Genomic DNA, 137,906 nt, shown 5'->3' with positions numbered 1-137,906 from the left:
AAGCACTGATTTGAAAATGCTCGTGTCATATGAAACAGACGGAAACATTACCTCTTTTGTTCTTGCTGTACGGTGCTATGTCGTCCCTCCGCTGCTTTCTCCTGTCTCTGTCCCTGCCTTCATCCCTCTCTCTGTCTCTTTCCCGGTCCCTTTCCCGATCTTTGTCTCTGTCCCGCTCTCGCTCTCTGTCTGGCTTCTCAAACTGCCTCTCCGTTCTTTCATCTCCTCCTTCAACTGAAAAATGAAAAGAAAATAAAGGCACACAGCCACAAAATGAACTATTGCCAGAATTCTGCAAAAACGAACTGCATTTTGAGCCGAATGATGACCAGACCTGCAATGATTGGTGAGTCACATATGAGTTCATGTAACAGATGTCCATTGCAATGCTCATAACTGTGTCATCAAAATGTTAAGTTATGGAGGCTTTAAAATGCCATACCTCTAACTTTCTTGGCAGGTTTTGTTACCACTGCAGTTGGGTCATTCGGGGACAGCCAGGCCACCAAATCTGTCTCCACATTCCAGTAATAAGGAAGACCGCTGTGGGTTGAAGGACAAGCAAAATTAAATGGTTGATATTGCAGATTTACTAATTGGTGATAAGTAATGATGAATAATGCCATCAAGAAATGCATTAAATGAATTTAAATGAGGATAAAAACACACCACAACTTGGCAGAGCAGCAGTGAAGTAGTAGAACAATCATCAAGGATTAAAACATAATAAGGTAATAAAACACAATACTAACCTGTACTACTATAAACACAACATACAGCAGACACAAGTGTTAAATATTAAATAAGACATGGAAAAATGATCATGAATAACCATGTTATGAAATGTTTCACCCGACAGTGAAAGTAAATTTATTGCGGGTCATTTCTTAATTTAATTCCAGCAGTTTTTATTCCAAAATGTCCTTTTCCCAAAATCTGTTTCAATTTCAAAACGCCATATTTACACATTTATTTTATAATGCTGCTCTTCACCACAAAGTCAACAGCCTTCATCACATAAATTAGGCTACAAATGACTGAGAAACTACATTTTTATGGCTGCAGGTTATTTTACATCATAATAATCTGCCTTTACTTAAGATTATTGCGGAAATCAAGTATACGTACCAAGCAGGGTCGAACACTTTGTACCAGTTTGGTGGTAGATTCTCCAGTCTGGTGGCTTCATAATCTACGTTGTTGTCATCATAATCTTCTGCAATAATCTCCTCATCTATCTCTGGATGAATTGGAGGAGAAACGTCGGTACAGGACATGTGGAAAATGAATGAAACATACAGAGAAATGTGTGAATGCTATGGGCTCCAGGCCACTACCTTGCTCTGACGGTTTAACAATCCCTCTCTTGGCCAAGCGGGCCAGCAGTGCCGGGGGTAGAGGCATCCTGCAACAGAGAGAAGGGAGGATTAACTCATGATGGATGCAACCAGGACCGCAAACCCTCATCCACAGATAAATATAACACACACAAAAAATCAATATTTAGCTTCTGGTTTGTGTGTCAGTAAATAGTATATCTGCAGGTTTTGGCTGGTTCTTGGAGAAAATGAGCCATTTGATGCCAAAATATTGGGCTCACAGCTTTCTAACATTTTACAGACCAAAAAAATTGTATGGTTCATTGATAAAATAGCTGCCAGATTAATCCACAGTAAAAATCGCCATAATACCAACATAAATTTCCCACCTGAACCTGGTCAATACTGATCAAAATTACATATATGTGTGCGTCCACAGCAGGGTTTTTTTTATATATAAACTTTTGACAGCAGTGAATTTTTTAAGAAAGTCCCCTCTTTGGTTGTTGATGGTGGGAACAGCTTCAAGTCCACTAACTCAAACTTTGCAGCACAGTCACTGCAAAGCACCTCTTCACACAGTCAAATAACATCAAAGCCTGTATTGATCAGCAGCCATATTGCTGTGACTCCACCGTGAAAGTTATCGTGAGATGTAAGAAAATGTGCCTGAATCAGTATTGAAGGTTGGCTGAGGAAGCTTCACTGCTGCCGATACAGCGGTTCATCGTTCATTTCAGTATCGTTCATATAGCACAGTAGCGTTTGGTCATTGACTCTCTGGATGCTTGTGGCTCCCGGTGAAGCCTTAGTTTATGTGTGTGTTGCGACCCTGTTTTAGTTTCTCATCTCCAAACACAACCAAATAAGCTAAAAAATATTCGCTCAATTCAAAATAATCAATTTTATGTACAATAAAACGTTTAATTACACAGAACAATCGCACCGCCCGCTCCGTAAGTTAGCCATGTCAACAACTGGACGAATAAAGCAACAAATACACCCGTGTGCTTCGTAAATACGCCTACATCACGCTAATACTAAAAAGACACACTTTTCTACAAATCTGAATGCATAAAAACCACTCCAGCTTACCTGTTTTTTATCAAAATCGCCTCTTGGATCTGAGGTGAGGGAACGGTACGACTTTCCACAACAGCACACGGCGCGCACAATGATGACGTATCACTGGGCTCTTGACGACAACAAACATGGAGGAATATGCCCGCGAGCCTTGGTAAGATTAGTTTTTAAATGATTTCCTTTCGTTATATTGTCAAAAATGTTAACCTGTGGCCAACAGTTTTATCTTCTTAATGTCATATTCGAGTTGCGGAGAGAGTGAGCGGAGAGGCTCTGTGGGTTAGCCGGCTAGCTTAGCGAAGGGTCAGGGATATTAAGAGATAAAGCTGCGGTTAAGTATGAAGCCTCAGATAACTGAACGTTGCTAATGGAAGCTACAGCAGCTTTTTATTGAAGCTAAACACACCAATGTTTTTAAGAGACAACTGAAGATGTGATAACCAGAATTAAAAACTTTAAATATAATTCAAATGTTACTCATATGTATGGTTGTCCTGCACAGAGACAGACTCATGTCAACCAAAGACAAATCCTGGACCAGCTCCCAGGACAGGAACTATGGCTTTGGTGTCACTGGTGTTTGCAGGGGTCTGCCAGAATCAATGGCTATGATTCTTCAAATCATTGCAATAACTTATTTTGTGAATTGCAGGCTGCAGTTGGCCAATAATATGCATTTAATGGCACATGTAGGGCTGCAATTATCAAGTATTTTCATAGTTCATAATGATTTGCGTTTTCTTCCCCTCTCTCCTGAATGCATCCCTGCAGTCCCTGGAGGATCGTGGATGACTGTGGAGGCGCGTTCACCATGGGTGCAATTGGAGGAGGGCTGTTCCAGGCGATCAAGGGCTTTCGTAATGCCCCCGCAGTGAGTTCACCACATAATACAATTTGGTCTCGTCAGGTTTTAAAAGGCTTAATTCAACAGTCCTCTAATGTGAAATGCTAATGTTTCAGGGAGTCGGGCACAGACTGAGAGGCAGCGCAAATGCTGTGAGAATAAGAGCTCCACAGATTGGAGGTGAGACGATCGTCCTTTGTAACTATGACTTGTTTCTTTTACTGTAAATCTTGGAATATTCTTATGTTACATATTAGAGTTAAATCCCACCATTCGTTGTGTATATTAAGTGATTTACCTGCAGAGCGGTTTGTTATATTACACTGATGGGTAACATTTCTCTGCTTAAAACTAAAATTGTACATTAAAGCAGACTTGCAAACGCTCACTGTTTTGTTTTTGGTGGTTTTGCAGGGAGCTTTGCTGTCTGGGGAGGGCTCTTCTCTACAATTGACTGTAGTTTAGTTCGCCTGAGAGGGAGAGAGGATCCTTGGAACTCTATCACCAGTGGTGCACTGACTGGGGCCATCCTAGCAGCACGCAGTAAGAAGAAGCTCGTATACCAAAATGAACCTGACACTGGCTTCCTGCGTCGCTGACCACATCAGATTAATCAGTGCGACTGAATGAATTCTGTATTTTCTGCAGGTGGGCCGTTAACGATGATGGGCTCTGCCATGATGGGGGGAATTTTGCTCGCTCTCATTGAGGGTTTTGGGATCCTCCTAACCAGATATACAGCACAGCAGTTTCAGAACCGTAAGTGAAGCAGATTGAGTGGTGAACAGAGTGGAACTTTTGCTGCTAAACAGATATTTCCCTCAGGAGTTGGGTGTATATTGGACCTTCACCAGGTGGACAGAAACATGACTCCAGATAAATGCTAATTGATGCTAATGTCAGCAATTGTTTGCCAACAAGTTTGCCATCTATACTTAAAAGGTGATAATACGTCAGTTTTGTGTTCAGTTGCACCCAAGTGCCAAAAAATCCATTGTTGCAGGTTTAAACAAACAAGAGGAAAATCATTCAGTCACTGGATGAGTGCTCGTGCAGTGTAACGGCTCCTGCCTCCGTACAACCCTCCACAACCTTCCAAACACAAGTGCTCTCACTGCAGTATTGTTAATACCTACTTATGCAAAATAATAATCATTCGTGAATGGTCAGTTTGCAACTGGCAGCCCACGGTGTTAGTCTGCAGCGCTGTGAGAAAAGCCTCTTTACACAACGACATCAATTAGTTGTTTTGTGTTGATTTTCTAGTCTTCCTGTAGTCTGACTCACAGGAAGTGGGCTATTGGCTTAAGCCTGCCATTGGCTGACAATTTCAGCCAGCATTCTCCTCCCCTTCTGTTATTTGCGTGTACAACAACAACAGGCTCCGACTTGCCATTTTCAGCAACCTACACACTGAAAATGACAAGTTTCAATGAAGATTTGGAAAATTCTTTTGCTGGGATTTAGCCATTTTAATGCCGGGGCTCGCCTCCCCGCATGCAAATGGTGCTTACAGTGCTAAAATGAAGTGTGAAGATAGGTCTGGCCATGCGAGACAGGTATTCCTGTGATTAACTATCCAAATGTAGAAAATGTGGTGTTAAGGCACCTCCAGCAGAGCTGCAATGGTCTCTAATAAAAAAAGAGTTCTAAATAGTCTAAAACATGACGGGCACGGCAGAGGTCAGGTTTTGGTGTCACTCCTGCAGAAACCACAAACAGCAGACCACTGCCTTCGCTTCTTCACACTGTGGATGCAACAAATTGCAGCATTTTTTCTGAGACTGGAGGAAAGCCAGTTTTTTCACAGCAGACATTTTGACTGGTTAAGTGGATGAGGGTGAGGGAACGTGGGCACACCAAAAAGATGAGTTGAAGAGCATAAGTGGACTGAAAACAAAGGTTAAGTGCATCTAAGAGAAACATACATTTGAACTTGATTTATTAACAACATGGATGAACAGGATACTGCCACAGAAACCTGAAATTAACTTTATTGTGTCTTCCTTGTTTTCCTCAGCTACTCCCTTTGCAGAGGATCCCAGTCAGTTACCCCCAAAGGATGGGAGTCAGCAGCAGCAGGGGGAAAGGGGGCAGTTTCAGTAGAGCGCAAACAGGACTGAGGCCAGCTGTGGACACAGCAAGTCAGACCAGAGGGTAGGGGGAACACCAGACATTACAGCAGGTATCAGAATGACCAGGAGGAGGTGGAGATACTGGTCCGTACACTGGTGTCAAGTAGTTGCACTATTTGCTGTTATCTCAGGGGTAATCTCTATAGACAGAGATCTGCATTTGAATGCAGAATCTGTAGGCAAAGGACACAATTTTGGTATCGGAAGCGTTCTGGTTTCCGTTTGTAGTCCGTTTGTTGTCCATTTAGTGTTGACCAATCACCTTTGAGCAGACTTTGGTTGCATGCAGGTAAACAGTCCATGTGGAACAGGCACTGGGAGAAATGCAGCCTCATAACCCATCAGGCTCTCTGATGATAGTTTAGCTTTTTATTTATTCATTCATAGTTTATCTGCATTCATAGAGGGGAGCCAAAATGTCAAGTTGTTGTCAAGGTTCTGAGATTGCCTCTGGGTAAATTACTGTGAGTTTTAGTTATTTATGAGTGCATGTTTGTATGTGAACATGGATTCTTCTGACCTCCAGCATGTCATGCCACATTTTCTGCATTAATGGTTAATGGTTCACTGTGACCACTTTGGGTTAAATATGGCAATAAAATCTATATTTAAAATCGATTTGATTATTCAACATCTACAGTATCCCGTATATTAAAGGAATAGTTTGAGGAATTGTGCTGTATATGCTATTTTCTGGCCCAGAGTTAGATGAGAAGATCAATATGACTCTTGTGTCTGTATGGTAAATATGTAGTTGGAGCTAGCGGCTGCTTAGCTTAGCATAAAGACTGGAAACAAGGGGAAACAGCTAGCCAGGCTCTGTGCAAAGGTAACAAATCTTGTATACCTAATTTGTTTCGTAAGTATAAAATAGCAAGTTGTTTTAAGGGGGTTTTGTGCCGGTCTGCTTCTCGGCCTCGCCCGGTCACTTGCTGGAGTCTTATCATCACTGTGAGGCTGCCAAACAACCAGCGGATATTGCATCTGTCTCCACATGTAGCTCTTGCCAAGAAAGCGGATAATTCCTAAACCATCAAACTATTCCTTTACAGCTTCCAAAGATTTCATATGCGTGTGCACAGATTTAGTAAACAGTGAAGCCAGTGTTTTACTGTCTTCAAGGCCGAGCGATAAGAGAAATGAGAGGTCTGCTACATCACAGCTTTGAGTTTGAACATAGTGGGTAGAATCTGTTTCTAAATGTTTAATTATGTCAGCAATCAATGCAAAGAAGTGTGTCTGTTTTTAAATGATGTGTGTGCTTAAAACCTCACTCCTTTCTCTGCAGTATTTCTCAATAATCTCGCCTCACCCGCTTGTGTGATTTTGAATCTTTGTTGAACAGTTATTTTCTTACATATTAGAGGATCGAGAACAATTCATGTCTTCTCTGCAATATTGCAAAATAGATGTAGTGTCTAGAAATCATGACTTGAATTTCTTAGCTCAGTTTTCCAGCTCATCATGCACACTTTGTCACTTTGATCATCAAGCAACCAAGCACTTTTAAAGCTCCAGCTGTGTTTTCTTAAAATGCGTCTGCACACGAAGAGAGATGACGCAGTGTGATCCTGTGTTTCGCTCTCAAACTGTTTAGAAAGAGTGTTTATTTTATCTATTGTCTAAATATATTTATTATTCTATTTATCTTGCAGCTGTCGAAAAAAACCAAACAAACAATAAAGACATAAAATGTTCGTCAAGACTTCTGTTATTTTTCCACGTTCTGGCTTTAAAATGCACTGATGTAACCGCTGACATTATAAACTTGATTGTGCCCTTCTTTCTATTTACAGTGGAAGTGCGCCCCCTGCCGCCTCCCTCGTGGTACTGCGCCCATCTGCTGCTTCTGTCTGAGGTCCTGAAACAGGTTTCTCTCACATGCAGTGAACAATCCTAATTTCTCTATCCTGCCAGTACTTCTAAATATTCCTCTGTTCTTCTTAATGACATCTTTGCAGTAAAATCTCACAGAGCCGCAGGGTTTCTCCTGAGTCTACCTCCACCTTCCCCTTGAAAGATATCCACTGTCATCCCTTTAAACGGCTCAACTAGTTTAATCCTGACGGCTGACCACCGCGGATACAGGGACGCGTTTGTTTTAATATCCGTCACCGTTATGTGCCTGCCCAGATAAAAGCAACTGCAGTTTTCTGTAGGGAAATTACCAGAAATTGGATTTAGTAAAAAACTGGATTAACTGGATTTCTAGGCTACAAGCAGGCGGTGAGCAGGATGGCCCGTCGCCTCTCGGCTGCACGGCCGAGCTGCATGTGGATATGAGATGACAGGCGGCAGATGGTCCTTCTTTTACCCCTAGAAAGTTCACACTTTTGGGGGGGTCCAAATTTTTATCTGTGGTCCGTTACGCATCGCAGATCCCCTGAGGAGTTGATGGTGGGTTTTCTGAGGTGATTTTGTGGTGTTAAACTGCGGACATGGATGCGGCAAAGAAAGGTAAGGACCCCTCACAACATCTGAGGTTTTGTTTGTACACAGTAGACAAAGATGATGAACATTATACCTTCAGAGTTACACATAAGAAAATGGGAGTCTTACTGTATGTATGTGCTGAATAGAAATCAGAAAAATACAGGTGGTGGAGGTTGAAACTTTATTGAATAATACCTCCAGACATTCATTACAGGCGACAGACCACAGTTCATTCAGACAGTAAAGCATCTTTTCTACAATTTAAAAGCACACTGTACAGATTTGACCATAATCAGACTCACTCCTGGCATCACATTCAGCATTTCCACAATAGGCAGGTCAGTTTTGGCTCTTTATGTCCATATTTCCTGCTCTTCCTTTGTGGTTTTTAAGCGGGTCAGATAATAAACGAACCTGCAGGCTTATTCTGTGTGCAGAGCCTCGTCAACAGGTGCTCATGGGCCTACATGGGGATAGTGCCGGGCTAAGTGCCATGCTGCTCCCAATAAAGAAGTAGGTCACATCTGTTCTTATAATATGAGGCATTCAGGACAGAATACCTGTCTGTTCCTACAGCCATGCTTCAAATCCTCCCCTACCTGTGTTGGATAATAAGATGTGTGCTCATATTAGCCATGAAATAATCACCTGGTGTGAGAGAGGGCTGAAAGTTGTGCACCAACCAGAGCTGGTTTGGAGTTTGGATAGATAGTAAGGGTATCCAACAACAAAGACTTATCTATGTCCATCACAGCAGAGATGTATCACACCCTGATGAGCTCAGAATAAAACAAATCACACCAGGAATCTCTCAGATTTAGATTTCAGGATGCTTTAAATCACAGAATAACGTAGTTACTGTGTGCCTGTTCTTTCTGACAGATGCTCCCCAAGGGGGCGATGGAGGAAAATCAGACACCCTCGGGTCAACTGGCTCGGCAAGAAAGAGAGGAGGGGGGGCCAAGAAGGCGATGCAGGCCAACAAGTCTGCCCTCAGGGCCCCCCGAGCCCTCTGCTGCCTCACCCTCAGCAACCCCATCCGCATGGCAGCGCTGGCCCTCGTAGAGTGGAAATATCCTTCTCTGAGTAGGCCGTGGTGCGCTGTGGTTTGTGTCTGTGTCTGCAAACACTTCTTAATACGGTGCAAATGTATAATATGTTCGTGCAAAGGTGTCACGAGGCCTGTTGTAGCCTTAACTGCAATCCTCAAGCCCTTTGATATTTTCATTCTGCTTGCCATTTTTGCCAACTGCGTGGCCATGGGTGTTACCAAGCCGTACCCTGATGATGACTCCAACGCCACCAATCACCAGCTGGTGAGTTTCCAGTGGACAGATGTACAGAGGCGTAACCAAACTTCTTGCTTTAACTCATTTCAAAAGTTTAGGAACACATGAACATGCCGCGCTGGGCTTGGTAGGTAGTGTGATAGCTCGTGGAAGAGATTAATGGCTGGATTTAACTGCATTTTTACACTGAAAGGAAAATGCGAACACTTACACTTCTTCATTTCACCAGTGTGGTCTGACACTGGGTCTTTGTCAGGATGTTTTAAAACCAGCTTTTAAAGGATGGTGCACCTGGGTCAATATTCTTTGTACACAGAAAGGAAAGAGGGGAACTGAAAGAAGAAAGCACTGCTGGTATTTCTGGTCTGTGAAGTGAAGTGAAGTGAAGTGAAATATTCCCTCCACTCCCTTGTATGACTGATGCACACACCCATACATGTTGTAGCTATAATGATGCGCAGCCAAAAGAGTTGCCACCATGTGAGCTTCAAACAAGCCAGAGCTTTGATCATGCAGGGCTTTCTCCATCACCTCTGAAGTAATGCTCAGTCCTTAAAGACTGAAAGTACAAAACGTTTAGGACGGCAACGTGATCCCTTTAAGGGGAATGAACGAGGCCGTCCAGGTGATTGTTTTGTCTCTTTTACACTGTGTGTGCTCTCATGTTCCTGTTTCCAAAGCTTGACTCTCACTCACCCCGCCTGGTTCAGACAAAACACATTTCAGTTTCTCAGGAAAGGAGCGGTCGTCAGTAGGCATTTTGCAGACGGCAGCGATAATTGGTGAGAAGGTACCCGCATCCTGTTGGATGATAATGCTATTAGAGGGAAAAAGTTGCGGTGTGACCCTGTCAGGGATCATGACTTACTTAAACACCAGCCATCTGCCTCATCTGTCCTCTGTTTCCCTCCCTCTTATTCTTTCTATCTGATTTTTTTTTTTGGCAAATTACGCAATACTCAAGCTGAAAACAAGCCTGTTTGTCCTTGGCAGGGGAACTATGAGGTCATATGAGCCAACAACAGCTTTTATAACAATATATTTCCAAAAATATCACACTGATGCTAACGTTCTTGCATCGCTGGAACAATCTTTACGTTGTTTGCGGAGTGTAAAAGTGACCAAATATTTGAATCTGATTTTGGGTAGTTTTTGTAAAAAGGGTAGCGGGGACATACGCCTACACTTAGATCTCTTTATTGGATTGTACAAAGGAGATAAGCTGACAGTTTAACATACTCTTCCTCACAGCGGCTTGAAGAACTATCAGCTAGTATCTTCAATCTCTGCGTCAGGTTTTGGTGAATGTGGCTGGTTTTTGAGAGTTCCAGCCATCCTCTATTAAACCACGTGATGCCTGCATAATTGTGTCAGCCTGAGGTAAAAGCCTAAGTGACAGTGGTAGCAGTGATTAGAAGCATTAAGCCGAAGGATGCAGAAAAGGGATTCGTTGACAGGCTTACGCGTGCGTTAGGCAGTGGGTTAAGAGGTCAGAAAGCCACCGCAGTCAGCCTGTAATGACAACACATGTGATTTAAAGAACGAAGCAGGGAAAAGTCAGCTAATGCCACCCCTCGCTGCATGTGGCGAGGAGAAATCAGCAGTTTCTAAATGTCTTCAATCAGCACTCTTCTCTCTTTAGTCCTTCCAGACGCGCTCACTGACGTCTGAAAAAAGGTCATTCCAATTTTGCCAAACACCCCTACCTTGCCTTTTCTTCTGTTCTCAGGAACAAGTCGAGTACGTCTTCCTCGTCATCTTCACCATCGAGACCTTCACTAAAATCCTTGCCTACGGCTTAGTCATGCACCCCAGCGCTTACATACGCAGCGGATGGAACTTGCTTGATTTCATTATCGTCATTGTTGGGTATTTTTGGCGCTCCATTTTGTCACCATTTGCAATCCACAAATGTTCTGCCCCTGATAGGAGTTCAGCAGCCGTTATGTACGTCTGTGCAGGTTGTTCAGTGTCATAGCAGAAGCCATGACAGACCATAAGCCAGGGGAGGCCCACCATGCTGCGGGGAAACCTGGAGGCCTGGATGTCAAAGCGCTCAGAGCGTTCAGGGTGCTGCGGCCTCTTCGGCTCGTATCTGGAGTGCCAAGTGCGTTCATCATTTCTTGCTTGTCATTGTTTGTGTTTTCCTGCTCTTCCTCCCACGTGCGGCGTTAAAAAGCGTGCGTTTGCCCTCTCAGGTTTACAGATTGTGTTGAACTCCATCATGAAAGCCATGGTCCCCCTCCTGCACATCGGCATGTTGGTCATGTTTGTCATCATCATCTACGCCATCATTGGCTTGGAGCTCTTTATCGGCAGGATGCACAAGACGTGCTACTCCAGCAGCACAGGTCCCCGCTCTCTGAGCTCAAACAGATTCTGCACAGCGTCCATGTTCCATGGATGATTGGCTCAATGCCTGCGGGCCTCCTGCTGTTCTTTGCTCTAGGTCTCATGGTGGAAGATGATCCGTCGCCTTGTGCGTTTGCCGGAAGCGGCCGCTTTTGTGACACCAATGGGACCGAGTGCAGGGGCAAGTGGGAAGGTCCCAACGGCGGCATCACGAACTTCGACAACGTTTTCTTCGCCATGCTGACAGTTTTCCAGTGCATCACTATGGAGGGCTGGACAGACGTTCTCTACTGGGTACGCAGACATGTCCTCCAGATGTGACATATGTTTGTTATAATTGAAAATACTTACCTGCGGTTTGCCTCTGTCTCTGCACAGATGAACGATGCCATTGGCTATGAGATTCCATGGGTTTACTTTGTCTCTCTGGTCATCTTTGGATCCTTCTTCATCATCAATCTCGTATTGGGTGTGTTGAGCGGGTGAGTAGCTGCTGCACTGCATTTATTGTGTTACGAGAAGCAGAATGAATCCATTTGCCCTCAGCATTTCTCTGAGTTTTTGGAGTTTGTGCATGTGCACAGAGAGTTCTCCAAGGAAAGAGAAAAGGCCGTGGCGCGCGGTGAGCTGCAGAAGGCGCAGGAGAGCAAGCAGATGGAGGAGGACATGATAGGCTACATGGACTGGCTCATCGAAGCTGAGGATGTGGATGAAGAAGGAAACAAACGTTGGTTTAACGCGTATTAAGCACACTCAAACCAAACATCTACGCTTGGCTTTACGTTTATACACAATCTGCCTGTTTGACTTTAAAGGCGCCGCAATTGCAAAGAAAAAGATGATGAAGAAGTTCGGCTGGTACAAACACAGTGAGGACGGCGGAGGTATGTCAGCTGTCAGTGTCTGTTAGCACCTTTATTTTACGTGATCCTCTCTAACAGCTTTAATCTCTGTCAACAGAGTCAGACTCGGACGATGACATAGCATACCTCGACGACGACAACGGCTTCTGTGCGTCGCTCATGTAAGGCAGCAGAGACACAATGTTTTGACTCATCACTGACATGCAGGGGTGAAGTCAATCTGTGATTTTCACAATTTATTCTTGTTTTCTCAGGGCAAAGATGATGGCCAATAGCTTCTGGTAAGATTTTCAATACTACTGCATTTATGTCTTGAAGAGCTTTCAGAGAAATCGTTCAGGTTACTCTTCCATATGGAGGTACATATAACAATACACAGTTTGATCATTCCACAGGTGAACAGGTTCATTGGTAACAGGTGATAGTATCATGATTGGTATGAAAGGGACGTCCTGGAAAGGCTCAGTGGTTCACAAGCGAGGATGGAGCAACTAATTGTTAAACTCTCTCAACATGCACACCTAATTCAAAACTATTTCCTCTCTTTCTTTTAGTGACCAGCTGTGCCAGCTGAATCATACATTCAGGAAGAACTGCCGTGTTGCCGTCAAGACCACCAACTTCTACTGGCTGGTGCTCCTGCTGGTGTTTCTCAACACAGTGGCCAGCGCCTCCGAGCATTACGGACAGCCGAAGTGGCTCACAGAAATGCAGGGTAAGGGTCCGTTCCCCCTTCATCTTCAACTGTGATGAGGTTGTTTTGCCGTTTTTGCATTGAACTGTACACGTCAACGCAGGAGGAGTCGTCGCAGAAAACGTAAAACTTCCTCTCTTTGTCCGTCAGAGCGAGCCAACAAGATCCTGCTGCTGCTCTTCACTCTGGAGATGCTGATGAAGATGTACGCCTTCGGCCTGCAGATCTATTTCATGGCGCTGTTCAACCGTTTCGATTGCTTCGTGGTGTGCGGCGGCATCCTCGAGACGATGCTCGTGGAGTTGGATGTCATCCCGCCCATCGGCATCTCTGTGCTGCGCTGCATCCGGCTGCTCAGGATTTTCAAGATGACTCGGTAATCGTGATAAAACGTCTGGAGCTTTTCAGTCGGCTGCACGAGGAAGGAGCCGCTGACGCAGATCTACCTTTTCGCAGCTTTTCCATCCTCTCTTATTCCGTCTTGTTCTTTGTGGTTTTGCTCTTTCCAGGCACTGGGCTGCTCTCTCAGACCTGGTCAACTCGCTGCTCAACTCCATGAAAGCTATCTGCTCCCTTCTGCTCCTGCTCTTCCTCTTCCTCATCATCTTCGCCTTGCTGGGCATGCAGCTGTTCGGAGGCAAATTCAACTTCGACGAGACTCAGATGAAGAGGAGCACTTTTGACTCCTTCCCTCAGGCTCTGCTCACCTGCTTCCAGGTGATGTCACTGCCGTCTCAGCTCCGCCACTTTCACATATTGTGGTATTGGTTGAAGGTCTCTCACTCTGTCTGTCCTCTGCGTCTCTCTTTCTCGGCAGATCCTCACTGGAGAGGACTGGAACGCTGTGATGTATGACGGCATTATGGCGTATGGAGGGCCCGTCTTCCCCAACATGGTGGTGTGCATTTACTTTGTCATCCTCTTTGTCTGTGGTAACTGTATCCTTTTCCAGTCTTTGCGCCCTTACTGATTCACATCGCAGTCTGAGCCTTAAACCGTTGGTCTTTAATCCCAAATAGAACAAACTGGACTCCTTAATCTTTTTGATCAGACATTCTGCTCAATGTCTTCTTGGCTATCGCTGTGGACAACTTGGCAGGAGGCGGCGGGAAGAGTAAAGTCGAGTAAGTGCGACTCGAGAGCAGAGCACAGCCAGCAGCGGATGCATTAATGGCTGACTCATCCTTTCGTTTCTGGCTGTGCTTTGTTTTTTCAGAGAGAAAAAGGAGGAGGAGGAAGAGTGGGATGAGGACGAAGAGAAAGAGGATGAAGATGCAGGGGTAGAGAATCTTTTCCGTCTTTTTTCTCCTGCGTCTCACTGGGTTTTACTACAGCTGATCTTTTATCTTTGGTGTAGAACGACGAGGATGACTGGCAGGAAAACGAGGAGCTGAGGGCCATCGAGGGGCTGGAGGGTGAGCGTGACGCCATGCAGGAGGAAGAGCAGACGTGCTGATTAAGACATAAACTGTGTGTCACACCTCTCTTCTTCGCTGTTTCTTTTATTGTAGGAGTTGCTCCATTGAAGCCTGAGTTCTCGGGGCCCAAAGAGAAGATCGTCCCAATCCCAGATGGAAGCTCCTTCTTCATTCTAGGAAAGAAAAACTGGTAATCTGAGATTATACTGTACATGCACCAAATTAACCTAATTCTACTAAAATCCTCTAGTCTTCCTCTTTAACTCCTCACTTAATTGTCTTATGTGCTTTAACACAAAGACATTGCTAAAATAAACCACCTTTCTTTGTAATTTCCTTCCCGTTCACAGTTTGAGAGTTGCCTGTCACAACCTCATCCATCACCCGTACTTCACCAACTTCATTCTCATCTTCATCATCCTCAGCAGTATTTCCCTGGCTGCTGAGGATCCAATCAAATCCCACTCATTCAGGAACATAGTAAGACACACATCAGAGCCTCATCAGACCGTCTGCTCGTCATTACCTGCACAATAAACAAGACTGAGCGCTGACACTCATCTCTCTCATCCTCAGGTGCTCGGTTACGCTGATTATGTTTTCACCTCAGTCTTCACAGTGGAGATCGTACTCAAGGTAATCGCCGCAGTGGCTGAAAGTGGTAAAGGTCATTTCTTCTGCACTTCATAGGACAGTTTTAACTTTGTCTCCTCACCTCCCCGCTCATGTCTAGATGACGGTCTACGGAGCTTTTCTGCACACTGGCTCCTTCTGCAGAAACGCTTTCAACCTTCTCGACCTGCTGGTCGTCAGCGTGTCGCTCACGTCTTTCTTCTTACAGTGAGTGGACGCCTGTCCAACACCAACTGCACACGCTTCTCACCTGACAGAAAGATCAATAGGAGCCTCTGCTGTGTAGCTGTAATGTGTAGGAGCAGTGACATCCCATTAAAGTGTCGAGGTTTGAGGGAATTTTCCCAGTGTAGTTTTATGCTTTTTTATATATACTCTCTATTTCTCAGCCCAGTCTTCCCTCATTTATTTCCTTTGGTTTCTTGACTCTGAGTCTTTTGCGTTGTTGTTCTCAGTTCAAGTGCGATCTCTGTGGTGAAGATCCTCCGAGTGCTGCGAGTGCTCAGGCCCCTTCGAGCCATTAACAGAGCCAAGGGACTGAAGGTAAACGGTTCTCCTCCATCTGTCTTTCTTTTCTTTATTCAAACCTTATATTAAGTATGGCGGTATTCATTGCATTTAGCTTCTTTCAAGCAAGAATTGCAGCTCAAAGTGCTTCACAGCAAAGAAATCACATGCACCAAGAGCTTCATATGAAAAGGGCAGAAAAACATGACAATAGGGATAGAAAATTAAAATATAAAAATACTGAAACCCACGTAATAGTAATAGTAAAGGTAAGGTGAAAATAAGGATGATTATAAAGACAGTGTGTAACAAGATGGAAAACCACTGAATAATACTTACACAGTGAAGCATTAAACCAAGTAAAATCCAACTTTTTAAAGGGAGCACAGCGGTGTATAAGACAAAGCAGCAAAGTTTCAGCCTTGCAGAGATAAGTTTTAGTCTTTCCTTTAAAAATACTCAGCTAGCTGGCTTCCCTGCATCCTCAATTTTCTTTCAGCTGCAGCTGGAAACCTCCCATAAATCAGCAGCAGATGATCGCAGCGGTCTTGAAGGCAAATAGTGAACAAGGGATTTGGCAATGAGGCTTGGTCACAGCCCATTAAGGCCTTTGTGTGCATTATATTACATTGTTCAGGTGTTCCTATTTTTGTGGTCAGTCTGTGCGTTTTTGTCAGTGGTGGCAGCAGCAACAGCACTGAGTCCACCGCTGATATTTTCCTTTCGTCTATGTAAAGTATATTTTGTTGCTCTTGTGGCTAACACGTGTCCGTTGTCGTTTGCATGTTCACAGAATGTGGTGCAGTGTGTGTTCGTGGCGATCCGAACCATCGGCAACATCCTCATCGTCACGACACTCCTTCAGTTCATGTTTGCCTGTATTGGAGTGCAGCTCTTCAAGGTACACGAGGGATTTCTGCACTCAGGGTCCACTTTACAACTGCTCTGTCATAAAGTCTGCTTTTATAGTGCCCATAGTGCTGATATTATGTTATGGCAGAGCTGCTGTATTGGACTGCATTAGATGTGCAGGGGTACCTAATAAAGAGGCCACCTCACGGGATTTTGAAGTGTGTTTTTCCTGGTTTAACTTGCCTTTGTTTAATGTCACAGGGCAGATTCTACAGCTGCACGGATGAAGCCAAACACACTCCGGATGAGTGCAAGTCAGTTTTCTCTTCTTCACTCACTCGCAGCACCTGACAGTCTCCGAACATGCCGCCACGTGCCATAAAACCTGTGCATGCGCTTCATTTCAGGGGGACGTTTGTGGTGTATAAGGACGGGGATATGAACCACCCCATGGTGAGAGAGAGGATTTGGGAAAACAGCGATTTCAACTTTGACAACGTGCTGATGGGCATGCTGGCTTTATTCACCGTGTCGACGTTTGAAGGCTGGCCTCAGTGAGTAGGAACTTAATCCATCTGTCAACAATTTCCGACTTCTTTAAATCAATGTTTGACCCTGAAATGTGTCCTCACTGTCGTGTTTTCTGTGTGAAGGCTCCTTTACCGGGCCGTGGATGCCAATGCCATAAACCGAGGGCCCATTTACAACTACCGAGTGGAAATCTCCATCTTTTTCATCATCTACATCATCATCATCGCCTTCTTCATGATGAACATATTCGTGGGTTTTGTCATCATCACGTTTCGAGAGCAAGGAGAGGCCGAATTCAAAAACTGCGAACTCAACAAAAATCAGGTTAGTTACTTTGCAAAACTTGAGGATTTAATTTCAATCAAGCAGGTTTCACGATGAGTAACGTCCCCTCTGTTCTTTTCCTCTTTTCCCAGCGGCAGTGTGTGTACTACGCTCTGAAAGCTCAACCCATAAAGATTTACATTCCCAAGAACCCGTCGCAGCTCAAGTTCTGGAAAATAATCAACTCCAGCCAGTTTGAATATGTCATGTTTGTGCTGATCCTGGGAAACACGCTCACTCTGGCCGTTCAGGTATCGTCTCACACGACTCGAAACACAGAAAAATCAGCCCGTTCCTGGTGTGAAGTTTTGTGTCGTTGCTCCTCTTCCAGCATTACGAGCAGTCGAAAATGTTCACCTCCATCATGGACATCCTCAACATGATCTTCACTGTGGTTTTCACCATAGAGATGATTATCAAGTTACTGGCTCTGCGGGCTCATGTGAGATTTCCCTCTTTCACCGCTGAAAGTAACATTCGCAAAGACGTCACCGCCTGTTTTTGACTCTCACTTTGCTTTTTCTGTCCTTTGCAGCACTACTTCATCGATCCGTGGAATTCATTTGACGCTTTGATTGTTGTGGGAAGCGTGTTGGACATTGCAGTCTCTGAGTTTAGTGTAAGTTTGCTTCCATTTCTTTTAGCTGACAGGGGAAAAGAGGGTGTGTTCATTGTTACACACATCTCGAGAGCTCATGTGAGTCACAGTGTTGATAAGAGCCTGTCGTGGCACTTTTCTGTCTCTGTGCAGTGTGAAAGTGATGAGCTTTAATGCAAAGTTAGTCATCTGAAGATTTTAATGTGAACAATGAAAAGCTACAAATCCATCTGTTACCGTCTCGTCTCATCCCGTTCAATAAAGAAACACTGTGTAAAACAAACATGAAAAAAACAGATTGCAGTCATCTGCAAATGAACTGTTTTGACCAACAACGTGTTCCTGAGCTCATGTACTAAAATCCTTCATACAATCATGTCGCATGTGAACGACTGAGCCTGTCCAGGATGCCCCTTTCATACCCAATCATGATACTATCACAACAAACAGGTGTTTTTGGAGCATTTCACGTCTTTCCCAGTCTTTAGTTTCTCCTGTCCTAACGTGTTTAGTAGATTTGTGTTCTCAGTAGTGCAGACATGAGTTTAAAACTCACCATTTGTGCCCCTCTTTCCTCTCACTTGGCGTTTCTGCCTGATGTTGCTCACCTCAAATATGGATCCAGGGAGGAGGCGGCCACGGTGAGGTGAGAGCTGAACACTGCCGCTGCACCTCCACATGTGTCTGAGGTTTTCGCTTTCACATTTCCAGATGTTAGAAGTGTGAGCACTGGAACTCGTCTATTTATTTACCCGCTTTTGTCTCAACACATTTCAGGGCGGTGGAAAGGGAGAAAGCGGAAAAGTGTCCATCACGTTCTTCCGTTTATTCCGAGTCTTGAGGTTGGTCAAACTGCTCAGCAAAGGCGAAGGCATTCGAACCCTCCTCTGGACTTTTGTCAAGTCCCTCCAGGTCAGTGCAGCAGAGGGAGTGATTCCCAGAACACGTCACGTTCACCCGTAAACTCCTTGTTTGTGACTCCTGACTTTATTCTGCTCAGGCTCTGCCTTACGTCGGTCTGCTCATTGCCATGATCTTTTTCATCTATGCTGTGATCGGCATGCAGGTGAGTCTCTCTTATCCATCGGGGCTTTTAAATGGTTTTGTTTTCATCATCTGGCATTAATCAGTTAAATGATTAATTAAAAAACACTGTATAACTCATACAAGACAGCCCGCTGACTCCCATCCTGACCCATGAACGCTACACTTTGCCTTCACATTAAGTGTAATGCAAACCTCCTTGCATGTTTGGATGTGAAAACCTAACTCCTAAAACCCGATTCTTACCAAGTGCACCGTTCTCCTTTCAGACATTTGGGAAAGTGGCCGTTGATGACAACACACATATCAACAGAAACTGCAACTTCCAGACTTTCTTCATGGCCGTTCTGGTGCTCTTCAGGTGAGCCATTTTAACCGAGAAAGACAAACACTCAGTGTGTTTTGAAAGATTTTGCTTGAATATTACCTGTGCTGTTTGCTGCCGAGTGTAAGTTATACTCTCACTCTCCTCCTTTAAAACGGGATTTTGAAGATCTTAGCTAAAAGTGAAGCTGAAAGGAAAATGCTGCCCTCTCTCTGTACTTGCAGGTGTGCCACTGGAGAGCAGTGGCAGGAGATTATGTTGGCAGCTCTGCCCGGCAGACGCTGTGACCCAGAATCCGACACTGAGCCCGGTGAAGAGTACACCTGCGGAAGCAACTTGTCCTACATCTACTTCATCAGCTTCTTCATGCTCTGTGCTTACCTGGTGAGCGAAGCCGAGGAGGATTAAGGATCTTCTCTGTCTGTTTTTTTTTATTCTAATCAGTCCTCAGATGGTTTGTAGTAAAACACTTTCCCTCCTTTGATATGACTTGAAACGGCCTCCTGGCTTCAAATTAAATTTAGGTCTAATTCATCCAGACTTGTGTTTTACAGGCTGTCAGGTCAAGTGGGATCAAAGTCAGATGAAAGTAGGGAGGATCGTGTTACAGCAGCTGAGCAGCAGCAGTTTTAAAAAGCTAACCCCGTCTTCTCCACTTCCCAGCTCTTCAGAGAACTCCCACATCCGTGGATTTGGTTAATCCAGATGACAAAATCCTGATTTAAAAGGGTGAAAATATTTTGGTAACATCGCTATCACCTCAATGCTATTTTTAAGACAGTGAACAGGTTGAATGAAGGTGACTTTAAACTTGGAGAATGAGAGCAGAATACAGAAAGTGAAAAGTTGAAGCTCATAATGTTCTCCCCTCTACAGCTAGACACCACACATTTAATGCATTCATGTATTTAACAACGTTAATTTGACCCCGTTATTGACCTGAATCTGCTCTCTCAGCCGAAGCTGTTTCCTTGTTCCTTGAAACCAGATTTATGACCAGGTTCATGTTCGGCGCGTCTGCTTCGTGCGTGTCTTACATTCCCTCTCTGGTTTCTCTTGTGGACAGCTGACATCCATCAGCCTGTGTGTGGTCTTTGACCTTCAGCGGAGACCCACCGGTACCCTCATGGCTCCTAAAATTAGACCCCAGACCCCAAAATTCACAGAACTGGACAAGCTTGACGTGCATTTAAGTCATTATGAAACTCATATTTAGAAGCAAACAACTACACACTCATGAAAAATGTTGTCTTTAAACTACTACTACTACTACTACTACTACTGTTAATCACTTATATTCCTGTGTTGTAAAAGTGAATTTCAGTTGATACAGTATTTTAGTTGTTTTATTTTAGATGCCTTCATGCAGGCGACAGCTGTGGCTGCAGGCTTCGAAGAACACCTCGAAGGAAGTTCTGCAAATTTGACACGAACATTCACTTGGACTCAAGGAAGAACTGATAAGATTTGGTCAAAGGTCAAAGGTCACTGTGCCCTCACAAGACATGACAACATTTTACTCAAATGTCTCATAGGGTAAAATGATGAAGTGATGACATTTTATATTTAAAATAAGTGTTCAAAGGGTCAAAGGTCACTGTTATTCAACACCATAACTCAGGAACAGAAGAACAGATTGTGACCATATTTCACATTTGGACTGATTTGTGATTCTACTCTTGGTCATCCACCTTGAAACTGTGCTGATTGTTTAGATCTTTTAAAGATGTGTGTGAAACATCCACATTAAACAGTTTGCAGCAGCATCTGTATGTGAAGCATTGTAGTTCAACACAGGCTCACTGGTTTTACTGATATTGAGCTTCAGGTGATTGTTGTTGCACCATGTGATGAAGATGAGGTAACACGATCCTCCCTACTTTCATCTAGGGGAAATTTGGGAAAACTTATTGTTCCCATACCGGGAGTCGAACCCGGGCCGCCTGGGTGAAAACCAGGAATCCTAACCGCTAGACCATATGGGATGTTGAGGAGTGCTCCATCAGTCTTCTGCAGGCCCGTGTACAAATAGTCTCTGAGTGGAGATATATAGACAAAACTTCCATTTCACCAATAATATGCCTTTACTTAAAATCCTTTAAAGTCTTCACTCCATATATTACATAAGTCTGGACAGACATGGATGCAAACTGCAACTTGAGTGGTTGGCGGAAACCACAATCAGCAGCATTTTTCAGCCATTATTTGACGTAGTTTGAACCAGTTTCTAACAATTACACTTATAAAATCTTATTTAATGATGTTGCTTTGTTTCTTCTCTCCATCAAGATTATCAACTTGTTCATTGCTGTCATCATGGACAACTTTGAATACCTGACACGAGACTGGACCGTGCTCGGCACTCACCACCTGGACGAGTTTAAGAGAGTCTGGTCTGACTACGATCCAGAGGCCACGTAAAACGCATTCCTCTTTAACCCTCCACTTCTTCTCCTGATCTCGTTTCCAGCTTATTCTCGCTGTGTCTGTCAGTAAATGTCTGTCTTGTGCTCTTCTGTCTCTCGCAGCGGCCGCATAAAGCACATCGATGTCGTCACTATGCTGCGCAGGATTCAGCCTCCTCTTGGTTTTGGAAAGCTGTGTCCTCACCGTGTCGCTTGCAAGGTGAGTCAGCATGAATTCAGAGCTGCACACCTGATGCACTCATGAGCAGATGCATAGATCTCACCACTTATGCCTCGTCCTCTTGTCCTCTCAGAGACTGGTTGCTATGAATGTCCCACTGCACGTAGACGGGACAGTCACCTTCAACGCTACCCTGTTCGCTCTTGTGCGAACCTCACTCAAGATCAAGACAGAAGGTTAGACCTCACGCACCGACATATGAGACTAGCTCGCTCGGTGCTGTCCTCCTGACAGGATGTGTTGCTTTTGTCGCCCGTCAGGCCCCATCGACCAGCAGAATGAGGAGCTGAAGCTGATCATTAAGAAGCTGTGGAAGCGCACCAAGCCCAAGCTCATTGATGAAGTCATTCCTCCCCCTAGAGGTAAACCATAAATCTGCACGGTGGCCAGCCATGATGGAAAAAAATGTGAAGGCAGAATCACTACAAATGTTAACTTCTGCCATTAGAGACTAAACCTGCATTGAAAAATGATCAATTTTCAAAAGTACATAACTCTCATCATCCACCAGCTCCTCGTGTGCATCCACAGTTTCATCACTAACTTTCTTTTTTTCTCTCCTTCTCAGGGGATGAGGTGACTTGTGGGAAGTTTTATGCCAGCTTCTTGATTCAGGACTATTTCAAAAAGTTCCGCAAGAGAAAGGAGAGGGAGAGGAAATCCAAAAGGAAGGACAAGGCAGCTTCTCTGCAGGTGACATGTGTTGTCATTTTAGCTTTAACGTTCGCCTGCAGACGTGTGTTAGGACATATGAAAGTTGCTAATTAACGTACTGAGACCGTCAAATATCCAAGTCAAGTAACAGTGAACTAAATCCATTTTGGACTGTAGGAGGACTTAATGAATATTTGCTGGATGCTCATGATTAACACCTGGGGTGCACACTGTGTAATAATCATTATAAGGATATTTATGTGTTGACAGCAAGGGCTGCGGACGCTGCAGGACCTGGCTCCAGAGATGCGTCTGGCGATGGCCTGCGACCTGGAAGAAGAGGAGGGTGCAGAGGGAGAGATTACAGCTGATGAGTTGTTCGACAGTGAGCCCGGGACCTCGGTGACCACCACGCCCGCCAGCACGCCGCTGCCGCACATCGACACGCTGGTGGAGCAGACAACTGTGATCATGGAACCGCAGCCAGCCAACAGGGGCGTCATCACAGAGCAGGTGATGGGCCTGCTGGAGCACCAGAGACCAGGATCAGAGCTGGCAGGGGTCAGCGTTGTCACAGAACAGCCTGTGAGGTCCCAGAACCTGCCCGTCAGGTGTGTTCCTCTCATTTTATATCAGGCTGTGCATTAGGTGTAAATTCAAACACTGGTGCTGTAAATGTTTTATAAAATCATAATTAGCTGTGCGTTCTCTCCTGTTCAGAGTGGACTCCATCAGCGAGTTGCCTCCTCCGCCCCCAGAATTAGCAGGTGGAGGAGCTGTATATGGAGAACCAGTTGTGGCGGCCACAACCGAGCAAGCAGCTGAGCAGGTTTATGTCTGTGACGGGGATGCTGCAAGTCTGGCATCAGTGGACAGGTAAGACACAAGAAAGTGGAGAGAGTTGTCATATATGCAATAAATTAATAAATAAAAGGCTAATCAGTGAGCTTCAGAGGTGCTGGTTGGCAGATGTTTTCCCTTCAGGGATTTTCTGAACGACTAACATCCCTGATGTTCAAACAGATGTTTAAACTGAGACTACTCGACTAGTCTAAAAGTAAGAAAACACTCAGAAAACAGTCACATTTCAGCCAATTTAATGTATAAACATTGTCTGAAAAAATAATGCATATATTATGAGAGCCATTTGAAACCTATAATCACATTCTTCAATAATCAAATTACATTTCAAATGCTGCTGGAGTGCGTGGCACATTTCACTTTATCGTGTAATTTAAATGAGTATGTTGATAAAATAAGTTAAACTGATATTAATGGTGCTGACTAGCAAGGGTAGCAACGTTTAATCAACTAATTAATGTTTAAATCACGCACATCCAGACTTTGAAGAGAGCCGGGTTAGCTGTTTCCCGCTTTTTCCAGTCTTCATGCTAAGCTAAGCTAAGCTGAGCTAAGCTAACCATTTCCTGACACCAGCTTCATATTTAACAGACAGACGTGAGAATGGTATCAATCTTTTCAGCTGTCAACTCCTTTGAAGAGCATACATCACGCTAAAGCTCTCGGTGTGGATCTTATAGGTACGTGTATCCAGAGGCCGTCTCTCCTGTACCGACTGAGACAGGCTACAGTGGACCGAGCCTGGAAAGAGCTAGCAGCATTGGAGAGATACCCTATGATGCCAATGGCTATGTCAGCAACGGTTACAACGACGCCAACATGAACGGAGGGAGTGTTTCCGCGAGCCCGACGCCCTACGCCACCAATGGATATCATGAGAACGGATACACAGGCTACAATGAAATCGGCAGTATGATCAGCGCCAATGGGAATGGAAGCACATGCAATGAAAATGGCAGCACTGTCAGCGGTTACACTGGGAACGGCTATAATGGAAATGAGAATGGCGGCACGCAGTTTGTCAGGAGACGGCTACTTCCTGCCATCCCAAGGGGTGAGAATCATACATTTTATTTTGGTTTTATTTTTCAACGGTGTTGTTTTTATTAGGGGACAATGGTAACTGAGGATAATTTGATTATGTATATTCTGTATTCAGCCCAGTATGCCCTTATCTGATGTGTATGCACACAGTGTATTCAGTGCTTCTCCAGAAGGATGCTCAGTAAGCAACCACTAATATAATCACAGATGATACACATGTATGTCACTGTAGTCGCAGACTCTCACTGCTCATGCCAGGCAAAGCAGGTAAATCTTCCCAGAGTGTCATTTGTGTGTCGGTTTGTGGTTCTTTGATTAACTGCTTGTTGTGCTTGTTATGTTACACCACTATCAACTGAAATGATCAGAGCAACCGCACACCACATTGTAGCTGGCACACACCCCGTTCACATATTCAAGCAATGTATGAAAACATGCCAAGATTTAAATGGTGCATAAATTCGTCTTAGTGATGGCTTATTTTTGTCTTGAGGCCTCCTAGTGGGCCAATCGGGAACTGCTACAAACCCCTCCACACAGGGCCGCAGTCATGCCTCCCTGCTTATTGTTTCAGGTCGAACACCTGCCTTTAACTTCCAGTGTCTGAAGCCACAGAGCAGTGTGGACAACCACCTCCCCATCCCAGGAACCTACCGTGGGAACACATCCCCATCCAGATCCCGTTTACAGGTAAATCACTGACACACACATACACACGCACTCTCAAAAATCACAACATTCATATGCTGAGTGGGTCTCGTCTTGTTTCACCGGTCCTCTCCTGCTCTTGTTCTCTTGTGTCAGACCCAGCACAGCCTGGACTCCCGGCCCAGCAGCGTGTCCTCCATGTCCTCCACCTCCTGGGGAAACACAGTAGCAGCTGGCAACACTCCTGTTCCAGGAATTGTCAACCCCTCGGGACGCAGGGGCAAGCTCATCTACACCCCTATGATCCTGGTGGACTCAGCCACTGGCACCAGCCAGCCGCTGTGGAGCGATGGCTCTGCCAGCCTCCCTGCGGGAAGCCGTCCTGGCTGGTACCCCGGTCAGACGAAAACCTTCACCAGCATGAGGGTGCCACCGGTCAACCAGGGCTTCATAGACAAAGGCAGCGCAGACAGTCTGGTGGAGTCGGTGAGTAACAAAGCAACAGGTGATTTTTGTGGCTGAGAAACTTTCAGAGAGAAAACACATGACAAGAGACAAAGCACAAGTAAATTAAGAAAACATGTCCGCGAAGTTGACAACACATGCACAGGATTCAGAAAAACAGAAAAACAAATGTGGTGCAAAGTGAGAAAACACAGACAAAAACAGGAAAATCTGTAACGGAAACTGTCTGCAGGAGAGACTAAAAAGGGATGAACGCACCCAAACATGGCTGAGAGGCACCAAAAAACATACAATATAGCAAACTTTCAACAAAAACAAAACAAGCGTGTCCCAGCTGCGTCCGTCACTTTTCATTGTCCCTTAGAAGCAGCCTCCTTTGTCGTCTCTGCTACTTGCCACAGATGGTTTCTCAGTTTGCTTGTGCTTTATATATTTGCATGTCTTTTTTAAGTTGAGGTAAGTTGAGCTCTCAGGGCCACCGTACCCATCACTTACACTGGAAGTGCGATAGAAAGGCTGACACAGTTTGACACCCACATACTGGTGCATCACTGAGAGAAATTCTTCTTCGAGCATGTTTAATACTTTCTCATTCTCCTGAGTGCTCTGTAAATCCGTCTGCTGCCGCTGTACTGTTTACATTCCTACTGAGGAAATAAAGGAATGAAGTTGCTGCTCACTGCTAACCAGAGGGCATTTCAATCTGCTAAGTGACTCCTTTATCTGATGAAATGCTCTTTGCATTGGACATAATGATAATCAGATAGACGTGCATGTTATGTTTGCATGTCAGAGACAGAGAATGAGTAGCTAAAAACATAATCCCTCTCTTACATCACTCTCCCTCTGATTTTTTTTTGTTCTTGCTAATGTCAGATCTTGATCTCCGAGGGTCTCGGCATATACGCCAGGGACCCGAAGTTTGTGAACTTTGCCAAGCGGGAGATTGCTGAAGCCTGTCACATGAGCCTGGACGACATGGAGAGCGCCGCTGCCGACCTGATAGCTCGCGGGGCCAGTCAGTCGATTTCTCGCTTTGAGGATGAACTGGCTGATGAAATGAGTTGTGTGATTTCTTACTGAGATAAGCAAAAGTGAAATAGCTGTGTGAGAAAGTGAGGTAAAAAAAAATCTTTTATGTGGTGTGTTTATTTCTGCTGAGGAGCAAAAAGGAAGTGGTCGGGACAGCATGTGGGTAAGAGTGATATGATGCAAACGAGATATTTATTTATGAATGCCAACACACACACACACACACACACACACACACACACACACACACACACACACACACACACACGATTTTAGAAGCACATGTCAGCATGTGGCAGCAGTCAACAAGGCATGAACACTGAGCGTGGTCTACAGAAGAGCTGCTGCCTGTGACAGAAAGCTGTGACATTAGCATTAGCATTAGCATCATCATGACAATGGACATTTTTTTGCATTGTATTCTCATTTTTTACTGTATTTGAATGTTGTCACTTTATACACTTGCTCAGTTCATGGCAAATATACACAATATATGCAACATATGTAAATATATATGCATAATATGTTAAACTATTAGCTTAATGAAACATTTCTACTTTGTGACACAAATAATGAGATCCAGTTGAAGCCACTGATTTGTGCTCGACAGCATTTGCTATTTTAGAGAAATATAAATATACTGAATATTGAATATCCTCTAATATTAAATATGCAAACATATAGAAAAGTTTGGGATTTTTGTGACAATAAATAAAGCATTATGTTTCTCAAGTGTATGTTTTATCTTTTTGTTCTAGTTATTCTGGTTGTGCAAACTGTGTACTTCAGCTGAAAAGCTTTTTTTCTCCAGTGTTATAATGGATGTTGAAAACCATCAAAATACAAAAGGGTGAATTATATAATCAGCCACTAATGGAGCGGCAGATGGACAACATCTGGGTTTCATTTCCCCTTTTAGAGAATAAGATTCATGTGAAGCAGTAAGCCATGCTTGTCTGTAGTTCAGCGCTAAATTAAACACTCTATAATCGTCCTTTATTGTATTTGCATGGCTGTAGTAGAAAAACCTGAACTCTCCCTGAACCTCCCCCAACGCGCACATTAAGGTTTGCCAATAATAATCTGCAAACATGGGAAATATATTCATCTAAAAATACAACCGTGCTGCGTGTTAATGACCAGCAGCAGTTCACGAAGCATCACCGACCTTTTTATCTCCCCTCCACATCAGTCCTTGTGCCTACTAAAGCGTGAACAGTCTCCATGCGCTCCTCTCCGCGTTAGACGCCCCCGGGCAGCTCGCAGCCCCCGTTAGAATAAAGCGGCGCTGTGATTGGACAGACGGCTCGGCTCGCCTTTACTCCACGTCCAATGGTTTGTCTGACGTCACGACGCTTCACACGTCCGCGCCTTGCCCGTGACGCAGCCCCGCTCTTCCTCCCGGGCGCCTTCCTCCCCTGGGCTGTTCCGGATGAGACGCCTCCCTCCCTCCGCCCCTCTGATCCTCTTATCAGCGAGTAAGCGGCCAAGATGGATGTTGTAAACCAGGTAAGGCTTTTGGAGGAAAATCATCTTTTTCATTAATGTGTTGCTCGGTCGCTGAGGTTCATTTATTTTAGCTCGTTTTCTTTCACCGTGCGCTCAAATGAAGATGCTGTTTTTTCTCATAGATCCGCCGGCCTTTAGGTTTTAACGCACCGCTTTCGATGCACTGGAGTCGAAATTGTAAATCATGCATTTATCTAAAAAAAAAAAAAAAAAAAAAATCGCGGCGGGGTAAAGACGCGACAGAGCGCGATGTTAATTGGACAATCTTTCCACCACTGATGCTGCAGTCGAGGTGATGGAGCGGCCCGCTGACAGTCCGAAAAATGTGTAGGATGTCCAGAGATTGCTGCAGCAATGACATTTAGCAAAGGAAGGAGAGGATGTAGCCTGTTATCTCCAGGGATTCGGCTAATTGATTAAGACACGCTCACGTCTCAATTGGCCCGCTGTTGCTAAGATAACAAAGAGCAATGTGATTAATTTCCGAGGCCCTCCGTGTTTTCAGATAGCCGCAGTAGGCCCGACACAGAGGAGGACGGGCTCCCGCATCCCCGTGGCCGCAGCTCTCACATAGCTGGTTTGTGACAAAGCCAACAACATTTTCCCGACAAATGAGCCGACGTCGGGCTGTCAGACGCTCTCAAACGTGCGATTGTGTCGGTTCATGCGTCATCTGTCTAACATGGATGTTGGGCATCCGTAGCGCCGGCTGTGTGGAGAAACAACGAGCCCCACAGCCCGAGACAAAACCCATCACTACTGCTTTTTCCAGCGCGGCCATTTATTGATGCACACAGGGACACACCGCCTTCTTTGCGGTGTCGCATTCACCTGCGCACAGACGCTTCCTCCGCCTGCCAAATCCGGCCAATTAGAAAAAGATTGCGCGAGATTTTCCTCGCAAATGAATAAAGACTGCTGTGAAATGTGCAGCAGAGAAAACACCACTTAATCAGCTTTGTCTAATTGTAATGCTGGCAGGAGCTTTCCTCCCTCTCACACACACACGCGCGCGCACACACAATATCAAAATGCCTGGTCTATAGTTGTATAGCATCTCAGCATCTGTGACAGGTGAGTCACGGTCCTCCTGGGCAAATATTTGCCATATCACAAACACCTGCAGGTGCCAGCAGTGGAGCCGGCCTGTGGGCTATGAGGCTGAGGTAATTAGGTTTATGTTTTTAAGCAGCAGCATCACATCATCATGGTCCCTGCTCTGCTGAGAGAGGCTGGATTCACACAGATCAGGAGTCAGTGTGAAAATATTTTTAAAAAATCTCTAATTTCTCATTTTTTCTTTTGACAGTTGGTGGCCCAAGGGCAGTTCACGGTAATCAAACAACCTCTGGGATTTATAAAAATTCTACAATGGGTGAGTGCTCTACTTTACATGTATACTGGTGCCTGATGTGTGAATATTCTCCATTTCAATAAAACAAATCACAGAATAAAATCTAATTATGGATAAAACACTTTGGAACTTGTATCGTTTGCAATAAATCATGTTACCGTGTCTCTTACTGACAGATTTGTGACCTTCTGTCACACAGAGGTCATAAAGCTGCATGGGGCTTAATAATGGATGTGACTCTACACTCTCAGAAAACACAGTCCACAGTCGGGCCGACTCTCATGAGAGGCTTTTTTTTCTTGGCTGCAGAAACATTACAGTAGCTCCACCTCAGGTCTGCTCTCTTATACGTGTTCAAATAAGGGCTGAGGTTGATACTGAGGAGCCTCTTGTATCCTGATGCTGACGCTGCCCCAGCAGGCCTGAGCAGGAAACACCGGCAGGATGTGTTACGTCATCACTGTAGTAGCACTGTGTCAGTCCACAGAGGCATATCATGACAATTTGTCAAATCCCTCTCAGAGGACATGACCTCTGCATATATTTGTGCAGTTTATTATCTCTGTCTCATGTGCTCGGCCTCCTCCGCCAGATGATGGAGCCAGAAAACTACTCGGATTAGTTTATATATGAAGAGAGCAGCATAAATAGACTTCACTTCATTTGCCTTTTTGGTTTATTTTTGGGGGAATATCATTGAAGAGGGTCCCCTCATGATGTTGTACCCGGCCCATAAGTCCGAAATTTTAGATTTTCACTAATAAATTCATCCAGTTAGAGTTGAAACAATTATGTGGTTAATCATTTAGCAACTACAGCTAATATTTTACTGATTAGATTAGTCATTGGGTTCCCCTCCTCCATTGCGAGAATTCACTGCTTTTCTTTGTCTTATTTGATCATACACTGATTATTTGGGGGTTCATCAACTTTAGCACAGCGTGATGGCCATTTTTCACTGTTATCTGACATTTTGTACCCCGTAGGACTCATCGATCAAACAAGAAAAACAATGGGCAGATTAATGGATCATGAAAATTAACTGTTACTTGCAGGCAGTCCCATTCATGATCTCTCCAGGAGCGACTGGAGAAGTTTTTGGAAGATCAGACATTGAGGATATTGTCCTACAGTCTCAGATATCCTCACATAACTTCCTCTATCAGCAGCAGCATTGTGCTCACACTGACAAGGCTGCAGGGTTAAACAGTGGTGCCTCTCTACAGCACCACAGTGGTGGGAATAGTGCTACTAATTACCCATGCACACCCTGCAGCTCAGTGAGGCCCTCTAGAATGTGCCTTATGTTAAACCCTGATGTGATGTTATGAACTGGTTCTGGCTGGTTCGGGTCTGTGGCTCCGGTTACAGCGGCCCGTTAGCATCATCAGTATAGTTACCAAAAGCATTTCTAGAAATGCGAATTGTAATTGATTGGCAGAAAAACGGTCGGCAACTATTTTGATGATTGATTCATAGTTTAGTGATTTCATTTCAAGCAAAAAATGATCAAAATGTTTCTTGTTCTAGCTTCTTAAATGTGAGGATGTGAAGCTTTTTTCCTAGTAAATTCAATTTGTTTGGGTTTTTGATTAATGCTCCAACTAACCAAGCTATCTGAGGAGGTCACCTTGGACTCATAAAGGCCTTTTTTCTCAATTTTACGACATTTTTCTTGCCTTATTTTATTAGACAAATCAGTTAATACTTCATCATCGGTAACTGGCATATTACATAAACCTTAGTTGCAGCACAGATCCTTTTTGCTGTCTTCCTGGTAACCCATCATTAAATATATGCATGCTATCTAATTATATATACATTTTGGCGGCCAGATGAGGAGTAAACGGTGGAGGGGGTGCCCCTCCGGCACACGGGTCCCATAATTATTAGCTCCACCCCTGATCGTCTGTATGAGAACACACTTAACACAAGCCAGATGAAAACGTGCGTGCCAAAGCATCTCTGACAGAGTCCCACGCTGTAATGGGCTCTGCAGATATGCTAGAGAACAGCCAGAGGAGTGAGTGTGCTGCATGACTCTGTAGTCCTTCCCTGGAGCTGTGTGAGTGTGCCAGCACCTCATCACTGCCTCCCTGGGTCACAGCGAGCACAACCACCAATCAGGAGCGCCGCTGAGGAGGCCAGGGCCCATGAATCATCTGTCAGAGGGCCTGCGTGCCTCAGCGTTAGACTAGAGGAGGGGCTGCTGGAGCTTCTGCTTTTTCTGGATTAATATGGGCATGCACAAGCAGCAACACAGTGTTTTTAGGAGGGTGGAGACAGGCAGAGATGAAAAATATGCCTCTGTTTTGTAGAATCAAACCTTTTTTGGCTTCTTGTTAATGTGGCCAGTGTGCTTTCGCAGAAAGTACTTGCACAAAGCAGCATTTGTCATATCCATGTGCTGAATTTGAATTAGATGCAAGTAAGTTGGAATGGATGAGCAGAATATGTGGGCTGAGGGTGTTGAATATTTAAAAATCTTGCCCACATTTGATGATGAAAATAATTAGCGAAAGCTTGTGAGCACCGTTTCTGCTACGTGAGCAAGATTTAAAGCTACATGTGTGACTCATGTAGCTTTAGCCCACCACCCCACCCCACCCTCGCTCTCTCTCCCTGTCTCTGGGGAATAGTGCTGACAAAGCCTAGATTTGATGGATGTTGTAAGACATTGAGTTCCCAAATAAAGCTGATGTGGAGCCCAGCAGCAAAGAACGCAAACAGCCTCCTGCATCTCCCGCCGCAGAAACGGCACGGCTGTGTGGAATTTCATTTGCATTCAGATTTCGCTTTCTGACTCATTCCCAGCAAATAGAAAAAGGCTGTTTGTGAGAACGTGAAGCGAGAGCCTTGTCCGCTTTGGTGTAGTCCCTAATTCGCAATAAAAGCTGTTGATTTTGCCGTAGCTCAGAGGCTTTTGCTGTTCAGACACTGGTGACTCTCTGTGGTCATTACTCCAGGGCCTCTGGTGGCAGCTTTCACAACTAGTGTTTATTTCTGCACTCTTGTGCTCTCGGCTATGTGTCGGCATGTAAGGAGCTGCTAACCCTCCCTCTAGTCGCATATGAGCCAGAGAATCATTCAATAATTCTGATATGAAAAAGTCAAATTTGAAAGTATTGAATATCATCACAAAATATTGACTGGAGCAAGATTGGCCAGGCCTACTGTGTATATCAGCTGACAGAAGCTCATTTCAGATATAGCAATATTATATCAGGATCAGTATCTGCTTCCAATATCCAGAAACGCTCAGGCTCTGCAGTCTGTAGTTTTATTGCCGTGTGGATCAGTATCTGTGTGTGTCAGTGTGAGAAAAGCCAAAGCAGACAAATCATTTGTGTCTGAGTGTGTGTGATTGTGGATCTTCTCAGCACAGAAGAGCTGACAGCCATCCAGCATACCAGGAGGGGCAGAGACCAGCCTCTGCCTCCTCACTGTGAGATGCTGCCAACAGTGTTACCATGGCACCTAACACCCAGCGTGCCTCCATTTCTGGTCCTCCTCCATCACTCCTCCCTCTGCTCATCTATCACCATAAAAGTACAACTCTTTAATTGTGGTATGGCGCCTCACATTTAGATTCATCTCCCTGGTCTACTTGGACTACTGTTCCAGTCCAGAGTGAAATATCTCAAGAGCTATTGGGATGGACGGGCACAACATTTTGTTCACGGTTCCCAGAATATGAGTCCTATTGACTGTGATGATCACCTGACCTTTCCTCTACTTGACCTTTGTAGTTCTGAGTGAAATATATCAACAACTATTAGATGGATTGTCATGAAATTAGGTTCCCACGTTCATGTCCTCCTCAGGATGGTTTGCAATAGCTTTGGTGATTCCTTAACTTTAAACCTATTAACCCATACAGCGTCAACAGCCTTCATACACACGTAGACTTTTCACACCTAGCCCAAACATGACACTGACACGCAATCCTCCAATGGACCGCAGAGTCCGTTACTCGGCAACACCATCTCAAAATTTCAAATTATCCAATACTACAAAACAGCTTCAGTGTGTAGTGCTAGTTAGCAAATGGTATGCTAACATGCTAAGCTACGATGGTTGTAGACATTCTACCTTCGGCATAACACCAGCATGTTAGCATGACTGTGCACGGCTGTACACTCTTTGTCTTGTTACTGATATTTGAATTGCAATGAAATACACAGACCTAACAGCACAGAGGAAGATGTCTGTGTTTTAGACCTGTTTTACAACAGACTCTGTGTTTTGTTATGATAAAGTAATAATGTCCAAATACACTTTTCCATCTGAAAGTGAGACTATTCAAGACTGTACTCACAGTTGATATATTGATATATTGATTGATATATTGACATGAACCTACGTGTAGACATGCTGCTCCATTAATTGATTTCTCATGTCAGTGTGATCCAGATCCTTTGACTCATAGCAATGTGTCACTTCAGGATGACTCAGTTGAAGCAGCAGTGTGGGTTGTTGCTGAGATTAACTGGAGAAGTCAGCTCTTGTTAGCTTGTTTGCAATTTCCCTGAAATGTCAGTGCAGAAGAGGAAGAAAGCGAGGCCTAAAGTACAGCCGGGGCACAAAGTGTTATTGACCTCCATATTGATCTCTGTCATGAAATCTGGACGACTTACCGTCTCAGAGGGATAATGAAAGAAGGATATGAACACTGGGACCTCCAAAACCTCTGAGCAGGCTTAAAAATAAAAACACTTGTGCCATGAGGAAGTTATACTAAACAGAATGAGATGGAGGACATCTCATCATTTAGGATGAAATACAACACACCTTTGGATTTTTAGTTTTTTCTGCGTCTAAAAATCCATAAATTAAATCAATCAATCAGTCAATTGTGCTGACACTGCAGTAGCGATACGCTACACATGTATTGATTGATTGATTGCACAGTTGCTGCAGCATTACATCCAATTATTACTCTGCTCTGATCTGCTCTACTCACATTTTCAGGCCTTCTCTTATAATCTCAGATTTTGTATTTGCTGAAACTGCATCCCTCCAAAGGCTGACTGTCCTGAATGTGGCATCAGGAATTATACGTGAATGGACAGCGTCCAAGGTGCATTTAGAGTGGCATTTCCTGGTTCAGACACAAAATTGCAATGAAGCTCAAATATTATATAATAAGATTTACAAGATCAGTGCCCATAGGCCCAAATAAGATTGTAATAATAATGTAGAAATTCTTTTTGTTTTAGTTTTGAGCTCTGCTGCAGATGACAAATGGCTTTTTTTGTCTTGAAATTTGTAATAATCTATTGTTTATCAGCAGTCCCCTCTCCCCTCTCTCACACACTAACGCTGCCACTGTCATCACATCTACACTCATTTGCATGGTTATTAAAACCTGTTAATTTACCAACACCAGGAAGGGGAAAAGTGTGTGAAATGCTGGGAAAGAACACTAGAAAATAAAGCAGAGCCTGCAGAGAACAGAGAGGGATGAGTAAAGCGATCACAATGAGGCTCGCTTCAGGCGGCCGGTGTGTTCAAATCCAACAAACGAGCCTCCGACTCACATTATCTAAAAGATTACTGTAAATAGTTTAGTGTGTTGATGCCTGCAGCGAGTAGACAGTACTACAAGAGTTAAGAAGGAAGTGACATGCCTTTGTGTGTGTGTGTGTGTGTGTGTGTGCGCGCACATACGAGCTCACGTGTGTTTGTGTGTGTTGTGACTGGCTTTGCAGTAGCTTGTAGTTGAGTATTTGGTGACAGATGGCAGAGCACCTCAGTCAGATTAATTGTTGGATTTGCCATCCAATCGGATCTGGCCCGCAGCGTAGGGAGGGTGTGGTAAAAATAGTCTAATCTTTTGTGTGTGCGAGAGAGAGCGTGAGATTATCTCCACGCATGTCTGTTTGCGCCATTTACATGACTGTAAGCTGGAGCTGTGCAACAAGGCTGAGCTTGCACCTGAAGTAACAAAAATACTGTTGTACTATATATACCATAAATAAAAATACTATAAAAACAACGACAGAAAAGCCTCATAAACCAAAGTCTCCTCACTAAACCTACAATAAAATCAAAAATCAAAATGATGCCTTCTGTCATTATGGCCCTAGAATTATAAGAATAACATATATAGTATAATATAAATATAAATGATAATAAGAATAACAAGAATGTCTATCTTTTGGCTATTTATTTTAATTTATTTAATTTTTTCAGACATGTACTGGCATTACTTCGTATGAAATGTGAAAAACAATTGCAGTGGTAACCATGGCAACAGGTGCAGCCCTTCCCGTGCATCCTGACGATAACGCTGCATTGATTTGCACTCTGTGTGCATTTCTCAGCAACAGTGTGCTTGAGATGTTGTAGGTGGAGAGAGTCTGCAGCTTTCGCCTGTTTTATATTTGTTAAAAGGAGAATTTGTATCTTCTGTATTTTGTCTATGAGATGCCAAAAGTCACAGATGAGTTGTTAAATCTTTTCCTTCCTCTTTCTCCCACAGATCTTTGCAATCTTCGCCTTCTCGACATGCGGCAGTTACTCCGGCATGTTCAAGATGAGCGTGGAGTGTAAAAACCGGTCGGAGAGTGATCTAGGCATAGAAGTAGAATTTGAATATCCATTCAGGTACGCATCCTGTCATTTACAAGTTACTGTCACCACTGTAGAAGAAATTAAAAAAGAAATACAGCTGTAACTTACAAACTTACAAACTGTGAAACCACATTCAGCACACTTTATGTATGTGATAGCACAAGTAAGATCACATTTTGAAAGGAGCTTTGATACAATTCAGTTATATAATCACATAAAGTGTGTATTATTATTTATAGTATATAAAAAACATAAATTATATATATAATATATACATTTGTTTAGTAAGTTTTGTGTTTTAGTCAGTTTAGTTTTGCAAGCAAAAACAGGCCAATTTTTCCATTTTTTTGCAATCATTAGCTTAGTTATGAAGCTCATTAGCCAATATTAGAGTGAATAGTATAATAGAACATTTTCCAGATCAAGTGTCTTTGGTTTAAGATGTAGTTCAACGTTCTTCTTGTCAAGAGTTAAATGAGAAGATTGACTCTCATGTCTGTAGGCTGAATATGGAGCCACAGCAGGTAGGCGATTAGCTTAGCTTAGCATAAAGGCTGGAAACAGGTGGAAACTGCTAGCCTGGCTCCATTGAACAGGTTTTCAGTAAAAGTCTGTCAAAGAGGAAAAAACAATAAGAGCAGCTTCATATTTAACTGGCAGACATCAGAGTGGTATCGATTTGTAGATTTCCAAAGATTCCCCTTTAAATATATGAAAACTGTAAAAATCTGACATAAATTTGTTTTTTTTTGTTTTTTCTTTGTTCTTCATCCCTCACTCTCTCTCTGTGTTCTTGTGCTCAGGCTCCATCAGGTTTACTTTGATGCTCCCACCTGTAAGGGAGGGAACCCCGAACGTCTATTCCTGATCGGGGACTACTCCTCCTCAGCTGAGTTCTTTGTCACCATCGCTGTCTTTTCCTTCCTCTACTCGATGGCAGCCCTCTCTGTATACTGCTTCATACTGGAGAAGTACCGTGAAAACAACAAGGGGCCCCAGATCGTGAGTTTGTCCTCCAGCTGGTTACAGTTACTATGTAGTTGCTGCTGTTTGTAGAAAAAGTGATCACGCTGCCTTGTTGATCCCCAGGACTTTGTTGTGACAGCGGTGTTTGCCTTCATGTGGCTGGTGTCCTCATGCGCTTGGGCTAAAGGCCTGTCAGATGTGAAAACAGCCACCGATCCAGAGGAGGTCATCACTCTCATCTCAGCCTGTGACGAACAAGAGAATCGCTGCCGTGAGGTCTATGACCCTAAGGTCTCCGGCCTCAACACCTCTGTGGTTGGTTCCAGGTTCTTCATACTGAACAATAAAGAGTTGCTCTGAAACCAGAAACAGTAAATTTCTAGATCACACACATCTCTTAACACCCCTCTGCTCTACAGGCTTTTGGCTTCATCAACCTGATTCTGTGGATAGGAAACCTGTGGTTTGTATTCAAGGAGACCGGCTGGTTGGCTGCCTTCTCTGGAACATATGTCCCATCACAGGAAAAGCAGCCCGCCCCCGATTCCTTTGGCCAGGCAGGCTATGGTCAGCAGGACCCCTACGCTGGCTCCCAGGGAGGCTACCAGCCAGAGTACGGCCAACAGGGAGGCTTCAATGAGGACGGAGGTTACAGCCAGGGCTACGACCAGCAGCCCACCTCCTACTCCAATCAAATGTGAGCCTGCCCAGCCCAACCACAGCCGAAGGATGGTGAGTGCAAACATATAGACTAGGTTTCAATAGATGACATTATTGTATGCCTTTGAGCTAGTGATCCAATCTAACTTGTATTTTTAAACACACCTGAAGTGTTAATTGTGTAATGGTGGTTTGTTATTAACATTACTGTCGATATTTTAGTCGAATAGGTGTCTTTTCCTTGCTATTTCTTAGGCACATGATCAGAAAGTATGGGCATGGTTCTACCTCTATGCAGATGACACGCAATTGTGTATTTTCAAAAACCTGATATCTTTCACCAATTCTCTTTTCGCTCCTTTGAATTACATTAACTCTGCTAACTTCCCAAAGTCTAGCTACTGATTTCGGACAAAGAAACCAGCCTGAACCTTCATACTATGAATGGGCTGCTCCAATCTCAGTTGCACATTTTCATGTTGTATTTAAAGCACATGTTACAAATAAGACTCTCAGCAACAGAAGCATTAGCTATTTGCTCAGCTGCTTCAGGAGAGGTTCAGAGGTTTTCAGGTCACTGCTCACATGCCTGTATGCACACTAAAAGAGATACTGAGATCCCTTTCTAATATGACTCCAGTACCAGAGATCTTAAGTGGTCCAACTTCGGCATCTTTTTTTTGATACAAAACATTTCTGTCACTAGCCCTGGAAACAGTGCCTGTGGAAACACGGAGAGGGTCCTGTGCACTAAAATGACTTCAACATTTGAAGATACTCAGTTAATTTGTCTAACTCACACTGCTGAAGCCTCATATTTGCATCAGCTGAAGTTAAAGAGGCCATAATTGATATTTCTATAGCAATATATCAAAGGACAGTGTGACAGTGTGAAAATGGTCACGTTAGGAGTGAAAGCACCCTGAAAAGGTGAAAATATTTCAGTTGTAACAACTTTTCTGTCTGTGGATTTTAAGCCCCACTCCAGTGCACTGGAATCATGTTTCGATCTCTTAATGGCAAGTGGAGACAGGATGAACAACCACAGCCACTAGTAACTCTTTAAACGGGCACATGGGTATTGTTTCAATGTAGACTTGAAAAATTTGAACATTTCCTTTAAAAACAACTCATATTTACATTTTCCCAACAAGCAATGGTTGTGCATTGACCAACATGTCTAGGTTCAGCAGTGAAGGTGAAAGGAGCACGCCTCTGTTGTGTGATAAGGAGGTCGGGATAAGCAGATGGAGTACAAAACATCTGAGTTACAAAGCAGTCTGTGGTGTTTTACTGGTCTGCACTTGCAGAGAAACAAGTACAACCCTGATTCCAAAACAGTTGGGACGTTGTGTATATAAATAAAACTGGCTAATCCTTTTTGACATACATTCAACTGAAAACAGCACAAAGACAATATATTTTATGTTTGACCTCATCTGCTTCATTAATTTTTGTAAATATCTGCTTATTCTGAATTTGATGCAGCAACACGTTTCAATCAAGTTAGGACAGGAGCAACAAAAGGCTGGGAAAGATGTGGAATGCTCCAAAAACACCTGTTTGGAACATTCCACAGGTAAACAGGTTCACTGACAATTAGGGTTAGGGTAATCGTGGGTAATGGGGTAAATTCTGTTTTTATTTATGATTCACACAGCGTTCCGACTTTTTCACAATCAGGGTTGAAAGATTAAAAACCAGTTTTTCAGGGGTTTTCAATCTGAGCTTGCTCTGTATGTTACACTATGGTTCATTGACACATATTACCTAAAAGCATATATGCTGCCATTGTAATATTCTGGCATGACTATGGTTAGTTAACATTTACTGAACATTGTCAGAGCAGAGTCGCCACCAGCAGCTTCTAAGTGTCGGTATTTCATCTCCCGTGTTTGTTGAGCCAAAGCTCTGTTTATATGTTCAATATGTGATCATATGTGTGCCGTTTGTTTAATATTTTCCCCCCTCTGTCTCTCTCCTCTCTGCCTCTTTCCTCAGGGTGACCTTGTGATTTTGGAGGGTGGCTCTCGACCACCACCTGCATTTCCACACTCCTCTGTTTGTCTGTTTGTGTATCTGTGAGTTGACAGGCGGAGGGAGGGAGACATGGAGGGCAGAAACTGGTGGAGCCTTGGGAAGGGAGTGCGACTGGGGAGCAGGATGTGGGAGAAAAATGGGGGAGGGGGGGAATGGGGTCTTTGCTGTAACATGATGTTTATTCTCGTGATGTATTTAACTGTAGAAGACAACAGAGGATTGTCTGTTTGGTAATACGAGAAAAACTTGAATACAAATACCAAAACATTCGTTGACGAATATTTAAGAGAAATCTTGTAATGGAAAAGACATTTATGAAAAAAAAAATTGTAGTTATATTTAACTTGGGAGAATGTATTTGTCTGTGCTGTGTAAATATCAACATGCTGATATATAAGATTAAATGTACACAGTTGAATAATTGTGCACTCCATATAAGTTGTTATACAACAAATGTTGAGCACAGAGTTATTCAATTGCATTTACTTTGGTTCTGTTTAGGAGCTCACATAGTTTAGCCTTCGCCCTTCAATCCCCTTCAATTATTCACACCACAATAATGTTTTTATGTATTCATCTCAGAACCTACGAACATCTGGGTTTTTTTTTTTTTTTATTTTCTCATTATGTTTTTTTTTTTTTTTTCATTTAATCAGCATTACAGATGGGATTTAAGAAACGGGGTAAAGCTGCTGAAAATGTCATGGCAAATATCGAAAGAAGAAAATTGTCAATATATAGAAAAAAATGAGCAGAGAAAGAGTAATGTTTAGTCATAGCAGTAAATAGATGATAGCAGTGGGGTTTAAGTAGGTTGTTTGAACTTAATTTATGTTTTTATATATATTTTTCCATCAAATATTGCTGTCGAGCAAGGATGAACTCTTGTGATACGAAGAATATTTTAAATCCTGACATATAAAATCAAAAATTGCATAGGGTTAAGAAAATTAGTGAGCATGGTAGCATGTCATACTTGCCGTGCTGTTTCAGAAACTCTTGTAGTGTGCTCTCAGTGCGAAAATTGTGAAATTGGGGCAGTGAACAACCGTTTTAGCAGCGTGTATTTGTTTATTTGTTGGATTTATGTAACGGCATCAAAAAATGTTGTCAATGAACCTCGTCCTGTTTTGATCGCCTTTTGTGTGGTCCAGAAAGTTGCAAGACAGAGTCATATAGTTTTTTAACTGGTGTTTCTATCACACTGTAATCAGTGACGTACATACTCACACTAACCTGAACTGTAGGGAAATGAGAATAAAGAATATTACACTTTAAAGACCTCGGTTATGCCATAGTGAACACATATTTATGAAGCCGTCTGAACAGTATGTCTCCATATATACTTCTCCTGCATCCTCAATCCTTCTTTAGCTCTTCTCTCTCTGAAGGCAAGCAAATTTACTGCATGCATCCTTATATCCTAAAGCATCCCAGAACATACTAGAGAAGCTGAGGCTCAAGGCTGCAGGAAAGTTGGACTACACACTAATGCCGTCATGTTTGGTCCATTGTAGTGGTTACTGCACAGCACATACAGCAGCTCTGCTATATTCTACTCAAAGCACAAAGTACGTGCTGCAATAATTACTTCTTTCCACATACAAAATACCCCCGTCCTACTGCCAGTCCTCTGTTTGGATATACAAGATCGTGTTTGCCAAATGGTAAGAGATGTGTGTTGATTGGTAGTTTTTGCTTCCACAGTCGTCATCAGGATGAGTAGTTTTCCATCTCCAGAATATCGATCCATTGCACAGCGTTGGATTCACTCATTTTTTCTAAATCAGGGTTCTTTGATTCAGGTGGTGTAGAAGCACCTGGCTTTCTCTCTTCCTCTAGTCTCCCCTGACACCTTTGTTTCTTTCTCTCTTTCACTGTAGCTCTTATAAATATGCTGAAATGAAATATACTCTGTTGTTAGTGGTGAATGATGTCTTGTTGTACTCTGCGCCTTTGGATAGTGCTGTGTTTATTGTGTATGATGTATTCATATTAGTATTTATGATAATGATAAGTCAGAGAAAAAAATCCAAGACTCTCCAGAATTCTGCTGTATTCTTATTATATGGGATCCATGTGAAACAAAATGAAATAAACTTGAAATTATTCTGTTGAAGGTTAAAATGCGTACTTCTGTTCATAGGAGTTGCTTGTCTTTTCATTTGTTTGGTTGCATGTTTCAAAGCGTTAATTATTGGTTTCATGAATAAGATTTAATGGAAAAGTTCCTAGAAAGTACTTAGACAAACTTCATTGTCATTCAGTAGACAGCAAGTGTACAAAGAAAGTTAAAAAAAAAGGTAAAAATATGAAAAAGGGAATATATGTACAATCTATCTATCTATCTATCTATCTATCTATCTATCTATCTATCTATCTATCTATCTATCTATCTATCTATCTATAGACCGCCTGTCATAAAAACGAGAAAACATAAATATTTTAGAAATCTTTCAAAAATGTGTTCAAAACTAAAAATGTTATTGTTATTTATTTGGCAAATAACAAACTGAAAACAACTGAATAGTCCTTTTTCACACATAATAACCAAAAAACTTCATATTTTGTATGCTGGCATTGTTGTTATGTACTTTTCGACAGTCTCTTTTGTTATTGAGTTCCAAATAGTTTCTAGCTGTTCCCACAGACCTGCTTTAGATGAAACTTTTGTGTGATCAACCTTTGAATCCACCAAATCCTAAATTTGTTCAAAAGGATTCAATCCGGACTTCGACTTGGACAGTCCATCAGTTCCAGTACCCCAGATTCCTTTTTCTTGGTCAAATAGTCTCTGCACAGCTTTGAAGTATGCTTGATGCTCAGATTCAGTCCAGAAGGGATTCCATGATGCACTAAGATGTGCATCATGAACACTGAACAAGCTTGATTTACGCAGTCACAGTATGTTACTTTGACCAGTCTGTGAATTTAGTATTGAGTACTCTGCAGTCCTCCCCCTACTGGTCAGGGAGGGTATCAACTAGATGGGTTTATCAGTCACTCTCCACATTTTTGCTAAATCTGGAAGTTCATTTCACAATTTTAAAGATTTGTCACTATAAATAATACAAGGAAGACCAATATTTGAGGGATAGACGTCATGCATATTACTCCTGCAAAAGGCAGTGCAGAGACAGTGGGTGTCCAAAACTGATTTTAAGCTCATACATTAATTAATTTTAGTTGATTTCCTTTCCTTTTTGCAGTTGTTGGGCAATCAAATCAAACTGTAAAATACAGGTAAAGTAGTCTAATGACATAGACTACTTTATGTAGTGAACTGGTTATATTGGGACACAGAAGCTGAGTGAACTTGATATAACAAGAACTGAGCATGGACTCCAAATGATTTGAATCAAGAGCAGACTGTTGAGGATTTGGGGGTGCACATAGCTCAGATTGATGTTCAGACAGATGAGTCCAACAACTACAGAGGGATGTCCAAAACTGCTGTTGCCTAGCAACAGAACATTGTGTGCACACTATGCAGTGTGTAAAACCCGCACTGCTCTCTTTGCTTTAATGTGTGTGTTGTGGCTAATTGTGTTATGTGTTGTGCATGGTGTGTGTGTGTGTGTGTGTGTGTGTGTGTGTGTGTGTGTGTGTGTGTGTGTGTGTGTGTGTGTGTGTGTGTGTGAATGTCATCATCTCACCTGGTGATTGGCAGGTAAAGAATCACTTGACCTAGGTGGGCTACGTATGGAAATTGGGTCAGGGGAAGCCATACAGTCTTTTAACCGTGCGCGTCGGTCTGTATGGGCAATATAATTAATTTGCATGTTTAACACGAGCTCGTCTTTTAAATTAGTACACCCGGTCTTTAGTAGGTGTTTTTAATATTTGTAAAATTATATCTCAAAATAAGATCAAACGCACAGCATGTGTCAGGTGACTTGGTCATGATGATGATCTTAGATTTTGAGCTATCTTAAACATATGATGCACAATCTGAAGCATGTAATTAGAAATGGATGAAATTGGTATATAAATATCGAAAATGAATGCTGAATGTTACAAATTGTCTTGTTTTCTGCCAGCATGGGTGTATCTCCATCCACATGGGTCAGGCTGGTGTCCAGATTGGCAATGCCTGCTGGGAGCTTTTTTGTCACAAACATGGGATCATGCCACACGGACAGATACTAAGTAATAAGACTCTTGGAGGAGGAGATGATTCCTTCAACACCTTCTCCAGTGAGACTCCAGCTGGAAAGCACAATACCAGAGCTGTTTTTGTGGACCTAGTGCCCACTGTTATCTGTAAAATGAAATTAAATGAATTGTTGAAAAAATATAATTGTTATGTTTTATTCTTCCCCCAGTTATTCAAACCCACCTATAATTTATGGTAATTTCCTTAGATGAGGTGCACACAGGGACCTATCACAAGCTGTTCCCCCTGACCAGCTGATCACTGGGAAGGACGATGCTGCCACCAACTACACCTACACCACTGGCACAGAGATCATCGACCTGGTGCTGGACAGGATCCGCAAAGTGGTGCATACAGTCAGAGCAGATTTTGCTCCAGAATATGAGATGAAAAGACAGAACTGTATCTGACATGTGATCGTTGTCTCTCCCTCTCTGTCCTCAGGCTGACCAGTGCACTGGTCTTCAGGGCTTCCTGGTTTTCCACAGCTTCGGAGGTGGCACCAGCTCTGGTTTCACCTCCCCGCTGATGGAGCGTCTGTCTGTGGACTATGGTAAGAACTCCAAGCCGCAGTTCTCCATCTACCCAGCTCCACAGGTGTCCACCGCTGTGGTGGAGCCCTACAACTCCGTCCTTACCACCCACTCCACCCTGGAGCACTGTGACTGTTCCTTCATGGTTGACAATGAGGCCATCTACAATATCTGCTGCAAGAACCTCGACATTGAGCGTCCCACTTACACCAACCTGAACAGGCTGGTGAGTCAGGTTGTGTCCTCTGTGATTGCTTCGCTGCTATCAACTTTTAGGTTAATAGCTGTATTTGTTTTCCAGTGTATGTCGTTGATAGCCGGTAAATACACTGCATAATGAAAGTTCAAATTCTGTGATGACTATTTGACAGATTTGCTTTTCCTCTAATCACATCATCATAATGCCCGAAGACAATGAATAGAATCCTTTAGTAATCCAAGTGTGTTATTGCAAAACTTAATAACTACAACACTCAGTAGTTACAACAATTATTACAATGGAATTAGAAATGTAGAAAACAAAAAAACAGTCCAGGTAAACAATGGAAATAAAATCTTAGTTGGTGGTGTGCTGCACAGTTTGTTTTCTGGTAGAATTTGGTTTTCTGAATAAAATATGCTTTTGTGGGCATACGTTCTTTATGAGATCATTGAAGCATAAATTAGATATTTTTCTTTTGTGTTGCAAATAACTTCAATGAAAGATTGTTATATATAAAATACATTAAACAGTAGAATAAAAATGCAGCTAAGTTCATGCATTTAAAGAATAATTCAAGTAAAAGAACACAAGTATTAGCATCAATGTATACTTAAAGTACCAAAGGTAATGGTACTGATTTTGCAGAACAGCCCGTTTAATAAGAGTACATATTACATTATCAGATTATAAATGTTGATGCATTAATGTGTATCAATATCAATTTTATATTACAGCTGGTAAATTTGTAGCTAATTTAAATGCATTTATTTATTATCCTACTTTATATAGCTTATGTGGCTTGTAAAGTTCCCCCTGAGATCAATAAAGTCTACTGATATGATAATACATATCAGTGGAAGTTATTAAATATAGTGGAGTAAAAGGCACAAGATTTGCCTTGGAATTGTACTGTAGTTGAATAGACGCATAAACGAGCATGAAGAACTCAAGCAAAGTTCAAGTAATTCAAAACTGTACTCAAGTACAGTATCACAGGAAGCAAATGTGCTTCAACCACGAAAGAATCAATTAGGCAACAGGTCACGCCAGGGTTTCCGAGCAGCACCTGAATGCAGCATGAGGGCAGCTCTGCTCGGTGGTTGCCGGAGTGCCAGCAGCGGCTCCCCTTGAGAAAAGTGAAAGCCAACGCCCCACTGTCAGCTCCTCGGCTCGCCCCTCCCTCCTCCAGCAAGTAGAGTTTCTACAGAGCTACTGTAGTCGTGACTGAGCCACACCAGGTTGTATTTCACCGAGACTTTTCATCGGAGACGTTGATTCATCCGACTAGGAGGGGGGAGAAAACTTCTACGTTAGCTAGCTAACTTTAGCGGGAGCGGCGTCAACACTGGGACTGTTCTTTCTAAACCATAAAGCGTCCAAGACAACTTTGTTTATTCAAACGTTGTTCCTGCCGATAAGGCTCCAATACAACATACTGTCGGTATAATACGTGAGTTATTACAGAATGGCTGATACAACGACCAACGCTGGTGGTAGCTGCCTGGACAAGCTGAAAAGTTACGTGAAGACTCCAAAAGGGTTTATCCTCGCAGCAGAAATAGTAAGTTCACGGACCCGGGTAGCTAACGTAACTTCTAGCTTCCGTACAGCTCTGTTTTGAATGGTTATGGCTGTTCACAAACTGGTTATACTGTGTAAACTGTGCTTAAGCAGTCTGAAACTAATCAATATTTCATAGATAGTAAAGTGGGTTAATGTGGCCTAGGTTGTTATTGATTTTCTCCTTGCTTGGCTCGATACAGGAGTTATCCCTGCTTAATGCTGTAAAGGAGCATGCCTTATTTTTTTAATTTCTTTAAAGCTGCTCTGTCTCAGAAGAGCAGTCTGGTCAGGGAATGAGAGGCATGCGGTGTGGGGTGGTGGGGGTTTCAGAGATCATGAACAGAGGTTAAGGGTTCCCACCTGTCACTTGTGCTCCACTGTTGTCTCATTTGGCACCAAAGAGCCAAATGCTGAGCGTTAATGGCAGATGAAAGGTCACACGGGTTAACTCGACCCAGCCAGTGTTGTCAGGCATCTCCTTTTCTCCTCATTACCACAGGCTGCATACTATTTGTAGGCAGAGAAGTAATAGCCCAAGTATGGTGAAGAGTAAATGTAATGCATATCACATTCCTACTAGTATAAAGGCTCGTTTTCCACATGGTGTTTCTGCACATCTGGCTCCAGTTAGCATGAAAATACTGCACACCTACACATTGCAAAGAAGCAGCAGAGTTACGCTGAAGTCCAGTAATGAGTGAGTTAGGTGTGTGGTTTTAAGTGTCCCACTTCCTGGCAGAGTATAACCACATCCTGTCTGGGAAGACCTTTTTATTTACACGGTTTTGCACTTGATCGCCTCTGTTTGCATTTCACAGCGTTGTGTTCTCTTAACCCGTGACTGGCTTTGACCGGAGGGTCCTCACCTAACTTCTGCATTTTGAAGTTTTCATCAGAAACCAGGCGCACGCCGTGAATGGAGTATTGTTATGTAAATCTCAGTAGCTTACAAAGTACTGAAAATGTTACCACTCTACTGTGTTATGGCTTTCCCAGCTTTTTGAAGTGTGGAAAGCGCTTTTCATCAGTGATAGAAAAGGCTCTGGGCTCATAACTCAGCAAGCTCATTATAAAGCAGGCCCTCAGATGCTGGTGGTCAGCGGTCCACCCACTGTTAAGTTTTTTTTCCTTTTCAGAGGTAATGGAAACTCCAGCCTGTGTGCGAAGTTTGCTGCGTGAATTGCTCAGCACACATCTCTGGTGTGCCATTCAAGGATAGCTTCAAGCTTCAGTGGACACACTCGGTAGCTATTTGTTTCCTCTCCCACTCGCGTCTTTACCGGAGCCTGGTAATCTCGAGAGGAAGTCAGCTGTGATGTTGGATGTCTGACAGTTTACAGTGCAGGGAGAGAGCTGTGGGAGTGAAACAGGAAGGCAAATGTCATTACTGCTTATTATGTCCAATCTAATGGGACATTTGGTATTTAACCCCAGCGGGCTGGGTCACCGAGGTTCACAATGAAATGGGATTTCTTATTTTTGATCATGAACCAAATGATTTCATCTTCTCTTTACTCAGTCGTAAGCATTCAATATCTCAAAGCCAAATGATTAACTCTGTCATGTGATTAGGTGTATGTATGTGGTAATCTGCTGACCATGACGCCACTGGTGTACTCATCTACTGATTAACAACCGGCATGATCAAAGCTGCTGATTGATCGTTGGCCTATTGAGCTGACACTCTTCTGATGGTAATGTCATCTTATTTACAAGATAATGTATTGTATATAACCTGACAACTTTCCCTGGAGTCCGTCTGCAGGCGTAAGAATGAACTCCCAGAATGACTTGCAGAATGAATTGCCCGAACAACATCTTCCAGCTGATAAACCAAAAGTCTGAAGGAATAAATGTGGCTTTTTTTTAGCTGACTTTTGTCACCGACAGCAGGGTTTCTACGCTTTGCCAGCTTCCACGTAGAGACATTATGTTTTTCTTCTGGCTGTCAGAGGCATGACCATACTTGAAGCTGCAGAACAACGTACAGATCACAGTCACACACCCATGTAGTGCAAATTTCAATTTGTCATTGGGCAGAGTTAAACCAGTCGCGATAAGCCAGGATGAGTCATGCTTTCAGATGAACTTTCAGCCTGCTTTTGATATTGACAAGATGAAGGTGAACATTGCTTTAAGCCAGAAAGGGTGGAAGAAAAGTCGCGGGGAGACTGACGGTTGAGTAAATGAGTGAAAAGTGATGAAATAAGAGTGATGAAATGAACTACGCTTTCCATTTTCCTCCCAGCACACATGGAATACACTTCAGTGAGCCACGGCAAGTGCTAAAAACCACCCCAAAATGTACGTGACTTCCTTGGTAACCGTTGCTGTTTGGTGTGTCTCTGCACCACGAACTAGCTCTTGGCTCTCATGTTGCTGCTGACTATAATTAGCCAAGCGGCAACTTCCCTCCAGTCAGTTTCAAAGAGCAGCTCATTATACCGATGTGAATGGAGCCTGGCTGGGATCTTAAAAGCTGACCCGTGCAAACAGATCGGCCGCTGTGTGGAAAACATAAAGGTGTCAACATCTCGCAGCCTTTCTTGTTCTGAGGGACTCTTGTCGTGGGTGTTTCTCTGTGTGGCCGCCCGCTCAGTAGCCGCTGCCCTCAGAGCAGCCGGCTCGGGCCTGAATAGAGCCTCTTTTGTGCAGGACCTCGGCCCTGGCCATCCCCGCTACTCCACAGAGGCAGGCTGTGCCAGTCTCAGGAACACATGAGCTACTCATGCATCTGGCCGACCGGCTCTGCGTTTGCGTAACAGTTGCGGGTGAGGGGAGGGGAAGCAGTTGTGACAGATGTAGGGCTGGTCTCGAGTCAGTTGCATCATTAGTGTATCATATAGACTTCAGTGATTTGACACTCGCCGCTGAGATGTGTGTGTCTGAGAATAAAACATCGCAATGTGCAAGACGTGCTTTTTTTAAAGTGCGCGCCACAGAGTCCAGTTTGTTAAGTGAGAGTTATAAAAATAAATAAGTTGACTTGTCACAAGGAAGCAGCGCTGATAAACGCCTGATATCAGTTCAGTGGATCATGTGTGTGGAAATACAGAGTTTATAGTGTCATTCTGCTTTTAATTAGAACTTTTCTAGAAGATTTAAGCAGCCAAATGCAGGCGGAGAGGAGTAAATATCAGAACTAGAAAATGGACAGAAAGGAAAACATCAATATGTGCAACGTGAGTATTGATATGCAAAAGCGTTATCAGAACTGCAACGATTGGTCGATTCGTCCGATGCACAATTTTTTATTTGCAAATATTTTTCTGTGGTTCAGTGAAAAATATATTAGTGCTTAATGAACGATCATTGCAACCAAACACAAGCGATGCTGCCGTGTGCACTAACACTGCACATTTATTTATTTTTATTTATTTATGTAAATTCACACATTTCTGTTATTTCTCTGAGATTAGAGCGTGCAGATCAGCTTAAACACACAGAGACGATGCAGAAAATAAAATGTTTAGTGGTTTTTGGCCGTATCAATGGACCACTGGTCAGGTAACAGGACATTGATTAATAACTGTTAGTAATTTTTCAAGCATATATGCCAAACATTTAATATTTCCATCCTCTCAAATGTGAAAATCTGATTTTCTTTTGTTTAACGTTGTAGTGATTTGAGTGTTTGAATTGTCATGTGGACAAAGAAAAGAAAGGTGTGGCCGTGAAAGTTCTCCACATTTTAAATGTTCAAGTATCTATGTAGCGGAAAAGGACAATGAGATTAATTCTGTTCAGTTTCTTCATGTAAATTCGATGGTTAGGCTTAAAAAAGACTTGAAGCTATTTGAAATTTCCACTTTCACAGCTGTCATGTGTCGTGTGAATGCATCCTCCCACACGGTTTGACAGCAGCAACAATAGCAGCATTGAGAAAAAAGAAGTCTGATGCCGGTTCAGGGCTGTAGGCTGGCGAAGTTCATGATTTCTCCACATTGGCAGCATTTGAGTGGAATGGACTGGGAAGAATGCGCGCTGATTTTTTCCCCTCATATGGAAAACTACGATGGAACAAACGTGCTGTAGATGTCAGGAGAGGGCAGCGCGTGACGGACCAGTCTTACTTGACGGCGTGCGTGGTAATCCACCCCGTCGTCTCGCTCGAGCAGTGTTTTTGTGCACAGAGTATTTTTTCTTGGTAAAAATGATTGTTGTTCTGTGGATGCTGAATGGACTGACTGGAGTACACAGAACAATGACGGCTTTGTTGGGGTGATTTACTGTCAGGCCGGCCTCGGCCCATGAGTGCACTCAGATCTTTGTCTGTTGGGCGCCTGCGTGACGAGTCAAGTCATTCAAACCTGACCTGCATGGTCTAACGGGGGGACGGAGTTTTTGTGCAGCGTCTGTTTGCTTTCTGACAAAACCCAAAAGGATTCTGGGGTATCTTCGCCGCTCTGATGCCAAAATCTTTCTGTTTATTGCTCTTAGGCTATCAGCTTCATTATCATCATCTGCTACGCTGCCTCTCGCTATGGAGGCTACTCCGCTGTGGCCATCTGCGAGATGATCTTCGCCATCATCATCTTCGTCATCTTCATGATGGAGATGGACAAGCAGTTCCTAGTGGTCAACTGGCTCTGGACCGTGAGTCTTCTACGTGTCTTACCACAGCGAACACACACACACACGCGTGCCGACGCACAAACTATGTGCTGAGTTGCTCAATGTTTCACCTTCTGCTTCCCTCTTTTCTGCAGGACTTTTTCCGTGCTGCCATTGGCGCTGGCCTTTACATCATCACCTCACTCATCTGTGTGATTCGAGGGGCCGGAGACGGCGCTCTCATCGCAGGCGGGGTCAGTGTAACCGCCGTTTAACTGAAAGTGTTAACATGTTTGCATGTGTTGTGACAACCATTAAGCATTATTTGTGAGTCAGTTGTATCGTAGGAGTGGAAACTGAAACCGGGGGGAGGGTTTAGAATAATTTCATGTGTTTCACAAACTCTCTGGAAAGGCGCTCAGTCAGTATTGAGTAATATTGTCATCTCAAATCGTGGTTCATGCTTCCTTCCTGTTTAAGCCAAGTGCAGACTGCAAGATTGTTTGCCATAACAGACACATTACTTCGACCTCAAACAGAAATCCTCAAGTTCTCGAAGGATCCACAGGTGCTTCAGTTCAGAGACGCGTCAGACTCTACCCTCAGTTTTCAGTCCGTATGTCTGACATCAGGGAGATTTCTGCAGCCTAAAGATAGATTTCACATCTCTTTTTTTCCACTGTAACCTTTTCATGGCTCGACCACACGTGTTCAGGACTGCATGCATCACATGTGCTCACACAGATTTGAGTCGCAGTGACTTCTTGCAGGCTTCTGTTGAATATTGCAGTCATTCCTCCAGCTGTGGGTTTCTCCAAGTGGAATAGTCTGGTCTGAGATCAGCTGTGTAGGTTGTTCACCCTCAAGTCACCATGACAACAGTGTGGTTCAAACACTCTCCGGTGTGTCTTCTTGCAGTTTGCACTTGGCTTTGTATGAGTAGATGACGGTTGTTTTCAAGCATTTCTCTTACATTTGTATGTATATTAACCAACTTTGATGTGTTTTGTGTCTGAATTTGATTGTTGTTGAGGTTCTGACCCTGAGTTGTTATTTCTTAGGTATTTGGTTTGATCGCTGGTCTGCTGTTCGCCTATGACACCTACACCATCTACCTGCAAATCAGGAGCAACAGGCAGCACGCGCCAGCTTCCACCAGTGAGAGCAGCAGATATTTACTTCATAACACGCTTAAAACATGTCAACAACCTGCCTTGTTTCATATGTTTTCTCTCTTTTTTCCAGGCGACTTTGGTGCCTAAACGCTCCGAGACGAACGCACGTCTGTCAAGATGGCAGCGGCAGAGCAGAGAGGAATTTGACGTTAACGGAAGAGAGGATCAGAGAGGACGAAGGACAGTAAAACGAACAGGTCACAGTTTAATCAATGCCACTGCACGGTGCGAGCAGACGAGAGATTTCTTTTTAGGGCCATGCTTGAGGAGGAGGGTGACGTAGTCAGAGCAGGTGGTGCCGCGAGGAGCTCCCCTCACAAACCTTTGCTCCAACCTCAACGTACCACTGATAAAAAAGGGAAAACTGTAAATAATAAGCAGTGGTTGATGTCATCCAGTAGCTTGTCTAATGCATACATCTACTGTTAATGGACTGCTGTAGTAAGTAGTAACTCTGACATTTGGACTTTTAGGATTTATTTAACATCATAATTCTGCTTTTCTGTATCTCAGTGAGGTTCCTCAGCTGATTTCCTTCACTGTTGTTTAAATCATTGCTCTTTAGGATGCCCCCTGTGTGTTACAGTGCCTTACAGTTTCATTCAGATTAACCAGTCCCTTCATCTTATTCAGCCTTTATTCCTGAATCCTAAACATTTGAAGTGGCCCGCTGTCACTGACTCGCAATTTTTAGTTTTTACCGTATTAGTCAGAGTTTAGTCTGCATGGTTAGAAGCTGTAGACGTCCATTAACCATCAACCACATGTTCAGTTTTTTAATTACAGTGTCATCCTCCAGTTTCACCTGTCTACTTCTTGCTCAGGTTTTTTTTTTTTTTACATTTGTAACACATTTTTAAAATGCAGAATATTTCTCTGTTGACATTTTATACAGACCAGTAGTACAGGGCAGTTTTTGTTCATGTTTTTTTTTGAGTACATGTTCTCTTTTTATGAGACAGATGAAAAATCTATTTCTACAGAAAACATAGAATTTATGATGTGAATATCACACTTTGAACACGTTCTGTAACGGTTTCCTCTTCCATTTGCTGTTTTTTTGTCCAAGTAAAAATTTGCCTTGTTTTTTTTTTCTAACATGCTTTACAAGAGTCTGCAGTTTGTAATTTCAAATTCAAAGCAGCCTTGCTTTGGGAAATAAAAGCCATTGTTACTACAAATAAAATATGGTTTTGTAGCTTGTATTGTTCACATCACGATCTAATGTTTAAAAACTGCGTGATTCAACAGGAACTTCATTTGGTTGCTTCTGTTGCTTCATGTTAAAGCTCTAACTTGTCTTCTATAAGGTTGCCACTAGATGGCAGCAGCCAGCCATTATACACTGAGTGAACTGTTATATTTAATGGTTCCTGTCCATCAGCCAGCTGTAAAAGTTAGTTATTAGTAAGAGTTAACATTGCAAAAATATCAGCACGGCTATGGGGATGCTTTCGCCGGCCTCTCATCACAGTGTTGACGTTGAGATATCATCAGGAACTGCTTTGTTTTTACATTCACCAGGATTTTTACTGACCTGGTGCAGTGTGTGTCTGTGATCTCTAATCTCATCTGAAAATGTTCTGTTGCAGACCGTTTTGCATGCTCTCCCCTTCTTTTCATTTTGAGATTACATTGCATTTATGAAAATCCTTTCCTACTTTGCTTTCCTCTGTGGAGCTGCTGCTTTTCGACTCCAATAAGCGTCACAGTATGTTACTCATGTCATTTTAAAGACCAGCAGTGGGATGATAATCCTTTGTTTGGGGTCATACTGAATGTTATCAAACTAATTCCCCCATGCTGCTGCAGCTGGAGCAGCCCGGGTGTAATAATAACTGTCCCCCAAACACATCTGTGTTCATGTTTCCTCGTCAAAATATTTATTTTAGGAATATTTATGTAGAAGATAAAGAGACTGAATGTTGAACCAGACTCTGCAGATGGATAAATAAAGACTAAATATGGTATGAATCAAAAAGTATAGGAGTTGATAGATTAGGGTGGTTGAGCAGTGCCACAGGCCAAACTGGGACAGATGGCTACCTGTGTTCACATCCATGGACAGGTAAAGTTTGAAATTCATCAAGTTAACCAGGTTTCGTTAGGATGGCGGTTAAGCGCTCGCACCTTCAAGATAAAAGCAGCGACAACATCAGTTTGAATTGAAAGAGTTTGTCAGTATATTTATTGGCCCATAAAGCAACTGTATGTCTTTTTAATAAAAACGCAGTTCTGAATTTGTTTATTATATTGTCTCTGCTCAAGAAATATGAAACATAGGTGTTGATAAGTGTTTTACTTTGAAAGCTCGGCCGGAAGTCGTGTTTTTCAGTTAGGCTAGCTTGTTGGCCGAGTTGCCGAAAGAGTTAGCTGAGGCGGAAGGAGGAGTCTCTGGCAGTCTGAGGGGATCATCATGTAGTTTAACCCAAACCCTGAGACTTAAAACACTTCCACCTCGGTGCTTCTTCCCTCCGTTTGTTCACCTGGACACTCATTTGTGTTTTTAAACGTCCAACCGACACCATGTTCCTGCGCGGCTCTAAAAAGCGACGGTCGACCCGCTCGGTAAGTCTTTTTTCTTTTTCTTTTCTTTTCTTTTTTTCTTTTTTTTTTACATTTATTTCTTAATGACTTTCACACCCCCATTAGCACTTTTTCCAATCTCCTCTGAACAAAAAACACACCTCAGGGTTATTCACAGGGTGCTGAAACCCTCCTCTTCTTCACTGGAGCAGCAGACTTGAAATGAACTTGTAACTTTAGCCATTGAAGTCCAGCACAGAAAACAGCTCGAGCGGAACTCCGTCCCACCTCGCGCACCCTCACCTGGCTCTGTGTCGGGAAATACTCGTTTCCTACACTGATAATAACTAATCCTATGTGAATGTACTTCACCGTGAACCAGAAAGTCCTACATTCTTTGTTCCTTGAGTCATTTCGGCGCTGCAGGTACAGTCAGGAGGGGTCAGGCTACGTCATAGTTTTCTTACCTGAGCAGGTTGGGATGTGGCGGCCGTAACCTGAACGTGTTTTATTGCCTTTGTCGGGGTTTTCATCAGAAACAACAGCTGATGCTCTGATAAACTGTGCTCCCGTTGAACTTTTGCCCAAAACACAGCCTATGTGGTCAGACTGTGGGCAGATGAGGCTTGTTTCAGGGAGCAGACAAACAGCTGTGTGGCCATGAAACATCTGGATCTGCAGCACACTTGGAAAACATCCAGACAGTGAATCCAGCGACAATCACACCACATTCAGCAAATTAGACCATAATACCTTTTTCTGAACTCACCTTAACCCCGTGTTTTTATATATTCAGTGCAGATCTTGCAGTTTTGCGTCTTTTGTGCGCATGCTTTAGCAATATTTAAGCATTTGGGACACCTGTTCCCACCTGACACGAACAATAACTACACTCAAATATTCATGAATGGCATCAATATTTTATGCAACACTCTATTACAACAGCACAAGAAAAGTGGGTTTGAATCCTGTTACGACACAAATGTTCAGAAGTCTGAAGCGCATTTCAGAGACTTCTCAAAGATGTTGGATATTATCTGGAGTTTTTATCTTTAAACTAACCTAAAGTGACTCTTAGATTATCAAGAGTGGAGATTTAAGGTCTATGTTCAGATTTGATGTGATTAGATACCTTAAATGCTGCATGACAGGTGATATCACAGCGTGATTGTTGTGGGCGTTACAGTGATTTTCACCTCAGGAAACGTTACTCATCCCTAGATTACTTTAAATATTACTTTAGAACTGAGCTGCGATGATTAATTTATTGAATTAATCAGAAACTGTTCTGATAATGGATTAATGGGTTTGAGTCAAAACTCTCTGATTCAAGCGTCTTAAATCTGAATATTTTGCCAGTTAGCTGAATATGTTTAGGTTGCGGACAAAGCAAGACATCTGAGGACATCACAGGATGGACATTTTTCACCATTTTCTGATGTTTTATAGACCAAACAAATGATCAATTAATGGAAACACTTTTTATTTTAGAGCTCCAATGATTAGATTTAAATGAAATGTTACCTAAAACCATTTTTACCTATAATTCAATATTAAAAGACTACAGATGTCAGAGTCAGATCATAAATATGATGTAATCAACACTGAATAATAAATGCTCCATGTGGCCTCGGCTCCACTACAAGATACTTAAAAGAGACAGCGTTTTGGTTCAGGCTGCTCCACAAATTAAATTATACTGCAGGATTTGACTGTGTGCAGTGATTAATTCAGAGCTCAGAGCAGCAATGGGCTCAACATGAAATGCAGAAATAAGTAACTTGTGATTCAAAACGTTGAAATGCTCAGCAGTTTATAAGATTAATATAAGAGGAATGATCAGATGTACAGTCTAGCGGAAAACTGGTGTAACAGACTCATCAGAGATGCAGAATCTGTCTCTTTTTGTGATAGTTTTGTAGTTGGAGGCTGCAGTATGACTCAACATGCGACGTGATGCGATTAAATAATGAATTTGATGACGGCTAAAGTCCATTTAGCTGCTTTGGTTTCAGGATCCTTGTGTTGTGCACGCTGGCTCGCTGTCATGCTGTCACAGAATGGAGCCATTGTTAATGTTATTAGTAACACTCGTGCTTTTCCTACAATAACAAGTCAAAATGTCTGCTGTGGAAAAGGTCACGTCTCAGCATTTCAACAGAACGACAGATAAACTCTCCGTTTGACCCTCGGAGTGACGCGTTGGTGAACCCGTCCAGGTGTTAGACAGCGTCGTTTGAAGCAGCGACACGTTAACAGTGACAGCAACAAGAAGTGTTGTGCCACAGAAAGGGCCGGGGGGGGGGGCGCCTGTTTGATCCTGTCCAGTGAGGAGAGGTGCATCCAGTCGGCATGCCGAGGCAACAAAGGCCCCTGACCTCTGACCCCTTCTGTTAATGTTTAACCCTTCCTGCACCACAACATTGAGGAGAGGAGCTTAAACTTAAAGCATAATCACTGTTAATAAACTCCTTAGTTTAAAGTGCTTTCCTCCTGCCTGAAGAGCACCTCTCATTAGCATGTAGCATGAGCCTAATGACACCATTTAGATGCATTAATGATCTGTTCTGTTATATTCATGTAAGTAATCGCTGGCAGCTGCCCTCTGATGTCAGATAACGAGCTGGCAGGCGTTCAGCTTGTCCATTACCTGGTTACACGGTTACTTGGTAGCAAGAAAGAGCTCAAGCAAACCAAGGCAGCGCCGTGCGATTACACATTATACCTGCTTAGTGAAAACAAAGGAGCTGATATGAAAAGTCTGACGCCGGTCTAAGTGCCTGTATGGGAGCTGTTGTGAACTTGCGGATTTCTCATTTACTTTGCTCACACTGTGTTTGGAAGAAGCTTCCTTCCATCACATCCTTCGTGTGCAGCACGACAGGCGAAACCTCATTGTTTGCCCACAAATTTTGACGCATTATCTTTTGTGGAAATCTGAAAGGAAACATGAAATGTACAAGTCTCTGCGTCGCCTTGACATATAGGACACCGCAGTGGTGATAAGGCGATGTAAAGCTGACGGGCAGCGGAGAATGTTCAAGGTCGTCCTTTCTGTTTTGATCAAAACACAGTCATTAAAGAGTAAATTAAAGGTTCCCGCCTGTTCAGACCAACCTGTTTTTAACGACAAACAACAGCTGGGACGAACTAAGACGGTGATGTTTTTTTCACCTCGTGATCCAGTTTGATCTTTGGGTTAATTAATCGAAACTGATTTTTATGTCTTTGCGTGAGTTTACAGATAAGATCAACTCCTTTATATTTTTGTTTTTTTTAAATTAACCTAATTGTTTTGAGTGTAATCTGGTCAAATTTGGATTTGATGTTGTGAAAACTCTCCTGGATCTTCTCTCCTTGTCTGTGATCTGGCAAATATTTCAAGTAAATTTAAGGCTTTTCTCAGGATTCTTAATCCGTCATTACTCATTACGTCATAATTGCACCCGCGTTTAAATCTTAATCTGTCCTCAAGTGATGTTGAACCCCTCGTAGCTCGTGAGTCCTCATTATGTGGAGTGTAATCTCAGACCTCCACCTCATCAGCCTCCTGCACTCTGCAGAGCTGATGGCGTGGAGACACAATGAGCTGTCATGTTACATCAGACAAACAGAATTACTCTCCGAGGAACTTCTTTGTTTCTAAATCAGCAAATTAACCTCAGCGGCCTCAAACTCACATCTGATTAAATGGCTGATGTCTTAAGCGTTTGGTAAGATTTTCTTCAAATCTCCGTGAAGTCGATGAGATGGAGATCCGTCTGTGCATGACAACCAATGTCTACCTTAATACCTGAAACATTTCTGATCCTGTGTGTGAAATAACGTCTTTAACTTCAGCAGTTCAAATCTGTGGCCGCGGCTCTTCATCGAGTTCAGAGGCAACAAGCCTTCCTCGCCATCTCCTACCAAATGCTCTGTCACAAGAAGGAGATGAAATCATCACGTCTGGATCTGCTTTCTGTTCTGCTCTGATGTAAAGAAGTTCAAACCGATCCCACTCCCCAAAACAAAGTAATGCGCAGTGTGTAACATTTCCGCACTAAAATGTCTAAAAATGGCGAGAGCTGTGTTATATGTTGTGTTGAGTTATGCACTTACATTATCCCAAAAAGTTCCCATCAATTCCATCCAATCCAGAGGAATCAGTAATTTTATTCCAGGTAATGCTGCGCTTCGTTGGCCGCCTCTCAGCGGCGACACGGGAAACACCAGGAAGTGACGAAGGAAGGCGGCTAACGTGAATGAAGCTTTAATAAATGACCTCATCTGTGAACGTGATTTCTGCCTGAGTTGCATCAGATACATTTGTGTTGCCGTCTTTTGGTTTCATTGTTTTGATTAAGAGACTCCAACCAGCAGAAATTTCATACTGTGCGTTTAACTGTACGAGTAACGTAATAAAGTCAGGCCTCACTTAAAAAAGCAGGTCATGTGACACTGAAAATGACTCTGAAACCATATAAAGTGTCATTTCACCCCTTCATTCACTCCTGAATGGAAAGTCAGTAACACCCTGTGAAGTGTCATCGGCTCGGCTACAGTTTCCAAAGCGTTTGTCTCCTGCAGCTATTTGCTGTCATTTTCTGTAATAAATGGAATATGTAGGAGCGTTAAATACACAAACGTTTCGTAGTGGTGCCTCTGTGGGCCAGACGCTGTGTGAGTGCGACAGCTCGGGAACTGCTTCCTAAGGAAATAACAACTGAAAGGTCCAGTCAGCCAGAAATCACCTGCACGCTTCATTTAGCCCGACCTGTCGCCTTTCATACCTGCCTCTGTGAACAACAAGGCACATCCCGGTGCCTGAACACGCAGCGAGGCATTTAAAAACAACATGTAAATTATAGTTTATGGCATGTCGGACTATTCTGGACTAACTAGTTCATGCTCCTACACAACCGGAAACAGTCAACAGTGTCTAATGCCAGCAGCCTAATGTCTCCACCATGGAACCGAGTACAAAATGAGGCAGATTTCTTATTAAAAATTCAAATTCTTATTTGTTCAAAAGTACAAGATGACGAGCCGCTAATTGCTCCCAGTTCATGAATCTGCGGTTTCTCAGTGCATTAGTGAAGCAGGCACAGCCTATACAATAACCCTCACAGCCCTCGGATATCAGTGAGATAAGCTAAGCAAACTGCGCTAATCAAAGTAATGCATTGTGGTTTTCTCATAAAGAACTCATGCGTGGGAAAACAGGCTTGGCATCAGTACTGATGGTTTGGTGGTTAGAGCCTCCGCTGAACCTTAGGAGGCATGTGTGGTTGGAAAAAGAAAGCCGAGCAGGTATGCACAGGTACCTCACTGCATCACGTCTGCATTTTACTGCGTTTACACTTCATTAGCGTCGGTGTGCATGAGAGTATTCTGCATCTTTACGTGCAGTTTGTTTGTCCTGAGAGGAGCAGACGTTGTGTGTGCTGTGGCCTCGCCGTTTTGAGGCACGTGCTTTGTCCTCCTCCGAATGGCCGAAATCGATAGCGTCTCGGGAGGGCGAGGAAATAGTTAATGAAGAGCTAAAAACACAAACAGACAGTAAGTTCTTATCACACAGCAGAGGAGAGGTGCCCGAGAAGTAAGGCGTCAGGGAAAAAGAAAGTGGAGACAAAGTGACTGTGTGGAGAGGGAAAGGGTGCAGCTCTCATCCTGAGTCCACTTCCTTCCTCTCATCTCTAAAAAGAGGCCTGTGTCTGCAGTCTATGGCCTGCACACACACACACACGCACGCGCACACACACACACGCTCGGCGGCAGGAATTGAATCAGAAGTGAGATACGAGGTAGTCGGTTTTAGTGCGAAGCTGTTCAGTTGCTGTTGGCAGAGTCACATGCACCGCTCAGCACTTTTTTAGATCTCGCTCGGCTCATTGCACTGAACTGTGTATCCCATCATCCCCCGCGAGGTTTAGTCCTCATTGGCTAGCGATTGTCCACACTTATCAGGAGCTGCAGGCTCTGGTGTCAAACCAGAGCTCAGGAGAGATCACCACGCTGTCATCTTCAAGTTATGTAAAAGCACATTTGAGCGTGCAGGTGGATTCAGAGTGATGCTGTGATTTGATGCACTGTCAGTCTAAAGCTGTGTACGGATGCTGCACGTGTCTGTTACAGCACTGTGCCGCTTTATCTGCACATGAAGCGCACATGCTCTTCAGAAATGTACGTCATTTAGTAATACATGACCGTGTAGACACTCCACCCCAAACGCTGCTGATTTAAAGGCTGAAGCGACTGGCTCTAAGTGCATTCTGCTCGAGGCTTAGCTGGAAACCGCTGGCTCAGGATGATGTTGATGTTTGTGCGGCCGTGCCTCGCCGACGCCGTACGTGCTCACTCTGTTGTTTTAACCTGACCGGCTTGTGCCGAAAGGTGTGAACGGTCCTCCGTGAGGAAGTGACGTGAGCTGACGTGAGATTGTGTTGTGTTTCCAGCAGGAGGAAGAGGACCCAGACAGGGGGCAGCCGTGCATGCGCTGCGGGGACCAGTGCCCCGGCTTCCGTGTCCATGGCTGGAGGTATGAACTGCGGGGCTCTTAAACCTCGCCGGCGCTGCCTGTTGCCTCAGCAGGAAATGTTTGTCTCATGCTTTATTTTCACCTTTCTCCTGCTGCTTTCTGGATCCTGTGCAACGTCTGATAACAACCAGCCACTGTGCATAAAAGCAAGGTCTAATAGCTGCTTCTTTACCATTTGTTGTCTGAGTTTTGGTATTCTTTCACACACCAGCTTTGTGTATATTACCAGCATATCTGATAACATGACACCAGTGAAGTTCCAGTGTGACCAGACATAAAGACACGTGTTCTGATTTGTGGGTGCATGAAAGTGCGATGAGTAGATGAATGAATGGATAGTTCAGGAGTCAAGCTGTGTGTGTGTTTCTGCATTTGCACGTGTCTCAGGAAAGGACAGCAGCGGAAATCAGCTTAACCGTGATCTGTGTACGCAATGAGTGCAGCTATACATTAAAAGACAACAAACATGACCCAGGGTGCCGCATGATATTCACAGAGCCGATCAGCCCTCCTGCCTCCGCCGCCATAAAGAGTCAGGACTGGAGGCTCAGTGCCATTAAGCCCTGACATCTGCAGCGCAAGCAGCTGCATTTAGTTTGAGTTGACTTCATCTTTATGTGAAGACAGGAGCACTACAGAGCGGCAGGATTACCCATGTGCTGTATGTCTGACCTCAGGCGATTTAACCGTAAGACCCGCTCCTATGTCATTGTAGTGTTTGTGCTGAAAATAGGGCCATATGGTGGAGTCGATCGCTCGGAGGCTTTTAAGGTGAAAAGCAACGCCGCAGATCATTTTCACTCGCGCAGATCTGAGGGCGTTCAAGTGTTTACGGACACGAGGCGAGCTCTACCCAGCAGATGGACGAGAGCGTCGTAGGATGTCCATATTGTGTTTTTGTGTGTTTTTGCAACTGCGGCTAAAAAAGTGTCCAATTGTTGTAATGGTCAAACTCAGGCACGAGCCGCCCGAGCTGTCAGCCTACGCACCTCTTCCACCTGTTTGTCCGCTCCTGCCAAAGGCCCTCATGAACAACAATTTATTTTATTCTGTTAAGCAGGTTTTTGCGTGCTTTCGTTTGAGCCCCCTTTTGTTTTCTCTCTCTCCTTTTAGTCCTTCAGTGAATATCCAGCTGGTCGGGTCTCTTGGTTAGTCTAATCCTGTCAATCACACTAATAAGATTAGGCCTTACTGCTGCGATAGTAACCCTCTCGACCACTTCATACCTCCCTCTGTCTCCCCTTTCTCTGTTTCACTGCTGCTTTCCCTTTTCAGAGTTGACCTTTGTATTTCAGTCAGTGTCATATACATTTCATCTATTTCTTTATGCAAATGTAGAAGAAGCAAAGAGTTAAGCGCTTGGTGGGAAGCTGCATGATCCAGATTATAGATTTCATTTTTCCGAGTACATTGTGTGGTGTTTAGTGGTTCCAGACTCAAACTGCGGAGCACAATCACAAAGCTCTACACAGCGAGATGAATTAAAAAGATTTATGTCTGGTTACAAAGTCTGCGTTCACGGTCCCAGACGGGCACTGCACGGCTGCAGCTCGGCGAGGAGGAGAATAAAACAACAGGCGCAGGAATGCCACCAGAAGACTGTAATTGTATCTTTCAGCTTTTTCAGTCCTGTTCGCTCTATTCAGGTCAAGACAAAAGCTTAGAAGTTGGGATGTAATCTAAAACACGTGTGCTGTGCTCTACCTCCGGCCACAGTCGGGTGGAAGTCTGCGCATCGATCTGTTTACAATATGTTTAATCTGGGGAGCATTAACACGACGCTGTGGCTTATGGAAGATGTTCAGTCAGATCTGAAATCACTGTTTGGGCGAGGTTGCAAAGGGAGATGTCCTGTTCAGGAGGACGAGGAACGTGAAAGTGATTCAGTGATTGAGATTTATGGGGGTCAGTGTTGAAGACCCCAGAGCCCGTTGCTAATTGCATCTTCCTTAATAACCAATTTAGAGTCACACCTTCGCCGATGGAGAAGATCATCCAAGTGGCCACAGGCTTAGCTGCCGGTGCTCGCTGAGAGGGAAGTGATCCATCTTCATCCCGGGCTTTCTCAGGCAGGGCTTAAACTGAGGTGGGGGGCAGATGGTGCTTCCGCTGCCCAGCGGCGAGCGAATTGAGTTACTTTTGACCCACAGGTCCCCGCCACGCTTCAAAAGTGTTCAAAGTCACCATTGCTATTAGTCTGGCTGTCCATGTGGCAATTAGTCCGTCACTAATTAGTGGCAGAGAGTTATAGGACGAGGCCCATCTGTTTCTTAAAATCAGATCTAAGGAGGGCTTCAGCATAGCCCACCGCAGTATGTCTGAGCTATAGATTATCACACCAGCAGCTCACATACAGAGCAGAGGATTATGTTATGGCTGCCACACCAGACGCCAGTTTTAATAACTGTATACTGACCTACAGGATGTCTGTGCACCTAAAATCAGAGGTCTAGATTGGCTGTTTTGAACGTAGCTCTCTAAAAACGACATCATGATAGAGCTGCAAGTTAAATATCAGTTAACTTTGTTATTGATTTAAACGTTTTGCCAGTGAAATGTGAAAGAGAAGAGGGAAAATCTCCATGATTATACAGCAGAACAGAGCATGCAAACGGAGTACTGTCTTATAAGACAAGCTGAACAACTTTGACGCTGAAACAAGATAATTTTTGACAATTTTGTGTGAAAATAGTTGCAGATTCTTCAGTCAGTTGACTCATGAATGAGTCTGTAGCTATAAAACTGTTATCTGTTGCAGCATTGCTGACTGATGCTGGAGTTGTTGAATTTTAAACAGTTTTTGGGCAAAAACCAACATGCAAAAAAAGCAGAAACGTCGATAAAAGAGACGTGAATAATACTGGGTGTTCTCTCGCAGACACGACTGACCAAAGGCAGATGAGCTGGTACCGATTCAGAACTGTGTCGTGACTTCACTGAGCGTGAACGTCATGCTGCCGGCTTGATATTTCACCAGAGACACTTTGTTGTCATGAGAGCCCATCTTGATCGCATAATATGACAAATGCTGCACAGCATTGCTCATAGGCTCAAAATCTGCCCCGCTTATTTCTGTGATTAATAACTGCATCAAAGCAACAATCGTCCATCTGTTATGAATCAGCCGCAGCAGTCTGGTCAGAGGAGGAAAGACACAGTTTACTCTCTGTGTTTGTCACTTGGAGTCTGATGTTTCGTATCTTCAAACATAGCGTGAGTACATAGTCGGTCTTATTTGAAGCCCGCTGCATGTGTGCTTTACCTTTTCTGCAGTGTGTGGTCGTGTTGAAGCCTTTTGTTTGAGCCCACTGTCAGCACGGAGGAGGGTGGGAGTCGGGGGGTGGCGGGGACATTGAAAAGAGCCGAGCGGACGGAGAAATTATCACATGGAAAGGAGCCACCGCAGAATATCCTGCTCTGGCTGACAGACGCGCTGACAGGCAGGCGGATCGGACGCAAAGCTTCACGCTTTCGGGGGAACTCTAGTCTGGATGGGACAGCGTCAACAAGCCGAGCGGGACTAATTTGTCATGATTACAGCAGGTACTGAAGAAAGCATATTTTACCATCTAACAGGATTAGAGGGAACAGGAACTCAAACAGTCATTAAGTTGGGAGACTGAAGGTTTTGTGTGTGTGTAAAAGCTGATTCTTCTTCTGTTTCATGGCCTGACTTAATGTTGTTTTGTACACATATCTGTGGGGACTTCAGATGCAGAACATGACGTCAAGGACAGTTAGTGTTGCTCACCCCCTCCCTGTAACACTACATCAGCATGTCAGAGCTGTGCAGCTAATAACGCACCTGCCGTCTCTTATTTAGAGTTTATTTCTTAGTTTATCTTATTATCTGTGAGGCGGCACAAAAGATACATCATTAGCAGCCATAACAGCACCAGCTGTACCAGCAGCCTCAGCAGCAGCATTTTGGTCCAGCAAAGCGAATCTAGAGGCAGATTGTTGATTCCTGTCCAAAGCAGCATCTGCTGTGTCTTCTGGTTACTAAAACACATGGCTGGTGGTAGATCCAGTGGAGTGCGCCTCCTTTGTTTTTGGTTTTTATTTTTCCAGACAGTACATGTGTTGCATGGACATACAGTGTTCATTATTGATTACATTTGTCTGTCCACTTTCATAAAGACCCCTTCGGTCTAGCTCATGGGTGTTCTCCCACAGTGATTTTCTCACCGTCAATAGTTTCATTCACTTAATCTGACTATTCCTCTCTCAAATAACTGTGTTTTCCATCAAATACTGAGAGCTCAAGGTGATGTTTTCATTACTTATTCAGTTCACAATGACGTAAAACAGCAAGCTGCTCATATTTGAGGATGTGGAGTGAGCATTCATGCTTTTAAACATAAATGTTGTTCTGTTGTAAATATGGTTGCATATTTCTGTCAATCAGCTGATCAATCAGCTCTGGTTTTGTCAGCAGTTACCATCTACAAGACTGAAAACCAGAGTGGCAGCTACTCGTGGTTGCAGCTGTTCTTGCTCTATAAATTTCCACCAGGACAATCAAAGTATATTTGATTGTATTTTCCCTCATTTCTAACTTTCCTATTCATTTTTTAACACCAAATGTGGTTTATAGCTGTAGGGGACACAGCCTGGTTGTGTTACATGAGAGGCTTGTGACTGAAATCATTGAGCAGGACGTGGCTCTGCACAGCAGGGGTGGCTGAATTGCAGCGTTGAAATGCCTGTCAGACCTGCGCTGCTTTAAGTTTACTGAAGTCACGATCAAACGATCACCTGCTATTTAAAAGAGACATAAGATATGTTCCTCTATGCTTTGGCTCTGCGGATTTGCTCATTTGTGGGTTGAGGAGTTTGTCTGTTGTATATGTAGTAAATCCCCATGATTTCTTTTACAGAAGAAGTATATTTAAATGTTTTGGCATGCGCACAAACCAGCCTTTGGTCAAACTCTGCCCTAACAGCGAGAAACGTGGAGAGCGACCTGCACAAAGAGGGACATGATTTGAGAGTCTCCTGCATACTTTCAAACCCCCAAAATTCATTCAGACTGGCACTCTGTCATCTCCCAATTACTGCAGGTTGCATGTGAGGGTTGGCACCCGCTGGTAATTATATCCCTGTTACAAATGCTTTCATCATGTGGAGGCTGGTGGGGCTGGTCGAGGTGGGAGGGGAGGGTGGTGGGCGGGGTGGGGTCCTGGCGGGGTGAGACCGGGTGGGATGTGGTGCATCTGCCATCTGTCCCATCATGCCAGGTCTCCAGCTGAGTTCCCACTTACACAGGCATGAGCGTTGCAGCCCCCCTCCTTTTAGCTAACGCAGACACGCACATGCAAACACACACACACACACACACACACACACACACACACACACACACACACACACAGAGCTGGGGTCAGATTCATGCCAACATGGCTTAGCCTAAGCTGACTTGCTGTGTTTACTATTATTTATATTGATTCTAAGTGCTTGGCGAACATGGCTGTATAAGGTGCCAGCTGCATATTATTATACTGGCCTGAGCCTGGGAGGAGATGCTGGGATCCCACAGGGCATCCTCTGTTTTTCAACTCCTTAACAACTGGCCTGTGTTGGGTAAAGAGAGTGGCGCACATCCACGCAGACATGCAGCGTTTACCTTTCGTTTCGTTGACCTTTCCAAAGAGGGGAGACTCTCCACGAGACGATCGATCAGACGAGGAGCTCTGACGCGGTTTTCAGGCGGTTGTGTGTGTTCGTGTGCGAGCTTTTTGGTTCGTGTGGGGGGGGTTGGGTGCTGGGATAAAGCAGCTTTGTGCCTTGTGAACTTGAGCCACAAGTGCCAGCTGGCAGTCTGTTATGCAATCGTAACAGAGATGCACACATGCAGTGCATGCCGCGTTCAGCCGCATTCGCGCGCACACACGACACCCACACCTCACTTTCGCCCCGGGGCGCTTCAGCGCAATTCCACCAGTCTCCCCACACGGAGGCACACCCACCGCCAGACTGAATGTGGTGAGGGATCTGAAGACGAGGTGGGGTGTAATACGAGGCCGAGGGAGATTACTGCTCCCGTCTTCACCTCCCTCTCTTAACTGCCCCGGGATTGACAGCCTCGCTTACGTCAGTGACCTCGTTTCCTACTTGTGTGATAGTAGCTTGTTTGGGACGTGCTGGTCCTGATGCAGTTCGTGGGGGGCGGGGGGGCGGGGGGGCGGGGGGGCGGGGGGGGGGGGGTTTGGGGGGGGGGTCGGTGTGATGTGGGCATTAACTGGATTGTCCGATCCTCAGTAACATCTGTGGTGAGATTGAGTTTACTCCAGATGTGTAACGCATTAACACTCGACACAGACGTTTTTTGTCCTTCTGAATCTTCTGTGGAGTTTGTGTGTTTGTCTTCTGGTGTGACAACTGTTGCATTAGTCATTTCTGGCCTCCTCGAGTGTAGTTGAGTCAACCTCAAGAATGTCTGTGGGCTGGTTTGTGACATAATGTCTCCAACGCAAAGTGTGTTTCTAATTAATATGGTTGCAAACTGTGGCAGCGAGTGTGTGAATGTGGTGTGAAGAGCTGTTTGGGTTTGTTTGAGAAGCTGGTCTTACCACCTCAGCTCCAGTCAGATTTTCTTCTGGCTTCATTGTGGGGTTCAAATTAACATTTTATCTTTGCATTTCTGCTTTGTCAGGAAACAGAGACTGACACTACGGTTTGCACCTCAGTACCTGAAGCACCAGGAGGACCCACGTGTGATATTTCCTCAAGTATTTGACACCTGATCTGCTTCGGCTTGTGTTGTAAATCAGCAAAAAGTCCCCAGGAATGAAGCCCAAAGCCGTCTTTGTTTCCACAGGAAGATCTGTGTGCACTGCAAGTGTGTGCGAGAGGAGCATGCCGTGCGCGCTGTGCCGGGTCAGCTGGAAAAGATGATGACGAAGCTGGTGTCTGACTTCCAGAGGCACTCCATCTCCGACGACGACTCGGGCTGCGCCTCCGAGGAGTACGCATGGGTCCCACCTGGGCTCAAGCCCGAACAGGTAACAGCCAGGGACGCAGGGCAGAGGCAGAGCGGAGACAAAAGTTTATGCTACGCAGGCATGAAACGCGCTTCCTCTCGGACAAGTTCATACACACTCAAACAATTCTATAACCATGGGACAAAAAACATTCAGTGTTCTTGATTTACGGCTGCAGTCAGATAAATTGCTCTGTAATTGAACAGAGTGCTCTCGGTCTTCTGTCATCTGGGCCTTGATGTGAGCGCACTTGTCTCCTCATACAGGTATACCAGTATTTCAGCTGCTTGCCAGAGGACAGGGTGCCTTATGTGAACAGTCCAGGGGAGAGATACCGAATCAAACAACTGCTGCACCAGCTTCCAGCCCACGACAGCGAGGTAACACCACTGTGATGTGGCTTCACTCCTGGGTTACTGAAACAACGCCGAGTCAAAGAAGCAATAATAGCTCTTATTATTATGGATTACTGCCTTTCTTTCTACCTTCACTAACATGGATACGGTGATTTATTGAGACCGCCTCGCACCCATCATTGTGAGATGTGATGCCGTGATATAATTTCATTGCTTCATATTCATTTCTAAAAGCATTTGCAGTTTGAACAGCCGTAGACCTCGGTGTATTTATCGAAACACTAGGATGAGTTTTGCCTCTCTCCTCCCTCAATTTTTATAGAAACTGGGAATTGTTGTTTTCTTTTAAGGCTCCGTTTGGTGGGAATAATTTACCCTTACACATAAGATCATAACATCTTCTGCATTATTCACAGTTAGCCTCTTCTCTCACTTAAAATTGCTCTTGCTTGTGATGCTCACTTTTAGAAATGTGATCCTGTTATGTTATAATTTGTGTTTTTGTTTTCTCTGTGAGGCGTATCCAAGAAACAGTGTATTCTAAATTGTAGTTATAAAATGATTGAGAGCGCCACAACAGACAGATTTTATTTTAATCTTGCTGAAGCTCGGAGGTAAATGAGGTTTTAAACAGTATGTTTGTGTTTCTTTCAGCCTCAGTACTGTAACTCCCTGGACGAGGAGGAGAAGAAGGAGCTGCGTTTGTTCAGCCAGCAGAGGAAAAGAGAAAACCTGGGCAGAGGCGTCGTCAGACTCTTCCCAGTAACTATGACGGGTGCCATCTGCCAGCAGGTAGAGCAGCATTTTTATTTTACCTTTAGAAAAGGCAGCAGGTTCCCTCGTGAGACTGGCCAATGTGAGGCTCAAAAGCTACCAGTGAAAGCCTTTTAAAGCACATCATAGCTTTATGGAAGAAGGGTTTCTTTTTATAAGACTGGAGCAAGTTCAGGTGCAAGTAGGTGCAGGCATCGCTCAGGGGCCACGGCACTCTGGGGCTTAATGATTACAGGGCTGTATAAGCAGACTGCAGCTCAACCTGCAGTGTTTATCATTTGTTAAAAGATATACCATCTAACTTCCTTCCCTCCCCACCCCTACCTCATTTATTTTTCCAGTGCGGCAGACAGATCTGCGGTGGAGACATAGCGGTGTTTGCCAGTCGGGCGGGACAGGGCAGCTGTTGGCACCCTCAGTGTTTCCAGTGTGCCTCCTGCAGCGAGCTGCTGGTCGATCTGATCTACTTCTACCAGGACGGGCAGATCTACTGCGGCCGGCACCACGCCGAGAGGCTCAAGCCCCGCTGTCAGGCCTGCGACGAGGTGACTGTCCCGACCTGTCGAATGAACTAAACATCAGCAGCCGTGTGGTACAGAAAGTTTCTAAAAGCAAAGTACAGAGTCATTGTTGAACTGGTCTGAGAGGCATCTTTGTACCTGTTCCCTCCACGGTGAACTGACCACTGAAGGCGACATTTGTGAGTCGGGATGGGAACTGATAAGATTTTATTGACACCATTGATGCAGTATTGGTTCCTGGTCAGTCCAGCTGGCTGTAGCCTGAGAGCGAGCTGGAGCAGCAGTCGTCATCTAAAATGGATCAAATGGGACAATATTCCTGGAGTTTGATCCCATGTAACGTAGAAAGATGTTTCAGCATGTTGCTGGTGTTTCCACCCTGACGTGACGTTATTTTACCCCCGTTAGAAGTAGCATTGTTGCCATCTTTCCTCATGAAATGAAACCGCATGTCAGACAATTTGGAACCGATCCTTAACGGTTTTGATTCCTGTCGCCAGTTGTGAGCGAGTTGTGTAAGACATGAGGCTTTTTGCTCGAAGGTAACCTGTGTAGAAAGATCCTTTCATGAATCATCAGGCCCTGTCAGCTCTGTATTTTATCATTTCCCTTATCAGCGCAGACGTCTTCTTTGGGGGGTATTGGCAGATTTTTCTGTCCGTCTCTTCTCTTTCTGAATGGCTTAGTTGACCTATTTGACTAATGGATCTGGCACGACTGACTGAAGAGAGTCTTTAGAGGATTGCGAAGCCTGCAACAGGGCCGCGATGGCGTCTTTTTTTTTCCTATCTTGTTAACCCAAATCCTCAGAACTCATTTTACAACCATGATTTGTTTACTTCTGCACCCATGAAATCACCACTGCTGTGCTGAGTGACCTATCTCTGTCCCTCTCTTTCACCGCTGTCTCTCAATCCCAGATTATTCTGGCAGATGAATGTACGGAGGCAGAAGGAAGATACTGGCACATGAAGCACTTCTGTTGTTTTGAGTGCGAGGCTGCGCTCGGCGGCCAGCGTTACATCATGAGAGAGAGTCGACCGTACTGCTGCTCCTGCTACGAGTCCCTGTACGCAGAGTACTGCGACACCTGCGGAGAGCACATCGGTACTGATTTAAGTCCACAGAAACTCATTTAGAGGGTTTACATTGATAACAGCCGTCACACTTTATGTAAAGCAGGATACAAAACATTTCTATTAATGGTTTATAACACACTATAAGTAGTTGTAAGAACATTTTTAAGTGTTCATTAATATACAGTGTTTGTCTACATATTTAACTTCATCTATGAAGACACATTTTATAATGTTACAACTGTGTTTTTATACATTTTTAGTCTCTGTCTTTACACCTTTGTCCACTATTGTGCTCACAAGAGCAGTTACACCTGTTGGCAAATACATTAAGACTTAAGGTCTGCTTGCAGCTACATTATAGTGTGTTTTAAACATTTTTATTTTTATGTACGGCTTAGAAATGCTGAGTGTGAGGAGTTTCAGTGAAGTTTGTTTTGAAGAAAGGAAATGATTGAGAAATGTTTCTCTTTAGTCAGCAGTAAGTGGTAAAAGTGAATAAAGCCCCTTTGAGATTTGCAGCTCATTACGTAATTGATAGCAGTTAAACGTGTTGGTCTGATGACTGACTAAGTGCCTGAGTCACTTCTACGTGAAAAGCCACAGCAGTGATCTGACTATGTCGTAGTAAGACTTCTGTAAAACGTCCAACACAGCACAAGTCTGAACTGCGTGCTGGCAGAATGAAGGGTGCAGCAGCACAAGGTTAAACATGCAGGGAGAGAGATTAAACGAATGTCTTGTTCACCTCATTAACTCTCTATAGATCTATCTTAATTATCTCTTTTGCACAGATAAAATAATAAAAGCAGCTTAATAACCAGGGAACACAGGATGAGCTCATTTTAAGTTGATTCATGTCAGATCAGTCTATGAAAATGAATATTTTCCCTTTGTGGTTCCGGGAAAAAGAGGTTTTCTAAAAGCCTGCGTACAACCACAATAGTATTTGGACCAGCTGTCTCCCTCCTTCTAAGTTCCTTTCATTGCAGCAGTATGGATGAAATTATGAATAATCAAAAAAAAAACAAAAAAAACCTCCTTGCATACAGCCTGTCATAAGGCCTCGCCTAGCAGGCAGAGGAATCCTCTTATGAACTGTGAACTTGATGAAAAGATTTATTATCTGATTCCCTGTGAGAAACGAGCAGCGTTGAGTTTTTCATGTCTGAAAAGAGCTTAAACATCTCAGATTAAATGTGATATATTCTCCCACCAATGCAGTTCTTAAAGGTACAGACAGATGTATATGTTGCTCATACTCCATTTATTAATGTTTACATTTTTAAATTTAAACTCTATTGTGTAGTCATGTGTAATCACGACATCATTTCCTCTCAGGTATCGACCAGGGCCAGATGACATACGAGGGCCAGCACTGGCACGCTGTGGAGTCGTGTTTCTGCTGCGCCCGCTGTCAGCTGCCTCTTCTGGGCCGGCCCTTCCTCCCTCGAGGGGGGCTCATCTTCTGCTCCAGGCCCTGCTCGCTGGGCGAAGACCCCAACAACTCGGACTCCTGCGACTCGGCGCTGCAGAGCAGAACGCCTCAGCATAGACGCTGCGGGACGGCAGAGAAACACCAGCAGCCTCTGTGCGGTTCCCCGCTGCAGCCACTAGAGGGCATCAAAAGCCCTATGAGTCCCGCAAAAGACTGCATTCATACTGCAGTGGAGAACAGAGGTGATCATGGTGCACTGGTGTTACACTCAGATGTTATGTAGGTCACATGGCCAGTAAATGACCCTGTAAGTTAAGTGCACAATATGTAACATATCTGCATTAAAGTATCTAAAACTGCTAAGATACCGAGCAGCAGAAATCACGCACTGTGAGTTTAAAGCTGTTGTCACAGATTTGTTTGCTCTGCTTCTCTCAGGTGTCCTCTGCACTGCTCCAGTTCAAAACGGAGTTCCTTCACCCAGCGGTCATCTTCATCCAAGAGGCTCCTACTCTCCTCTTCCCCACATTCATCTAGGAAATGGCTTAGGTCCATCTTGGCCCAGCGACCTTCCACATTACAGTTTACTGCCAGAGGACTGTGGTGTCAAAGCCCCTGTCGGTGGTCTTCAGCTCAAGGGAGAGCTCAATGGAAATGCTGGACTAACTGGTCTTAATTCAAGCACTAGAGGTTCCTCTGCTGCTAAAGACTGTAGGAACTGGGTGGAAAGGACGAATGAAGTTATGCAAGGTATCACAAACAAGCGCTCAGGACAGAATCTGTATTAAATAATGACATAATCTGACCTCAGTCTGTCTAAACTACAGCGAGCCCGTCTGATTTTCTCTTTGCAGTGTTTCCTCCTCAGAAAAACTCCCATGCGAACCACCTCATCTCGCCCGACTCGCCTCCCCTCCCGCCCGACAACCCATCCATCCTCCCACCTCCTCTGCCCGTGAAATCTCGTGACCTGACGTCCCAGGAGTCGCCCCCGCCGAACCTCCCCCAGCCAGAGGACGGGCCCTCTGATTCTCCGCCCCCGCTCAATCGCAGTGGCACAGCCAGGGTCAGCTTCAGAGAACCAATCAGCAGCAGCTACTCTGTTGATGAGGACGAGGATGAAGATGAGCATGAGGAGGAGCTGCAAGAGGGTGAGGAAGACCAGCAGGAGGATGAGGTGGAGGGAGAGTTTGGAAGCAGGTTGCATCTACAGAAAGGGATCCCCCCACAGATGGATCTGCTGGGTAAGACCAGGAGAGAGTTGAATATTAACTCACAAGAAATTTGCAAATCAAGTTGATTTTGTTGTTATTTCTACTTTCAATCAGACGGATCCTCTTACCGCCAGCGGAGCCTGCGGCGAGGGTGGAGCCATTGCCGCATCCCCTCCGACCCCGCTCTCCACCCGGGAGCCGAGAGGCGCTCCAGACGCTCGCGGGCCGACCGACCTCGGCTGGACGCTCTGGACTGGAGAGCCGAGAAAGAGCGGGACAAGCGGGGGCCCGCCAACGCCTCCTCGCTGACCCTCCAGCCGGGCCGGTACAAACATGAAGACTCCTGCTCCACGTGCTCGTCGTCCTCAGAGTCAGAGGAAGATGGCTACTTCCTAGGACAGCCCATACCTCTACCCCCGCAGCTCCGAAGGCAGCAACTCAAGGAGGGCAAAGACCGAGAGGTGGAGGAGGAGGTGCAGAGGGACAGAGGACTGAGAGGCAGCATACGGCGGAGGAGAGCTCACAGTCTCGGAGCAAAGGACAAAGATAAAAACTGTGCTATCTCCTAACGCCAACAACGTCAACAAACAGCACGTTGTTTTCTAAATTATGGTGCACAAGAAGAACAAATGGCCCTTCAAGCTGTTTTATGACGGTGATGTTACACCTGCAGACTGTTCCAAAGGTGGACCTCAGCCATCGTTCCTGACACACACTGCTTAGCAAAGGGAAGCACAGTTCAGCTTGACGGTATTGACTTCTGAATTGATGGATGTTACAGTGTAGAAAATGTATGAATCACGTAAGTAGTCGAGTGATTATTGGTATCAGTTATGTTTGGGTTATACTTTAACATACGAGGGAGGATTCACACCCGTGTGACAGTTTGTTTGGACGTGAACGGGCGCAAACCTGCAGGGAAATGTTACTGCTTTCTAACATCACCCTCATTTACGTATGCAAACTTCCAGTCGACCAGGAACAGACTGCACGCTCCTCCACGGCTGGGTTCAAAATGTTATTCTTAACTCTACTGTAACCGTCGTCCTGTGCTCTTATGTGCAATTTTTATCCAGCTGTGATATATTACAGTTCTGAATAGTGAATGGACAAATATTATGGGATGGAGTGTTATGACTGCGGTAGTTCTGTGCTTTGAAAATCAAAAGGAGTGTCGAGGTATCACCCAGAGGAGAAGTTAAGGATGATTTTTTTAGGTTGAGTTTGATGTGTGTGTTGTATAGTCCAACTGAAATACTGCAAAGTTTGTATACATTTATGTCTTTAATCAAAAAAACAAAACAAAAAAACACTTTAAGGTCATTTATTTTTGTATATTTGGTGTTGGTCGCTGTTCTCTCTTCTTTTATTTCAGGTAAAAGGAAGAGATAGTTTCTGTTCCTCTTGATTGTTTGGACACTTTCATGGTGATATTAAATTTGTCTAAACTGTTTAAATGTTATTGTGCACTTTTTTTGTACACACTTTCCAAACTCCACACACAGACCTTTGAACAGCAGGAGCTGTGCTGGCATGCAGCGCTGATGAATTATGATAGCAGCAAACACAAAGTGCTTATCATCCAGCTTGCAACATAAAACAATGGCTGTGGTCACGTGACCGCAGAAGTCAGCTTCTATCCCCGCAGGAGAGTGGATGGGCCAATCAGCACGAGGGGGCGGGCTCAGGAGGAGCACACATGAGTTGTCAAACAGGTTTGTCTTGAGTTGCTCTCATAGAGAATCTCCTCAGCAGGACAGCACAGTGTGTTTGCCAGGCTAAGACCAGAAGCCAAGGACAGGATCTGGAGACCAGCAGGGAGAGCCAAGGTGAGTTTTGTGTAGAAATGACAAAAAAACAAACAAACAAAAAAACCTACACCTTCATACAGGCAGACCTGAGCTTGTCAGGGCAGGACTTGTGTAGGCCTTGAGCATACGTGGGCCAACATATTGTGCTGCTGTTTACCTGCCTCTTTGTGTTTCTCTTTCATTTCTCTTCGGCTTCCTGCTTCGCTCTCTCTTTGTCATTTACTCTCAGTAGCATGCCAGCACTTGACTCAGAACCACCACTAAATTAGTGGCTCTATTTTTGTTTGTCTGACCCACCTCTTGACATTCCTCTCTGGTTTGTAACGACTCCGGCCTGCTACCTTAATGATACACATCACGGCGCTGGCTGTCTTTAAGGGAGATCCCTTTGTTTTGGTAAACGGGGGCAGATCTGTGAACTTGGAGGCAGGTAAGAGTGGAGGTACATAAAGTTTCTATCAGCTGTAGCAGCAGGAGTTTGACCTGGCTCAGCCTGGAATGGCAACTATGTGGAGAATGTGAGTAGCAGATGCAGATTGTTCAAGCGCCATATTTCAAGCACACACACACACGGACACATACACACACAGTATCTTAAGTATACAGAGTGACTGTATTTAATCAAGTTCATTATTGTGACCTCAACCACAGTTAGAAGTGTGCACAAAGAGGGCTGGGTTAACAGATGCTAAGTTGAACCTCGTTGTTCTGACTTTATCTAAGCTACAGAGGCTTGCAGCTCAGGAACAAGGCCGATGCAAACCCTGGCAACTGGCTGCTTTATTTAAAGATGCAGCCATTGTTCCCATAGTGGCAGCTGTTGGTGTGTGTGTGACTTGCTCTGTATTGCCCCCAGACAATGGCTTGTTGACAGCTGTCCTGATGCACCTCCCCATCACCCCTCACACACACACACACACACACACACACACACACTTCGGCCACTCTTTTCACAGCCGTCTACTGACTGAAAATGAAGTGTCAGTTTTACTCTGTTTGTCTGCAGAGAGATGGATGACCGTGGGTAATTGTTTGAATCCGTATGTGCTGGCAGTCAATTAACTTGTACGATGGGGAGGGATTCTGGAAGCTGATTGGCTGCAGTCTCAAAGAAAGGGGAGGGTTTATGGGTTGGCTCTGTCCTGTCTGTGTTAGAGGACTAAAAAGGGTCTGAAAAAGCTTGCCTGTCTTTTAAGATGAACGTTTTTATTGACTCGTGAGCTGTCTATCCTTCACACACTCTCCTGACTGGTGTGTCTCTTTTCCACAGGATGATCTTCAACTGAGATGCCGAGGCTACATCTGTTCAAAAATGGAGTGGAGCTGACCATCAGAGAGCCACACAGACGCACAGATACAGGATAACTTTGCAGTTTCCGCAGAATCAAGGGTATTTATTTCAAGACACCTGCACAAGGACAGGTACTACTAGTTTTATAAAATGCCTTTGGAGACTCTCCAACGCCCAGCGAGGCAACCGGCGAGCACCGCTATAGCTGCTAAACCACCACGCTTGCGGCCGAAAGGGCCAGTGGGGCCAGACTTCTACCGGCAGTTCCCCGCCAGACCAAAGCAGAGTGCGGTGGAGAGGCTGGAAGCAGACAAGGCTAAATATGTCAAGAGTCAGGTGGCTCTTTCTAAACAGCAGCCGGTCAGGCCTCCTGACGTGCAGAAGCCTCTGCTGAACCCCACCATCGCTCTGCAGCCCACCAGGAAGACACAGACCCCGACAAAAACAAAGAAAGAGGGAGTCCAGCTCGATTTGAAGCACCTGAGTAACCTGATCAGTGGTGTGAGTGATGGACCTCAATCTGGTGCTGCTATAGACTCAGGGGACAGTAAAGCTGATTGTGCCACGACTTCACAAAGCTCTCCTTGCTCCACACCTACGCAGAAAAAGGAGAAGCCGTGTCCACCTCCCCGCCCTGACTGGTCCAGTCCAGCAAAGGTGAGGTTAAAAGCCTCCGGACCTGCCAGGGTGGAGAGTCCCGGCTCTCCTGGGTCTCTGGTTGCAGGGACCGTTCGCAGAGTGGACGTCATGCCTCAGGCCAGTCCTGTGAGGACGCAGAGCAGACCGTCTCTGTACATCCGGCAGCCCCTTCAGCCCATAGCTTTACACTCCCAGTTTCCACTCCGCCCGACCACTTCACACCTGCATCTGTTCCACACCAGAACTACATCGGGTCCTCTGAAACCTGTTGTTGCTCCATTGAAACCTGACAACCCCCCTGCGTCTCCAGCTGGAACCCCTGCCTCTCCTCCACCTCCCCAGAACCTTCCTCTCTTCCCTCCTTCCTCCCCAGCGATTACCCGTTTGTCCTCCTCCAGCTCCAGGAAGCGCCCGTCGCTGACCCGGTCCAAATCAGACATGAGCGACCGGTGCTCCCGAGCCGGGACGGAGCTGGAGCGCTTCTTCAACCTGTGTGGTCTGGACCCCGCAGACCTGCAGGAGTGGACTGGATCTAGTTCTGACATTGTGTCCATGGCCCGTTTCCGCAGTGTGAGCGCTCCGGGGTCCGAGTGTGCAGGCTCTGTCCGAGAGGATGAAGATGAGGAGGACGAGGTGGATGCTGGCAATGCCGCAAGCCGTGTTCCCTACGGTGTTTCCGTCATTGAGAGAAATGCTCGAGTGATCAAATGGCTGTATGGACTCCGGCATGCCAAGGACAATGCAAGCAAGAGCACCAATTTATAGGCTGGTGTGATGATGGTCTGGAATAAGCTTTAAAAAGCAAAAATCTCAATATGTCCGAATTGGAAAACACATGAAATGATGGGATCCTGTGATTAAACGGGTAGTAAACTGATGTGATGATACAGTGATGGATGCCAAGATGTCTGCCAAGTCTTTCTCTTCTATTTGGTTCCTTAGTTTAGTTTACAAAATTAGAAACTGATTAATTTTTTGTTCTTGAAAAACAGATAATAACGACTATTTTTATTTGGAGAAATTCTTTTTTTTGTTTTTGTTTTTTTTTTTAATTAAAGATTGAATGATGCAAGAATCCTGTTTGTTACTCAGTGCTTTGTTTCTCAGGACTGCAGAGTTTAACAGCCATCCACTTCCTCAATGGGATCCGAGCACAAGGTCAAACTCTTATTCCATTAAATGCATTTGTGGAATGTGTGACGTTACGTGAAGCTTGAAGCTACTCATTTTGCCAAACGTGATATTGCTGATAACGAGATGAAGGACAGGATGGACAGGATTAACAGCTTTCATTTGATGGAGGAAAGTTTCACTGCTGTTCCACAAGAGGTCAGAGCGGTTCATACTGACACACTGAATCCACACAGGAACATCTCTGATTTCTCACCGTTGAAAATTGTGTCTTTTCTCCCATTTTGGAGAAAATGTAATCTCGATTTCATTTTAAATTCACAGTCCCACTTGTTGTTTAGTCGTGCACTTTGTGCTCAAGGAGGTGCTGAAACTGGGGCCCATAAAACAGATGTGGGGCGAAAAAGTAAGAATGTACTCTGCTTTATTAAAAATGAAACAGATGCATGACTTCAAAAAGCATCGAACCGGATGAAGTGGAAAATCAAGTGCAGCTAAACTTATCTTCAGAGTTCAGATTTGGCATTTTACTCCGAATCAATCAAAATTTTGAAGGAGCTGTCAGCAAAAGCTCTGATTACTGTTCCTCATTAAGAGATCAAGTGTCAAGGAAGGCACAGCCTCCATAGTATAGCTGCTGTTGAGCCGCTTCATTCATTGTCACTGTACATGTGAGCAGGTGGGCCGGATAAGAGCACTTTACTGTCAAAGACAAAGGAGCTGTTGAACCGGATTCCAGTGCCAGACAAGTGGGGCTTGAGTGTGTCCGTGGAGAGGGTTATAGTTGTCGAATACACGCGGTGGACGACTGCAGCTCCACATGTGGACTCACTCTTTCAAAGGATGAGCTGTCTTAAAGATTTTACAAATCCAGTCCAGACATTAAAGAATCGGTTATTAAACCAGACCGAGGGCAGAAGCTCATGCAGCGGAGGTCAGCAGAGGGTAAGTTTCCAAATGAAATACTAATACTTGCTTTAGCATCCATAGAAACAGAGCAGGAAAATATTCATCTCCGCAGTGCAGGTTTTGTAGAAGTCATTCATAATACCTCAGCTTAATGTGTTACTTCATGTCACACATGTCGACTACACATAACGTTTCCTTTAAATTCACTGTTTACAGCGACTGTACTGCAGTTTTTCCAGGTTGTTTTGATGCTTTGTTAAGAAAAATAAGTGCAATTCTCAGAGGAGGTGGGACAAAAACCCAAACTGTGCTAATCAGTTCAAACCTGCAGTCATTTAGTGGACCTGTTGTAATATTCTTCATTAAACGAGTCGATACAAGAGAACCACCTTTAACCTGATTGGCAGGAATCTGAACTTCAAGTGTTCTGCAACCTGCACAAGCAGAAATCATTAAAAGCAGACGTGCATCAGATAAATGTAGAAAATGTCTCCTCCGCCTTCCTTCACAGGGGTCGGGGGGGATTCCTCTGGCCAGGAAGGTGTGTTATGCTGTGGGTGGGGTCCCATATCAGATTACCTCAGTAGCTATGGCTGTTTCCCTGCAGATTTTTCTTCTGGATGTTGTGCAGGTGAAGGTCGTCCTCTGTTTTTTTTCTTAGCACATCATCCTTTGTACTTATCTGAATTTCAAAATAAAGCATCCCAGCATTTCACAGATGGAGGCCTCCTATGTTTCCATGATTTTATTTGTGAGTCGGGCTTGGGATGCTGTGACGGACCCTCTGGTTGGATATCTGGTGGGCCGCAGTAACTGGACACCCATCGGCAAACTCACTCCATGGTGGGTTGGCGGCGCCACGTGGTGAACACACTTCATCTTGAATTAATCTAGGATGCGTCCTCCGGGGCTGTACTCAACAGAGCCAACGCTGTTTGTCTCACAGGCTGGTTCTTTCCACGCCGTTTGGTGTCCTGTCCTATCTGCTGCTGTGGTTTGTGCCACGAGGCTCCATGTCTCAGGCTGTCAGCGTGCTGTGGTTCCTCACAGCGGCATGCCTGTTCGAGACCCTCATGAGTGTAAGTCACTGAAAGTGTTACAGGCTGTTCTTGCTCCTTCACCCCATCTGGTACCCAGTGGAGGAAAGTAAGTGCATTTCCTATAGTGCTATACTGATGTACAGCTGTGAAGTACTTGTATTTTATGTTATTTTATATTTCTACTTCATTACATTTCAGAGGTAAAGTAAATCTCCAATGCATTTATTTGACAGCTGGCAACATTTTCTGCCAACAGAACAGAAAACTTTCACTTTTTAGAACAAATGAAAATGTCTAATCTCAAAGGCCCCACAGTTATATTCAACGAGACTGAAAACAAACTCAAGCCTGTTTCTAAAAAAGTTGGGACGCTGTGTAAAATGTAAATAGAATCAGGATGTGATGATTTGTAAAACACTGAAATCTCATATTTAATTGAAATTAGCTCAAAGAAACATATCAAATGTCGAAACTGAGAAATTTTTTGAAAATGATTTTAAAAAAAGTTGGGACAGTGGCAACAAAAGACTGGAGAAGCTGTGAAATGCTAAAAGAAAACAGCTGGTGGATCATCTCACAGAAAATCAGGTTAACTGGCAGCAGGTGAGCAACATGACTGGGTGTAAAAGGAGCATCAGAGGGGCTGAACGATGGAGGGGGGTTCATCAGTGTGTGGCAGACTGAGCTGCCAAACAGTGCAACGATTTAAGAAGAATGTTTCTCAATGTGAAACTGCAAGGAAGTTGGGGATGTCAGTCTACAGTACATAATGTCATTAGAAGATTGAGTGAATCTGAAGAAATCTCTTTTATGAGCAAGGGACAAGCTCGAATCACATATTCCAGCAGCATGCTGTACTCTGCTCTGCTGAACTGACCTGCCTGCAGTCCCAGCTTACAGCGCTGTTAAAAGAAGAGCTGATGCAGCAGAGAGCAAAACATGAGCCTGTCCCAACTTCACTGAAACGTGTTGCTGCATCAAATTCAAAATGAGGATAAAACTTTCAAAAACAATGGAATTTCTCACTTTCAGCATCTGATATGTTGTCTTTGTACAAATGTCAGTTAAATATGTGGTTTCAGTGCAAATCATCACGTTTCTATTCACATCTTACACAGCGTCCCAACTGTTTTAGAAGCAGGGTTGTACTTTTGTCTGAAGAAATTCAGCTTCTGCTTTAAGCATGAAGTTACTCAGAAGCAGTAATAAAATCTCAGAAGTTAGAATATTATATTAAGATTAGGGACAAAAATGCTCAAAATGTGAAATCCTGCCAGACAAAAAACAAGCAAATGTTGACTTGATTTACAAAGTTTCCTCTTAGATTTTGCTTTTGACTCACAAACATATTTGTGTATCAATAATTTGTCTTTCCCATTCGTCAGATTTATGTTGTGACCCTTTGGAGGGCCCGACCCCTGAGGTTTGAGAGCACTGGATTAAACAGGCTAACTGTACATGACGTAGCTCCACCTCGGGCAGCTACAACAGCAAAGAGCTGCTCACACGCTGATGCATCACCATTAACAATCTAACAGTGTCAGACAGGAAAATATATCAAGTAAAAGTGACTTTAAGTACATTTTGCTGATCAGTAACATGCAGTTTAACTTTGGATTCAGGAGTTTTAGTATTTGTGCACTGCTGTATTGGTACTTTTACTTCCACTTCTTTGTTATCTGTCCACCATCTTCAGCCTCCCAGTTTTCTCCATCTTTCCTCATGTCGCCATGGTGACAGAATTTGGTACTATTCTCATGTCAGTGTTGCTGCCAGTTTCGCTCCAAGCTGTGTCACCATGACTACTGTGTTTCACCCCGCTCGTGTGCTGTCGGCCGGCGTCATGTTTCCCCCCTGTCATCCATTAACAGTGCTACAACGTCCCTTACCTCTCCCTCAACATGTTCCTGGGGGGAGACCACAGAGACAGAGACTCAGCCACAGCCTACAGTAAGAGCACCAACACTCTTCCCAGTCCTCATCCTCACCCTCAGGCCAGGCCAAACAAATGTAGGCCAGGGTCTCCCTCGCACCCCTTCACTCCGGCTCTGTCCCTCTTTGGCAGGGATGAGTGTGGAGATGCTGGCCATGCTGGTGGCTTCTGTAATTCAGGGTAAAGTCATAGCGGTGTACAACACAGAAAAGGAGGAGGCCTGTCAGCACGTGGACCATGAAACACCTCAGAGCACATCTTCGCCACCTGATGCGTCCCTTCAGGAAACGGTAGAGCGCTGAAAACATTGAAAGTGGCCACAGGAGCTGAGATAACGCTCGAGTTTCTTTAACAGCCTCGCAGCGTTGCTTTGGCATTGTGCTTCCACAGTCCCAGGGATATCTGGTTACCCTGTAATTTGCTGTTCTTAGCTCGACACAGGCATTGTTGTGTGTTCATCTGTGTGTGTGCGTGTGTGTTTTCAGGACTTTATTCTTCTTGCACAACAGCAGCACTGAGGAGAAACAGATTAGATTTAATGGAAATAGGCCCACATAAGCGTATGTTGCTATAAACAAACCATTACGGTTAATTTAAACTAGGTAAGAAATAGAGGGAGCTCATGGCAGCTTAAAGGAACAGTTCCACATTTTAGGCAATATTCACTTTCTTTCCAGGAGTTAGACTGATACCACTCTTGTTTGTGCGTTGAATATAAGCAGACGGTTAGCTTAGCCTAGCATAAAATCCTGAATAGCAGCTGGCCTGGCTCTGTGTGGAGCACCAGCACCTCTGAGGCTCAATAAATAACACATCATGTCATATTTGTGCTGGTAGATTTGGTTACATATAGACTCAGACGAACTCCTTCCCCCAGTTTTATGACATTAAGTTAGCCGCCTGTAGCTCCAGCTTCATATTTGATGGACTGAGCAGTATCAATCTTCTCATCTCAATCTCAGCAAGAAAGTGAATATTGTGTTGCTCCCTTAACTTTGTCTATAAGCACAAGCTGAAACGATACTCGTGAAAGAGTCATTGAAGCGGAATAACTTGAATAACATGATCTAAAGGCAAAGTAATCCCAAAGGTGTTATGACCGGAGTCAGCAGAAGCAGAAGGGCCTGTTTACTTGTGTCTGTCTGGGCGTGTGTTTGTTGGCTGCATAATTGTGCTTTATTTATCTTTAAATGTTTAATGTGTGTGTTCTCGCCCCCAGCAAAAGGCTTTCCTGACCTCAGCTCTGGTCATGGGCGCCATGTTTTTCCTCTGCGGCCTGGTTCTCTTCCTCGGGGTGACGGAGCAGCGGGGTGAGTCATCCACAAGTGGCTTAATGCTCACATGCTATAAATGAAAAATACGTTTAGCTGCTTGGAGTAGATGCCTGTGATTTATTTCATCTTATTTCATCTCTTTCCTGACATCTCATTTTGGCTTTATTTCCAGCTCCTCTCTGCTCTGACGACAAGGTGCGACCGTCCTATCTGGCCTCGCTGAAGATGCTGGTATGCCACATTCCTTACCAGCGGCTGGTGCTTGGCTTTGTGTTCAGCGTTCTTGCATTTCAGGTACAGTTTGACCACATTGTGGCTCTGTTGCATTCCTCGAAACAGCAGCCAATCCTTGCATAACCATCTTTGCATACCTGCACTTGGTTCTCCATTTATTTAATTTGGTTTTGTGCTATTAAAAGACATGCATGTATTTGATGGTTTGCTGTCTGTGTCTGTTTTACTTCAGATGTCCTTGGGTAATTTTGCACTGTTCTGCAGTCATGCAGCTGGGCTGGGAGCCCAGTTCCAGCACCTCCTACTGGTTCTACTGGTAAGATGCAACTAGAATCACACACTCTGTTCCCTGAGATATTCACTAATGCAACATTTCAACAGCTTTCTAAGGATTTTGCACTGTGCATGATTAAAAGACAAGACGCGTTTTGAATTTCAAAGAAGACTGTCTCAATATTTCCACAGGCGTCAGCCTCAGTAGCAGTTCCTCTGTGGCAAGCAGTCCTTCTGAGAGTAGGAAAAAAGGCCACACTTTTTATCGGACTCTCAGTAAGAAATCACACATTTTCTTCTATAATGATCTGAATATCCTATTCCAAACCCTCGGTCTCCTTCGTACCTGTGAGTCCTGTTTTTCTCTTTCTCAGCTCTTCATCCCAGCAGTGAGTATAGTCGCCTGTGTTCCCAGTAACCTGCCAGTCTTCATGACTATGTGCGTTTTGATGGGATTCAGCGTGGCGACCATATTCTTGCTACCCTGGTGAGTCAGTTCCCAGCTAGGACACAAAGTTCTCCGTCCTCTCTGAGGCCCTTGTCAGATCGAATTAGTCTCAGAGCTGAGTGCGGTGCACATGAATCATTCATGTCGCCTCTACCTGACACTGGCCAGTGGTGAATATTCAAGCGATGATCTGTTTTTGTGACTGCTCTCTTCGTCTAAACTGACATGTGGTTTTTATATATGTGATATGTCAGCTTGTTGTGTATCTGCGACAGGTCTATGCTCCCAGACGTGGTGGACGACTTTGCCAGGAGACACCCATCCTGCAAAGACCTGGAGCCCATGTTTTTCTCCTGTTATGCCTTCTGCAGTAAGCTGGCAGGAGGCCTGGCAGTTGGGATCTCCACCATGACTTTACAGTGAGTCAGTCCTCCATCCACTCACTTTATGCGTTATGTGTGTTCATCTGTTGGCCTGTCACATTTTGTTTTCGCAGGTTTGTGGGCTACAGAGCGGATGCGTGTGACCATGGTGATGGAGTGGTGACGGCTCTGATCGTGCTGTTCTCACCAGTTCCCATCGCGCTTCTGCTGATAGGGGTGGCCTTTTTCCGCACCTATCCAATCAACGAGAGTCAATCTGCACAGCTCCAGGAACAGCTGACCACAGTTCAGTAAGTGGCTTTTGGGGTGAATTATCCTCTCAAGGGATGAAGATATGTCTTCCTTTAAAGCAGCTGTGATGGAGATTTTTTTCACACTGTGTCAGATGATAATGCAAAAACAACACGAAAGGATTGGCTTGTAGTAATGAACTTAAAGAGAGATGTCACCTATCATCTGCAGCTCCCCTCTGATTGATCAGCATTTTTAAAAAGATTTAGCTCATTGATTAGCTGCTTTTTGTCATCTTCAGCTTAATTCATCAGGAGGACAAGCTCCAAATTAATGATGCTTCATTGGTGCTGGATGTACAAAATAAGCAACTAACAAGCTTGATGTATAAACTTGGGCTGATAATATGTCAGTGTTGCCTTCATACCTTCTTTGAAGAAGCAGCCTGGTAAAAACAAACAAAAAACTGATTCTCCACTGCTTTCAGTCACTCTTTTGTTTGTTAGCATGTTAGCATTGTTACCGTGCTACAAGTCAGTGTTTGACATTTCAGGAAATTTGCTTATGTGCTGAGGGTTCAATGAGAATTGATTGACTGATAACATTCATGTTTGTTTGCTAACTAAAGCTACAGCCAGGAGCTGGTTAGCTTAGCTTAGCATAGAAACTGGGGGAAACAGCTAGCCTGGCTCTTAAAGCAGGTCAAAGCATTTAAATAAATGTACTGTAAAGACTGCAGTCTGCAGTCTAATTAAGTAACAAGCTGTTTTTGATTTGGCATATATGCAAAGACTGTTCTCATGCTTAATTAGGTCTCTAGGGACATTAAAATTTATATTTCTCTGCGAACTCCTCACAACACATCTTCTCCGTGACAATAACTATCAGCTAAAACAGACTAATAGGCACATATGCACATGTATTTTTTCATTCTATGGTAGTTATAGTAATTAATATTTTTCTTTTTGGTCTTCATCCAGCCCAGAAGCTACATCATCCTCATCGGGCCCAAGAGAAAACTCAGAGAGGCCCACAAGTCTGCAGCAGCGCCATGATGGCGTAACATCAGCTTCACATTATAACACAAAGACTGACATGTTGTACAAGTCAAATCCCTCAGATGGTTGTTACAACCATGATAACAAATGCTCAGGGAAGTCATCTGTGTGTTCAAATGTATGTAAGAGCCCCTCTGGAGCGTACGGCAGGCCTAAATCAGCTGTCCCTTCAAATGTAAATCTGAAGCGTCATAAGCAGCGCTCAAGAGAAGACAACCCGGGCAGAAAGTTTCCTGAGAAAGATTCAGGGTCTTTCTCCAGCAGCTCCAATCTGAAATCCAAAGTGTCATGGGTGTAGTCTGATATCCCACAGTTTGACATACAGGGAGAAATGCCTTTTTTTTTACTTTCTTGCTGATGAATGTATGCTCATATGAAGCTACAGCCTGCAGCTGGTTAGTTTAGCTTAGCATAAAGCCTGGAAATGGGGAAGCAGCTAGCAATGTGCTGGATTGAAAGGAGTATTTCTTTATGCCACAAATCCCCTCTCCCACCCTGAAGCTACGGGTGCACATAAAACAACCATGATGGTGTACAACCCTGTTTCAAAAAGGCTCTGTGATATAATGTAAAACATAAATAGAAACAGAATGTGATGATTTGCAAAACACTGAAACCCCATATTTAATTGAAAATAGCACAAAGGCAACATATTAAATATTGAAGCTGAGAAATTTAATTGTTTTTGAAAATTATATCCTCATTTAAAATGTGATGCCAGCAACACATTTCAAAAAAGTTGGGACAGTGGCAACAAAAGACTGGAAAAGCTGTGAAATGCTGACAGAAAACACCTGATGGATCATCTCACAGATAATCAGCTTAATTGGCAACAGGTGAGTAATATGATCAGGTATAAAAAGAGGATCCAGAGAGGCTGAGTCTGTCTGAAGTAAAGATGGGGAGGGGTTCACCACTCTGTGACAGACTGAGCTGGCAATTAGTGCAACAGTTTAAGAATAATGTTTCTCAATGTGAAACTGCAAAGAATTTGGGGATTTCATTGTCTACAGTACAAAACATCATTAAAAGATCCAGAAAATCTGAAGAAATGCAAAGAGGAAACTGTGTGTGAAACGTTGCTGCCGTCTCTGGTCCTGCGCTCATTTAAGATGGACTGAGGCAAAGTGGAAAACTGTCCTGTGGTCTGATGAGTCAAAATTTGAAATTCTCCGTGGAAATCATGGACCTCATGTCCTCTGGGCTGCAGGGGAGAGGGACCATCTGGCTTGTCATTAGCACACAGTTCAAAAGCCAGCATGCGTGATGGTATGGGGGAGCATTAGTGCACATGGCAACTTACATTCATGAGGTCTCAGGGCCAATGCTTCTGGAATAAGACCAGGAAACCAAATCTCTGGGTGTAATCTCTGGGATTTCTTTGTTGATTATGTTGGCAACTGTGCAGCTATTCTTTTCCAATTGGCTGTAATGAAACGGTTCCTTTCTCTCTTCTACATTCTATACAGTATCTGGAAAGGACTGTATTTTTTTAATGGTTGAAATTGTTGAAAATTAAATTGTTGAAAACACAAATTTTAAGTGAAAAAGCTGCTGATTGGACCTTTAATTCTTTTTAGTGGCAGTGGTTTCTAAATGTCAGTATCTTACACTTGTTGACTATGTTTGCTCACGTGCTTGAAAGTTGCTTGAAGAGCTCTATTTTTAACAATATGCTTGTAAATTTCCTATGCTTACGTTCACACTACGTCCTGCACCCTTGCTTCCTAGAATAAACTGCTTTTGTCAGTAGTAATTCACTGGTACACTTTCATCAGCCGTCGTGAAACAGGAAGCGACGTAGTTCAAAAATACTGGCGGTTTGATGGATGTGTCGTTAGAATAATAGGCCGCGTCCCGATACGAGTGCCTGATGCGTTATAAATGCTCTCATTACTTTTTGACAACAGCTTCTTCATTGGATTGGATCATCACGTGGCTTGTTCCTCAAAGTTGGAAAAGACAGTGAGATGATTAAGCCGTGAAGGTCATCTGAGAGGCGCAACAGTAAATTCAAGCAGCAACCTGCCGGGGCAGGGGAATAATGGCTGAACATGGAGTCAGCCATTATCACCACTTTCATTACATCAGTGAAGGAGCTCTAAAGACCCTCTGCACACGACCTGCTCAGCACTGAACAGCAGACACACACAGTCAGCCACTAGCTGGTGAACACAGAGGAGCATTTAGGAGCTAAAGAGTCAGATATTTTCCTCAGGACATCACTCAAAAGTAGTCAGGCGGGACAAGGAGCACGCATGTTCAAACAGTCGTTCAGGTTTTGAACAATGTCTCACGTCAGGCAAAAGTCTTTGGAAGTAAAAACAAAAGAAAACAGTAAAATGCTTCCCATACTCTCTGCTGTTACATCATAATTTACCGACTTGCTTCCTGATTAATTTTGACCACCTATGCTTACCGTAGCACAAGTAGGGGATTTCTGTCAGGGGAGGGATTATTGTCAACATTTCAGGTATGCTCACTTTTCACTTGTCTCACTTGTCTTCCATCCAGATGAAGTGGTTTACATGAACTGTTGGCTTGTTTTCCAGCTGTCTGAAGGTCTGACTGCATGTGTGACTTGCCCCGTCATGTTCCAAAAGCTCAGCAATTAATTTGGTGAGTAAAAAACTGCCACACCTGACAAGTAATGACCAAAACCGCAATAAAAAATAATCTTTTAAGTATCTGAGCCGAGGGAGTTGACAAGTCGTCATCCCTCTTTAACTGGTAGGCCTTCGTCATAAACTAATAATAACAATTGATCTTTTCCATGCATGTGTGCAGGTGTGCAGCACGCACAAACCAGAGCCCTGGAAGTGGAATGTAATTGATTACATCTGATCCTTTCCAGCTGGGTGATGTCAAAATGCCCAAGACAGAAGCCTGTTGACTGGCTGACAGACATGGACAGATTATGAGATAATGGGCCCCTAGGCACAGACATATAAAAGGCCCCGTCATCCCTCCTACAAGACACCCAGTTCAGTAATGCTTCTACGCCCACAGACATGGAATTGTGCCTTTTTATTCTAATATTAAATATAGTATTAAAGCAATTTAATTGTACCCTATAGGACTAAAACAATACTGCCCCATCATTGGTTTTATATAGATTGTTCCCCAGGAAAAGTAGCCTAACTGTGATGCGTTTACTGCGGCTGTGACCCCCCCGGAGCCCCTCAAACACTTAGAATAATAATCAGATGTTATTATGAAGACCTTCACAATGTTATCAATGTGTTTGATTGTCGCCTCACACTCGTTAGTTTGAGATGAAGTTTTTCCACAGCTTTTCCAAATAAGATGTATGCGTATTTTTTGATTACAATTATGCCTCGATGGTCAATTGGTGCGTTTTTTTTCCACATCCATGCCCACCCGCTCGGCATCAGGCCGCCCCTGCCTCCTGCTTCCGCTCGCATTGAAGGGTGGCACAGAGGAAGGTGACTGAAGAGCGAAAATGGGTGTAGAGATTGAGACCTTAACTCCGGGCGATGGTGGGGATGTTTAACAGTGCAATGTTCTGTTAAATCCACGCAGTTTGTGGTTCGCTGATATACACGCTTTCTCTGTTTTCTCCCGTTTGCAGGACAGACGTTTCCCAAGAAGGGGCAGCGCGTCGTGGTGCACTATGTCGGTGAGTCGGGAGGCTGGAGCGGGGCTGCGGCTAACGTTACTGAATGCAGCTGAAAGACCGGAGGCGACGGGTTTTCTTCTCAGCTAACGTTTACATCAGTGAACGTCTGTAATTTTTGGGTAAAATGGGGAAACTGGAAGTACTTCCTATCAGCTACAGCGGCTGGTTGTCTATGGCTGCTTATGGTGGCTGCCACTGCGGCTAACGGTAGTTATGCCCTGTCAAACAGATTGCTTGTTGCGTCTCCTCTGCTAACGCTGATTTAGCTGTTGCCAAAGCTGGACAATTCCCCTTTTTTGTGGTAATTTCATCAGTAATTATGTGTACAGGTGCTACCATTAATCGAGATATTTAGAAGCACAGAGCAGTGGTCGCGCTAACGGGACCCTAGCCGCTCGAAGCCCCCCCAATGTAAGCTAACCGGCCCCATGATGCTAACGTTAGCTAGCTCTGGGCTCTCACTTACCGTTAGAAGGCTGTTTAGCATGGACGAGTGGGGCTGGTCTACAGCTCAGGCTGGTCGCTAACTAGCCTCCCCTCTTTGGGTTTTTCACAGGCACACTGGCAAATGGGAAAGTGTTTGACTCTTCGAGGTCCAGGGACAAGCCGTTCAAATTCAAGATCGGACACCAGGAGGTTATTCGTGGATGGGAAGAAGGAGTAGCCCAGGTGAGGAGCCTGGTTTTAACTCTGGAAATGCTAACTGTAGCCTATATCCACTGCATGTCCACTGTAGCCTATAACAGTGGACGTTATCTGTCATGCAGGTTTTAATTTAAGTATGTTAACTGCTGTATGTACTATTTCATTCCGCAGTAATAGTAATGTAAGTGCCGTCTCCATCACCTCCACAGATGAGTGTGGGTCAGCGGGCGAAGCTGATTTGCTCGCCGGACTTTGCGTATGGCAGCAAAGGGCACCCAGGGATCATCCCACCAAACGCCACTCTCACCTTCGACGTGGAGCTCATCAGTCTGGAAGCCTGAAACTTGTGCACTCACTTTGTTCAATTCCACTCAAATTTTCAGGGTGAGCAGATTTAAATAATGAATAATACAGATGTGTGCGTTATGCAGTGTTTGCAGCTCCCATGGCATCTCAAAGTGGCAGCGATGAATGGCTCCTCATGATACATTTAACCTTTGTAATTCACACACTGCTGTTTAGAGATTTAATGGTATGTGCATAACAAGCTTTCCCCTCCATATCCTGTAATCCCCTCTTGCTTCTCCTCCTTAATCACAACACTAAGGCTCTTTCCCTTTCACTGCAGGTTGACTCCTATCGTGGGAACATGGAGGAAAAAGCGTTAACAGATGATTCCTGCTCTTGATCCCTGCATAGGACCTATGTCTATAGCTTCACTAGTTCACTCTCCTCTCCATTTAGATACAAATTGTGTTATATCACTTACTTTCAACTTTATCCCTCATGCTATACTTTAGATTCCATACAGTAATAAGTCATAGGCCACCCCATCCCATGTATTTTATCATATTCTGCTATGTGTTTTTATGGTGATGTTTTTTCTTGGTTTTGTTTTACAATTGACTTAAAATTTACGAAACGTGTCTGCCATCAGGACCAGGTTTTAGGTAAGTGTCATGAATATTTAATCAATCTCATTCCTGTGGCTCTGTGGCCTTTACACTAAAATTGTATTGATTGCGGGTAATGAATTGTCTTGAATAAATTGCTGTCGCAGTGATATTTCTATGAATTACCTCTGTGATGCTTGTTATTGGGTTAAATTAGAAAAAAATGTACTGAGTGCATTGTAACCAGGGATTTATGAATCAAGCACATTATTGCCATGAACAGCCTACAGGTCTCTGCAGATGGAGAGTTTTCTTTGTACTGCAGCATCAGTTCTTAATTTATACAAGTAAAACGACTTGCTGAAACATTCACAACTGGGCATCATTTGTCTTTTTGACTTCTTGTAAACGTTTTGGGAAACGTAGTTTTTTTGGGTTTTTTTTGCAAAAAAGTCTTGTGGGAAAACTATTTGGTGTCTGATAAAAGGTTTCTAAATGTGCATGGTAAGTTCCCTCACAGTTGTAGGCACATCTTGGGGCTTGTGATTATGTTTATTTGAAGGAGTTATGTGTAACAAGCTGTGGATGTTGTAAAAGGTCTGTTCCTTACTCTACACACATTAAAAGAGTAATTTTAACACAGTCTGCTGTTTTCCTTCCCTTTGTGATTGTGTGTCACTGCTTATTAGGGATGCAACTAATGGTAACTAGTGTCGATTAATCTCTCAATTATTTAGTCATTTAGTGGTTTGGTTTATAAAATATCAGGAGATGGTGAAAAATGTCAATCAGCTTTTCGTAGAGCTCACGATGATGTCCTCAAATGTCTTGTTTTGTCCACAAGCTGAAGATACTCAGTTTACTGTCACAAAGGAGCAAAAAACCTGAAAATAATCCAAATTTAAGAAAGTGGAATCAGAAAAATTAGACTTTTCTTTTAAAAATTACTCAAACCAATCAGTTATGATTACAACAATGATTAATTTCACATTTGATAGTTAATTGATTAATTGTTGCAGCGCTAAGTATTCCCTTTAAACAGGCGATATCATCCTCACTGATTTATGAATTGACTTCATGGTTTCACAGCACACTGCAGTAACAAGGGAAAACAGAAGCATCTTTTATTTTCCAGGAAGAGGAAACATCCAGGGGATTTTTGCAACATTCTGTGGTTTCCTGTGCAATCGTAGTACAGTTAATCACTATTTCATTGCTTTTGCATGTACAGGACAGGCAGATGGAAGGTGGACTTTAATGCGTTTGAGTCCAGGCTTTGCAGAAAGAGGTACAAAGGAGAAGTGACATTGAGCAGTTCTGAACATGAAGGAAATGTAGACGCTCTGGAATCAAACGGAAACTATGAAAATAGAAGTTCAAACACTACAATTTGCACTGCTCCACCCACAGATAAATGACACTTTATGTTTTCCATTGAAGTTTGAATTTGTACTAAGATATTCTTCTACCTTAAGCTGAATCACTGATTAAACAACGAGCGAAACCTTATTGGAAAGATCCCTGAAAGCTAAAACATTGCTTTTTTTTTGCATAATAAGGCTGAAATCGGTAAGAATACACACTGTACATCAGTTTTTTGTAGATAGAACTGAGTCATTTCAGTCGACACACGAAAGGCCCACTCGTAAGATGAATTATTCACAGCTATGATACAGTACATACTGTACATCATTACCATAAATTGCAATACAGTGCTATGAAAGCAACCCACGCTGATGCAAAGAATAGCTTTTCCAGTGTTAATCTTTACCTGCAACTGTGCAAAGACCCTTTGCTTCATGTAAAATTAGAAAATAGATCACAATATCAAAATCTCTTCACAAATTCAGTTAATAAAAGTGCTCACCCCAGTCCGCCATTCATTCAGCTGCACAGATCACTTCGTCTCCTGGTACAGAAACATGTTAACTGTAGATGGACGAGCAGGCGGCGCGCATTTCAGGACTGGAGCAGTGAAGTCAGGTGCATATTAATGCCCTGCTCACACACCCAAACTGCTGTCCGAGGCCTTGTTTTTCTTCCAACATGATTTACAGTTTGACATTATCTCCATTATTTTATTTAGGGTATAAACTGCAGATTTTTCTGTCTTTTCAGGTAATTGATTTTAGCAAAAAAAAAAAAATAGTGTTGGTATTTAGGATCAATGTTGCAACAGGATCAAAGAAATCGAGTCTGTACAGTTTGAAACCCCCATGTTTTCTTTATTGGCAAAAGATCGGTGATCTGTCTGTTCTGCACCTGAGTTCTTGATCTGATGCACATGCTCTACTTTTCAGAGGGTAAAAGTCCCCGACAGCTTTAAACCTCATTCAGCATTTTCAAGTGTGGAAATAACTGAAGTGCAAAAATGGATGCCTTCCACTCACTGCGCTCTGAAAATCTATTAACTGCTCAGATAAGCACTGACCGTCATGTATTTTTCTGATTTTGTGGGATGTTATTGATGCCAATGAAATTTATTCCCTATTAACAAGATTTTTTTTTTTTAAAAAAGTGATGATATAGGAGCATTCAACTTAATTTTTTTCTTTTACGTCTTTTCAGAAAATAGACTTTGCCCAGAAGACGCTCATCTAAATCCAAGCAGGGCTTTTTAATTCAAGCAAGAGATCCCAACCAAACTTAAGGTTACATGCAAATTCCAATTAAGAGAAAACCACTTAAACTGCAGGCAGAAGCAGTAAGTATATCTGAGTACTGAATGTATTTAATAATGTACAACTAATCCTTTGTTCTCTAAGGCAAGGCATGACCACTAAATCACAAGGGCGTTATTTAAATCTAAAAATCTTATAAGAGGAGATATCCAACACATGGCAATGACCAAAATGAAGCAAAGTTAGCATCGCTGTGGCTGTGCCTGCAGAGGTTGGAAGTTGTATTCTTAATGGCAAAGGGAGCAGAAAGTCTCAGATTGGTGTTGTTCCATTCATGCTGGCAGGCCTGCGTCCTCTGCCTGCACCCCGGCGCCGAAGTGAGTGGAGGGCCACGGCGCAGCAGCCTCTCAGCAGGGACCCGATGTGATACACCGGCATGACTTCGTGCTGCGCCCCTCGACACAGCCACGCCATGGTTGGGACCACTGGCATTGCCAAAGCCAACAGATCTACGAGGAAGTAGCGGCTCCAGTGGCAGAGCTGAGGAGAATACCCATCTTCATTTGTACCCTCAGGTTCATCCACGCTGTCTTCTTCTATCTCCAGCGCTGTAGCTTCCTGTCTCACAGGAAGTGGAGCTGCAGGGTGGGGCTGGCAGGTGTGGGGCTCTGCTGGCGTCGTGCTTACCTCCACTGGTTTGTCGGGCGGTAGCGGCTCTGAACTGTATGAATGCACGAGAGGGGACAAAGGAGGTAAGGAAGATGGAAACAGATGTGGCTCAGGGGGGGTGATGTCTACTGTGGCTAAAGAAACGACGCTCAGCTCTTCGGCACCACTTTCCTCGCACAGCCAGGTCATGGTCGGGCTGCAGGCCTGGGAGCGCACCTCTGGCTTCTTCTCTGCTGCAGGAGTGGGAGTGGGGATGGGATCTGAAGCAGGGACGGCGGCAGCTGCCGTTGTTACCGGGGGCTCCTCCTGAGGTAAGTGCAGGAACAAGTGATGATGGGGGTGGTAGGTGTGGCCACTGCACTTGCAGGTGCTACTGAGAGTGTGGCAGGAGTGTGAGATGGGCAGAACCGCCCCCCCGCTGCACAGCCTTTCGTAGGTGGAAGAGCGCGGCACAGATGGGGGGCCTCGCATGTGGCCCTGCGGTGGCAGCTGCTCTGACAGGAGGGCCGCCTCCAGGAGCAGGTGGGTTTGTCCTGCCGGGCGAGACACTCTGCTCGACTCGGGAGCATTTGAGCTGCGCTCCAGCTGCAGAGCCTCGCTGCTCAGTCGCGTGTAGGTGCTGCCGCGGCTCAAAGTGCTGGCCGGGGAGCAGCCGCAGGAGCGAGACTTCCCTCCTGGTTGAGGCCCCTGCAACCCTGAGTATGGCTTGTGGTCATGGGGGTCTTCACGGACACTCAGGTTGGACCTCACTGACTCAACCACCTCCTGAAGGTGCTGGATCTCTTTGCGGGCCTCTTTCAGGGCTAACTGGGCTTCAACACGGTGACATTCCTCTTCTATCCAGTCTTCCTGCATCCTGTACAGCTGGGCCCTCAATTCATCTATTTCACAGTCTCTGATAAAGTATAAAAGACAAGTGCAGAGCAGAGTTATTTCTCTTTTACAGAAACAAGGCCTGGTTCTTTAGCGAACAGGATACGTAAAAAGATAACACCATGAAGCTTCAGTGTACCACCACCAAAGGTACTGGAAATAAGAATCACTGCTTCCTGGTTACCACAAAGGTTGACGAACAACCTGCTAAATATTGGAGCTGAAGGTGAAAAAGACTCACCTGTGCTGCAGTCTCTCCACATTGTCCCTCAGTCTGGCTCGCAGGTGTCGTATACACACCTCCTTCTGCTGCAGAGGTGTGAGGTACTGCTCCGGGGTTGGAGGCCTGATCCCATGGTTGTCGCTGCAGGCTGTGTGCTTTGCCTGACGCCTGACTCAACACACAGATACGAGGAGGTCATTTACATAAAGTGCTCTGCTTAACCGTATGTGAGACAGGCAGGAAACGTGGCAGTGATTGTGCAAAAGCAGTATTTGTAAATGTCTGCACTCTAGAAACAAATTAACCTTGTGCAAAGTGCTGCTGAACATGGCCCTGGGGACACTCAGCAAAGCTACAGAATTCAAAGGTAGTTTTTAAAACAGCAGGAATCAATGAAATATTCCACTTAATTAACAATTCACTGGGTTCACCGGTGCAATCTCATGCAATCCAAGCTGACGGCCCTGCAAGAAACCATTATGAAGCTTGTAATGGTTGGTTTATGTCGGGATCATGTCAAGGATTTCTTGATTCAGCTTACTGTGAAGTCTGTATTTTATGATGTTGTTTAATTAATTGATGATAATTAAAAGATGTCACCAGTCCATCACATTCGGTTACTGTATTACCTGGGTGTGCTCGGATACGTCCGGGCTGTGGGGCTGCCCTCTGCTGCCCTAACCCGACCCGGGTAGGTGTGGGTACTGGATGTGTCACTGTGGGAATATCGCCCGCTGCCGCCTCCAGTGCCCACTGAGCGCCTTGAAGGCAGAGATCAACATTACACTCATTTACAACATGGCGAGAAGTCACAACAACAAGCATGTTCGAATCATTCTGAAACTGAAGGTGTGAGAGGGAGGCAACGGTACCTGCGCTGACCTGAGGAGGGTTTTCGACTCGGAGTGAGAGACATTGATGTGCAAGGGGCCTCCGGCCTCTCCGCTGATGTCTCTAGAGAGGGATGCTAGGAGCCCTCGCAGCTGGACTGTCATAACCGTTACATAAACACATTAGAAGCAAACTCTGCACATCAGCAAATGGAAATCACAAATAAGCTGAAGGAAAATGAATCCCAGTGTGTAGAAAAAAATGTTTTCTTCCAACTTACAGCATGCTGGTCAATATGCGCTTCTTTACTGGAAGTCGGTGACCGCAGTCTAACCCTAACCCTCATAAAAAAGTAGTCTAGGCCAGCAGCACATAAAGCCTCCTTTCTACGCTGACACAAAAGGGACACAGTGAGTTCAGAGTCGGTGCAGCTGCCTCCCTCTGAGCTGTGTCCTCCCCGTCTGCAGGGCTGCAGATAAACATGATTAACCTTCACATTAACTGGTGGCAGAGGGAAAAGCCACAGAAAATCTGACATTTGGCGGCTGGCAGGGAAGATGGTTACCGCGGTCATTTCCTGCTGACAATTAAGAATTTCCCATTACTGTAAACATGGATTCATGTGATTGTGTTTTAGATCCTGTACTGGAGTCACAACATAACTGGAAGAGTCTCAGGGGCCCGACATCTTGCGTGAGTACAAAACACCCCCACCTTTAATAACCTGAAGATTTTTACTATCACTTAACTGTTAAAATGACTGAGAACATTCATCTGAGGGATCGAGTACTGAGAGTTGGTATCGAATAAATGGTCATATTTTTAGACTTTTTAAAATTCTTTGATCAGATAAATCCTAATCCAATTATTCTAACTGAAAATGATATTTCATTTAAGTAAATCTTTTTAAAAAAATTTAACTCTAATGAACTGAGCACTTTGATTTATATTGTTAAATGACAAAAGGGTCCAAACGTGTTTATATTCCCCCAAGTTTGGCATGCTATAAGCACTGATTTCAATACCAGCCCTTCATTTGTTTATATTTTGTTGCTGTAAAAGCAAATTTAATATTCATACTGGAATAAGCCTGTAAAATAGCCACTTTGTGTAAGTTTTTAATTGCGCATTGTTAAAACCCTCAAATTGCTGAAAGTAATCCTTTTCTCTCGCTGTCAGGTGCTTCTGACACCAGCCCTGCTCCAGAAAAGCTCACTTCTGCCTCACAGCAACAATAAAACATGAGGACAAAATGTTCCCCTCTTCCTTCAGAAGTGTCCAGCTCTGTAAACCTGAGGGAAGCTGCAGGTCCAGGCCTGAAACACACCTGCTGCTGGATACATCTCCAACACATCTCCACTCCAGCCTGCTGGTGACGCCTCGCTGACAGGCCATCTCAGCGAAACAGACGCACGCTCGCTTCGTCCTATATTTAAATTCTAGGACAACGAGACAGGAAATCTCACCTCCCTCTCGTCTTCTGTCTGCGCAACAAGTGGCAGGCACGTTATTGGTGAGAAATACGCAATCATCTTACGTAAGTGCGAGTATCAGTGTTTACTGAGGAGGCGAGCATCGCACAGTAGGTGGATGAAACTGTACTTAAAGCAGCGTTGAGACATGGAAATGAGACAGTCAGCAGAATGTTTCAGGGTGAACATCAGAGGCTGCGGGGATGGTGCGCCTCGTCCTTGAATAATCATTATGGCTTTTTCCACATCTGTCGCCTGTAATAAAGCCTTGTTAGATAAGCAGGCAGGTCTGCTGTCATCATGATTACAGCACCAAACAAAAAAAGTGTCATCACTGCTCTGCGTGGCCAGCTGACTACAGAGGGGTCCTTAAACAGGACATTTAACAGCCCAGCATGGACTTTACACAAAAGAAAACGCAGCCTGGTCCTTTCTGATGGAAACAGCTGACTAACACATCCACTCCCAGCTGTGTCCTACATTTATACGGTTACTTAACAGGGATGTTACCGGGTGTCTGGATCTAAAAACAAACGTTTCTGTAGCAGCAGACACGCAAAAGAGCAGAAACAGCCCGCATTAACAGTGATAGAAGAAACACTACCATCTCAGCAGGTGGAAGTCGTGCATGATAGAAAAGCCTCGGTTCCCGCCAGACTTGATGGTCGTTCAGTCCCTGGTGGCAACAGGAAGAAAAGATGCTGCTGATGAGAGTCCATCCTGCAGCCATGAAGCCCGGAGATGAAATGAGGCAACTGCGTCTGCTGCATCGGCGCTTCTTAAAGGGACAGTAGGGGGTAATGATGCTTCATCTGACAGATCCTGACTGCACATCAGCGCTTAATAACAGCGATGCAGGGCTGGGGTTATATATACCTGACAGGTGAATCGTAGTTTTGAAATCGCCGTTCAGTCCAGCGCGGACAGGAGGCTGATGAGGTCTGGTACACCATGTACGACTCCTCAGATGAGGGATGGATGTGCAGAGCACCATTCACTGACTAATGCAGGCCACAGTTACTACAAAGTTTATTCATTTAAAGCAGAAATGCACTCAACCACTCCATTTTTGAATATATTTTAACACGTTTTAATAGACAGATATGCACAGTTTTACACAAACACAGTTAAATGGCTTACAGAGCAAAACTCCAAGAATGAGTGGGAAGTGGGACTGTCACTGAATTCCAGTTTTGTTAAGTCATTGCTGTCGTCTGAGCATGCTGTCTGTACTCGTCGTTAGCTGTCCTCAGATGTGTGATGCCCGGCCTTCACTTAGCACAGAATGAAAGTAATGACAAATTCTGACAAGCTGCAAGCTAATGAACTGAATTTCATTTGAGCCGGTTAACACTGGATAATTTAGCATCACTCTCTCCAGCTGATGCTGAGGATGCAGCTCAGTTTGCAGGAAAAAAACAGGTAAAATTCAAACTACTGAATGTGTAGATCACAAGAACACTGAGGGCTGTGACACCCACACCCGGTGTCAGATACCGTATGATGTCTGAGGCCTATTAAAAAGTCTGAGGAAGAGTTTTGAACAAAATGTTCCTTCAATGATGCCGTCCCAATTTCTCACAAATTAAAAGTGCTGAGAACAAGCAAAGCGGTCCAAGTTTTCAGACAAACACACGCACACACACTAAAGAGTGTGACACATAATGAAGCTTTTACAAGTTTTTACTATTTAGCCCAGAAACCTAAGAGTTAATTAAATTTTACTCTGGGAAACTGACTTAGTAACACAAACATCTTGTGCATAAGGAGTAAAACGAGACTGCAGCTCATATCTGAAACTGTTTTCTGTTTCCGAAGTTGGGCCCAGGTGTGGCGAAGATGTCCTCATAGGGCGCCCTCTGGTGCAGGTCAAGGGCTTTTTGATGTTTCAGGACCAGGAGGCAGAAGAAAGTGGTTGCAGCCTGTGAGCGAGTGCCTCCTTCGCAGAGCGCCTCCAGGCTGAGCGTGGTGTCATTGTTGCTCTGTACACACACAAACACAAACACACACACACACACACACACACACGAGAGAATTAAATTTCCCAGCATCACCCCTAATCCTGCCCCGGCCCTCTCATCCTTAAATCCCTGTCCACTGTAGATTTGTATCTGCCGTTCAGTGCTGAACAGAGCAGGGACACACTGTCTCTCATGGAAACAACGTCCTGTGTCCTGAACATGCAGATGTTACAAACACATCCTATAACAGATGCGTGTAAGATGGTGCAGCCGGAGTCAGGCTTCTGCTGACGGGCAATTGGATCATATACTGATATTAATGTGAATCGGCACCCTGTTTGCCGTCTCTTTTCCATGGATGTGACACCGCAGACATCCCATTACGCTCGTACAACTGGACTGACTCTTGGAGATCACGAGCAGACATAATTGGATGATGTGGTGTTCTTATGAATCTAATATCTGAACATTTATTTTTAGGTCCTTACTTTCATAGAGTTCAGGAGCTTCTGTGCAAGCTTGCTTATCCTCCTGTTCTCAAAGTCCTGGCTGTCCAGCATAGGCTGCAAGTTAGAAGAGGATTTCAGTCAGCGATGCTGGGCACATCTCCACGGCAGCACGGGAAATTAACACCCGCCATCTGGTAGAGGCGAACAGACTGAAGCTTGTCCACTGTAGCAGCCATTTTTGCAGATAACCATCAATTATTAGTTCACTTTCATTCCAAAGATAAGGCAGGTGAAATTGGAATTGCAACAGAGGATAATTCCCTGCACTGTATTTGTAATTGTGTGTGTGTTCAGAAGCACCTGAGTGTGGAGGGAAGCTGTCTGAGCCTCCTGCTTCATGAAAGATGGATGGACAAACATGGAATCTTCAGATGGAAGTTCTGGATGAGTGAACTCGGACATATTTTCACCCTGACGGACACAGGGCACAGATTGTAAAGACAGAGAAGGTAAAAGGTACATACAGTCCGTTCTCTTCAGCTGACATGCGGGTGCTTACTTGCGTGAGCTCAGAGTAATTCCCATGTCGACTGTCATTCGTGTGATAAAGGACCATCGGCTCAGTGGCGTGTGTCCTCTCAGGGTCTGCTGGTGAATCTGGGACACTGATGTTGCTTGTGGTCAGGGCGCTTATGTCCCTCTGAACTATAGGAGACACAATAATGGAGATTTCATGTTTTTAGCGACAGACACTGGTGATGCATTCCAAATAATGAGATCATACTTCATGGACATTATAGCACTCCCACTGCTTGCATATGTAAGCTCCTACCTTCTTGTCCATCCTGGCGCATCATCTCAACCTCCTCACACACATTATATTTCACCTGGAAAATACTCTGCGCGAACAGCTGCAAAGACAAAATGCTATTTAAATGCAGCAGAAGTCATTTCAATTTAATGTTGACTATTGACAGATTCACTGTTGTTACGATGAAGGCCCACACTGAAGGGATTCGTTCATCTTTTCACCTCGTTTATCTGTGGAGCTGCCACAGCAGAACACGGCTGTGCAAAGAGTTTGTCTGCACCTCCGCTCTCCTTCCACTGCATGAGCTGCAGGGTTGGTGGGGCCATATCAAAGGGCCCGATCAGATCTGAATAGTCAGAAAGCTGCTCTCTGATGGATTCACTGCTCAGCTCTTTCGTCTGGTCCACAACCAACTTGCGTCTTCTCTTCCATTTCTTCCTCTCTGAGTTTGCTGAGAAAGAAACAGCAGGAAGTTCATAACAATGCTGGTTTTGCTGTATCAAGTATCAACAGCGTTTGTGTGCCAAGGAACGAACGCGGCGTCAGCTGTTTGACGCTTTTGGTTTGGCTCCGTTTGCATAACAATGTTCAGAATTATAATAGCTGTGGTTTCAGGGGACGATGCCAGCTGTTGTGACAGCATTTCAATAATTATTTGCATAATATACAGTACGTTAGTGAGTCGAAGGAACACAGTTTGAGAGTTGTTTCGTTGTGCCTACGGGTGATGGCCACAGGTTCAAGGGCAAAGGCCTTTTCCTCATTAGCTATCAGGGTGGTCTCACTCAGTGCGGGGGTCTCCACCTCCATTGTGTCAGCATCTGGAAAACATATGGAGTCTGAATGTAAAGGCGTGCTCTTCATGAACAAAGCATAACAGAACGTGTACACATCGACACAAACAGCCCCAGCTGAGAATATAAAATACAGGCAGAGCACTGACAATGTAAAATATTTAAAGCAATGAATTATCACCTTGTTGATGACTGAGTGAAGGGATCTCTGGATTTCCCTTTTGAGGCTCTTCAGGGATGAACGCAGTGGACTCAGCATGATCGCTGAAGTTTGTCAGAAAGTCTGCAGGGTCGCCAAAAATTTAAATAATCAATCACACTGATTTTTGATTAAAAAAGAAAAAAGAAGCAAAAAAATCATCACTGACACAACAAGGGCAAATATTTACAGTAGTGCAGTATTTCAATCCAAGTTATTGGAATTTTCTTGCTACAAAGCTATAAGACTTACGAATGATTGATTATTATTCAACAGTTATCAAAAACTACTGAGCAGTCAGGCTCAGATACTATTTATTCTGTGTCCCGATTCAGGGGCCTGATCCTTCAAAGACCCAGCCCGTGAACACTGGTTCTTCACAGGACATGAAGGCTGGGTTGTGTTTGTGATTTCTCTGGTTTCCCTTGTTCAAACATCTGCACTCTGTGTCAAAATTATATATTGATTATACTGTTTAGCATTGTAAAATGCATAATAGTCAGATGTGGTACTTGCCTAGTTTGGCAAAAAGGTGATAGCCCACTATTAACAACAGTAAAGCAAGTCAAAATCAGTTACCAGTGGTTTTGTTTAGGCCAGAATATGGCAAAAATTTATCCTGATCAATCCACAATCACTACCAAGGAGGTCAAACCCTTTGTCCTCATCCCCAAAGGCGTCTCCATGTTGAGTCAGGCTCTGGAGGCTCATATCCAGCAGCCCAGACCTGTGAATCTGGGACTCATCTCCTACTCATCAGAGCACACAAAAGGAGGGAAAAAATGCAGTCAGTATAACATGTCAGCTCCACAAAGAAAAACATGCTTTAATGAGAAGGTTGATGATGTCGTCTATTTTCGTCCCTGTCAACAAATCCCATGAAAAGAGACCAAAAACCACAAAGCCCCAGTGTGCCTCTCAATACATGCAAACTTCCCCAGCCTGTCTGTGGAACTCAGCCCCAAGCACATTAATTCCTGCTGCAGATGTAAATCTTTAAAAACAGGTCACAAATATATAACTCCCCATCGAAACTGTTTTAGAAAACTGTAAGCTTCTAAAAAAATGAGGACTGAGGATGTTTCTTTCATGTCCTTGTCGGGGACGCATCAGGATGCATCAGCATTTACACTAAAAAACATATGTGGTCACATGTGTCCCAGACCACAATGATGGGATCACAATATGTCTTGGTAGATATTTACACTTCACAGTCTTTAGCACTGTCCGCTTATGATCAGGTCATCCACGATGCACGTTAATGCCAGGTGTAAGGAAGTACCACAACATGAGAACAAACTGGTTCTTACCAAAATCTACCAAGTTCAGAAAGTCGTTTCTAAAATCCTCTTTCAGAGTGATTTCCTCCGATCGACTCTGGTTCAGTGAAAAGTGGTCCATGACATCTATGTCACTGGTGTCCCAGTATGAAGAGAACATGGTGCAGACACAGACAGAATACTTGTTCATTAGGCAGAAAGAAACAATGGGGGATCCAAATGTAAATGAAAGGGTTAGTCCTGTATCAGCAGCATCAGTAATAAGTGTTTGTAATCTGAGCATGAAAACTTAATTTGTTATTTGTCGATGTTAAGCATCTTTGAATATCTCAAAAAGTGCTCTGTACCTTGGGGCTGGCAGCTGGGCATCAAAGGAAGAGAAATCTTCAATTAAGGTAATTGCCTTTACTGTAGCCTCAAGTCCCTCCATAGGCATATCTGTCTGATCTGGGGTGGTGAGAAAGATACGCAGGGCAAATTATGCTAATATGTACTGCATTTAGAATGAGAAGCGGTGTGAACAGCACCCAGGAATTTAGCTGAAGAGGTATAAAACTGGTTAAGAGGACTCTCGGATTCCATAGAGGAGGCGAGTGAGAGGAGGACGTTAGCCAAGCTGACGTCAATAATGGACACCTCTCACCCCCTGCAAGAGACTGTGGGGTCTTTAAGCACCCCTTTCAGTCTCTGTCCTGTGGGACTGTTCAGTCTTGTGATGCTGTACATAAGACAATTCATGAATGCATATACGATTCTTGCATTGAGCAGCTCCCTTCCCAAAATAAGTCTATGTCACCCTCTGGTGGTGTATCTTCATTTGGGACAGAATTTACCATTATTTACACTATGTTGCCAGTTTATTAGTTAAACCTAGCTAAATCCAATGCAGTATAATGCAACAGTGATGGAATAAATCATACCTTTATTTAGGTTGTAATGTTTTGCTTTTGTTGAAACTGTTTAGATTGTAGAGGAAGCCAAGTATACAGAGTTTTAACTGCAATCGCCTTTTCCAGAGCACAAGTTTTGGCCTCATTCATTCAGGAAGAGTTGTCACATTTACAAAACAAAAAGAGCCACGCTGCTTAAAATTACACATTTCTTGTCTTTCTCCCCTCAAATGCATCCATTTGGCAATAGCTGTCATTCCCTACCCTATCTGAGAAATAATTAATATTTCAGCCAGTTCAATATTACACCACCAGCCTGTCAAACCATGTGGTGCTTTTATTCAACTCTACAATATAAATAATGACTGACGACAGTGACAAAGCAAGCAGGGTGTGTTACCTGGTCTGAATGCAATTTTAATTTGAACCAAGGCATCACTGCAGTCTGCAAGGAGATACTTTGCTTTTCTCGAATAGATCCTGACCACACCAATGAGCAGATGACCAGATGTCCGCAGCCCAATTTTCATCTACAAAGATAACAAACACATCTCAGACAGCTTTTATACCTCAGGTACAAATTATTACAGTATATGGGGTTTTGGGGATGTGATTTTACCTTTGGGGAAATTATGTCTCTGATGGTTGCTTCCAAATTGCATTCAAATACATGGGCCTTTGTGAGTTTCCTCTCCCAGTGCGCTGCCAACCAGATTTTGGCAAGAGGCCCCCGCTTGGACGTGAAGAGTTGAGTATAGAACATCATGTTGGGATACTGAAGCTAGCTGTCACCTGTGGCAAACAACAACTTTTGTTTAAACCTCTTTCATGTGTCTGCTAAATGCAGTAATTAAAAGACGTACTAGCTGGCATTAGGGGAGTACAATGAGAATTTTACCTAGCTGTTTCATCAGTGCAATGTTAGTGCGAGCTATGCTTGAACATCGCAACCTTCATGGGTCAAAGGCGGCTAGCTAGCTGCGTTTGCTAACGTGTAGCTAACTAGCTAGCTACAATGCGACAACAGTTTAGTTTTTCAGCTGTAGGTAGCTAAACATCGTGGCAACATGTCTTTTAATACAACTCACAATAAGGTAGAGACATAAAACTGCTCATTTAATTAATTTCACGCGTACCTAGCTAGCCAGACATCAGGAGAACACCCTACCTTAACTTTGAAAATACCGCCTTTTGACATTTGGAGCGTGCACATCACCGCGAGCGGTAACCAAGCAGCGACTTCCGGCAAGAAAAAAAGAACAACAAACAAAACGGTGGAGAAACGCAATAGTTATTAAGAAATATGTCCCTCGAGGGGAGCGTTAGTTCTGAAGTGACCAGCGAACTTGTAATGTTAGCGTTTAGCTGAAACTGGTCGGTTAAATGTTTGTAATTACTCAGTCTATAAGACGCAGCAACACAATTGTCCCAACTATTTTAGGATATCTAAGATAAAAATGTATTAATTTAAGGCTTTTCGTTATTTCCACAAAGTGCAGGAAGGAGCGATGAAGCTTCTGCTAAAGAGAAGAACGGGTCAGTGGTGCTGTTTTAAGCTAACAGTACAGTCAAAACAATTGATTTCTCCTTAAAATCATGTAGCCCTAGTTAACGATTGAATGGAGGGAGCTTGTGTTTATTAACCCCAACATGCATTTGAATGTAAATGTCGAAGTAAAGAAGTGTTTGTTAGAGGCACCAAAAGTAAGAGACTTAATGTCATTTGGTCACCATCAAGTGTTTTTTCCAATGGTTTGATGCATCTAATGCACTCTTAATTATTACCAGCTTTATTTCAGATGTGCAGATTGCTTCACATTCAAACGTTTTTTCCCCACCAGTTTTGCTGGCAGTTTCCTTTAGAGAGAAAACGATACACTTAATTAATCGGTAGGCTGAAGGAAAATTAATGGATAACTGTTTTGATAGTTTGTAAAACAGATTTTTTTGTGTGTGCTTTGGATGGAAAGTTAGACAAAGTGTGTAATATTTACTATAAAAATTTGGGCTCTGAGAAATTGAGACTCACTGAAAATATTTTCAAAATCAGCCTGTAGATAAAAAATGTATATATATATCTGAGGAGTAAACAGGCTTTTCAGCGGTTTGGCTGAGAGTCGTTCCTCATGTTGTTTCTGTTTGCGGCCACTAGAGGGCATCAGGGCATAAACCCGCAGTCAGTCACTGAGACCCTGACTGTGCTCAGGATGCAGAGGCCACCTCAAAACACTCACCTGCAGAAATGATGTCAGGTGGATTATGAACGAATAATGAATGAATGAATGAAGTTTCAGCTCTTATCACATTGTTAGAGATCAAATATTGAAGAGGCTCAGTAGTGGTGACACAGTGAATACTTGTAAAGTCTTATACAAACCAATAATTATACAAAAGCTTCTTTAGTAAAAGTTTAATCATGTGGACATTATGTCAGAGACTTGTTTGTACTCTGTGGAAATGTTTGATCCTCATTTGTCATTCAGTGTTACAGGGCTGCAACTTATTGGTTATTTTCTTGATTAATCTGTCTTCTGACTGTTCTGCATTTTTCTGAAATGCAGCATACTGTATCCAACATGACGTCGGTTTCCTGTTGTTTTTTTTGACTTGGTGTCATGTGTATTGTTAGGTTTTGCACAATAATTTACTATTGTGCAATTTGTAAACCATCTATGTGCATATAAATAAATAACTGAGTAGCTTAAAAGCCAAAAAAATGATCTGAAAATTGCACCCAGCTGCAGAGCTTGGAGTTGAAAATGAAATGGTTTTGTAGCCTGACATACTGGTAAGATACATTATGACTTTCCTAATCTATATCTAAAATATTTTTCTAACATTATTGTAGAGATGATTTCCCATATGGATTTATTGTCAGGTTATTTTCTTGACTGATGAATTGTTTGTTCAGAAAATAGTGAAGAATGGCCATCGTAGCTCAGAGTTGTATTTTCCATGTGATTTGAATTCAATTTGATTGTTCGATTGTTTATCAAAATAGTTGCTGATTATTTTTGTCAACTTTCTAATCCTTAGAACTCCAATAAAGATGCAGCAAACCGCTGGTGTGGCAGTGGGTGAAGACATTAGGATGGATCTAAGATGAACCCGGCAAACACGACTGTGGACTTCTCAGCCAAGCGGTAGGATGAAGGAAACTAAACACATCAAAGATCCCTTAATCTTTATTTCTTTCAAACACTCATATTTAAGAACAAAAACTGCCCTCGAGTCACTGAGCCACCGATGTCGGGCCGAGAATCAAACATGGCAAAATAAGTTTGTGTTTTGCTCTAACTGTGTGCCTGGGGTGGTGCTGCTGCACGGGAGCAGCTGGTAGGACGAGTCATGGTCTGGATTTCATTGAGGGAGTCAGAGTTTGAGGGAAACTGAGGAGACTAAACATGGGACCTTTTCAGAGTTAAATCAGATGAGTGTAAAGACGTGTGTGCGATGTTTTGGATCTGTCACTGTGTAAACTCCACTCTCACTGTCTTTGAAGCGACTACTCAGTGAAGCTTTTGGCTACGGCTTTTGGACGCTGCGCTGGGTAAACTCTCCCTCCATCTGTGATGGCAAAACAATGCATTGAGTAATATTTCTAATCGTGTTAACCGTTAAGTTTCCATGTGTTTCTACAAAAGAAGCTTACGCAGCCCAAAATCAAGAATCACGCACATAACAGTCGCAGTAATCCCAAACTGGGCGAGGTAAATCATTGTTTTTGATTTAGTTTATGGCTTTGAAAAATATCCAGCTTCTGTGTGTGTGGGTGTGTGTGTGTGTGTGTGTGTGTGTGTGTGTGTGTGCGCCCGTGTAGCATTAATCTTCCAGTTTTCCTAAATGTAATGTGCCATATCAGTTCTTTTTCTTTTAATTCCTCCTCTGGCTGCATCTCAGAGCTCGCCTTGTATTGGTTGTGAGGGAAAGCTTATCCTCCAGACTTTTTTTTTTTTTTTTTTACACCGAGGGAAATTAAATTGCTTTGCATCTAAGTCAAAACTTCATGCATATGAGCTCGGGCTCCCTGCTGGCTTTTCATTTTCATTTTATTCCACTTCGATTCAGCTCTGATAGAAGCAGATCACTTCAGCAGATCCACTTTATTGATCCACTCGTCTTTGCTTTGCATTTTTTTTAAGATTTAAACCCCAGTGTGCTTTCTTATATGTGCTTTTGGATGCACATGTGTATTATCTTCAAAGGGCTGGAAACCCCCCAGCTGCAGCTTTGCTGTCATCATGATTTTGGTCAGCGTGCTCAGAGCTACTCCTCTGCACAAGGCCGTCTCAGTGGCAAACAGAGATACGATGAAGCTGCGATGAACTGGAGTATTGCAGTCCATTAAACAGAGAAGCTGCTGAGCTCCTTAAGAGAGTGCTTTGACACATGAACCTCGTCCATTCTTTTTAAATATCTCATCAGCTTAAGATTTTTCTTTTAGTGACAGACAGTGTTGTAGCTCCCAGCAAACAGATTTATCAGTTTATGCAGACAAATAATTAGATGGATCTTTAGATTTTTTTTTTTAAATAAGACAATTACTCGAATACGAAATAAACAGTTGTCTCGGTTTTTGTTGATTTTTATTCTTATAATTTCACTTTCAGTGTATTTGAGGTCGAGCAGTCTTGTCTTTCTTTTGCTGCCGCGGCGTCTTGTTAAACACCAGTGCTTTTGTCTGAGGGGAGATTTGTTTCAGGCTCTGCAAGTGCTGCACACCAACCTGGGAATGTTAAACAGACGCCAGAGCGATCTGCTGCCGATAAATGTCACTTCACTGCTTTATGGAAAATTAGATGGCCGGTGAATTTAAACCCGGTGTGCTCTTGCATTAATGGAATAATGTTAATATTTCCAGAGCGACACTTCCTCACTCTTGATTAGAAAAGTATAAAGTCGCATAGGTTTGTTTTCTTCATTGTTGAAGAACAGAAAAATTGTTAAAAATAAAGAATATCCTTCAAAGGTTACTTGCCTTGATGGATCCTGTGCTATAATCTGTTATGCTACGATTCTATTGACCACTTACTTCACTGTGCCTTGATCCTGGCGTGACTGTGATGACTAATGACACTCATTCAGATTCTTTGATTTCATCTAAATCAAAGAGTTTTCAACAATCGGAGCTCTGACTGTCGACGACACAATGCTGCACAAAGTTCCTGCTTTCCAGAAAAGTCGAACCACAGCCATTGTTCAGTGTTTTTATTTTTTTAGTAAATAAAGCTGCACAAGAATAGGTTTCGATTTCAACACGTACAGTATGCTTTTCTTTATATGCATACATGAGGCCACACGACACAGTACCACATGAAAAAGGGAGAGCAGAGTTAAATGCTGTTTGTGTTTTTAGGCTCAACAAACTGGCTCTCAGTCTATTGGGAGGATCAGACATGGTTGATATTATATCTGATTAAAGTCCAAAGAGAAATTGATTATAATTGATGGCTTCATTTTTACAATAAATACTCTTAAATTAGAATAAGAAAATGAGCAGCAGAAGACAAAGAGAAGAGCGTCTATAATCTAATATCCGTTACAGATTATAGACGTGTGCACTTTGTCAATTTAAGAAAATCAAAGATATAATTAAGAAAATGTTTAAAACCTCAGTTGGTAACCTTGTCTGTGTGACCAAGGAGCTTCATGTGTTTTCACTGCTATGGGTCACATTGAAAAACCTGTTTTCCATTGATTCTGACATGAATGCTTTAATAGATATATAAATATAATAAATACTTATAAAAAGGTATTTAACTGGTTTTTGAACTTTGAAAATGGTCTTAAATTACAGGTGTCGCTCATGTTAGTGAGTACTGTGTTTTCTGTACAGAGCAGATCCCCTTTAATGTTAATCTAATGTAATCAAGCTGATATCAGAATTGGTACTAAGGTGGTCTGGAGAGGAGAGGGGTCCCCCCCAGAGTTAAGGAATCCCCTGAAAGAAAGAGAGCAGCCTGGGGTGGCTTTCACTAAAAACCTCTGCTAAAATAAATGTCTAAACATGAGTTTCCAAGTATGATATTTACCTCCTGGACGCGGTCTTCAGGTCTACAGCGTTCAGACTCGGTTTTGCCAGTGTTATCCAACAGTCTACAGTCGTGTAAGTAAGAAGTAAGTGTGGACCTCTTCACTTCAGTGATTCTCCACCTAAATCTGTCTGTTTAGTATCACATACTCACACCTCCCTGTAGGCTTGAAGCGGCTGCTAAAAGTTGGTTGTTTGATTCCTTACGGAAAACAGCAGCTGTCAGGTTGAGTTAATGTCTCTGTTACGATGGATTCCAATGGAGACAAGGACGAGGCGTCCGTAGAAACATTCAAGCCTACAGGGGGTGAATACTTGATCATTTCGGAGGGGTAACAGCTTCACCACCCGGTATTCAGCATTCATGCAATGGTTATACGTGTCCTTTGATTACACGTTAGTCTTGCCATTACAGGAAGGACCATAAACAATGTCTTCATGCCCTTTAAAATCCTTTACAGTAATTCTGTATATCTTTATATATCCTTTTGGTTGAACAGGCCAGATAACAAACACATCCTCACATTACATGTTCCCGCTGTACGTGAAAGATTATGAGCCGCTTTAAAATGTCACACATTTGCCTAATTAACCTTGAAGCCAGCCGAGGTTCTCCTGTCTCATTTTCTGCTCCCTCAGGATCCAGTTAGGTTACTGTTCGCTAAAACGAAACGGGAAACATTGCAAGTATACGCTTCTGTGGCAGATCTCAGATGAAGCCAGCACTGTGTGGATTTTTGGAAAATTTGAGTGATTCTCTGTGGTGTTGTCATGCCATAAAGTCTTGGTCAACCACACTCATTATAACTTGTGCAGGCTCTTTGTTGTTGTGCTGTCTCTGCTCAGTAATCTGTCTTTTTGAGCACCTGTCCCATCTTGTTTGCCTCACGGAAGGAGGAGGCTGTATCACTAGAGTAAATCAGCCTGTGGTTTGGCTGGGAGCCGGCTGACTGTCACCTCTCTGTAGGTGGATCCAGTCAGGATGCAGGCAGTCCTTTGGGGAGTGGTCACATGACACAGCTCTGCATTGTCAGTGCAGTGCAGACAGGCCCCGTAGCTCTCCTGCTGTCCATTCGAAAAGCGCGTGGAGATGCTCGTGTCCTTGTTGCGCTGCGAGGTGGATCCGAAGCGTTCTTTCGGATCTGACTGCGGGCTTCCCCGGTAGAACCTCTGTCGCAACACAGACGTGTCTCTGTAGAGACACTCTCGAAAGTTTGGCTTGCAAAGCAGGTAGACCATAGGGTTGTAGATGGTGGACGACTTGGCAAATATGGCGGCAAGGGCGAACGCATCAGGAGGAACCCGGGTGGCGTCTCCGAAAGCGGCCCACATGGCCACAACAGCGTATGGGCTCCAGGCACCCAGGAAGCCGATACATACGGCTACTGACAGCTGTGGAGAAGGAAAAATCCACACGTACACATGCAGCCACTCATACATGGATACACACATCATGGCATGCACAAGATTTATTTAGTGTCAAACAAGCGGCAAACTAAACCTAAATCGTGTCAGAACACACATACAGATAGCTGCGTATGCCTGAGAAGATTCTGCAAAGCTAAAGGTATCAGCAAAGCATTTTTATAACCTCTGAATAATTCACTGTCTCATATCCTTTTCACATTCTGTCAGCTGCAAAATCCTGAAGTCAGTGACGCTGAAGCAACACTCAAATCCTCTGACCTTGACAATGAGAGCGTGTGCATTGGTGGTCTTGGTCTGCGGTGACACATGCTGCTGGACGGCCTGACGTGACCCCCGCACTGTCAGCAGGATGAACGTGTAGGAGAGGAAGATGACGGTGCAGGGCAGCGCGTAGCAAAAGACGAAAAGGCAGATGATGTAAGACAAAGCGGAAAGCTCGTGGTTGGGTGCATGCCAGTCAATGCAGCAGGCTGTGCCGTAAGGTTCGGCGCCGTAATGTCCCCACTGAGCCAAGGGCCCGACGGCGAACACAGATGCGTAACACCACACTCCAACCACCAGGAGGCGGGCGTGCAACGAGGAGAACTTGTTACCTGTTCAGACAGGAGAGTGAAAAAGATGCTTTGTAATGATTGTGGTCATTTTTTCTGAAAGTCATACTCCTCGTAGTTGATTTTGCCCTCACCGTGGTTAGGGAAACAGACTTTAAGGCAGCACACGAAGGAGAGGGCTGTGAGGTTGGTCAAGCTGCACAGACCAAACAGCACTCCACACATAGCATAGAGCTGACAGACGGTTTCTCCAAACAGCCACCTGCACACACAGAAGAGGGGGTTACCATTGTCATTATCAGTTATTCTGCTGATGGTTGTCTTTCATCGAGTCATTGTTTGTGAAAATGCCTGTCACAGTTCCCTAAAGCTCAAGGAGACCTCCTCAAATTGCTTGTTTTGTCCGAGCAGATATTCAGTTTGCAATGATGTAAATCAAAAAAGCAGAAAATTCTCAGAATTTAGAAACTGGAACCAGGCAATGTTTGGCTTTTTTGTTAGAAAACATACATTTTTAATTAGTCAGCTTACTGTCAGCAGTTGCTGTTAACACTCTATTGATTTTTCACACAGACTAGAAGGATGAGGGCAACATGAGATGTACCTGTGTGAAAAAGCTGATGGTATTGCCAATGGGAATAAAGACAGCGTCATCCCAAGGTCGCTGATAGAGAGATTGATGATGAAGAACTCCGCCGGCTTCAAGGTCGACCGCTTGTGATACGCAACAAGTAGCAGGATGCAGTTGCCCATGAGGGACAGCACACCTGTGAGGAAAGCAGACGCGACTGAGCCGAGCTGGAGATTGTGCCGCCGTGGGGATTTGTCATGCATGCGTGGACTTACAGAACGCGCTGTAGAGCGAACCCATGAGGATGTCGTGCTCCTTGGAGATGGTGGAGGCAAACACAGCAGATATGTCTGAAGCATTTCCCATCTAAAATGTTGTGAAGATTAGCACACACACAAGTTAACTGAGAACAAGGCAACGATTCAAGCATTTCCTCAGACTCAGGCTCCGCTGATGTTCTTGTAGGCTCGACTGAAAACGCTCAAAAGGGAGCAAATGTATTGTTGAAAGAGTGTCCAATAACGGCAGCAAAAGCCAGTTCCTCACTGCTGGGTGTCAATATTTGAAATCAAATCAACATTTCTTCTGTTTTGTTTCAGATGCATTGTAAATGTCATCCATTGCCTGTAGTGCCAGCTGTGCTGTCGTACTGTCTTTGCTGTACCGTACTTCCAGCCCGCAGGACCAGATGTAGAAATAGATGAAAAAGCTTTTTCTAAAAGATAATCCTGTGCAAAAGACAAGGACAGTTTATATTAAATAGAAATATACAAAGCAGGATTGACAGATGGAAAGAATCAGAAAGATTGTGCCTTTCCAATGAGAGATTGAGAGCTGGAACAAAACAGTCATGATTCAGATAACATGAGCTCAAATTCGCCAGAAAAAAAAAAGAATGAGATTGCATTGTTGTCCCCAGCTGACACATGTTTATGCATGATGCAATCAGGCACACGGGCAAATGCAGATCACAACAAGTGATAGAACAGTTGAATGATGAGTCAGAGGTAAGGGGGTGTTCACCATGCCACAGCAGATGCTCAGCGCTAATAAATCAACCTAATAGATTGTTAGAAAAATCTTAAGTGTCTTCTCAACATCGGTCGAAGCACGTCAGGGGCACTCTTGCTCTTTGTCATGAGCCAGACACTTAATCAAGGCAATCAGCATCTTCTTGCCCACATACAATGTATCTGCAAACAAGATGATGACTGCTATTCAGCGCATCACTTCGTTTGATAGAAGAATGAAATAGAAATCCGGGAGGAAAGCGCCGTGCAGGAGACGATTCTGGAGCAATTCTCGGGGTGCTGTCAGAGATAATGCAGAAGCAACATTGACTCTCAAGGACTCAGGCAATCACACAGGGTAAAGAGTGAGGATTCATTACTATGCAAGTCAGCACGCCAGTCAATGACGAAATGTCCAGTCGGTCTGAGTGGAGGAGACTCAGCAGAGTAAGTAGTTATGGCCAGTTTTAGTGCCACTCAAACCCAAGAACTCCACCGTAATGTCAGCACAATGAAGTGCTCTGTTTTCAATACAGCATATTCGCTGGAGCTCAATGGGAGGTTTAATTTATCAGCAGCGAGGGCTAATATGCAAAAAGAAACTGGATTATAATGGTTTGCAGCCTGCATATATACAGTGTGTGTGTGGAAGTTTGTGTATGTATGCAGTCCTGGAGTAAATCCTTCCTTCATGAAGGTGGAGATATTTGCGTTTTTCCTGAAACTGCTGCAGAGAGATGTGGAATTGCATTAAACTGACTCCTATTGTTTTGTCAACCCCATTTACAGCATAACAATGGATGTGTAATACATCACAACTCAATGTAGTTTTAGCTCGGTGTATCTGCTAATCTGTTAGCTAAATGTCTGTAATGATTGACTGGACTCAACAACACATGGAGTACCTTTGTCTCTCGTGTTTTATGCAGTCATAGATTATCAACCCTGTTATTTTTCCACCACAATGATGCAACTAAAAGATGCAAAAGACAGTTTGGAGAGGCATTTTGTGGGTGCGTGTTTCCTCGGTGATAACTGTACAAGCAGGCTTGAGAGAGAGAGGCGTCTGCACACTCCGATCTGAGCAAAAGATGTTTTATCTCCCGCGAGCTCTTGGATAGAAACTGTCACGTCAGGAGGATTTAAAGCTCGCATTACTCAGAACAACTTCTGCACAGATCTGAGTGTGGTTGCTTCTCTCTCAAGTGTGCTGGCCTTTAAGCTCTAACACCTCCACCAAGCCTGAGTGAGCAGTATTTCCCTTGATTTTTTTTTTTTTTAACAAATCCCCTACTGTATAATTTAGGAAACGGTGTTGCTTTTTTTAGAAAGTATTGAGTTGAATCTGCATCGTTTAATTTAGCACATCAGTGCCTTAAAGTGCATCTTTTTAACAGCAACGGGCACGTTTACGTGACATCGCCGTCAAATACATCTGGAGAGCTGAACTCTGTACATGTTTATGTAACCAGAGGAGCAAAACCAAGACGACCCTCAGCCACGTGAGTGTGAAAGCGAGAGGGGGGAGGTAGACAGGAAGAGCCGGGGAGAGCTTAGCCAGCTGAACTGTGCCTTTGGTCCGCTGTGACAGATTGAGTATTTTGAGACTGGCTGAGCTGTGACACTACTGTTATCATGTCTGTGAGCCAGGCTGAATAACTCCTCTGTTCAGCTGTGATTAATTGGGACGCCTTTGAGACAGGGACGAGGACATTGACCTCCAGATGATGATGATGATGTAGTGGCCAAACCGTATATTGCCAGCTGAGCGTTATCCCTCATTATTTCATTTCTGATGCACATGTGCGCCTCGCCCCACTGGTGCCCTCACCTTTTTGCCCAGGTTTGCTGTGTCCGTGCAGGCGTTCTGACTGTGCGCTTTACTCGGGGAAAGATTTGAATTTATCTGTCTGCTGTCAGCGTGACGAATAATCTCCAAGTTTGTGACAAGCTTCACTGCTGCATGTCATCAAAACTGTGCGAGATTCATGTGATGCCACTGAGACCGGAGCTGTCACTCATTAAATTTAGATGGCTGTGGTCAGAGGAGATAAGCAGCCATTTAAAGGCTGACAGGCGCGTCAGGATGTCTAAGCGCGGCGGCAAAGAGATCACATGCACGAGCTCATGAGCAGTGACAATTACAATGTCAGCGTGTCTGCGTGTCTTCCAGAGATTGGCAGCCAGTGGCACAGCTCAATCTTTGACTTGGGTTTAAATCTGACCCTCCAATGTGCTGAAACCCCGAGCATTTCTCAACTCTGAGACTCTGTCAACATAAATATCTGTTGCTCGGATGGAAGCCGGATTAAGTCGGGCTGTTTAATATCAGTGAAATAATGACGCCATTGATGAGGGTGATTTTATCTCGGCATCATCTTTGCGATCACATCCAGCCAGTGAGACCTTTGACTTTATGAATTATGAAATATGTGTGTGCGTGTCGATGCAAAGTGTCGCTGCATGTTGTGTGGCTGAGCTGATTGACCTGCCCTGTTCCTTGTGCATTTCTGCTGTTTTCATTAGTGCGTTTCAAGGCAATATTGGGCATCTTTTTTATTACGTTTGCTCTTATATGTTAAAAATGTGCCAACAAAGAAACTGAGAAGAAAACTGCCAAACTGCTGATTTTAGTGTCTGTAGAAAACTGTGATGTTTCCATTACCATTAATATTGTTTGATTATTTTTCTTCACTCTATGCCAGCGTAGAGCACAGTTAGACACAAATGTCCACATTAGGGCTGCAACTCATTTAGTCTCTAAAATGTCTTTATGGTTTCCCAGAGCTCAGACCTCAGATTTCCAAAAATCTAGAACCTAAAAACATTTAATTTAATATCATTAATCCCTGCAGCTTTAGTCACATTTTAGTGTGCAAGCTATTTGTACTGTTAGTATTTTATTGAGCTAATGATTCACTGTTTTGTGCAATATTTAATTGCCTCCACTTCAACGTATACGACACAGGTCTCCTTTCCCTGTCTCCTTTGGGAGATTGAAGTGGACTGTGTTCACCCTCGCTGTGTGTGACCGCCTCCTCGTCTGAGAGTGGCTGACAGTGACAAGTGAATGCCATCTCGGTACAATATTTACACTGTGTTTTAGCAGCATGACAAGGAGGCATCACCGGGCGTATCTTATGTAATGACTGTGGTGAAAGATGACACGATACAATGTGTTCAGAAAGCATTGCAGTGCAGTCATCTGACCCTGGATCAGTTGTTACCTGATGACTGCACAGGTGCTTAGGCGTGGGCGCTGATTTTTATCATACACAAACATCCGTCTGTCAGGTCCAGGCTGATATATCTCAACAATTATTTGATGGACTGCCAGAAAACACTGTACAGATATCAGATATTGATGCTGATGACTGATGATCATCAGGTCAAAGTTTTCACGTAACCTGTGAAATATCCCAACATCTGCTGGATGGATTGGCACAAATTTTGCTTCAGATGGTGACCAGACGATGAATCCTAATGACTCTGGGCAGTGCAGCGCTGAACTGTTCGAGCCTGCTGAACGCTCACCCACACGTACTCTGAAGAGTCAAAGATTTGTTCACATTTTGATACAAATGAGCAATTTACTTTGATGTAGAGAGAGGGATTAAATGCTGTCTGTAATTTCAGATTCTTCTTTCTCTCTGTTTTGTCTCTTTTTTCGCCTGTGAGATAGCAGTACAATAAAGAAGTGGGGGTGGAGGAGGATTTGATCTGAGGGCAGCAGTGACACAGATTTAGTCTCAGAGAATGGAGACTCTTATCATCCCATTGGTGCAGAGACAATTTATCATGAAAGGGCTGAAGCACAAACGCTGGCCATTTGACATGTCCTTAAGGCTAACAGGATTACTTTTCTGGCAGAGGTTCACAATAAACAAACAGAATTTCTCATATAAGATACTATAATCTGGAATATTGATCAGGCTTTAATGCCCTGAGTCTCTGAGCTAAATGCCAACAGGAAGGACCATAAAGGATGCACCCTGCCACCCTGGTTAAGTCATCATCACTCCACCACAACCGCTTCCCCTGCATGACACAAACATATTACATAAGCGCAGTCTGACTGGGTATGGGAAAGTGAACATTTCTGTGTCAATTATGGGTAAATGTCTTCCCGGAGACAGCCGGTTTAATTTGTTATTTGCCTTTGCCTCTGATCCTCCGCTGAAGGTCATTCACTTTGTCATAATATCATGTTGTGTCCAACAGGAAGACATCGTACTGTGGCATCGTCATCGGTCGTTGTCAACACACATCGATTCTCTGTTGTGAGCCTTGAGTGAGAACTCACAAACAAATGAATCTCCGCTCACACAAGTGTGCAGTAAACGAGAATAGGCAGTTCATGCGTGCAGGCACACACATAACATGTGGCAAGCAGCCTGAGCTCAAGTCAGCAGTCCCGAAAATGGTCGATTTAACGACAGCTGCAACTTTGATAAAGGGAAAGCAGTTGTTTTTTGAAGACAGGGTCGATCAGCGATCTCATCAATAATCCTGCCGGAGATCCCGCAAATTGGCTGTGAAGCCTGCGCCTTCATATCAGCAGCACTGCAGCCAGCACAAGCCGCTTTCACTTCCTTGAGATAGTACTGGAAACTTAACTAAACGTCCTTCAGTAAATGCCCTTTTAACGCAACCAGATGTTATCGTTTTAGAGGGAGAGTTTGGAGATAACAACCACTGTGAGTCAGAATAAACCCACTGCACAGAAAAGCAAAAGAAATAACAAGAATGATTTCTTTCTGCTTCTTCATCTCTCTATTCATTGCTTGCAAACATTGAGAACAACATCAGCAAAATATGGAAGATCAAACAAGTGCGTCATCATCAGCGATCCTGCTTTTTTGTTATTATCTCTTTATATTGCACTGGAAACAGAAACCCCAACGCTGCTTACCTTTCAGGGAGGAATGACTTGTCCTCAGTTAAACTCATGGAGGCCAGGTGGAGAGCGGGACACAGAGGAGAGGAGCTTGACCAGCCAGCGACAGGGAGACAGACACAGAGACAGAGACAGAGAGAGAAAAGAGAGAGAAAAGAGAGAGAGAGGTGGACCTGGATCTGTTTCAGGCTCACACTGAAGAGTCCGGTTAAGGTATTCTCCTCCTCTTCAATGACACACTTACACACATCCAGCCAGGTGGACGCGCACTCGCTCTCTCATACAGCATATGCACTCATCATCATTGTGGAGATGCATTGAGCCCCACTGATGTAGAGCGAAAAGCCCACAGTGACGGCAGGTCAGCCAGAGAGAGGGAGGGAGGGAGGGAGGGAGGGAGAGAGGGAGGGAGGGAGAGGGAGATCAACATAATACTGACAAGCTCTGGGTGTCTGATGACTCAAACTACCGCTCCCCGCCCCGTTTCCTCTGTCCGTCCTAACGTGCTACTTTCCCGCTATGCTGACCCCCGGTGCTTTGATTTGTTTCTACAGTACACTTGAGATTATTCACCTTCTTCACGCGCATGAATCATGTGTCTGAATAATGCACGCAAGGTGGGTTTCCCCAAGTCACCCTCCACACTTTACTCGCACACAGCTGCTCATTTCTGCACCTATGAGCAACAGTGTGCGTGTGTGTGTGTGTGTGTGTGTGTGTGTGTGTGTGTGTGTGTGTGTGTGTGTGTGTGTGTGTGTGTGTGTGTGTGTGTGTGTGTGTGTGTGTGTGTGTGTGTGTGTGTTCGAAGTCTGTGTGCACGCTTGGAAAATGGGCTGTTGACTATAAATTCATATGGGTGGATGCAACAATGTCAGGGTGAATTTTGATCCTATTTAACATTTGAATGACTTTCTCTCTGAATATAAAATACAGTGTGATTTTAATGGAATATTAAATTTGCATGATGTGAAATGGCCATTTTAGCTGAAAGCCAGAGTGAAAAGAATCAGGATGCAGTTCCTCATTGTGTGAATGGGATATTGGAGGGCATATGACCATCATTTATGAGCTTATTATAAAATGCTATAGAAGAAAAAAGAAAAGTCACAACTGGTAATTAATGATTATGTTAGTGTCCATTGAGAATTACAAAATGTTTGATGCATGATGTGTGACTGGAATGAGATTTTTTTTCAGGTGATTGTGCTTATTTCCAGGGTGCAAACTGAGTGTGATAGCCACTTATTAAAATAAGTGTCATCCTTGGTCATGCAGTAAATTCAGTCCTGTTAGGGAGCATTTGAACTGCACCTGAAGCGCTGTGTCACCCTACTTTATCACATCCACCCATGCAGTTTGCTCGGAGCGGCGCCGCTCCCAGGCTGACAGTCGTGGAAAGCTGCTTAAGGGAGCGTGGGCTCGCTCGCTGAGCTGTGCCGAGGCTGCGCTGAGGCTGCAGGGCTGTCAGAAAGCTGTAAAGAGCAGCGCTGTCGTATTAATAGTTCTGCACAGGGTCCTGGTCCTTCTCAGGCTGCTCACTCTGTCACGTTTAGATGAACTTAGTGTCATAGCCAGTGGTCTGCTCTAGTATGAAGTCCCTTCATGACTTATTGGAGATGACAGTAGGCAGGAAATGATCGGAACGAGAGGGAATCATGAGAGATCATGTTGAACATGAGTGCAATCACTTTCCATCGGATCATGTAATATGGCCGCGTCGGCCGTCCGTCAGGTTGGTCCGAACTGAAATATCTCAACTGCTATTTGATGGATTTCCACCAATTATAGTATAGATATTCATGTCCTGCAGAGGGTAAATCCTAATGACTCTGGTGGTCCCTGGGCATCTCACCTCATTTCATTTCATCTTCAACTGCTTATCCGGGGTCGGGTCACGGGGGAAACAGCTTCAGCATCCTTACCAGATGCCCGAACCACCTCAACTGACTCCTTTCAACACAAAGGAGCAGCGGCTCTACTCCGAGTCCCTCACGGATGACTGAGCTTCTCACCCTATCTCTAAGGGAGACGCCAGGAAACCCATTTCGGCCGCTTGTACCCACGATCTAGTTCTTTCGGTCATGATCCAGCCCTCATGACCATAGGTGAGAGTCGGAACAAAGATTGACCAGTAGGTCAAGAGCTTTGCCTTCTGGCTCAGCTCTCTTTTCGTCAGAGCGGTGCGGTAGAGCGAACGCAGTACCGCCCCCGCTGCTCCGATTCTCCGGAGTGCCCGAGGTCACAGACCGATGATGCCAACAGAACCACATCATCTGCATAAAGCAGCGATGAGACCCTCAGCACACCGAACTGCAGACCTTCCTCCCCCCGACTACGCCTTGATATCCTGTCCATGAATATCACGAACAGGATTGGTGACAGAGCACAGCCCTGACGGAGGCCAACCCCCACCGGAAACAAGTCCGACTTACTGCCGAGTACCCGAACACAGCTCTTGCTTTCCCCGGGCCCTGGGCTTTCCCTCTAATGCCAGCAGCAGCTCAGTTTTCACCAACCTGTGAAATAGGGCTCAGTGGTCTGACAGCATATACCGTGCAACGGCAGAAATGTGTCCACCGGCAATGCCTGTCCACCGAGGGAGCTGCCCCTTAACGTGCATTTGCACACTGTCATTCACAGTGAACACGCTGCGTCCCTGCTGCACAGCGAGCGAGTGGCGTGTTGGTGTGGCACTAATAAGTGTGGCTGCTATGTGCTCTTTTCTGCATGCCTGTGTACTGCTCTCCACTCTGTTGTTGACATGTGGATACGTGTGGATACATGTTGATTTAATGCAAAAACAGTCATCATTACGGATGAGTCCTCCTCCTCCTCCTCCTCCTCCTCATCCTCCTGCACGCTCTACCCAGGCGCCACCCTTTTTGAAAGTGTTAGTTTTACTGTTTCAAGTCTGTTTAGTGTTGAGTCCTATGAGGCAGATCTTTTTGTTTGTGTGGAAGTTCTGAATAAAAATTAAACGCTCACTAGCCAGTTGATGCTTTTAAGTCTGCATCCAAAAATAACATTCAAAGTGGTTAAAGCAGTTTGCATTTATCTAATGTGAGTGAATCTTACGCTGCATGTGGTCCACAGGTATTTTACAGCGTGTGAAAACCTCCCTCTGTTCATTACGTCCCTGCAGCTGTCTAAAGGTGGCAGGACAGGTTCGTTGATAAGTCTGCAGCCCCTGAATGGAAATAATATGCACGGCTGTCCACTCCGTTTAACTTGATTCAATTACATACAAATGACACCAGGCTGCTGCAGAACGACCGCACACACCTCGGCACACATGACCGTAACCGAAGACGACTGTTCTGCCTGTTTATGAGGGAGACGTCGGATGACTGGAGCTCATTAATCGTGTGTGTTGCTTTTTTCCAACTTTAAAAAAATTGTTCAGCGGTTCATGTTTTATTCTAGAAATGCTTTATGAAGCAAACACTGCTGGATCACTTTTTAAGATATGATGTAACCATTCGCAACATGAAATACAGTAAAATTATGAGTTAAATAGCATCGGACTGACGCAATCAGATAAACTGCTTCACCAAACGCTTTTTTTATTATTTTCTTCTGTCAAGTTTGTGCTTTTAGCTGTTAAAAAACCCCACATCTGCCTTTGATTTGTGTTCACATAGTGGCGCTCTGCACCATCCAGACACAAATACGACTCCCCGGAGAGGCAGATTCTTCATTTGTTCAGCTGTTGTCATCATGTGTCACTCTGATTTTAGAGCGATGGGACGAGGACTGCGACAGGCTGAGAGTGTGTTTATTAATCACCTCCCTCTCCAGTCACTCAGCCTTATGCACTCTGCACATGGGCTGGGTGACGGCTCATGTATGAACCAAATAGCCAGTGTGTTTGCTGCTATCTGTAGCACCAGTCATCATGCTTGTGCGATAACATAACGGCAAACTCCGGGACTGAAAAATTAAACCAATACGGAAGTGCCAAAAACTGCATTGAATTTTTATTTAACTCACTCTTTTAAACTATATTAAGGCTTAAATTTCTGCATAATTATGGGCTTGGCTTACTTGAGTGACAGCTAGCTGCTAGGTTTCAGTAACTGAAGCAAGAGCTGAGAAAAAATGGCCCTGAATCTGTTTGCCCTAAAGATCTGTCAATTACTTTTACACTATTACCTAAAACACACTCTAAGGGGCACCGTCTACTATTTAGTGACACATGTTCTGACTGGGTATGATCTCAAATTGTCATCCAGCCTTCTCTGAGGTTGGCAGTGGCAGTGGACTGAGAGCAGAGGCCATCCCTCAACCTTTTGAGAGGCTGGATTACAAACCTTTCGGCTGTAGCATTAATCCGATGAGCCGCTGCAATATGACTAATTGGCGCTGCTGGAAATTTTGGTCTGACTCTTGCCAGTGAATAATTTGAATGTGAATGTAGGATAATGAGCGCCTTTTACAGATGATCACATTTTTTTTTTCTGTTATTGAAGAAGCAACTGTCACTCTAATTAGTGAATCCTACATTCTGCCCCAAGACGAGGAGGAAAAAGAAAATGAGGAGAGCACATCTGAGGCGCTGGTGAAATCAAATCTAGTTTCATATTGGAAGTCTTCTCTGAAAATAACTCGGATCCATTACATCATCAGCCATTTCACCAAGATCCTCTGTTGTTAATTAAACCAACGTAAGTTATGTGAACTCGATTATGTTTTTTCAAACATGACTGTTTGAGTAGTTCTCATATTGCAAAGTCTAATCACAATGATTGCAGAGTAAATGCAATATTCTAACATTTATCACATTGTTTCTTACACATCATGACAAATAAGGATGTCATAGTCATTTTGCATCGCATTGCATTAATAACTGTCATTAGCATAAGATGATGACTACGCTGATTTAGAGTCATGTGTCTGTTTTTTATGAGGCCTAAATGATCATTTTTTGACTCATTCCTGCCTGAGTGGAAAGACAGAACGAACACAATGTCATGTCACAGCAGTTTGAGCCAGCAGAGGACTTTAAAGGTGCAGTGTTTATTTTGGGCTTCATACCCCCCACACCTGGATGAAAAATAGAAAAAATCATCAGAAACCTGGTGTCATCGTTACCAGAATAAAAGTGGTTTATTGTTACTTGTTGCACAGGTGATGTGCTAAACGTGTCTGTTAAGTTAAAAATGGAAAAATGGATTGGCTGCAGATCAGTACACTGTGAAGCAAAAGGATTGTGCACCTCTGTTTTAGCCCTAAAACAGTTTTGTTTTTGCTGGTGGAGGTTCAGAAGAAATAGCATCAAATGTTTCTCTCTGACACAACCGAAACAAGAGGTGTGATCAGAACATGAATGATTCGACATGTCTTCTCATCGCCCCTCTCATGGTCATCATGGACATCATTCAGCTCAGTGTGTCCTCCCTGTGGACCAACTGTTCAGTTCACCCTCCAGCTATGAAAATACTTTTTTATTTTGAAACAGAGTGATGCAGTTTCATGAGTTTCAAAGGAGAGAGAACAGAGAGGACGCTTGATTTAAAGCGAACCATGTGAAAGTTGATGGGTTGCACATGCTGTTAATGGATCTGTTAATTCTGCTTTCCAGTCACTGAAGGAAGCAGCACAGCTAATTAACCAAATGCAAGGTTGCCTGTGTTCCAGGTTGACATCATTACCAGTCTCACAGTAAAAAAAAATTACTCATAAAGCACAGTACACAGTACAAAACCAGTATATCAACATCAACTTTTTTGTATACCAACAGTCACTGCTGACACAAGGACCAGATCAAGACACCAATTACATGAATGTCAGTGTTTTAATGGTTTTGGTTCTTCTAATTTCAAAGGGACTGAAACTGAACTGGACTGAGAACAAGATTGGGACTGATGAAAGCAGCAAAGGTTCAGTCACATCTGTCATGCAATTTGGCTCAGTGTAGTTGCAGAGAGAGCTGCAAGTAATGGCTTTGGCTTTTGGCTTTGTAGCTGAGAGTTGGGTAAGAAGATTGATTCCTCTCTCATGTCTGTATATTAGATAATGGAGATAAACCTCAGAGTCGATTTGCTCAGCTCAGCATCAACACTAGGCAGGAGAAAATGCTAGCTACCAACATTTTACCTACCAACACTACTATAGACCAATATTAACACATTATATCTTGTTTAATTCGTACACAAACAAACATGTTGTGCTGTTCATGCTTCATCTGATGTACTGATTAATGATCCAGTCCAGAGATGTACAGTGCTTATGTGCAGGACTTTTGTACACTTTCTAATAGAAAGAAATCGTGGAGGATCATTGCTCCACAGGCATGAAAGAAGTCCCTTCTGCTGTCTTTGTTTGTCTTAATAATCTACCCTCCAATTTGAGGACTCCATCTTCTGTGAGTGTCACAGCCAAGATATACAGAAATGTTTAGATAAGGAGTCAATATTTCATCTTCTTGACTCAACAAATCAGGATAATGAGTGTAATATTTCCACCACCGTCTCCCAACGTCTGCTATAATTTATTAATCATTTCAAACAGTCACGATGCTTTTACAACGTTTTAAAAATGCAGGTTTTCCTGAGTGCAAATGTTCACCAATACCTGATTCAGTACAGAGGACAAAAGCCCGACTACTGCTTTACACATTACTGCTTCTTCAAAAATGTCAAATCCTGGAGTTTTATTACTAAGAAGCTCAGCCCTTGATTTAAGGCGACCGTCTCCACTCCTCTCATGTGCGAGCCAGCTGTAATCAACACTGTCCGTTCTCGGACCATCGGGACAAAAACTCGTCTTTCACCTCACGTTTCTACAGAGGACACTATATAGGATGATTCACATTTTAGACGACGGCAGCCTTCTGCTTACTCGAATATCTTTTGTCCTCTGTCTTCGTGCCAGCTTTGCCTTTTACGACGCAGATGCATGCCTTGACCAGTGACCGTCTGCCAGTTGTGCAGGGAGCATAACTCAGAATGGGATCCATGAGCGAGCAGTGAAGAGACTCTGAGTCAGAGGAGACAAATTCGCCAGAGCCCCCGACTGCCCTTTCTGTCCGAGTGTCTGCTTGGAAACAAACAAGATTAATGTGTTGTTTGGGCTTGTGAGAGGTGTGAACTTTAAGGAGTCATGGGAGGAATGCAGAAAATAAATAAGAAAATCCAAGCAATGACAGAGATGTAACAGAGACCTGAAGTAATGTGGAACTAATGCGGTGTAGCAGAGAGAGAGTGGCATATTATTTCGTCTAAGAGTTTATAGACAGCACCCTGCTATTCATTTTTTTTCTCTTTCATGGCGTCTGTTCTTATCTTTGCACTTTAAGTAATGGACCAATGTAGGATATATGTGAAAGGTTGCCTCTGGAAGCAGGGGAATATCTCTGTCTTCCTCTCACTTTCTCTGTGTGTGTTTGTGTGTGTGTGCATGAACTGGCATCATTACCTAGGTATATATTTGTGGCTCAAAATTGCTTCATCACTCAGCTTTTCCAACATAAATTTGCTGTCTATCTTTCCTGTCTGCCCTCCGTTCCTCCCTGGCATTTCCATAGTTATTATTCACCACATGTCTCGGGCTAAAACGTTTTCGCACAGCAGTGGGCTCATCTCCCACATTGCTGTCATTTTAATGGTTGTTTGTCTGATAGGGGAACAGGAACTAACAGGGGAGGGTTATTAGCAAGGTCACCCATCGCCCTATTGTAACGTCCAATGAGACCTGTGCTCAGACAGCTGGCCTATTCCCTCCAGAGAGAATAAGATGTAGGCTATTGTACCATAATGCCCCTCGTCTGTCTGTATCACCTTGGCGATAATACCAATTTGCAATTTTCTTCTGGCAAGCTAGCGCTTTCGCCATGAACTTGATATTTGGAAGGCAGACTAACAGTTATTCTCTGCATGAGCATAGCTTGAGTCAAGTCAAGCGTCCCTCGTCCCCAGCAGTCAACAGTATTAATGCTTCTCTATTGCTCTCTTGTGGTTTCCCCACTTCTCTGCATCAGCACTTCCACCTCTGAAGTTAAACCTTACTAATTCCTGAAATGTACGGTTGGTGTTGTTTATTAAACCCAATTCAGACACCAGAATAGTCTTTGATATTTTTTCTATTTTATATTTATACGTTAAATATGTTAAATTATGTGTAACACCTCTTGTATGAAATGTCTTTTAACCAAGAAAGCACGAAAGGTAACAGTGACAGTTTATTGGATCGACAGTAGTGAAAAACCTTTAAATTATACTACATAAAGCTCGAAATGGAACATTTCACAATTAGAATGGAAACTAATGTTCAAGAAACGAAACAATATAAAAACATATCTTGTATACTCCTAGTCTAGACGTAAGAAAATCAATACAAAAACTTAAACATGTAAACACTGTGAAATTGTTCATTTGAGATTTTTTTTGTAAGCTTTCCAGAAACAGTACAATAAGACAGGTGCAGTTTTGCCTCTTCTTCAGTCACGGGGGTCTAAATAATCGTCTGTCACAACAAACAGTTCTTCTTAGCACCATCATGATTCAATTTAAAGACTCTGTTATTAGTGCAGTCAGAATTAGCTGCCATTTTCATTTTATATTGTAAAATAACTATGACCATCTTTATCTCAGTGCAGGTTCAAAACCTTCATATTTTACAATTCAAATAGTAAGACAGGGTTTTAGTGAACCCCCACCCCACCTGCAGACTATTTATCCTTTTTTGTTCATTTTTTAAAATCTATTGTCCATACAAACTGAACTAATTCAGAGTGAAGGTGTCCCCTCGTCCCAGCTCTGCTTCCAGCTCTAAACTCTGTTGAGTTGGCTCTACCTTGGAGGTGCAATTTCTGAGTTCGCCTCTCAGCTCAGACAGCTGCTGAGCATGGCTGGAGAGAGTCCCATTGACTTGCAGGAGCAGTCCATTTGATTGTCCCTCCAGCTCCTCCCTGATTCTCTCCAGGTCATCTGCCAAGTAATTTAGGCCCTTACACTGGCCCTCCACGCTGGCAACGCGCCCTCCAACCTCAGTTACCTGCTTCTGGACACCCAAAGCTGTGCTCCGGCAGCCCTGGACCTCCTGAGCTAACCGCCTCTTCATCTCCTGCAGCTCACCCTTAAGTCGGGTCAGTCTGCGCTCACCTGCTCCAAGCATGGAAGCCTGATGTCCGACCAGCTGGACCACACCTTTTATCTGCTGGGCCAGACGAGCCTCTCTCTCATGCCAGGAGCTGTTGGTTTGATTCACCTGGTGGACCACTGTCCCCAGGGATTTCTGGAGGCTTCTCAGGGTGTGGTTCACCGAATGGACATTGAATTTCAGTATTGTGAGCTCTCCCTGGATGGGATAATCTTCCCGTTGCTCCCTGAGGGTCAGATGCCTCAGGATGTCCTGCAGTGTCACGTTGAGGCTATCCAAACGGTCCTCTTGCATGTCCAGTACCTCCTTCACATTCTGCTCCTCTGCCAGGTTAGCACTGGGCACAGCAGAGTCTCCCTGGATGGCAGATGGGTTTTGAGGTGAAGAACAGGAAGAGGAGCACAGAATCTCGAGGCTGTTCAGATGCTTCTGCACTCTGTCCACATCCACCTCTAGTCTCCCTCGGAGGGACTCAAGCTCTGTCTCCAGAGTGGGAATAGCATGACCCTCCAGCAGTGTGGGTGCAGTGGCATTACCAAGCTCCTCCAAAGCTATCAGTAAACGACCTTCCAGAGCCTTCAGCTTACTTTCCACTCTGGCCTCCAGGCCCTGTCCTGTCTCAGCTTTGTAAGGGATACCACTCCTCCTTGCAGACCTGTCACTTTTTATCAATCCTGTCAGGTTGAGCTTGGCCTCTACATACGCCAGCCGCCCCTCTAACATTCCCTCAATGTGGTCCTTGTGTCCACCCAGCTCCACTCTCAGGTGCCCCTGGGACTGGTTGAGGCCTGCCACTGATGTTTCCAGCAGCTGCACCCTTTCAACCAGTCCACTCACTCTACCGCAGCAGCTTTCTGTAGCCTTTAAACCATGCATCTGTGCCTGAAGGTTTCTCAGCTCTGTTCTCAAGTCCGTGGTACTTTCCTCCAGAGTGTCTTCCATCTGCTCCTGCCTCTCACCTTGTTCCCTCTGGCACTGACGACGGACATCCCCAGCTTTCTCCTCGCATCGACCCTCTGCACTCTCCACACGCTTCTCAAACCCACCAAGAATTTCTGTCCTGGCTACACTCAGCTTGGCATCCATTAATTTCTCCATATCTCTCTGTGTATTTCCCTCAAGATTCCTAGTGGAGTCTGATACCACTCCCACTCCATTTGACATCTTCTTCAGTGCGCCATCATGTCCCATCACTGTAGCTTTAAGTTGCTGCAGCTCTGCTGTCTTGGCTTGCAGCTCTGTCCTGAGCTCCTCTACCTTTCCATTCAGTTCTGAAAGGCCTGGAAACACATGTTTGCCGTCTAGTCCCTCTGTCTCAGGATCTCCCCCAGGAATCTCTACAAACCCTACAGTGGACGGACTAGAGGCTACAGCTGGAGCGGGAACAGGACCAGGGGCAGCAGAGAGCAGAGCTGACAGCATCCTATTGGCATCCTCTCTCAGTGAGGCTCGTAGACTTTCTTCCAGACCATTCACAGTTCCCCTCAGGGTCTCCAGACCCTGGTTTAGACGCTGTACATCCTCTTCCATTCGATATATTCGTTCCTCAGTCTCACTGTCCAGAACCTGGCCTGAAGAGATAAAGAAAAGCTGTTAACACTGGGACAAAAATAGTACACTTTTGTACTTAGGGTGTGATTTGCAGAAAAGTGACTTTGTATACTGTACAGTTTGAATCCACTTCGAAAGAAAATGATAAACAATGTTGCAACGCTGACTCTAAAAAAGTTGGGACGCTGTATTAAACATAAATAAAAACAGAGTGAAATAACTTGTGAATGGACTGTGTTCAACAACAAAGTGTTCACATTCTGTTTTGTGTTTCACACAGTGTCCTAACGTTTTTGGATTTGTGTTTGTACTTTGTGAGGAAAAAAAACTGCATGCTCATTCTTGTTACCAATCCAATATGAACAGACTACCTTAACAAACCCAGTATCCAGAAAACCCAGAAAATTAGCGTGTAATGTGGAATAAGGACCCACCTATGGTCTCGCCCTCGGGCTGTTCACCAGCAGAGGGAGGCGGAGGGATTTCCTCTGGTATGTGTTCCTCAGGTCCTTGGCCATGCTCATGCTCATGCTCATGTTCATGCTCATGTTCTTGGTCATGCTCTGTGATATGTGGTTCCTGGTGCTCTGGCAGTGGCTCTGGCTCAGATGGAAAAGGCTCAAAGGAGGTGTCTGGATAGGAGGACGACCTAGGAGGCCCAAAGTGGCGTATTGGGTAAGAGTTGAAATTGCTGTTGGGAGGACCTTTGGATTGACTCCATGGATTGGCCTTCATAACAGTGTTAATAGGTGGGCCCTTGAACATGGGACCCTTGAACATGGGACCTTTGTACTGTGGGCCCTTAAACTGTGGGCCTTTCATTGGCGGGCCCTTGAAAGGTGGCATCATTTTCATGGGGTGTTGGTAAACTGGATGTCCCTCCATGCAGCCATAACCAGAGTACCCGGGACAACAGCGCCACTCCAGCTCTGTGACGGTTTTATGTGCCACCTTGTAGAGTGGTTTGTACAGCAGACGATACCTGAGGGAATATCCACCCATTAGTCCGAAACATACACTTGACTGTGGTATTTTTGTACCCTGAGGTGACGTGAATTGTCTTTTATATTAAGGCAAATCAAGGCCTAAATATCAACATGAGAGAGGTATGTTTACTTACATGAGAGTTGGACATTTCTGACCCCAGGAACATTTGTTGTACTCAGCTTTTACATATGGCGCTGCCCCATCCTGCACAGTGAAGGACACTGTCTTTTCAGTTACATAGGCGCAGTGGTTCCTTTGAGCGAGGAGATAAAAAAAATGACAAAATAAAGGTCAGATACATTATTATAGTTTCTAGTTTGCTTTGAAAATACAACATTTCACTCAAAGTGAAATGTAAATTACGACCTTAAGTGATGGAGACAGAACTCACTTGTGCCTGCTGGTGGGTTTCCCTTGGTCATGGTGTTGATTAAGCCCAGCTTTATACTGGGTAAACTGGAATGGTCTGTAGAACTTGGTTTCCGCCAGTGACAGAAATATAGTCATGACCACAAAAGGACTCACAGCCCTCACAAAATGCATCCTTGAATATCCACGCGTTAAAGGTCAAATGCTGAGAGAAAGGAGTCTTCAAACTGAGGTAAAGGTGATCTCACAGAAGAAAAAAGTGTTCCTCCATCAAGGGCGAATAATAGGCTAAATATTCCACTCCATTCACTTGATATGGAAATTATTAAATAGCCAAGCCTCTCAAAAGATATCTCAAAACACACAAAAAAGACTAAAAAAAAAAAAAAAGAGAGAGAGACTTCAGTACCTGCAGTAAAACCTTTTTGGCTGTGCTATAAAGCAGAATGCCACCTTGTGTGTGTTGACCCTAAGTCTGGCTGTGAGTGTGGTGGACTGTGTTGGAGTGACAACAGTCCACTGTGAGTTTGGTGGACTACAGACGCCACTAATAGGGCTCTACTGGCACCATCTGCATATCTCCTCCCACTCAACCTCCTCAAAGTAACACCAAAGTGACACCAGAGGAGAGAGGAGAGCCCTGTCCTTCACAGTTACTGTTACTCCTGTGGTTTTCTGTAGCACTCAACTATATAGAAAATCCAGTTTTTATTGTACATCTAGTTTAAAGGTCGTCTCTACCCGTCAGGGCAGAGGCTGGAGTCCCATGAGCTTTTTTCCCATGGTGACATCACCAGAAACCAGTGGGGAAATAGCACATCACTTACAGAGTGTACAAACAGGCCTTGTCCCCGAAATAGACCATTTTTTTTCACATTTTAGGGTAATAGTGGAAATAAATAATAATGAAGTGTGACTAATAAAATTAATGATGGCTGAATTTCCTTTAGCTGCTTCAGGTTCAGGGTGTTGGTGTGGTCCACGCTCGCTCACTGTCACACTGTCATGGCTAACATGGAATACTTGAATAGAACAGCGCCACCGTTTATGGTATTTCATAACAGCTCTGCTTTTCCCGCTCTGACAAGTCAAAATGTTTGCAGTGTAAAAGGCTGCAGAAAGGTTGCTCCATAAAAACCCACTGTGTGATATCATTCTCTCTAGTTGCTATATCATCCTTAGAGTGACGTACAGAAGAAAATATGTCATTCATTGTTAATGTCCTGCATGGAAGGAAGTATTCAGATCTTTTACTTAAGTAAAAGTAACAATACCGTCGTGTAAAAATACTTTTATAGGAATAGTCCTTTCTTTAAACTTTAAAAGTACACAGGTAATAGCATCAAATTATTCTGAAAGTACCAAAATAATGGAGAATGGCCCATTTCAGAATAATATTCACCACATTATTGAAGCATTTATGTGTGGTAAGTATTACTAATGTCGCAGCAGCTAAAGATGGAGATGTATATATTGCCAGGTATCTTAATCTATAATAATGCATCATAATTTAGTATCTGGATCTGCAAGGTAGCTACTTAATTCATAACTCAAGCTATCAAATAAATGAAGTGGGGTAAAAATGACAATACTTGCCCCCAAAATATAGTCTAGTAGAAGTAAAGAGTGGCATGAAATGGAAATACGCAGAGTATCTCAAAATTGTACTTCAGTACCAAATCATATTTAATTTATGGTGTAAAATGGAGGAAAGTAAAAAAAATCTTCACATTTGAGAAACTGGAACCAGAGAATCTTTGTTTTTTTGTTTTAATCAAGGATTTTAACAATTAATTGAGCATCAAAATTCTCATGTATATTGTCATATAGTGTGTTCTACCACTCAAAATATATAGTATTGTATGAAATCTGTATGGGAGTCCATATATGCAGTTTTTTCATGCTTTTTCATGCGTGAACTGTGAGTATATTGTTGCAGTTCTGTGATGGCTTATCAGCCCCTAAAGTGAAATCTGTGAAACATCTTGAGCTCTTTTACTTCACACATGCACATTGACACAGCTTAAAGCCCGACCTAACAGCAAACCTCCAGGAGCGGGAACAAATAAAAATAAATACCCTGAGCTGAAGGCTGTGACAGCACACACCCATGCCTGAGTGCCTTGCCCCACAAGCCCACACATTCATTCACAACACAAGTCTTTGTAGAGTGAAATAAGTTCACCGCCCTGAGTATAGAAAGACGCCGCTCCACTGTGTTACAGCCAGAACACGTTCCAGGTAAAGGCCAGTTAGATGGAGCCACATTTTCACTGTGTGCATTCATCAGGTTTCCAAGTGAAGTATAGAATTTACAAAATCAGCTTTTGGAGGACAAACTGAGCACTTCTGTAAATAAAATCAAAGGCCTTAAACGCCCCTGTGCTAAGGTTAAGTTTTTGAAAGCTTTGATATTTCCTTTTGGCCTCTAAAACCGTTGATTACATTTCACTTTTCTTCCCAGTCCGTCCCTCTGTTCCATTACATGAGAGAGCGCAGGGCGGCATTAGAATGAGCATGTCGTTCTTTTCCAAGGTAAAAGTCTACCTCATTATTAATATATGATTCAAAAGGCTGTCTGTGACTATGCAGACAGTCCAAAGGTGGATGAGGATGGAGCCGTCTGAAGGTCTTTGTTGTGTGTCTGACATTTGGGCAGGGTTTTTTTTTTGATAAGTGTGGTGGTGGAAAGCAATTAGTCAACCCATTGTCATTCCCCACTGGTCACACGGATGCTTGGTCAGGACCTCATGGCCTCACTTTTTAAGGCACTGCGTACCCCTTTAGCCTCATTTTTCAACGTGCAGGGTAAGCCGATAAGATGATACATGTACTTATTTGTACTGATCTTTTCCTAAATCTAACCAAGTGGTTTCGTTGTCTAATCCTACAGAAACAAAAATGCGACTGTTTCACAACATAAACCACATGTTTATTATTGTTCTCAGCAAGCTTTTATTTTGAAAGTCTAACCAGACGTTTCTAACCAGATGTTGCATATTTGTTATTGCTTGATCTTGAAGGCCTGCGATTACAAAACTGATGCCAGAGGAGTCCTCAGAGCGGACGGCGTCTGTATTTCAGAGAGAAATATTCCACGTTTTACTGCACTACATTTATCAGACAGCTGAAAATAGTCAGTGTCTAGTCAGGGCACAGTGTGATGTTTCAGATGTCTATAAGAAGTTTTGCATTTCCACCAAAGAGACATTTCCTCTCTAAACTTTTTCAGATTGGTTATTTAAGTCATTGTTTGGGGCCTGAAGGAGTCAAATTGTCCAGTATCCTGACCCCTAGATTGAGAACCACTGGACTATAATATATAATTGTATATAAATGAATAAAAAATAGCTCCACCTTTATCAGCCTCAACAGTAAAAGCTGTTTACACTTTGATGCATCAGTATCAGTGTCACCTTAAATCGCTCACGAGGCCGTTAATCTGCAGAACGAGGACTTTTGATACAATGATGATGATGATGATGATGTTGCTACTGTGCTTTTTCTAAAGAATGATTTGAATGAAGGACTTTTACTTGCAGTCGAGTGTCCTTCCTCTCCCACTGAGCACATACATGTGCAGACCACCTCTCTTGCCAGACGTTCGTGAAAAATGTTTTGCTGTGACCATTGTGACACGACCTCGTTTTGAACAAGAGCACCATTGTGTCCATTATTTTGGAGGGGTCTTCTGATTGACCCGTTTTAGATGCAGGCCCATTTCCTGTATCCTGTTTGTACCAGGGTCCCACCTCTTCTGCCTGGAAACACCCTGTTGAGTGCAGATACACAACAGTGTGAGTGTGTGTTTGTGTTACATATTCTCCGTGGGCTCTTTTAGCCTCTTGATTTGCAAACAAGCTCTCATTGTATCACGTGAAACATGTTGCAGAGCGCACAAGCGTCCAGGCTCGGACTTTCCGGTGCCGTGAAACAAGCGCAGCTTTATGCTGCAGGCCGGCGGCGGCTCCACCCAGAGTTTCCCTTGAATGGCATCACACAGTTCCAGCTGTTTTAGCTTCCACTCACCTGCCCGTCACAACGCATACGTCAGACTTTTAGCTGTTTAGCACGGACCTATCTACATTAGCACATTATGAGCAGGGTGAGGCCAAGTTTGCCTGCATGAAAAAACACCATGCATGAGTCTGTGTGGAGTGGAAGTCTGTGCAGCATATGGGGAGTTGCATTTGTGTTTATCCCTGTTTCTTTGTGTCTATTTAGATTTAACGCTAGTGGTCCACATTCTGAGCCGGCCTGTAAATCTCTTTATGTGTGTCTTTAGTCGGTGGGTTACTCGACTGTGTGGCTCTGGCAGTGCTTACCCAACAGCGCCGGCTCGAATAATATTTGCAAATCATTTCCAGCATTTGCTTTAACTTGGGTGGACTAACAAATGAGCTGGAGCATGATCCAAAGAGTATGAAAGATTTATAACTTTCAAAGTTTGCACTGAAGTCTACCTAACCAGAGCTTCATCTATCAGTGGCTCTAACCTGACAGGGAGAAACACATAATGCATTCATGCATGAACATTAGAGAAAAGAACATGAAGCCTTTATTCAAAAGATTAAGAAGAAATGTTGAAAATGCAGGTTTAGAAACTGCTTGGAGTTCCATCTAATTTGCAGCATCGTGTGCTTGTTTTAAAGAGGCCTAAACCTGCCGTATGTCTCCACAGCCATGTAAAAGAACAAACGAGTCTGATCACAACACTTCGCAAACCTGAACCTCGTTTCGATGCTTTTTTAACCACTTCATGTACGATTGTTCTGGAGTAGTTTAATCTAGTTGAGGATATTTCTGAGTGGATTTTTTATCTTTTGATACTTGAAAGAGAATTCATTCTGAGGCGTCACCATCTCAAGAAATCAGTCATTAAATAAGACAAATGTTGGCCTGAACAAACCTAATTTGGTGGCCACCGGTCTCACTTCACACTTGAGCCAGGGAGTTTGGTTTTGTTTGCTGTTGCCAGACTCTCATGGCGGTGTGTACACATCTGGAGATGGCCAACACACACACACACACACACACACACACACACACACACACACACACGCGCACGCACACACTGACACAATCAGCTTTTGAGCTTTCAGTTCTGGGTGCCATGGTCGTTAATGCATTCTGATTTTCATGATGTTTCACTTTGATTTCTTACACACATCTAAGTTGAATTTACTTTTTCTAAAAATTTGGACAGAAGTCTTAACTGGAGCGTTTTTATTGCTTTGGCACAATTCACTCAACGTCCACATCTTTTAAAATAAATTCACTGTTTTCTCGCTAAATTAAACCAACAGTAACGCACGATTTGCAGCCCGTATAGTTTTATGAACCAGTTTTATATTTGTGAAACTTAAATTCAACACCAATTTCAGTATTGAACTGATTAGATAGATAGATAGATAGATAGATAGATAGATAGATAGATAGACAGACAGACAGACAGACAGACAGACAGACAGACAGACAGACAGACAGACAGACAGACAGACAGACAGACAGACAGATAGATAGATAGATAGATAGATAGATAGATAGATAGATAGATAGATAGATAGATAGATAGATAGATAGATAGATAGATAGATAGATACTTTATTCATCCCCAAGGGAAATTCACAACTACTGATACTGTACTGAAACCAAAATATGTACATTTAAACAAAATCTAAACGATGGGCTCCAGGCAGATGAGCTGATGAGGATGTGCAGAAAGAACAGAAGGAAATTAAAGTGGCTGAATATTTAGCACTTTGGCCTCAGATAGCTGCTCCTCCAGGATAGCTGGGCAAACGGTGGAAAATACTGGCTGCTTGCATTACGTATGTCCGCAGTATATAAACAGGCAGATAACTGTATACAGATGGATGGATAAATTGATCATTTTTGTGCTACAGTGCTAATTCTGTAGCATATTGTGGTTTTTCTGATCCATCCATTTGTGTGTTTCAAGGCATGAAACAAACAGCAAACCAACACACATCATTATGGAAAATACAGGGACGCCGTTCATGGCTGTGATAGACTGATGGCTTATGTATTAAAAGCCAATCATGTACATTTTATAATGCTGTGTTTAGCAGTTTTACATCATGTTGAGTTGCTTTCGAGGACTTCAGTGTGGAACGTGTTAAGTAATTGTGGCTTTGCAGATCTGATAATGAGCAGTGGTTGAATACTGCTCAGCACCAGCACAGAGTGCGATGCCTCCCTGTGCACAGAATGAGACTGCCCCCCTGTGTTGACGACTGGTTAAATCTGAAGAGAAGCAGCACCTCAGCCTCTACCCTCTCTCTCTTCCAAATCCTCTGACTTAGCTCTTATCGACACTCTTACGCAAATGAGTGAAGCCATTGCTAAATAAGAAACCATTAACTCTGCCTGAGCCCTGAGGAGTTGTTTAATGTATGGACTGAAAAATGATGGGCTGGGTAGGATTTTCTGGATCACTCTGCAATGACCAGAAAAATAACGGATGAAAAAGACTTCTTTGTTAAACATTAAAACAAAAGGCAGTATCCGAGTATAAACCTCAAATGTATACTATTAATATTTGAGGCTCTTTGATGTCCCCTCCTGTGGAAACTATTAATTCAAGCAGTCCCTTTCATCTTTTCGCGCTCTAACCAGGCCAAATGTGTCCGTGCTTAAAGTTTAAGAGCAGCCCCAAAGCTCCAGTGGCTGTTTCCTCAGAAACGTGCAGAAGCTACTCATACCCCCACCCTGTCAGCTGAACCCACCCGGGTTTACGATCCCATGAGCGGTTTGTGGTGATAAACTATAGCACAACTGCCACTGTGTTGAAACATCAGGCTGGAGCCAAAGAGGCGGTGATCACCAGCGAAAGAGAAAATCACTGCGAGTATTTCAAGCATCGATTGTGGGAGGATGTTGGAGAATATCTGGCAGATGTTGTTATGGTGTGTGGAGTCATTTCAAATAAACATCAATCACATGATGCGATATCAAAAGCAGCAGGGAGCTTCGTCTTGCATCCACTCTTGGCATCTTTTGGTTTTTATAAACCCAGAGAGGGAGTGTTAAATCAGGACATGCACAGCACGCAGAATGACGCACCATCACAAACTGTAATGCTGTTGGTATTGTGAGCGCGCTTGTAACTGGGAATATTGGACTTTATGGGCGTTCTGGGCCCCGTTCACCTTCCCCTCATCCTCAAATCACCTGTTACCTGTGTGATGCAGAG

General features: G+C 43.8%; 13 protein-coding genes, 1 non-coding gene and 1 pseudogene across 18 annotated transcripts in view; 9 read left to right on the top strand and 6 right to left on the bottom strand.

The window, feature by feature from the left end:
* pqbp1 (polyglutamine binding protein 1) overlaps nt 1-2,492 on the bottom strand; it is a 3,385-nt gene extending 893 nt beyond the window's left edge. Inside the window, exons 1-5 of the mRNA XM_070968654.1 lie at nt 2,415-2,492; nt 1,338-1,405; nt 1,129-1,240; nt 443-543; nt 52-234 (exon numbers count right to left, since the gene is read on the bottom strand). Of these exons, the coding sequence (XP_070824755.1) occupies nt 52-234; nt 443-543; nt 1,129-1,240; nt 1,338-1,404 (463 nt within the window). The 5' untranslated portion in view covers nt 1,405; nt 2,415-2,492. The remainder of the gene's footprint in view (nt 1-51; nt 235-442; nt 544-1,128; nt 1,241-1,337; nt 1,406-2,414) is intronic.
* Nucleotides 2,493-2,507: 15 nt separating this feature from the next.
* timm17b (translocase of inner mitochondrial membrane 17 homolog B (yeast)) lies at nt 2,508-7,042 on the top strand. The gene is made up of 6 exons (XM_070968651.1): nt 2,508-2,556; nt 3,174-3,273; nt 3,363-3,426; nt 3,661-3,789; nt 3,895-4,005; nt 5,267-7,042. The coding sequence occupies exons 1-6, from the start codon at nt 2,531-2,533 to the stop codon at nt 5,350-5,352; spliced, it is 516 nt and encodes a 171-aa protein (XP_070824752.1). The 5' UTR covers nt 2,508-2,530; the 3' UTR covers nt 5,353-7,042.
* A 1,986-nt stretch (nt 7,043-9,028) lies between these two features.
* Nucleotides 9,029-27,330, top strand: cacna1fa (calcium channel, voltage-dependent, L type, alpha 1F subunit a). The gene is made up of 45 exons (XM_070968896.1): nt 9,029-9,130; nt 10,833-10,972; nt 11,065-11,210; nt 11,302-11,454; nt 11,553-11,749; nt 11,834-11,937; nt 12,040-12,182; nt 12,271-12,339; nt 12,416-12,479; nt 12,573-12,599; nt 12,873-13,033; nt 13,163-13,388; nt 13,522-13,729; nt 13,830-13,950; nt 14,064-14,136; nt 14,229-14,292; nt 14,370-14,427; nt 14,524-14,620; nt 14,781-14,910; nt 15,007-15,066; nt 15,164-15,270; nt 15,519-15,606; nt 16,364-16,471; nt 16,684-16,736; nt 16,830-16,976; nt 17,076-17,277; nt 17,370-17,528; nt 17,609-17,719; nt 17,813-17,896; nt 18,501-18,521; nt 18,653-18,787; nt 18,876-18,941; nt 19,189-19,280; nt 19,469-19,628; nt 21,534-21,661; nt 21,773-21,869; nt 21,964-22,066; nt 22,151-22,252; nt 22,459-22,583; nt 22,815-23,155; nt 23,265-23,420; nt 24,086-24,459; nt 25,024-25,139; nt 25,254-25,583; nt 26,439-27,330. Exons 1-45 carry the CDS (start codon nt 9,074-9,076, stop codon nt 26,643-26,645), a joined length of 5,910 nt encoding a protein of 1,969 aa, XP_070824997.1. The 5' UTR covers nt 9,029-9,073; the 3' UTR covers nt 26,646-27,330.
* trnae-uuc (transfer RNA glutamic acid (anticodon UUC)) lies at nt 21,158-21,229 on the bottom strand. Its single transcript has one exon. It is a non-coding gene; the product is annotated as a tRNA-Glu (tRNA).
* Nucleotides 27,331-28,009: 679 nt separating the features above from the next.
* On the top strand, nt 28,010-41,818 carry sypb (synaptophysin b). Its single transcript, XM_070968897.1, has 7 exons — nt 28,010-28,103; nt 29,413-29,478; nt 35,942-36,066; nt 36,837-37,035; nt 37,123-37,314; nt 37,419-37,731; nt 39,661-41,818. Exons 1-6 carry the CDS (start codon nt 28,086-28,088, stop codon nt 37,698-37,700), a joined length of 882 nt encoding a protein of 293 aa, XP_070824998.1. The 5' UTR covers nt 28,010-28,085; the 3' UTR covers nt 37,701-37,731; nt 39,661-41,818.
* Nucleotides 41,819-43,703: 1,885 nt separating this feature from the next.
* LOC139335306 (tubulin alpha-1C chain-like) lies at nt 43,704-44,725 on the top strand (annotated as a pseudogene).
* A 978-nt stretch (nt 44,726-45,703) lies between these two features.
* On the top strand, nt 45,704-52,869 carry plp2b (proteolipid protein 2b). The gene is made up of 5 exons (XM_070968413.1): nt 45,704-46,151; nt 50,594-50,749; nt 50,863-50,961; nt 51,769-51,865; nt 51,953-52,869. Exons 1-5 carry the CDS (start codon nt 46,056-46,058, stop codon nt 51,967-51,969), a joined length of 465 nt encoding a protein of 154 aa, XP_070824514.1. The 5' UTR covers nt 45,704-46,055; the 3' UTR covers nt 51,970-52,869.
* Nucleotides 52,870-54,304: 1,435 nt separating this feature from the next.
* Nucleotides 54,305-74,751, top strand: prickle3 (prickle homolog 3). 3 transcript variants are annotated; one of them, XM_070969094.1, is made up of 11 exons: nt 54,305-54,450; nt 60,846-60,928; nt 67,749-67,932; nt 68,178-68,291; nt 68,922-69,059; nt 69,383-69,586; nt 70,483-70,669; nt 71,980-72,318; nt 72,515-72,826; nt 72,931-73,320; nt 73,405-74,751. In XM_070969094.1, the coding sequence occupies exons 1-11, from the start codon at nt 54,409-54,411 to the stop codon at nt 73,857-73,859; spliced, it is 2,448 nt and encodes an 815-aa protein (XP_070825195.1). In that variant the 5' UTR covers nt 54,305-54,408; the 3' UTR covers nt 73,860-74,751. The 3 variants fall into 3 exon arrangements, with proteins under 3 accessions (XP_070825195.1, XP_070825197.1, XP_070825196.1); XM_070969096.1 differs by lacking the exons at nt 54,305-54,450; nt 60,846-60,928 and adding an exon at nt 64,000-64,141; XM_070969095.1 differs by lacking the exons at nt 54,305-54,450; nt 60,846-60,928 and adding an exon at nt 64,069-64,471.
* Nucleotides 74,752-75,039: 288 nt separating this feature from the next.
* fam110a (family with sequence similarity 110 member A) lies at nt 75,040-77,914 on the top strand. The gene is made up of 2 exons (XM_070969099.1): nt 75,040-75,119; nt 76,372-77,914. The coding sequence occupies exon 2, from the start codon at nt 76,543-76,545 to the stop codon at nt 77,794-77,796; it is 1,254 nt and encodes a 417-aa protein (XP_070825200.1). The 5' UTR covers nt 75,040-75,119; nt 76,372-76,542; the 3' UTR covers nt 77,797-77,914.
* Nucleotides 77,915-78,288: 374 nt separating this feature from the next.
* Nucleotides 78,289-86,243, top strand: mfsd2al2 (major facilitator superfamily domain containing 2a-like 2). Its single transcript, XM_070968852.1, has 14 exons — nt 78,289-78,360; nt 79,583-79,702; nt 79,790-79,914; nt 80,018-80,150; nt 81,983-82,061; nt 82,177-82,334; nt 83,264-83,354; nt 83,491-83,612; nt 83,785-83,868; nt 84,018-84,101; nt 84,200-84,312; nt 84,549-84,692; nt 84,770-84,946; nt 85,868-86,243. The coding sequence occupies exons 1-14, from the start codon at nt 78,289-78,291 to the stop codon at nt 86,241-86,243; spliced, it is 1,878 nt and encodes a 625-aa protein (XP_070824953.1).
* Nucleotides 86,244-89,318: 3,075 nt separating this feature from the next.
* Nucleotides 89,319-91,761, top strand: fkbp1aa (FKBP prolyl isomerase 1Aa). Its single transcript, XM_070969327.1, has 5 exons — nt 89,319-89,445; nt 89,538-89,585; nt 90,142-90,254; nt 90,440-90,614; nt 90,859-91,761. Exons 1-4 carry the CDS (start codon nt 89,409-89,411, stop codon nt 90,569-90,571), a joined length of 330 nt encoding a protein of 109 aa, XP_070825428.1. The 5' UTR covers nt 89,319-89,408; the 3' UTR covers nt 90,572-90,614; nt 90,859-91,761.
* Nucleotides 91,762-92,228: 467 nt separating this feature from the next.
* Nucleotides 92,229-98,588, bottom strand: LOC139335262 (syntaphilin). Of its 3 annotated transcripts, none has more exons than XM_070968781.1 (5): nt 98,417-98,588; nt 96,382-96,497; nt 96,139-96,270; nt 95,528-95,677; nt 92,229-95,308 (listed from the first exon to the last, which is right to left on the bottom strand). In XM_070968781.1, exons 2-5 carry the CDS (start codon nt 96,423-96,425, stop codon nt 94,057-94,059), a joined length of 1,578 nt encoding a protein of 525 aa, XP_070824882.1. In that variant the 5' UTR covers nt 96,426-96,497; nt 98,417-98,588; the 3' UTR covers nt 92,229-94,056. The 3 variants fall into 3 exon arrangements, with proteins under 3 accessions (XP_070824882.1, XP_070824883.1, XP_070824884.1); XM_070968782.1 differs by having other exon boundaries at nt 96,382-96,535; nt 98,417-98,557; XM_070968783.1 differs by lacking the exon at nt 98,417-98,588 and adding an exon at nt 96,621-97,076.
* A 1,011-nt stretch (nt 98,589-99,599) lies between these two features.
* Nucleotides 99,600-104,959, bottom strand: rad21l1 (RAD21 cohesin complex component like 1). The gene is made up of 13 exons (XM_070968845.1): nt 104,816-104,959; nt 104,597-104,726; nt 103,654-103,753; nt 103,337-103,440; nt 102,668-102,775; nt 102,009-102,110; nt 101,756-101,854; nt 101,255-101,484; nt 101,055-101,133; nt 100,782-100,927; nt 100,583-100,693; nt 100,262-100,336; nt 99,600-99,794 (listed from the first exon to the last, which is right to left on the bottom strand). Exons 1-13 carry the CDS (start codon nt 104,957-104,959, stop codon nt 99,600-99,602), a joined length of 1,623 nt encoding a protein of 540 aa, XP_070824946.1.
* Nucleotides 104,960-109,414: 4,455 nt separating this feature from the next.
* opn7d (opsin 7, group member d) lies at nt 109,415-119,037 on the bottom strand. The gene is made up of 6 exons (XM_070968568.1): nt 118,700-119,037; nt 113,053-113,143; nt 112,811-112,973; nt 112,341-112,468; nt 111,914-112,248; nt 109,415-111,619 (listed from the first exon to the last, which is right to left on the bottom strand). Exons 2-6 carry the CDS (start codon nt 113,141-113,143, stop codon nt 111,137-111,139), a joined length of 1,200 nt encoding a protein of 399 aa, XP_070824669.1. The 5' UTR covers nt 118,700-119,037; the 3' UTR covers nt 109,415-111,136.
* Nucleotides 119,038-127,405: 8,368 nt separating this feature from the next.
* Nucleotides 127,406-130,864, bottom strand: emilin3a (elastin microfibril interfacer 3a). Its single transcript, XM_070969520.1, has 4 exons — nt 130,713-130,864; nt 130,455-130,574; nt 129,781-130,316; nt 127,406-129,354 (listed from the first exon to the last, which is right to left on the bottom strand). The coding sequence occupies exons 1-4, from the start codon at nt 130,862-130,864 to the stop codon at nt 127,406-127,408; spliced, it is 2,757 nt and encodes a 918-aa protein (XP_070825621.1).
* Between the last annotated feature and the right edge of the window lie 7,042 nt (nt 130,865-137,906).

This window comes from Chaetodon trifascialis, chromosome 8 (assembly GCF_039877785.1).
Source record: "Chaetodon trifascialis isolate fChaTrf1 chromosome 8, fChaTrf1.hap1, whole genome shotgun sequence".
NCBI classification, from domain to species: Eukaryota; Metazoa; Chordata; class Actinopteri; order Chaetodontiformes; family Chaetodontidae; genus Chaetodon; species Chaetodon trifascialis.
The sequence above is the reverse complement of the archived record's forward strand: the minus strand, read 5'-3'. Positions and strand labels throughout refer to the sequence as shown.

Excerpts from the sequence above, each read along its gene's own strand:
- fkbp1aa (XM_070969327.1), top strand. The coding sequence starts at position 89,409 with ATGGGTGTAGAGATTGAGACCTTAACTCCGGGCGATG. Across the intron at positions 89,446-89,537 it reads GACCTTAACTCCGGGCGATG|GACAGACGTTTCCCAAGAAG; the intron begins GTGGGGATGTTT and ends TCCCGTTTGCAG. Across the intron at positions 89,586-90,141 it reads CGTCGTGGTGCACTATGTCG|GCACACTGGCAAATGGGAAA; the intron begins GTGAGTCGGGAG and ends GGTTTTTCACAG.
- opn7d (XM_070968568.1), bottom strand. The coding sequence starts at position 113,143 with ATGGGAAATGCTTCAGACATATCTGCTGTGTTTGCCTCCACCATCTCC. Across the intron at positions 112,469-112,810 it reads CCATCAGCTTTTTCACACAG|GTGGCTGTTTGGAGAAACCG; the intron begins GTACATCTCATG and ends CTGTGTGTGCAG. Across the intron at positions 111,620-111,913 it reads CACACGCTCTCATTGTCAAG|CTGTCAGTAGCCGTATGTAT; the intron begins GTCAGAGGATTT and ends CCTTCTCCACAG.
- fam110a (XM_070969099.1), top strand. The coding sequence starts at position 76,543 with ATGCCTTTGGAGACTCTCCAACGCCCAGCGAGGCAACCGGCGAGCACC.
- rad21l1 (XM_070968845.1), bottom strand. The coding sequence starts at position 104,959 with ATGTTCTATACTCAACTCTTCACGTCCAAGCGGGGGCCTCTTGCCAAA. Across the intron at positions 104,727-104,815 it reads GAGACATAATTTCCCCAAAG|ATGAAAATTGGGCTGCGGAC; the intron begins GTAAAATCACAT and ends TTATCTTTGTAG. Across the intron at positions 100,694-100,781 it reads ATTACTCTGAGCTCACGCAA|GGTGAAAATATGTCCGAGTT; the intron begins GTAAGCACCCGC and ends TGTGTCCGTCAG.
- mfsd2al2 (XM_070968852.1), top strand. The coding sequence starts at position 78,289 with ATGAAGGACAGGATGGACAGGATTAACAGCTTTCATTTGATGGAGGAA. Across the intron at positions 80,151-81,982 it reads TGTTCGAGACCCTCATGAGT|TGCTACAACGTCCCTTACCT; the intron begins GTAAGTCACTGA and ends ATCCATTAACAG. Across the intron at positions 84,102-84,199 it reads CACTTTTTATCGGACTCTCA|CTCTTCATCCCAGCAGTGAG; the intron begins GTAAGAAATCAC and ends TCTCTTTCTCAG.
- prickle3 (XM_070969094.1), top strand. The coding sequence starts at position 54,409 with ATGTTCCTGCGCGGCTCTAAAAAGCGACGGTCGACCCGCTCG. Across the intron at positions 70,670-71,979 it reads CACCTGCGGAGAGCACATCG|GTATCGACCAGGGCCAGATG; the intron begins GTACTGATTTAA and ends ATTTCCTCTCAG. Across the intron at positions 72,319-72,514 it reads TACTGCAGTGGAGAACAGAG|GTGTCCTCTGCACTGCTCCA; the intron begins GTGATCATGGTG and ends TGCTTCTCTCAG.
- cacna1fa (XM_070968896.1), top strand. The coding sequence starts at position 9,074 with ATGGGTGTTACCAAGCCGTACCCTGATGATGACTCCAACGCCACCAAT. Across the intron at positions 12,340-12,415 it reads ACACAGTGAGGACGGCGGAG|AGTCAGACTCGGACGATGAC; the intron begins GTATGTCAGCTG and ends CTCTGTCAACAG. Across the intron at positions 17,529-17,608 it reads CGCTCACTCTGGCCGTTCAG|CATTACGAGCAGTCGAAAAT; the intron begins GTATCGTCTCAC and ends CTCCTCTTCCAG.
- LOC139335262 (XM_070968781.1), bottom strand. The coding sequence starts at position 96,425 with ATGTCTCTCACTCCGAGTCGAAAACCCTCCTCAGGTCAGCGCAG. Across the intron at positions 95,678-96,138 it reads ACGTATCCGAGCACACCCAG|GCGTCAGGCAAAGCACACAG; the intron begins GTAATACAGTAA and ends GTGTTGAGTCAG. Across the intron at positions 95,309-95,527 it reads GTGGAGAGACTGCAGCACAG|AGACTGTGAAATAGATGAAT; the intron begins GTGAGTCTTTTT and ends ATACTTTATCAG.
- emilin3a (XM_070969520.1), bottom strand. The coding sequence starts at position 130,864 with ATGCATTTTGTGAGGGCTGTGAGTCCTTTTGTGGTCATGACTATATTT. Across the intron at positions 130,575-130,712 it reads AAACCCACCAGCAGGCACAA|GAACCACTGCGCCTATGTAA; the intron begins GTGAGTTCTGTC and ends CCTCGCTCAAAG. Across the intron at positions 129,355-129,780 it reads TGCTGGTGAACAGCCCGAGG|GCCAGGTTCTGGACAGTGAG; the intron begins GCGAGACCATAG and ends TTATCTCTTCAG.
- sypb (XM_070968897.1), top strand. Across the intron at positions 29,479-35,941 it reads TTATAAAAATTCTACAATGG|ATCTTTGCAATCTTCGCCTT; the intron begins GTGAGTGCTCTA and ends TTTCTCCCACAG. Across the intron at positions 36,067-36,836 it reads GAATTTGAATATCCATTCAG|GCTCCATCAGGTTTACTTTG; the intron begins GTACGCATCCTG and ends TCTTGTGCTCAG.
- timm17b (XM_070968651.1), top strand. The coding sequence starts at position 2,531 with ATGGAGGAATATGCCCGCGAGCCTTG. Across the intron at positions 3,427-3,660 it reads AAGAGCTCCACAGATTGGAG|GGAGCTTTGCTGTCTGGGGA; the intron begins GTGAGACGATCG and ends GTGGTTTTGCAG. Across the intron at positions 4,006-5,266 it reads AGCACAGCAGTTTCAGAACC|CTACTCCCTTTGCAGAGGAT; the intron begins GTAAGTGAAGCA and ends TGTTTTCCTCAG.
- plp2b (XM_070968413.1), top strand. The coding sequence starts at position 46,056 with ATGGCTGATACAACGACCAACGCTGGTGGTAGCTGCCTGGACAAGCTG. Across the intron at positions 50,750-50,862 it reads TGGTCAACTGGCTCTGGACC|GACTTTTTCCGTGCTGCCAT; the intron begins GTGAGTCTTCTA and ends TCTTTTCTGCAG. Across the intron at positions 50,962-51,768 it reads GCGCTCTCATCGCAGGCGGG|GTATTTGGTTTGATCGCTGG; the intron begins GTCAGTGTAACC and ends GTTATTTCTTAG.